A 144,179-nucleotide genomic window follows, 5' to 3' on the forward strand; every position below is an offset into this window, starting at 1 on the left:
AGAGAGTCAGGGTCGGAATGTGCTCGGTCTGCATAGGTGTCAAATTAAAAAAATGTGAATGGACACAGGTGATTGAATATGGTAAAACATTTTTAAAACAACAACACTAGGAGATACAATGGTGAGAGTTCTCTATTAAGTGTATGGTTTTACTGAAGTGTTGCAGGATCAGTAGACTTTGACCTTTCTGTACGCAAACACTTTAAATCAGAAATGTATGGAGATTCAGGACAAAGACGTCCTTCACAGTTCTTTAAGTGACTATGAATGAAACATTAGATGCAACAATGCCCTTTTTAATAGACATTCACCCCCTTCACCATCATCTCGCTATTCAGGCATGCATGAACGTGACTGCTGTACCTTCGGGAGAAGACAACTACAGTACTGTTCAACCACTGCAGAGGATTCATGTGATTCCTCCCACTGTGTTCTGGGTGAACAAAAACAATAATAATTTGGAACAGTTTTTTTTTTTTTAATCTAACCCAGCGGGTAGCAGAAGAAAGAAAATGTCGACACCTCGGGGGACACGCAAAGGGGAGAGAATACCGACATCACACAAAGCGATGGTTTAAACAACAAATGTAGACCAAAGAGACCAAAAAGGGAAGGAGACAGTCTGGTTATGGTCTCTTCTGTGAGGCCTGCTGCCAGTTTTCGGCATGGAGGAAGTGAGAGATGCTCCGTCTCCTCTGTTTATGTCTCGGCACGGAGCAGCAGAGGAGGAACCTTGAGAGCAGAGACACGTTTTAGAACCAGTAGAACGTGTAAGGGCCTCCTCATGTTATCCTAGCTGACTCCTGCTGTTCACTGCAACAATGCTAACCACAACTATTTGTTGTCTTGCATGCGAGTAAATCGCAGCGTGCAAAATCGGGATTAAAAAAACAAACAAACAACAACAACATGAAGAGAGCACAGTCCGCTTACGACCACACAGACTTCACACGATGTCTGCTTAGCCAAACACGAGTCACATAACCTCGGTTTGTGGAGCCTCGAACTCACGTCCTCATTAGTCACACAGACACCAGGCGCATTGGAAAAAAGGGTCCACGTTTTAAATATACCAAAAACTTCAGTTGATGAACTGAGTTCGCTATCGGGGAAATAGTGAAAGGTGACGGGATTCAAGGTGCGTTTGATCATATCTTTTTTTTTTAGCTTAATTGCATTTTGTTTTCAAGCAAGTTATTTGCTCATTGTAATAGAGGAAATTGTGTTTATTGTTTTATTTATCATATTAAAAGGAATCCAATTTGTGGTTTGTTTCTTTCAACTGAAAGGGTAAATAGTAATTGGACATTTAAAAATACATTTTTTAAAAAAGCAGTCAGTGAACTGTTACTGCCCTCGACTCCAAATGAGCTGAACGGGCAGCAACGGGCTCTTTTGACAACGGCAGCCGGGGCCGATGACGAAAAGCTGCGGTCAAGTGGGGTCAATGTGCATCTTTTAGTTTTTCATTTGCATGCATTTTATGCTTAAATCCAGTGCTCTCTTTCACTTATCCACTCATAATAGTCACACAAAATAACTTCAGCAGATGCTATCAATACATTAAACGTTAATTGGTAACAGTTCAACTACAGTTGGCATGGCTACTACTCCCACTAGCTCAGGCTAATCAACCCAGATTCATTAGAGAGAAGTGTGTGTTGGGGTCTTGACCTTCTGCTAATACTGTTCTCCCATTTACCTCACTCTTTTTGGCCTTCACTCCGAGTCTCTTCCTGACGTTTATTTCTCTCTTCCTAATGACGTCTCTCCCATGTTTTATTCCTTCCTCGTACCCTTTTTCTGACCCGCTTCCTGACCTACGACCAAGGTGGCACTGATTGACACGTCCAATAAACAAACAAACGAAATAGCTGAAACTAAAGACACAATCAGTTACTTTTTAATTTGTTTTTATTTTATTAGTTTACCACCACTTTAGAACTGTTTATTTCCTATCAAACTATTTACATTCTTCCTTGTCTATGCATCATTTATCCTAATCTCGCTGGGAAGCACTTTAAACATTTTCTTTATTTTTTATTAACCACATTACTTTCAGTTTAATTGCCCGGACTGAATTATTTTCATCCGGCTTTATTAGGAACTAATGCCTGATTTATGTATTGCGTTCTGTGCACGCCAGGAATACATAATAACGTTGTGGATTGGTTGCATATAAATTTGGCCCAACACAACTCCATGTGCCTGAAAGAGAATTCAGGTGGCGGTTGTCGTGACTTAAATCCCTCCTCCCGGCTCTGATGTCCAATCAAAACTTCAGCGCGGTCTCTGGTGCCTCACGTGTATCTCTGGAAGTTCCGCAACCTTTTCTGCAGAGGTGTGAATTAGGCATTACTGGTTTTAATCCCTGTACTTTCACAATGGAGTTATGTGCCTGTGTGTTAAGATATTTATCTCTGGATACAGTGAAAAGTAAGATTAGGTTTGCAGACTGTGTGTTTGAGGGGTTCCGGTGAAACACTTTTTGTCACTGTGTCAGGTGAAAGTACTCATTTTAAAATAGGTTTATTGATACAGTTTAGATTGCAACTCATAAATACAAACTGTATACAGAAAGTATAATAAATGTGCATTTACTGACATAATTCATTGCATTACCACAATGTGTTCTATATCACTTTGTTTGCATAGAATGTGTGAGGATCCCCTTTGCGTTCATCACAGTGCACACGAAGAAAAGGAAAATTACGAAATGACAAATAAAATTCTCGATCTCACAAATCTTCAGATTCACAACACTTTTTTTTTTGGAACACTTTTTGAACTGTGAAGAGTACAAAAAACATCCACTGCTTCGCTGTATTTACAGTATTTGACAGTGTGACATCAGAAGAGATGGATCCTTTAGAGTCCTTGATCTGCTCATTGTTCTCCGTTGAAATTATACCATTGGTTCTCAAAAGGGTCACATGGCACGTTTTTTTGTGAAGTCCCACTCCCAAAAAAACAACAACATTTCCACACTTTATCAAACAACACTGCAAATATATTGGCTAGCATTTGTTTTAGCCTCCGTGGAGTACAGGATGCACACGGGTTTCCAATTTTTTAAGTAAGAAAACCCTCTGGCAGGTGAAAACACTTTGTTTAGAAGTACTTATAAACACCATCAATCCAGTACCTACGAGGCACACCGACAGTTCAAGAAACAGCTCAAACACAAAATATATGCTTTAACGGTTTTACACTCAGGGAACATGAAACAGAAATCAAATACATGGCACTCAACGTCTTGTAATGAATCTCGGTAACGAGCTCAGGCAAAAGAAAATTGATGAATAAAAAAAAAAAAGCGCGTTTCCATCCACCCGATGACAAGCTGAAAGTCACACCACTTTATTATTATTATTTTGCTGACCAAATGAGACTCTTAGAGTAGAATCAGATCCCAGGACAGCGGCAGCTTTCCTGCAATAAAGAACCTCTTGTAACACCTGAACTCAAAATGTGCGAGCCAAATTGTTTGAAACGTAGAAGAAATATATATAAAAAAGAGGAAAAGCTGTTCCTGTTTGTCATGGCAACGTTAAACAGCTGAGTTGTAATACTGTGAGACACAAATATTAAAAACCAGACTCAAACAACACAGGAGATGTTGATATTTAACCAGGTGAAGTCACTTCTCTGTGGGGACATGCTCGACAAATACACCAGCCTCACTGATCCAACAACGGGACAAACATTTTCCATATTCATAGTTCAAGTTAAGCTACAACGCATTCCACAGACTTCATTCCTCTTCATGCGGGCATTTAGGTAACATTAAATTCAGCTGATGCATGAGACAGAGAGAAGTCCAGTCAATCACTCACTTGCATAGGCTTCTTATTCCAATAATCCAAGAGTAAAGTAATCTCTAAGAGAATGGCTCTTTATATGAAAAATCTAATCAAATGGGCATGTGAAAATCACGTGAAACCTTCGACATTCTGTAAAAGACGCTCGACTTTGAAACGTCCTCAGTTAGCAGTCAGTGTCGCTGAAACGACAAAGAAAAAGAGCCGTTGATTGAAGAAGAGAAAAAAGGGGGTCAAAACCCCGATAGCAGGGTTAAATTGGCATATCAAATGTGTGATTGATGGGGAAGCCGCTAATCCCGCTAACTTTCATCCTTTGATAGTTATTGTTAGATAAAGAAATAGAAGGCAGAGAGCATTTCAATGTGACTTGTTGCCAGTCTTGCTCTGATGCAGATCAGTGGTTCCTAAAATATCTGCAAATTGGACACAAACTTTAATGCTTTTTCCAGTGAATCTGAAGATGGAGGGTTATCCGCCGCTCATCGAAGATTGGCTAATGAGCCAACCCCGCTTGAAGCCTGCTCTGAAACGAAAGATCAACCACGGAAGAAAGCGAGGAGGGCGCCTTAATCTGGGGTGGCACCGGTTCAGTCGGCTGATAACACGGCCAACAAGAAAGGAGGCACGACCCAGACTGAACTCTGCCAGGGCTCAGCATGAGGGTCGGGTAAGAAAACTATCAGATGAAACATATTTGATGTTGTGCGAATGTGGACAGTTGTTCGACAGCAGCTTCAAGCAGCCATTTGTCTGTTTTAAGGGATTGAATATTCCACTTAAAGTAACGGGACGGGTTCTATAACAACCGTCGGCATCTTGGGGACTATAGCGGCTTTGAATCAAGGCCTGGACTTTAATAACCGTCTGAGTTTTCCCTTTGTGAAAAAGACACAAAGAGACAGTTTAGACTATTTTCTCTGGAATAAAAAGCTTCATTAACACCAGATAAAAAGCTCCAGGGCGTGTTTGGTTCTTATTCGCACGTCAGCTGTTTTTACGCTCAAGAGACAAAGAAAAAGGCATCAGAACTCTCTGGAAACCAATTTCACACATGTGATTATCCATGTGCCATCAGAACGATATATAGCTCCACGAAGGTGATGAAGGCATCAGCCAAATTTGGAAACCTGGTGAATCAGGAAACGGCAGAAGATAAAACGCAGTGGAGAGACATTTTATGACATTTTGGCTGGATTAAAACCAGATCCTAGATTCTGTATGGATCATCAATGATATGATCAGGGGACATCATGAGACCTATGTATATGTAAAGAGGTGGCATGAACTATAATGGTGCATCATTTTTTACATATTTTTCTGGGCTTCTCTTTTAGCTCCAAAATGAAACATTTGAAAACTGATGCACTTACGAACTGCTGAAAATGAGAAATCAATAAATATTAAGATATTTTTCCAGCGACGAGTTTGATTTTGGTATTGAAAATGGATGGATGGATGGAATTCCAAAAATTATACTTGTGTGGCTTTGTGAAAGCTTTGTTGTGGTATCAGGTCCAGAACACCGAAATAAAGTCTCAAATTGTATTGTTTTTTTTTTTTAGTAAATTGTTACGTTATACATGTTAATTTGATTTGCGTGCACGAACACCTAATTGTAAACTCTCCCCACGAGGAGGCAAAGTCGACAGGACATGACCAGGGTCCATACAATATGGCTACGGCCTTGTGTCGTAAACCGATTAGAGATGAAACGCAATTAAATATGATGAAGTTGAAAACGTGCGTCTTCATAACTCATCTCCGCTGTCCTCTATTCAGCATGAACACTGTAAGTTGGAGCAGAAATGTTTCCGCTGCAGATGAAAAGGAATTTAGTCCGGTCTTGCTCAGCCTGAGGGAAGCAGATGACTTCCTGTTTCGTTAAGGCTTAGATGCATCAAGTCACATTTCTCTCAGGTGGTCTGAAACCAGCGTTTGAAAGAAATTGTGTTTTGACTTTCTTATGACTGACTTCAATGCCGGATGACATCTTGTTCTGTATGTCAGCATTACTGTATTCAAAGCAGGTAAAGACAAAGAATACAGAAGAGAAGCATAATAATCACGAGAATCAGCCTGCTGAACCATCGGCTTGTCCCACTTGTCTTTACACTTCAGTTTCTGAAATGCCCTGACTTTTAAGTAAGTAGGAATATAAGTAAGTAATATTGAATACTTAAATGCGTAAAAACTACAGAAATGTCAACTTGGTGAACGACTATCTGTATAGCAATGTAAAGAAAACAACCTCAATACTGGTGTAGCCAGCCAAGCTAACCAGAGAGTTATTAAAAAGAAGCTAGCTAGTCAATATGTGGTTCAACGTGTCAACAAACACATCGTCAAAGCTTCATGAAAGTTGTTGGATGCTAACAATATTATCATTGTTTTGTATTGTCTAATTTAATTTAAATATAGTAAAAAGAAAAAAAGAGAGAGGCCACAAAGAAGGTTTCTTGTTCTGTTGGTAGAATTTCTTCTTTTATTTGTTCTTTCATGTCCGCGAGGATCCAATGACCACTGCAGTCCATTTGAACAACGGCTTTTTATTTTGGCATCTTTGAAAACTATTCCACGAACGTCAGTTTTCAGACTGAAGAAAAATGTAAATTTCCAGGATTGATGTTAGGAAGCAAGTACAGAACGTGAATCTGGGTGGTATTATTTATTGATCGGCAAGATAATCCCCTGGGTCATGTTTGATCAGAGCCATCATAGGATCACCGTTAGGCTACTTAAACTCTAAAATGTGTGCATTGTGCACTCCTAAGACATGTTTTTAAGTCTGAATGATAATAGTGTTTGTGATCTGAGGATTAATCTGATGATTGATTTTTACCATAGTTGCAACTCTGTGCATCATTTGCTTCTCTGCTTCTTTCTACTTTTGGGTTTCTGTGTTTGCTTCTCTGAGAATCATTCAACACGTTCTGTGGAGCATAAGAACAAAACCAAAGCACACTTGTAGTAGCACAGATTTACACACACACACACGCACACACGCAAACACACACACACTTTGAGAGAATGCAAAGACCTTGGGCCCAACAACAAAACAAAAAAGAGAGCAGGTTTGTGTCTGTGAAACATCTGAGCTCAGCGGAAGAGACAAGTTCAGGAAGGAGAAGGCTTAAAAACAAAACCAGCTTGTTCTCCACGGGTGAACATTGTATACATTGCTGTACATGCTAACTCAATAAATCCTTTAACCTTTTTTTTTCTGGCCTTTTACTATAAAACACATGGTGAAGTACATTATCAAAAAAGGCTTTCTTTTTCGCAAAAGAGCAGAGTTTGTCTTTTGTCGGCGCTTATTGTTTAACCAAAGCGGTTATGTACACATTATTTACAAATACAACCGTACAAAAATTGGTATTTCTCTTGTGTACATGTATTTAAAAAAAAAAATACATCAGATAGGTTCGATTTTGTTGTGAAATATTTCTGAAAGTCCTTTAATACGCAGCGACAGAAAAGCTGAGAAACGGCGAGAAGGTGGATTCACCTGACTCTTAAAACGAACGTGACACCTTAAACAACATAATATATGAATTAATGCAGTGCACCACTAGGATTGTGTTCAGGAGTTATCACAAGGCACTGTGTCAAAAGGTCTAGTTTCTCGAGGGTGTTGTCGCCAAAGATCTTTACGTCTTCACACACTACAAATAATTGTATTATAAAACAACCCAGTCGGCAGAAAAAAAATTGGCATTGTACGTTTCTGCAAAACACTGATACGTTCAATGTCCTCGTTTCTGAACCAAAAATATATTTCATAGTTACGACAAAATCAGCCTATCACGCTTGCAGAAATGTAAAATGTTGGTTTCAAACGGTACATGAACAGCGGCCTACTGGGTGAATTCAGAGAAATTAAACAAGAGTAAAACAGACCTTCCCATTCAAATCAATGCAAGATGGTCAGAGCAGCAGCCATTTTATGTGTACAGTCGCCATCACGACAACGTTGTAGCTGGCTAATCTCCATATAAACTAACCGACTTATGGCAATCGCGTTTGCAATTAATGACTAAGTAATGTTACAAAGAGCCAGACTAAATGAGAAAACTGAACTTAATGCTTCATCCACACACGTCACAGAGTAAGAAAGCACATAGCTATCGACAGAAGACTGACAACTTTGTTTGGCTAATTTTCTGTTTCCAGAAAAAGCACGATTAGCAAGCTAGCTGGCTGGCTAACTAGCAGACAGCTGGCTCGTTAGCTAGTTTGCTAATTCCAACATGCTTTAATGCTACAGTGGTTACAGAAAAATGTCAAATGGGCTGCTGGGTCCTACAGTCCCTCCCCTCACTCCCAGCACTCAGGAAACGTACAAGCTACCTAGCTAACTAGCCAGCTATTCGCAGAGAGCCACATTTGCTCTACTCCCGGCCCAATTTAGGTACTTACGTGTTTGTTGTCACCACAGCAACTAGCATACATTACCATTTTCTTTTACAATGGTCAAATGACCAAGCAAAACAGTTACGTTTCTGTTCTACTCCTATTCTTCTGCAAAATATCTAATGACAGCCATTTTGTTTTACGTCTACTTCCAATGTTTTTTTTAATATTTGTTGATTGCTAGATCATCTGGCTATGGCAACTATACTATTGTTGTACTATTAATGATACTTATAATGGGGTTTGAATAGAGCTAGGAGTCAGTGCTATGGCATTGCATATAAATACGAAACAAGATTGAAGTGGTTTTGACAAAGTGGTCTCCACCTAAAACACAGGAAGAGTTCATACATGCTTTTATCATCTGAACCTGTTCAGTGTGCAAAGACATAAAGATCTTAACATGTTGGAGAAAGCAGATGTTTTTCGGCCAAGTAGTCTGCGATAAGCGGTGGAAATCAGAAAACAGTGCTGTCATCTGTCTGTTAACCTCCACAGGATCATACCTTTGTCACTTCAATCATTAACAGAAATACATACATGTCTTCACACAGAATATAAGATGATAAAAAGCTAAATAAGAAGTTAGTCATCCAAAACTGGGGAAGCTAAAGGGGTAAATAGAACATGAAAAAGAACTCATCCTTTTGCAGAGTCAGGTGCTGGCAGCAGGGGCCGCTGCAGGTCAGATGTGGCTGAAGGTCTTTGCGTTCACACAAAGGGAGAGATTGGTGATTGGGAACCGAGATCAGAGATTATGTACTCGTTGATGCCAAAGAAAGTCTGTGTGATGTGCTTCTTCTTGCCACAAGTGCATGGACATAAGGCACAGGCACAGTTCCCCTCTTTCAACAGAGTGGCTCGCATTAGTTTGTTTGTCCTTTTTGTAAAAACGTCCTCGTGCAAGAAACAAGTAGAGTGACCACCGCCGAGGTTAAAGCAGCTTCCATTGAACATTTAGGACATATTTTGTGTGCAAAAAAACAGAACTCTTGACAGTCATCATGTGAAATCAAAACGGCTTTCTATTCAGATTAAAATCAAAAGATTACATCAAATAAAAAAAATAAAACATTTAACCGTGGTTGTTGAGTGGCTCGTGTGGCAGAACTTGTGCCGTGTTCACATCATATCACAAGAAGTGTAAGAACTTAGCGACAACTCTCTGCCACAACATGTTGAAATGTCAAAATACAAGTTAGCAAAATAGATATTATTAACACTGACTAAACTAATAATGCCCATGAATTAACTGTTTGTGGTTTATCCCAGTTGGGTGAGTGTGATATGACGTGAGGAGTCACAGTTTGTCATGATACACTTTGAACAGATTGTAACAAAGACCAAATGGAATATTTTTTTACTGATAAACTATTTCACTGCAATGTTGATTTAGACCTCAACGAAGGAAGACCGGAATCAACTTTGACCAAATAATTCATAAGTTAAATTGGAAATTCCCCAATGTTTTCTTTTTTCACAAAATCCGAAAGGTGGTTAAATGTATCGTCACATTGGCACACTCACAGAACGTAATGCTTTTACACAGATACAGCACATACACTTCTGGATCCGGTATGCGTTCAGACTGAAATGGCAGTTCATAAAAGGTCTACCTTTCGAAAAATATCCAAGTCCAGTGGATGTATTAAAAGAGCTGGAAGCGGAGTCACCCCAGAGGCCACTGTACAATTTCAATCCACGAAGGTGTTATATTGGTAAAACTTTCAAAGAGCCTAGGAAAGTGATTTAAACATCAGTGACGACATCCCAAAGTAAAAGCTAATGGCCGAGCAAGCCGGTGAACGGGAAACCTTTTTTGCTTGTGTGTGCCGGCTGAGCAAATGAATGGGTGAATTTTGGTACCTAGTTCTTATAATACATCCATGACAAGTCTTCATGTTCATTACACCATCTTATATCCTGAATAGTTGTGATTACGTGCTCATAGAATACCTACGGCAATTTAAAATGCCTTCTGAACAAGAGGAAAAGGATAAACCATCATAACAAAAAAGAGGTAAACGAGTAAAAAGGGCAAGAAGAATGAGGGGGGGGGGGGGGGGGGGGCTGTAGCCATGGGTGATCACCCTAGTGATTCTCATACTGAAATGCGCTTGAGGGAGAAAGGGAACAGATCAGTGTCTCTTCTCTGGAGACTTTCCTCTCAGTTTCTACCAGGAGGCTCCTCCGAGCAAAGAGTATCAGTGTGTGTGTGTGTGCACAACGTACACCACATGTATACTGTGTGAATGCATGTCTGTAAGCTAGTGTGTGCATCTGCCGTATTTGTGTACGCTATAAATAAAGAACGGTGCCATGTATGACTGTTAGGTTCACACCGATATATTACCATTATTGTCCTTTTATTAAACAGCCGGTCAGTGTCGTATGTATATTCCAAATATGACCTCAGTTGTATAAAAAAGTTGTGAAAACCTGCAATGACATTTTTTCTTTTATTCATGTTTTTTTTCAGCCCAATAACTCCTGCAGTGCCGTATGTATAAAGAGCTTAGGGAGATGTGTATGACACACAGTGAAGAGTTTTAGTGTCCCGTGATGCTCTAAATGCTGATTTCAAAGGTTTTCCACTCTGAAACGTAGAAAATTAAGGGAGAAAATATCTTTTAGCATTGAAATATTGGCACAAAAGACCAGCTGTCAGCAGCTTCAATCCCAATTTTTCAGTATTGGCCTGTTAAACATATCGGTTTAGCCTAAACATCAGTCTGAGTGTGTAATTGCAATGTGTACATTTGTGTGTCTGTAAAGGTACAGATTGTTGATATTTCCCTCAGGCAGTCTTTGTATGGAGTGTTTGCTGTTAATCGATCCTGGAGGCCGGCAATATGTGTATATCGGTCTGTTTTTGCCTGTTTTTCTTTCAGGATATCGGTGTATTTACTTATATTCGTACGTATCAGTCCTAGAGGCAGACATTGTTGCTGATCTGGCAGGTGGATCCAGTGCCGGCGTGGGACAGGAAGAGCCTTCCGTTGGGACAAACGCAAACCTCGTAGACAGTCTGCCTGTTCCCAGAGGACGAGGAGCTGGTGGAGGCCTTCCCTTCAGGCAGCCGCATTAGGCGAATCCTCCGAGCATCCAAAGAGATCTGGTGTAGAGGGAGAGCAAACTGGTCAAATTGGAAACAGGGGCGGAACACAATAAGCAGATCTCCAGTGGGACAAATAGGAAGAGGAGGGAGAGATGTTATTGGTATTGAATGGCATTCAAAGTCAATGAGAAATGAAAAAGCATGTGAAAGGCTATAGATGCATATTTTCAGAGGGTCCCAATATTTGAAAATGTATTGTGTGTTTCTTTTGTTATCTTGTCTTAAAGTGACAATCATCAAGATTTCAGTCCTGGTGGCTTTGCCGACGCCATATTTATCAGTTTCTTGTTGACTGATGGTGAATTAAGGAGTTTGGAGCCGGACAGGGCTGTTCTGTCGATGTTCAGGATGTGAAAACCAGCTACATCTTAACACATCTTTTAAACTCCCTAAAATCATCTCTTCTCAATACATGTCTGCATCTGCGTATCCTGCATTTACCTGTTCATATCACAACCCGACATAATGTACAGTATGTTTTGACCTTCTTACAGTCAGGATACATTCAGACTAGAATAGTCAATCATTTCATTTTCTTTATAGGCTAACAACCTATCTTTTTCCATTTCATCTTTACCTTGGATCACTTCCGCTGAATAATGTGTCTCCTCAAGTCTCGTCATTCTAATTGCTGTCAAAGCAAATCTCATCACCCGCACTCGAGAGCTTAGCTTTTGTTTTTCTTTTCAGAAGTTCTACCTCACAGGATTGGACTTGCCCAAATCGTGTCTGGCGCTCTTAACGATCTCAAAATTGTTGTTTGCACAGAATATTAAGTGGTCTTGATATTGAACTCGATAGCTGAATCCATCAAACTTCTCTGACATCAAAGTGCGTGTATTAGAGATTTATCAATCCATATTTACAGCGTATTCCAACTCTTTTAGACATTCATTGCACAGTGACAGAATAGCTGAGTGAGTGCAGTGAATGATGAAAGTTGTGCGTTGAATTTGAAGCACACAGTGTGAACTCTCGAGTCACCCAGAATGCATCTGCGTGGCATCACCTCTACACCTCTATGGACCAATAGCTCATGGATCGAGGCGATGGTAGCCTAGAGGATAGGGACGCGGGGTTGTCACCAATACAAATCATCAGTTTGAATTCCTGAAGCAAGAGACGAGATGGAGGTAAAGGGTAAAAGTAAGTCTCAAAGCCTGGAAAAGTCTAAATGCATTTTGATTTGTGTGAGGATACTCACACAAATATGTTGTTGACAAAGACAGGGGTGCACCCTGAAAACTGAGCATAACATAACTGTCTGCCGACTCCAGGGTCATCCCTCTTGTCTCCGAGGAATAAAAAGAGAGCATAATACCAGAACAATTCATTCTGCCACGCCGCCACAAACACACGTACTCGCACACAGCTACTCATCCGCTCATTTCACTCCCCTTCAACCCCACATTGATTGGAACAAACTGCCCTTCTCCCTCTGCACAGACACGAACCACTGCTGCATACATCTCATCTATCTGCCCTCTCCTCCCTTCCTACGGGCCTCCTGGGGCTCGTACAGAACTGGTGTCTCAATGGCAAAGAAGAGGAGGAGCTCTCCAGCCATAAAAAAAGGTAAAGGAGCCATTACCAGGTGCCTCTGGGAAGCATCGCCATCAAATGACCTGGAACACTTTTAAAGCAGAGTCTCAGCTGACTACCTCAGACAGCTGCTGTTGAACACATCTCTCACCACGAGGGGCAGACAGTGTGAGGCACTGGGAGAACCATGCTGCACTTTGCCTCTGCATTGTACTCTGCGCACAACCTTGAGGTAAATGAATAATAGAAGCTCACTCGATACCTACACAATTTCCATGTAAGTAAAAGCAGCTGCAGTCCTCTATCACTGTGTCTCGCGGTCCCCGGAGTCCAATACATAATCACAAAGTGAGTTCTTCTCAAACGCAAGTGCAGATTAGCCCTCATGCCGCCTGTTGAGAGCTGCGTTGATGAAAAAACGGGAAGGTACCCGTTCCGTCGGACTCGAATGAGACGGACGACTACAAACGTGGCTAATGCATAGACTGTACAGCCAACGCAGTCACCATGACGTCACCCATTGGTTTGTGGACTACCGTTTTGAACCCTTTTTGATTTCCCAGACCACACTACGACGTGGCAGCAACCTGTCAATCACAAAGTAGGCATGTCATGAAGCAAACCCTGCTTTATCTTTATCTATTTTACTCTAAATGGGACCATCACGCAAAAAAAATTAACATCATGTTTCATTGACTTAAAACAAGTTTTTTTTCAATGCAACAAACCAGAGTCTGCCTGTGTGGTTTGGGTTGTGTCTAATGACAAAGCCTCTGTAATTGCCGTGGTGTCGCCGATGGGGTCCTGAGGGGCAAGAGAAAGGCTGTGTGTGTGTGTGAGACAGAGGTGTGACAAATGGATATGTGCAACACTAATGAAGTGTGAGAACGCGATTATAATTATATGAATTGACCATCACGAGTTCAACAGCCTCACTTTCGACCACACACCCGTGAACACTGCAAGGGAGATGAGGTGTGGGGGCGTGGTTACTGTGGTTACTTTTAATCGCCGCAAACTGAATCCAAGGGCACCTTGCAGAAACGGTTTCTCTCTCCTCGTCCATCTCGTATCAGAGCTCGTCCCAACGTATGGAAATGTTTTTTGTGGGAAACGTTTAAACACTTTCTTCTCCCTAATCCTCCTTCGCTGATTTGAACAGATCTGACATGACATGACTTGTGCAACCTAAGGTGGGAAATCTTTTTATCAGCACAGCCGGCTGTGATGAATGTGAGGACTGATGTGTGTAACGAATCAGGGGACGGTTGGAGGAATTCAGGAGCAGGGAGAAAAGGATGAAAGAAGCAGCATGAGGATGAGGAGTGGATCAGCTAAAAAGGGGGAAAACAAGGATGGGAAATAAGCAAAGTTGAAGACAGAAAATGGGACAAAGGAAAGACAAAAGGGGATAGGGCATGACAGGAAGCTGGAAAAGAGTACAAGATTGATGGAAAAGAGAAAGGCAGCATGTGAAAGAACCAATGAAAACGGAATTGGTGATTGAAGGGAGGATGGACCAGAGAAAATACATTTCTGTTCTCTATTTTCCTGCTTTTCTGAGAGGCTCCAACATATTCTGGTGGACGGCCAGCGTGAAACTGCCACCAGCCAACAAGCTTAATGCTGGTCCATGTTGGCTGAGGGAGCTATTGTTTGGATCGCTGTTCGCAAAAAATAAGTTTGGACAGGAGAAATCGAGATCGTTCCCCATGGCCGGAGGACAAGAGAAGTTATGAAGTTAATTTCTCAACTTGTCAGTACAGAGTGGGAGGTTTGACCAAAAGTACGTTCCAAGTGAGAAGACTGCATTCAAGTGCACATTTCCAGCTTTGTCATCAAATAAACAACTTGATGAAAGGTTATTTATTTATGTATGTATATATATGACTATTTTACAACTCGGACATGTCTTTCCTGTTAGTGCGGAGCTTTAGTGACAGACTAGTGTCACATTCCTTTTAAAGGATGATTCGTGATAAGATGGCACGAGGTAAATAAATAGAGATAATTTGAGTTTCACAAATACAAATGTTGTTCATATACATTATCTTTCAGCTAAACAAAGTGGTTTGGGGGTTTGCGTACTCTTTAATTCAGTACCGATTGACTCACCTCTCCGTCTTTGGACTCCAGTCGCAGCTCGTTCCTGCAGATAGCCTGGATGTCTCCTGCCTCAGCCAGGATCTGGATGCCTTTAGGAGCCTCCATCACTAGGGAGCGAGTGGGAGACTCCAGCCTGGGAAGAAGGGGGGGAAGAACAGCGCCGTTATCGATAATAGTTTTCACCTCACGTTTGAGTAGGACAGCGAAGTCTTAAAAAAGCAAAAATGGCCCCGGTCTCAATGTTTAAAACTTAAATAGGTCCTCACGAAGAAACACATGCAAGAATACCCTTCAAGGACCACCGCCATGAATGAAATGGAAATTGAGTGGATCCGACACTGTGGCCCACCTGCAAGCTGTGCCGGCTTAGACATTTCTATACGATTAGAAATTGTGGATTAAAAAGCAGCCCACTCCGCTTCACATCTTGACAAAAAACCACTCAGAGCCACGAGCCGATCTTTACGAGAGGCAGCAGAGGTGTCAACACGCTTCAGTGGATTCAGACCTGCGAGCGGAGGTCTCTGTAGACTTCCTGTCTTCCTGTCACCACGGCAGTTGTGGAAAAATACGTGATGTTTTCTCAATAGGGAAGGTTTTCATTTATGTATCACGCACACTCTGTATTATTTAGCCGGGGGTTTGTGAGCGAGGAGCAGCTTTTGAAGGTTCTGTTATATGCACATAATGTGTCAATGAGTCAATCATCTTCTCCAGTGTTCTGGGTCTCAGTGAGCATTTCTATGTGGCGCGTGTTCATTTGTAGTATTCTGTTAATTGGTTGTCAACATGAAGACACAAGAGTCTATGTAACAATATCATAGGTCTCTAGAGTCATCGAGTCGATATTATGTTGGATGGCAGAAATACAACGAAACCCACGCTGCTGTAGCTTTGGAGAAGAATCCAGTTGGGGGGAGGTGTGGGGGGACGACTATCAACACTTAATGGCCCCTGGAGGAACGTGACTGCAGCTACTGGTAAATAAGTTAATGTGCATGTTGTGCTAACACCACCAAGGTTTAGTCAAATGAAGTTTCATCAATATCATGAATGTTAATTACATCGTGTCAAATATTAAATATAGATGTAAGCAGCAGAGAATCAGGCCAACATTGGTACGCTTCTCTATGGAATGCTGTAACATAACAAGTTACTTTTAACTAACTCTGAAACCCCATAGGACAAAAAGACAATAAAGCTTTTGGCTTGATAATTGTGAGAAAAAGCTCCTCTCTTTTTCTTTACCTTGTCTTATACCACACCGTGCACCAGTCAGTGCTCCATCCGAAGTGCTTCGTAGTACCTTTGGCATGAAAAATGTTCATCCTCCACCCTGACATTTTTCCTGCCAGATAACCTGGCTTTACACATTTTGAACGTTATTTCATCATTCAATTCACTCCAGAGAAGGTTTGACGTTATGATTCAGCTGCGTGATTTCGAATGTTTTTTTACAATTTTTACACAAATTGACGACAAAGTGAAAACTCCCTGCGGGCTCTAACTCGGTGGTGTGAAATCTCCATAACGATAGTCTCTCCCGATTCAGGTGTATCAGTGGTATCTCAAAAATACTATGTTGTTGCTCTTGAGAAACATAAGCCGCACAATAGTTGCTGCAGTCCTGTAAAATGTGACACATATTCAAGAAGAACATCTTTATTTCAATACTTGACTTTGTGTATCGCTATGAAACATCACTTGTATTGCACAAGATGATTAATGCGAAGAAAATCAATCTAACAATACTATCTCTTAACTTGCATATGGCAACATTGTGTCACAGAATAGGAAAAATGGGAACACAAAGTCAAACGGAGTCTAACAAATTGCATCAGCGTAAGTAACAGAGTCAGAAACAAAAACATAAGAGAAAGAACAGCGGAGGAACCCAACTATCTTATTTCTTATGTAATCCCTTCTAGTCGGCTGGTGTCATTCTCTCAATATGCTCCTGGCAGGTGAACAAAGTCGCCTAAGCAGTGACCTAAATTCCTCAGAGGATGAGGAGAGGAGAGAGAAGCAACTGTAAAGTAGCTGGTTGCATGTTCCAAGAGTAAATGTTGAAACTTTACTTTAGTTTCAGGAAAGTAAAATAGCACAATATGTCAAAGAACCTCTAGGTTGGAGTTCAAAGCCAGGTTATCAGGCAGGAAAAATGTCAGGGTGGAGGATGAACATTTTTCATGCCAAAGGTACTACGAAGCACTTTGGATGGAGCACTGACTGGTGCACGGTGTGGTATAAGACAAGGTAAAGAAAAAGAGAGGAGCTTTTTCTCACAATTATCAAGCCAAAAGCTTTATTGTCTTTTTGTCCTATGGGGTTTCAGAGTTAGTTAAAAGTAACTTGTTATGTTACAGCATTACATAGAGAACATTTTTACATCTCCAAAAAAATATATATATATTGACTCCTTTTCCCATTTATATTTTCCCCCAGTATTCACTTTAAAAGTACATTTTGATGCAAAATTGAAACATGAAAATTGTCTGTTTATTTCACGTTTGAGCAGCGCCTTAAATGTACAACTTGTCGACGTAAACACTTTTTGATGGGGAGTTGAAGTGGAGTGCGAGCAGTTTTTAAGAGAGGCAGTGCACCTGAAGCCCTGAGAAAACAACCTGCCCACTAAAGGGGGATTTGAGGTGGATTTGAGACGGTTTTAGACGGCAAACAGCAACACAAATGTCCACCGTAATGTACGATGTGCGGAAGTAACACACATCCTGTACAGTAGTTATCAACTATTAGCTGTATATTCCCTTCCGAAGGGTGAGTTTATTGAAGTATTTCAGGAACAATATTCAGAAATATCCACTCTGAGGCTCACACAAGTACACAGGAGTAAAAAAAAAAGAAGAAAAAATGGCCGCCAAAAGCTGACGGATGTGACAAAACATCCACCGATTAGTCGGGTGAGCAAGTCTCCAAATCAAAGCATAAATCTCCCTTGCATTACCCTTTGCTCTCTGCACCGACAGAAGGTCGAGCCTGAACACCCATTAATTACAGTGTGTGAAACACAGCAATTAATCGAATGCACATCATCTAACGCCTCATCATCCTTGTTTGACTTCCCGTTGTGTTCACTTGTCACGATGGGACGGATTTCGAAAAAAACGAGCGCTCGATTAGATCGGATTAATTAGCAGTTTCCTGTCGCCTCTCCTCCGAAACGCGTCGGGCCAATCACTCACTCGACCAGCTTGTTTTATTTTAGTTTCTCCGTCTGTGCCCGCGTCAACATTGCTGACACAACCTATTAGCATTCTCGTTAACCGATGCCTGCCGGAGGGCGAATAAAAACTAATTAGAGCCAGCGCCATTTCAAACTGTTGCATCTGGACACTAAGTGCACATGGTTCAGACTTTAATCCTACGCTTTGCTAAGACAAGGGAGCACAAAATAGAATCTTCCCACGGAGGTCGCGGTGAGAATTATCAAAGGTTTCGGAAAAGCTCAACGATGGAGCGAGTGGAAAAAAAAACGAGTTTGGCGGTGGGCGTCTTCAAACGTCCGACAATATTTTCCTAGTGGCAGTTCGAGGCCATGAAAGTCTCACAGGAGGTCCTTGAATGTACTCGAGAAAGAGAGGGATCCGTAAAATAACCAATTTCTGTGACTAGTTTGAGGTTCCTCGATCGTCAACCCTACAAAGAAATAGTGTAAGAGGAGGAAGAGAGGACGTTTTTTTTTTTTACTAAATTGAAAAGTGGTATTCGGTGTGGATTTGAAGGCCTCCCTCAGTTTTTTATATTTCGTCGAAAAAAGAAGAAGCAAAAAAGCTTCATTTGACTATGAAAACTTGAAGCTATATGTGTACCAAACGACTTCAACAATGCCACGCATTATTAACGAGCCGATGTCAAGACTCCCTTCCACTTACCGTGTACTCCTTATTCTGCTTCTTACCGTTTTGTCTTTGCTTTCTGTTTGAAAGAAAAATCTTATTTTCCTTGTTTTCTACTCTCATGGTTGCCACGAACTCGATCGATACAACTTCACCTTGCTGTCCTTCTTGTTTTTGATTTCACTTTTTTTTTTTTTTTACATCCGCCTCTAAGCTTTTCTCTGTATTTTCTGGGCAGCATTTCACATCTGCAACCGGGATCGAAGGTTAATATCGTATCGCACGCCATTATACTGTATAACAACAGAGCTGATTGGAGGCTTTTGACGACGGAAAGTGTTAAACTGGCACAGTCTGAGAAACATGCGGGCGGCTTTGGCACGCCCTCCTCTCTCCACGAACTCCTTTGTCCGTGGCGCCTTCCTCAAATGATCCGCAACTGTTTTCTCGCGCCGGGCGTGGCGCAGCGGCGGTCAGAGCAGTTTGGCATTATAAATACATAAGCAACGGTGAGTTGAAAATGGGGCTGTGCCACGCGGCAAATCACAGGTTAAATGGCAATCTGGGGCCGAAAGCGAGCGCGGCTGATTGCCTTCTCAGGGCTGCTTGCGAACAGCCGGACACTCGGGCTGGTGGTGGGGGGTGGGGGGGACACGCCATCCGCTCAATTACTGAGATCAGTGTGAGCCGAAGGGGTGGAAGATGTCGAGGGTGGAGGGGAGGGAAGAAAGAAAGGTGCGACTGTGACACGAGAGAGGACAGAAAGGAAAAGGGGCAGAATAAGGAGAGGAAAAGAAAGGGCACCGGATGTGGGATCCTAATTTGCTACCTATTCCACCGCCAGTGTGCTGCGGTGCGAATGGTGAAGGCTACCGGCAGTCGGGATCTCTTTTATACACAACACGCTGCCCATTATTTCTAATGGGAATTGTTATTTTTCGGGGATGAGTTCCGATTGTTTAGTGTCACAGTACTCTTGTGGGTTTTTTTCTTCAGTTTATAACGGCTCCGCGGAGTTTAATGCTATATGATGAAACCAAACAACAAGGTCAAACAGAGAGACTTGTGAGAGACGTTTAGAGTCGGAGATTAACGCGGGAGAAGCAAAGTGAGCACAATAAAACCCCGGTCAGCGCGTGAGGAGAATGAAAGGAGGAGACGAAAGGGGCAGAGCGATGAGAGGAGAAGAAAGGGGGAGGAGATCAGGATCGGAAAAGGGAGGGGTGAGATCAAGGTAATTGAGGCAAAGAAGAGGAGGAGGGTGGGGGTAAGTGAGGGCAGGGTGAGGATGAGGAGGGAACGTGACAGGGGGGGGGGGGGAGAGAGAGAGAGAGAGAGAGAGAGAGCAGGGCGGATTGGAGTTGAAACAAGAGCTGAGATGGAGAGGCGAGGAAGACAAGGAGAGGAAGAGGAAAGGAGAGAGAGGTTAAGGGAATCGCAGGGCGATGGCGTCCTCCCTCATGATTACACTGTCCTTAGTCAGTTCACTTTATTTTTTGCCCAGTTTAATTACTGATTGACTTACTAATATAACTAGATGAGAACTGTATTGTATGTACGTATGATAATATTGAATTTAGCCTCCGTCCTGTGCGTTTTTTTTTTTTCATCCGTCCGCGCAATTTCAACCTCAGCACAATAATATCGCCGAGCGAAGATTGCAGGGCACTAAAAAGTGTCCAAACAGGAAGAGCCAAGGGACAAACATCCCCAGATTGACTTCAGGTGAGTTGATCAACGTTCCCATGATGTGAAAACTTTGCGTTTCTCAGCTTCTGAGCCACATCTCATTTCCCCTTAAAAAGAAAAAAAAACGCCCAACAAAAAAAAAAACCTCACCATTTTTTTTTCCGGCACTCTTTTTTTGGGTTCTCCTACCGTCCCACATTCTTTTGTCCTACTTTTCATTTGTATTCCTGTTATCTGTGCCGTGAATTGGACGGGACATAAACCAAGGTGAACTATCAAATTCACGGACGCTGCAATTTCACTCTCCCTAACGTGTTTGTCAGACGCAAGGACACACATCCTGTTGACAAGGCATTTACCCCCCCAGATGGATATGACGGTTTCTGTAAATGTGTGTGTGTGTGTGTGTGTTGGGGGTTAACGCAATATCCCAAAATGGGGCTTGAATCCTCGATTGCTACCTGCCAAAGGGGTGAGGAGAGATTAGAGTAAGATTAGATTGTAGCCATGTGCCGACGAGCTTTTTTCTTCCCCTCCACTGTCTTTATTATTTGAAATGACGATTTTTGAAAGGGACCCAGCGGTGATTGATGAATCGCGGTTCATCTCGCTGCACACGCCGCTGAAATACTTATTAGATATTTGTCATCAAAGTCCTCTGTGCAACCCCTAATTCCTGTCAAGCTCGCCGTGGCGTTTTCTCCTCCGTCGAGTGAAGCTCAAACCTTCCCTTTGTGTTACGTCTCCATCTCTGTCGTGTCGTTCTTCTTTTGGTCTCGCACTCCTCGTTTCATTTTGTATCTGACAAAAAAAAAAAACGAGTCCTCTATTCTATTTTGGCTTTTTTCCTGTTTTGCCCGTCTTCTGTACTTCGTCCTTTCAAGCTCTTTCATTCTTGCCCTCCCCCCCTCCACACACACACACTCTTCCTCTCATTCTTTAATCTTAACACTTTGTACTTTAGTCATTGCCTTTTTTTTTCTCCCTTTCTCGAATTTATTATTTTCACCTCACAGAGACTTTTGCCTCTCCGCCTCTTTTAAAAAAAATGTCAGATCTGAATAATGTTACAATATTGCAAAAGACATTTAGGTCTCGTTTCTGTTATGAGCCGGGTGTCAGGGCAAAGCTCGATGACTGCTCTAGTGTATCTGTTCAACATTATAATCAACATTATTTAGCATATATATATATATATTCTTTGAGGGAAATATAATGCGAAGATTCCTTCAATGAATTATTAAAAAAAAAAATTGTACTTCCAAGTGTATTCCAAGCCTCGCCTTGAGGATTCAGTAAGTGACACGTTTCTTTTCCCACATTGTCTTGTTCAAAGAGATTAAACGGTGCTTGATTCACATTGCACTCCTCATTTGTTATCACCTGTTACAATTTAATCTAAGGAAGTTACTCACTTCTTATTTTATTAATACTTTTACTTGAATCAATATACATATAAAGTGATAATACCTTTAACTTGAGAATATACTTTATTTTAGTTTACTCTGTATTTAAATCCATAAGTGGAACAAGCCTCGGGGGTTCAACATTTATATCATAATAGGTATCCTGACAAATATGGTTTCACAGTTCGTCTTTTTTTTTTCCTTCTCACTCCTTCACTGTCACACAGCAATGTGGCTCTCTTCTTCTTTCTCTCTCTCTCTCTCACCCACCATCACGTCATGTCTCTCTCTCTCTCCGTTGTGATTGACTGCCATCACATCTGACAGCACAGCCAGGAAAAAGATGATAAACAAGACGTTTACATCAAGGAGACATCCTTGGCTGTCCACACACACACACACACACACATACACACACACACACACACACACAGTCAGAGTTGAATTTGACACCTGTCATGGACCACCCTAAAGCTTGTGATTATCAAACTCTCGGGGTTTGGAAGGCGGCTGTAATTTGCTCCCTCGTGGCAAATGGAAACTGTGGTCAACATGGATTGTTTTGACCACTTAGGGGCAGAAGAAGTGGCCGATCATGGGGCTCTTTTTTTTGTTGCTTTATTCAAGAGCCCGGTCTTTGAGATTTTGTAAATATTCCCCTCAAACTGCCGTCGTCGCACTCAAAAAGCGCCTGCTTGCGCTTGGATTTGCTCTGCTTCTGCTGACTGATGCCTCCTGCCTGGTGAGCCGGCCTCCTGCCTTGGCCCCGCCCCCCCTCCTCTCTACCTCCTTCTGTTTCATGCATTGGAGGTCGATTCATACATTCTCATTTTCATTGAATGTGTTTATGTAACTCTGTAACTCTGTTCATTCTGTACTCATGACATCTATTGCTTCTGTCCATCCGGGGAGAGGGATCCTCCTCTGTTGCTCTCCTGAAGGTTTCTTCCCTTTTTTCCCCGTGAAAGGTTATTTTTGGGGAGTTGTTCCTGATTCGATGTGAGGTCCTATGTGTACAGATTGTAAATCCCTCTGAGTCAAATTTGTAATTTGTGATATTGGGCTATACAAAATAAACTGAATTGAATGCTTGCGATATATAGTTGCTTGCATTCAGCTGATGCATTATCACCTTATAAGTCCACATGCTACCATTTAGGAGACACGGAGAAACATTATCATCCCATTGGTGACGTGGTGTGTGTCCATCTGAGGACGTTTGGCCTTTTTAGCTGCTACGCTGTGCACTTTCTTCTCCAGCTAGTCTCTAACGTGTCAGTCTGCTTGTTGGTGCTAGACAGCTATAGTGTTCATCAGAGCGTGACTGCTGGAACCAGCTGCCTGGTGCGGCTGGAGACAAGATTGATTGACAGTTTGGGAGGTAAGGAGGGACTTGTTTCCTCACAGTAACCACTTTTGCATTACACATAATCATTTGATTTACTATTGTCAAAGAAACAAATAATTGAATAATTACAGCTTTTGTTGTCGCGGATGGATGGAGCATACAGTTATGTTCTGGATTCGTGAACTATTGAGCAATAATTTGGTAAAAAAAGACATCAACATGCTGTAATCCCATAGCGAGATGGCTCCTCTCTCTCTGATCTCACACCTCTTTGGTTCATCTCCCTTTGAAACAGGATGTATTGCTCTTTTGTTGATGTCAATGATCATTTGATGTTGATTTTGGAAGTGAAGAGGGATTGATAAAAAAAAAAAAAAGGAAGGGATGGTGGGGAGGGGTGAGGCCAAAAGATGGACCCATTGATCTAAAGATAACCTGCACGTGACACAGTACTGATTCTAGAGATTACTTGACAGGACAGCTAATTGCCCATGGAAAAGTGCTATCTTCACCTCTTCATAGATTTCTACATGTGCCCCCCCAGTCAATAGAAAGGTGGCACGATCTTTTATGTACGTGAGTAACATATTGAGACCTCAGGGCTGAAACACCTGCAAACACAATTGGCACGGTTTGATAAAATGCATAAATGTTGAAGCTGTAATGAGCTCATGGATTCTAAATCCTTTAATGCTACATTATTTTTGACACATCACAGACTTTTCATGGGCAAAAAAAAGGGCTAATAAATGCATACGATGAATCAAACTGTATCTTAAAGCCATTAGTAGAGCATTGGGGATTCATCAATTAGCCATGGATTCAAAATACATGGCAGACAAATGCCAAGTGTTGCGTTTCTGTTATTAGAATTGGAATATTAGTCCGCGCTGTGGAGGAATATCATTTGGCAATTGGAAGTGCGTGTGAATACTCTAGAGTATTGCTGTAAACCGGTTAAAACCGGATAACTTAATAGGTATGTAATTGGATGCTGGTCGTGTTTTCATTGTTTGAATACTGATCTAATTCAGCAGATTCTTCACCTCCTTTTCACAGACAATAGATTTTACATTTAATTTCCTCTGCTCTGACGGTCAATCAGCAATGACAAATCAGATCGAGTGATCGCACACATTTCCAGCACAACATTTTGACAGCATAAAACTTCAGTGGGGGTCTTTATTGAAGAAGACAAATAATTGCGAAGGCGACATATCCTCATTAAATATCCCCAAATATTCATTAATGCAAACGCATATTTGAGACAAGGACAGGGTTCGAGTTAGGTATACGCTATGTGTACTATATGTATTGCGTACATCTTAAACATGTGAAACAACTATATGCATATTGTTTGATAATTATACACATATAGATGAGTTTTCATACATAAACAATTATTTTCATGATTGTGCTGCACGTTGGTGTGCTGGTTTATTTTCCTGATTCATTGACTTAACATTTGCTCCATGAAACAAATCTCAAAAAAAAAAAAAATGATTCCAACCTCGTCAAACCGTTGCTTGTTCAATCGATCTGCTCAACAGACCAAACCCTTCCATTTTCAGTCTATATTATTCTCCATCATTAGTATTATATTAATATTTAGATCACGGCACATATCTAGAGGAGAATAATCTTTGAAGAATGCAACAGCTTTCTTGACAAATGACTTATATGATTAGCTGATTATCAAATTGATGACTAATGGTTTCAGCTCTCCTCAGAACACATATAAATGCTGTAGAGTAAAAAAACAAAGTTGTAGTATTTGTGTTCTTAAGCAAGTCTCAGGTACGTTTGTGTGTTTTTGGGTGAATGCCAAGCGTGCCCCTCACATATGTTGTTATTTATGACTCACCTCAGCTCTTTGAAAGGCTCCGCCCTGACGTGTGGCGTCTCCACTGATTTGCTGAACACGGCTCCTTCGGCCCCTGAAAACCACAGAGACACGACGTCAGACAGGAGGCCGCCGTGGACAGAACACACGAACCCCTCCCCGTCCGATCGATGGACATAATCTGTGAGACTCGGCCAATCCATACGGCTCTCCAGTCAGCTCCCCCCCCCCCTCCCCCCCTCCCCCCTCCTCACCTCGCCGCACCGATGACTCAGACTCACACACATTTGATACGGAAGAATACTTTTTAATCTATTTTTAAACAAGAAGAAAAGAAAAAAACACATTTCATCACAAGGGAAAAGGAAGTGATCGATTTAAAGGTTCTCTAACAACATGTAGGGCACGAGTGCTGTGTCCGATTACTGCCCAACAAGTTGCCATTTTCTAGAATATAGCAAAAAAGGAAAACCCATCTACTTCATGGTCAGTAGCAAACTTGAACCTATAACAAACAATTAAAACCATAATTAAACTATAGAAAAATTTTAATTAATAATTTAATAATAATTAAATGAGTAATTTCTTATTTTCTTTGGCATTTTTTTCCTGTACAGATATGAAACGGTAATTGCTGGGTAAATGTCATGGAATGTTGTCTATTGTCAGATTCCTATGTGATTATGTGTGCGTATGCATCATAGCTCAGTAACTAGTGTGCAGGGCCCCTCGTGACAGCGTGCACAGGGGCCCGTTACCACGACTTGAGGCCCCTGACACTTCAAAACAGTTCAAAACAACGTGATGTCATAAATATGCTCCCTTCCCTGTGACAGGCCAGTGTGACTGGATCTCAATCTCTTTTATTCATGACCTCCCGTGGGCAGTGAGGTGACGCTCCATAAGGGTTCAATGCTCAATGCTCTGTGATAGCATGCGCTATGTGTAGTTCAGAAATGTTTATATTCCAGGTGGATAGCAAATAGTAGTTGTATGCCCGTCCCTAATAAGTGGCAGTAGTATAATTAAAATATAGAAACAGAAAATAAGAACTACAACGCAGCCATGATAAAGACTACAGAGCTGCAGCATGCAATGAAGAACTACACATGTGGCAGCGTCTCCGTGCATATCGAAGCAATGAGAGATGCCGGTCTCCAGCTGTGGTGTGCAGTATTTTGAAACGTGAACACATTTGCATTGAGTTTCAGCAAATTGTAGTAAAGTATAGAAGCGAAGACTCTGGTCAGTTATGCTTTATGTTGGATGCTAATCACCTGCTAATATCCAATAACTACCAATACGCATGCTGGCATGAGCACATTAGCATGAGAGGAGGCTAATAAATGCAATCAGCTGAATGAAACTCATGGTGTGTTTATTTGCCGGCCCGTTGTAAATATCACACAATATAGTAAAGTCGTGAAGTATGAATACAGAAGTGCTCCAAATAACTATATTTCACGCTGTGTAAAAAGCACCGCATGGGCCACCAGTGTGTGCAAAGACATTTAGTCTCGTTAGATAAGGACTTACATGCCGTCGCTTGTTTGTGACGAAGTACGAGATAGCGGCATTAAAAAAGGTCAGACGCTCGGCTGGCGCTCAGCCCCCCCCCCGGGGGGCTCTCGCCGGTCTGCAGTGCAAATACAGCTGCTCAGCTTGAGTAAACTGGAGCAGTCAGGTACGTCAAATCAACAAAGCATCAGGTGCAGATCAATGGCCATGACTAAATGTGTTTGAAAAAGCGTTTTGAGGCACCGCGGGGACGCTCCTCGGCTGGCGACGCTCATCCAAGATAAACGGATGGAGGAGCAGTTTCCCGACCACGTCGATGATGATGCGTGTTGATATGTGCGATAAAGTGCGCGCGTGTCAAAAAAGCGATGACCCGATGACACCTGTGACGTCACGCGACCGTCAAACAAAAATGACGGTGGATTTGGTTTGATTGTCGAGCCTTCGTTTGTTTGCCATAAAAAAAGACAATAAAAAAATCCACATTCGACGATTGAATAGTAGAGTCAGCATTAATATCTGTGTATTTAACAGGCAGCGGCTTGTAGAACCGGTTTCATCGAGTTCAAATAGCCTGCCACCCAAAGGAAAACATGATCATATTTAGTCGGGACATGAGAATGGGATTCACAATCATTATAGCTTTTTTTTCCCATTATAGCCCCCCCCCCCCCTCCTCTCACACGCCTCAAACCTATGAATTGAATACTATAAAGCATCTGTTGTACTGCCTTTTTAGAATAAATAATGAGTGGGGAACATTGGTATGGACGTCAAAGAGTGCAGAAGTAGTTTTTGTAGTCATTACATCGTGCATCCACAATTTAAAAATAACAACTGTGTCTTATTTAAGTCATTCATGTTCCAGCCAACCAGGCCATATTCAGGTGTGGCAGGACAACTTTGACAAGTTGGAGCAATTTTACAGTTAAACAGGCATTTAATGGCCGAGTTTCCCTAATGTCCTCCGAGATATTTACAACATTTTTCGTTCCTCCAGGGAGCTCTTCATAAGTCAGGGAAATACAATATCTTTATGCAAAGTGGGGCTCTGGCTGTGGGATGGATAAATGTCCTCTTAATGACGACTACAGGTGGAGTCACTTCTGGTCTCTCTTTGTAGTTTTTGTAGTGTATTGAACTCTTGCTTTGTAAATATACATCATGGATTACCAAGTAAAACGTACATGCTACGGTGTTGAACATTTGGTACTAACTGAGTCATTTCACCCGTCATATATTTCACAAATCCTTCTTTTTTTTTTTTGCCGAACAGTTCAGAATTTGATTAATTTCCCTGTTTGTTGATTGAAAAAAAAAAAAAATGAAAAGAAAAGAGAGAAAAAAAATCCTCTATTCCTAGTAGCTCATGAAAGCTCCGGTGACATTTAAATACCTGTTCAGTCAGTTAGAGCCAGAGTACAAAGAGGAGGATGTAAAGTGAAGTGGAAGCCTCGCATCTGAAATCTCAGCTCTCGGTCGGAATTAAATTTTTTTTTTTAAAAGCACAAAAAGCTCTTTACTTTGCTTCTGGCTGTCACTCTGCCTTACATCGCTACTTTAAAAGATAAAACCAATGTCATTTTCTTCATACCACCATTAATATCGCCCATATAGGATGTTCAAACACAATGATGTCGTCAGCAGACAATCTTTTTATTTAATTATTATTTTTTGATAACTTTAATTTGACTGGATATCCTGGATGTATTATAAATGGGTTATTTGATGAATGATTTTTATTTTTTAAATCAGGTTTTATCTATCGTTTGGTACGCATAAGATATTGCATGAACTATTTCCGTGGAGATTGTACCACACAGAGCCGCACAATCCAAAACTCTGGCATATTGAAAATGCTCTGTGATGCAATCAGGATTAAAAACAACAACAACAACAACACAGCACCATGTTACTGAATTGAAATTGATCCTGACGCCAGAAGGGAAGTAATTAAATTAGCTGAAATTAGCGCAACAAAGCTTAACCTTTAACTTCGCCCTGGTATTAAACACGGCAGTTTTTCATGCAATCAAATCAAGTTTTTTTTAAACCATTCATAGCCAGCATTTTTCCGCATTACGCATTTAAAGTGTTGCCGTTGAGTAATTAAATCTTAATATAGTGTTTTTTTGTACTGCGGCTTGGTCAGCACCACTTTATGGCATCGTTTCCTTTGCCTCATGTATTTTCTGAAATGTTTACTTGTATTGATGTTATGTTTTTACCTTGCTTCTATGTAGAGCACTTTGTAAACCCTGTTTTTAAAAGGTGCTATATAAATAAATGTATTATTATTATTATTATTTCTCAGCACCTTTTTTTGTCAACTACTCCCACTATCCCATAAAATAAATCTTTTGATTTTTTGGACACCATACTCCAGCAATGTGCCGCCACATACTTGCAGACTCAAGAATGTGATGCAATGATTGGCTGCCACCAGTGTGCATATTGTTCTATAATATTCTATTCGACAACTCTGACTTTTACTCGCATTTGACGAGTGGCCGATGCACACATTTTTTACCTTGCTGACACGTTTATGATGCACATTTAGAGTAGCTTGGTAATAGAAACAAATATGAGGCAATGTATTCAGTATTTGCACGTGTATATGAGGTTTGTAATAAATATTATTGGATACTAGATTGTTTTCAGATTTTTGAAATTATCAGTATTGGTCAGTTGTGTGTGAGACATTGATGGTCACAGATTATTGATTTTGTGACTGGCAGATGTTCATATTTGTGCGCTCGTTGTCCGTATTTGTATTCAGCGGCGTGTGACGACTCCACCTCTGTGAATAAAACTTGATCTATCAGATTTTCTGATCACAGGCCGCACATGAATACTGAGCAGACAGCAGCAATACGTCACAGCGCTGACATGTTCATGGACCAGCTGGGGGTCGAGGGGGGGGAGGAAGAGAAAATAAATGATGCCGTTAAAGATGAATGTGTCTGTGTGAACAGATGTGTGTGTTTATGAGGCGGTAGTCAGACCAGGGGTGGATGTCATCAGCTGTGGCCTGAAGTATCTTAGAAGTGATGAAATACTGAGATACACAAGTCACAGAGGAAACTCCCTCCAGGAATAATTGTAATGGTTGGTGGTGGTCCCCGGCCAATGCACGAGCAACAATAATACAACCATGAATCCTGCATTTATCTGTCTCTGTCGCATGACAACGATATACTGGTGCACAGATGTAGTCGTAGTTTGTTCTAGAACATGTCAAATGTATCTTGCTTTAATAAATTAAAGCGGAGGCCGGTGGTGGGGAAAAAAAAAATCCAACTTTTAAAACAATATATTCTGCGTTTCAAAAAGACCAACAGTCTTATCTTGTTGAACCACGCAGCAGTGTTAGTTAGTGAGCACTGACGTCACGGGGGGGGGGGGGGGGGGGAGAACGAGGTTGTTGCCTGTAACCGTGGACACAAAAATAGGGTCATGAGGGATTCTTTGGCAGGTTTTACCATATCCCGGTTATCAAAAATAACAATACATTTGAACATTGTGTTCACGCTGTTTGAATCTTCATTTAGCATTTAGCTTGTTAGAATGCTAATATATACTGTATAAAAAGTAACATTTGGCCTATTATCAGCTAATGTTTAATATTTAATATGTAACATATATCCTGTCAGCTTGGTTAGAATGTTTTAGTATTGCACTTTTAGCTTGATAGCATGTTTGTAATTACACACCACGTTGACATGGTCATGGAGGGTTTAGCGCGTTAACATTTAGCGCGCCTATCTGCCGAAGTCTGTTTATGCGCAAAGATTAGCAATACAAGGCTAGCACGCTAACAGAGTAAGCATACAGTCACATTAAACATTCATAATGCACGTTTTAACCTGTTGGCTGCGCTAGACAACACATTAGGGTATTATACAAGTCATTAGAATTCATCCTCTGGGGACCACGAATTGTAATCCTTCCGATAATTGGCTAGGTATTTCAGTCTCGACATGCCTGATGGACCATAAAACTGACATCACCATCCTAGGAGACACTAAAATGACGACTAAATAAACCAGTTATGGAACTACGCTTTTGTTTGCTCTTGGTGTAGCAGTCATTAGCAGAGACGACAGACTCCTGGAGGCGAATCATCCTGAAGAACCGTTGTTTAATATTCATCCATTTAATACTTCTCTCTCTTTGCCCCCATATTCCATATTATCTTTCATTCTCATTGCATCATTTTCTCTGCCTCAGAGTATACAATAAACTTCCCTTTTGGGATCGCAGTCACACTGGAGTTGTAGCCAGCAGCCCTTTCTAATAAATAGCCAGCGCCCCCCCCCTGCTGAGAAGCTTTGCCCTTTCTCCTTTGAATGGTATAAGAAAATCAACAGCCTTCATTAAAGGGGGGCAACTCTCCACCTCAACAGTAAGTCCGTGCTGTCAAATAGAATACGCAGCCAGCGGATTAGAGAAAGTAAAGAGGGAGAAGTAAGAGAGATCAAAGTCAGAGCTGCATTTGGAAGGAAAAGGGGAGGAAAAACTGCGAAAAGATGGAGAAACGGAGGGAAAGAAGCAGAAAGAACACGTGAGAGACCAGGCCAGAGGGAGGAAAAATTAAAAAGGAGGAGAAAGAGAAGCTAACTATGCCACGAGCTCGGTGACAAATGGGTCTCTCTTGCTCAACTCGAGTTCCACTCGTCACGTACAGGAATCAGCGGGCGGATTACAGCCCGCTGGAGGGAAAGACGTGAACGAACCACCGACAACTTCTCCCCCACTGCAGGTGAATATCAATCATTTTGATTTTTTTCCCCCACTACCGCCTTAAAATGCGGACAGACGCTGCCGTCAGAGTGACAGGCGAAAGCCCGACAGTGAACGGCGATACGGCGACGGGCACTCTAACAATGCCGGAGTGGCATCGGCGACCGAGGTTACATAACAGCCGTCCACCCCGGTCTGCACCGAGTGACGAGCTGTCAGCCAATAGCGGATAATACAGAAACAACTGTGTGTGTGTGTGTGTAGGTGTGTGTGTGTGCACATTTTTGGACGCACTGCCAGTGGGTTTTGGAAGATCACAGAGTAGTTCTTGATTCGGATTAAAATGTTCAACCCATAGACCTGTTGGGGATGAGAGGTTGACATAAGAGCTTAAATATGAGAGAGGGATTTATTTTTTTTTTCAGCCTGACCCCAGATCTGTGCAGGATTCTCCTCACCCAGCGCCTCACATTTAAAAGTCTCTCTTCCTCAGAGCCTGCCACTTGGTATTTCTTCGGTCTTGCGAACAGCAAATTAGCTCAACGGCAGTTTTGAATCCCGCCCACTAAGAAATGTATGCAAAACAATAAGTGACAACGCACAATTAAGTCTTTCTCAAGAGTTACTTAGTTTTATAGCTCAGTTTGCCTCTATGGAATGTTTCCCGTATAATTTGATTATTGACACAAAGTAGCACCGATAACGCATAATGTATGCAACCAACACGGATGTTAATGATTTATCTTTACTGATAAACTGTATTCTTCGGAGGTAGAATATGAAGCAAAATGTTTATATTATTTCTATTCCGCATATCTCTCTCTCTCTCTCTCTCTCTTCTAACACACACACACACACACACACACACCATTGTCATCACCACCATAGTTGAGAGATATGTGCCAGGGCAGTGGTAATCAGTCAGGGACAAAGGTGATTAAATCGACTGCCACCTCCAGACCTCTACTCCGTCAACCCCCCATCGCCACGAACACAGGAAAAAAAGAAAAGGCGTACAAGCTCAACCGATGATCTTTTACACTGCAATGTGTCCAGATTTAGATTTGTTTTGTTAGATGTGTCACAGAGTCCGTCTTTTTTTTCCTCTCTTTTCCAATGTGTGACTGTCAGATACTGAGAAAAAACATGCAGAGTCCAGCCAATTTGTGTTGTACACCTCGGTACAAATCTATGATAGGTCAATGCCATTCATGGGAATGCACTAGTGATTCCTCAAATGGCAATGTCCGTCGGTTCAACACTTTGGACCGATACTGAAAAATCTCATTACCAGGTGGATGGCTTCTAATTATATTTTGTACGGACAGTCATGGTGCCCCCCCCCCCCCAAGGGGACATTGAGGTAACTTTGGGGATCCTCTGACATTTCATTAAGAAGCATCATAAGGTGGACATTTCAAATTGTTCAATACCTGAAAGATGAAAGCCCTTCCCATCGTCCTCAGCTGCATTTTGTAATTAGCATGCTAACGCGCTAAACTAAGATGGCCGACATGACACACGTTATACCTGCGAGGAATCAGGGGCTTTAACGTTGCTCCCGTAAGCATGTCAGCGTGCTGATGACATTAAATGTCATCTAACATTTCTGTACAACTGATTACATTTTGAAAAGTCCACATTTAATAGAAGTATATATGTTTTCTTCATGCAAATACAAAATAAAAAGCAAAAAAAAAAAAAAAATGAAATCATTCCATTATATTCCGGCTGCAGTGTAAAAATGGAAGTGATGTCATGTGCCGCATTACTCTCACGTGTGACTGGCAGTAGTGTACATTTTATTGCGCAAAGGGGACATACAACTCATCCCGTCATAGGGCAAAGAAACATAAAGGCTAAAATGATGAGCAGCGATGTAGAAAGGGGGCCGTGACGGCATGCGGCGCAGACACAGCGGCGGCGACGGACCGAGCTAAAGTGAGACAGGCAGACACGCAGATGGACATTACGGAGCACACAGTGGGTAACGTCCTTCAATTTCCAACACAGATTGTAAAAAGATAAGTTAAGAGCCTGAACCTTGATGTCTGTCTGTACGTGTTTGAAGCCTGCAGCCGGCGGGGCGGCAGTAATGAAGTCCTGAGCCTCTAATGGGAAAGAATGATATAGTGAGCAGGACGTTTGATATTCCTCTGCAAATAGGCCTGCCGGGGACATCGACTTCAAGAGTGTTCGGGCCAAGCTGATTAGCAAGGCAGCGAGCGAGTGTGTGTGTGTGTGTTTTAAGCTCATTTTCAGGTCATTTATTTGCATACTGTGCATCTTAAAAAAAATATATATACATAAAATAGTTTCCGAATGCTCGCAGCAAACACATTTTGATGATTCTGCTCCGACGCGGCTGCAGACGATTTAATTGTCCCTTTTCATCCGTCCTGCTTTACCGAAGACGACACTTTACAGGCTGCGTTGTAACATATTAAATGAAAAAAGTAGAATCTCTAAGAGTTTTCTCACTTTATATATATATATATATATATATATATATATATATGTGTATATGCAATAGTGGAAAATACGATATGTATCATGATATATTGAGATATTTTGCAATAGTGTAAGCAATGCCATTTATTGCGATTTTCAAAATGTAATTCGGGAAAACTATCAATAGTATAAAAAAAACACCAGGATATGCATGACACCTAAAAAAATAACAGTGTGATCTGAAAGAACGTCCCTGTAACATCTAACATCAATGCTGAGAAGGTGCATATATTTGTAAATTTAAATAAAGCATTAAACAGTTAATCAAAAATCCATGCAGCGTTTCGAGAAAAAAAAAAAATCCTCTGGGGACCACGAATCCAGAAAAATCCAGCACATGTAATATGTGCGATACTCATTAATTCCAATATTTTCTCACGCCCCCGATAGTCAGGGCCCCCCTTAAGAGGGGAAATCTCAATACAGGGACATTTTAGACAGTAGACATGAGAACGTTGTGCGCACCGAGCCAGCTCCATAAAGGAAACCGTTTGCCTGAAGAGAACTTCTGACCATCAACACCATCCAACACCTGTGTGATGAACTGGGACAGCGACTTGTGAGCGAGACCTGATCCCCCAACACCAGTGTTGGACCTCACTAATGCTCTTTTGGTGGATTGAGGGGCAAGTCCCTGCAGCAAGTTCAACATCTGGCCGAACAACTGTTAGAGCTGCAGATCAATGTCCTCGGTGTTGGAATTACATGTACAACTATTACATATTGTTGCCATGTTTGGGTGTCAACATTTATTTGTGTCCATATACTTTGGATCACATGGTGTATGTTTAATGAACACAATCAGTTATTAATTATCAGATATTAAATCAACATCTATAACGAGTTATTTCTCTTTTTCATTCTCATGAGACTAAATAGGCAGTCGAGCAGTCATATAATACACCAAACTGTATAGTGTCTAATTTGTTTCTGTTAAATATTCCGACACTGATGTCGAAACCAAGCTTAGCAGCAGCATGCGTCAACATCTATTTATGGCTGCATGTGGATGTCAGGCTCATGCATGAGGAAACAATTTCATAATGACTTGGACTTCAAAAATTGACCCCAGCAGTCACACCACATAAGCTGGGACTGATAAATAGAACATAAAAAAATGGAGGTATTTGTTCAGAGTTTAACTTTTTAATCGATGGTTGTTCATCAAACCAACACTATCTTCGTGACGCACACGAGATGAAGAGAGGCAGTAGTTTGATATTGAAAAGGTCTTAGGTGTGTCATTTTTCACCTCATTGTAATTTAAGTATTACACTTTAATGTTAAGGCTCATTAACTATGACTGCTATATACTTAATTCACATCGCTGCGGAGCACTTTTCCAAAGCAAACTGAACTTTATGATTGATATCCTACCTTCCATTCATTTATATAAATAAACTCACAGATATTTTAATGAATTAATCCATCCACACTGACCATTGAGATAACTTTATTTTTCAATAAAAAGGTGCACATCGCCGTACACCTGACCAATGGCCATCAGATTGTCGGTTTAGAAAGTGAGAAATTGAGTGAGAAAGCGTCAGCTTAGGACGTGTCAGGGACAGCGTGTCAGTTTTTCTCATTACTACATGCATGGCGTATTTTCAAAATAATCTTCCAAACGTAGGTTTTTCTCCTTTTAGGTTTACTTGCTTTAGGTTTAGGCACTTAGTCGGGCTTCGTTGTTTGGTTGAAACTAAGTATTTTTTTATTTGTGACTTACCCAACAAAAGTGTTGAGTAACCGTGACTTGGTTTCAAACAAGACCTGGACAGTAGTCTCCTGGGTTAAAGTCTGGGTTTGACCCAACCATCCACGCAGACCTCCCACCTCCTAATACTAATGTGGATGGGTTGACATTGGATTCAGCTGGAAGCCGGCTGCGTCTCATACAGATGCTGACCTAGTCTCTCACCAACGGGGTGCCCCGGTTCGACCAGCTGGAAGGGGCTTTAAGACGATGTTGGAGCCAACGAGAACTTCATATGCTACGGCCCGTAGGGGCATCAGCGCCTTCTGGTCTGGAGTGGTTTCTCCTCAGCATTGAAGATATATGTGGTTGAATCTAAATGTCAGTGTGTACAATTTGAGAGACACACAAAACCCACGTCTGACATTGTGATCTTCTTTTATGTGTGACTTTCCACACCTCGCAGGTCACACATGCCGCTTTATCCGTGGCGCTATTCTCAAAGCCGTTAATGGTTACGGAGGTGGGGGGCGGGGGTGGGGAAACCTGTCGGACCATTACTACCATTTCCTTTCATGTGCCTCTTAACTGCGGTGTAATCAGTCCTCATCTGCCGCTCAGTCGATGAGCAGCCGGCTCGGATCGATGCGGCCCGCCTGCATTCGCACGCTGCTCCTCGCCGCCTCCGCGCTCGCTCTTTACCACTCTGTTCCTCCGTCCTCTCATCGCCTTCCTCTCATCGCCTTCCTCTCGCTCTATTTGCCTTCGTAAACGTGTACAAACAGACTGCACGAGGGATCGATAAAAAAAAAAAACACCCATCCGGAGGTTTTTTTTGTCGACTTCCTCCAGACAAAATATTACGCCTCGTCCTTTTCAAATTATTTCATCAGTGCGTTTACAAAATTTGACCTAGGTGGTAATCTTATTTCTTCTCTCTATTTTCTTTCCCTTTTTGTTCTCTTCCCAATTTCCTTCCTTCTCGCCTATATATTTATAACCTAATCTCATTTCCTTTATCCTCCCTCCCCAAAGAGCCTTCTTCCCTCCATTGCCTTTCCTAGTTGCCTCCTTCTCCTTACCCTTTTAACCCTCGCATTATTCCATATTATTTCATTAATTTACTCCTCACTCTTCTTTTCATACTTTTGTCCTTTTATGATTCCTTCCCTGCTTCCTTCCCTCTCCAATACCAATTCCACCCCTCACTCTTCATGTGCTCCTGTTCTTCTTCCCTTGTTTAGCCCTTTGTTTTCTTTCTTCCTTGTGTTCATCCTCCACTCCCCTCTCCTGTCCTCATTTAGCTTCCCTCAGCCTCTCTCCTTTCATTTTCATGCTCTCTCCATTCCTTTCTTTTCTATTTCTGCTTTTTTTTATTTTTTCCTCCTACCTATCCTTTCCTCTCTTCCTTCGTTCCCTAGCTCCCTGTTTCAACGCCTCCTTCACTCCAGTTCTTGCTTCTGCATCTCTCTCTCTCTGCCCTCCATGTTTCCCTTTCTTCTTCTACATGTCTTTCCTTTGGTCCTCCTTTCCTCCCCTCCTGTCCTCGTTCCTCTGTTCCCTTTCTCCATCTCATTTTCATCCCTCTCTTTGCGTTCTCGCTTGTCCCTCCCTCCGTGTTTCTGTCGTCCCCAGCTGAGATCAATCAGGAACTTATGAAGCATGCCGCAGGATAAATCAGTGGTGTTTGGAGGCCTCATGAAGATTCACTTGATGGTATTTCGTGTAGGCGAGCGAGAGGCACTGATAAGGAACATCTGACAGCGAGATGGGGAAAAGAGAGAACACTGGGGCGAGGAAGAGGAGAGGAAACAGGGGGCAGAGAGAGAAATGTGTCGGATAAAGAGAAACGCCCCGGGTGAGCAGGGTAAATACAACAAAGTAAAATTGGAGAAGAAAGATTAACAGTCTTTAGAAACCCAATAAAATAGCATTCACACAGGAATGTTCAGGCCATCTGCTCGACTGAGAAATGTTTTTGTTTACCCGGATCAGAGCCATTGGTGGTGGGGAATTATGGGTATTGTGGAGAAAATAGGGTATTATAAAGAACTGCAGCCAGGGGGGAACCAGAGCTGCGCTGTTTTGTTTTTTTTGCAGTGGCATTTGTACCCAAACCCGTTCTTACTCCCGACTCATCAAATATCGCAGTTTGGTCGCCCCCCCCCCCCTCCTCCTCGGGCATCTGATACCGACGCACCAGGCATCTGATACTCAACTAACGGCAACGTAAACCCATTCGTGCCTTTTATTAGACGCTCGGAGCAACTGTCGGAGTATGAGATGCGAGACTTGGATGGGTCAGACAACCACAGGACTTCCACCCAGGAAACCGCTGTTCCTGTCCACTGGTAAAACCATATATAAAGTCTCGGCGACCTTCTGTACCCTTGGTCCCATCATGAGTCACGTGAGTTTGACAAGTCGGTTGCGAGAACGTGTTGCGTGTGCACATATATGCAAGAGGGAGCTACCGCCAACGTGAGAAGCCCCAGAGGTGCGCGGCTACAGAGAGTGAAATACTGCAGTGAGCTGCACTGCCGTGCAGATTAGACTGTTAGATGCGGTAATTTATCGCTCACAAGGTCAGGGAGCATGAATTGATGTGAGGAGTTCATGAAATGCCTTTGGAATTAAAAAACGAGGGAGGAGAAGGCTGCTGCTGATCATATCGCCAGGTTTGGATTCTGCCTTGATTCATGTAGCAACTGTCCCCCCCCAAAAGCCACCGTAGGTAATTCATGGGTGTCCGCCACGAGGGAGAGTGAAAACCGAAATCCCATTTGATGCGAAAACAAAAGATTATGCAGCCTGAAGCAGAAGAGAACCTTGGCACGACAGAATATAATATAATATAATATAATATGGCACGCTGTATCAAATATATTGTAAGTCCTTGTAGTAATGAGTGTGTATTGGTCGGAACTCGACAAAGCCGCAATGTGAAATGCGTTCACCTCTCAAAATGTGAGCTGCGACTTAAATTAATGACAACATTACAATTCATTGCAATCATCAACATCATTATATTCAATTGTCAAAAGTATTAACTTACCAACATGTGCCGCAGTACCGCAGTTAATTCAGCAATGACAAACTGCCCTCCTCTGATTACACGAAAACATAATTATTTACACAAGTAAAACAAACACATTGTTGAAAAACTAATTACATTGAAACTTTCTTGGGAAAAAGATATTTGGGTTGATTACATATGAAACACTCACACAGTAACCTAATATATTCATGCTGTAAAGTTATATATCAATCTACCGGGGGTCTACTGCTGTTAAAGATTCCTCACCGGACTGTCGGGTCAGGTGATGTCGCTGCCGAGCTGCCGAAAAAAAAGAGATGACGGCGGCAGTTTAAGCCGCCGTGGAAGCTGTGATGTATATTTCTATTCGGTCAATATAACCCGACCGAGCATCCAAAAAACCTTCCCCTGGGAGACCACACTGGGCCATTAAGACCACAACTACCAGCCCACTTAAACGGCTCTTCACCTGAGCCGTCAGCCCTCCCTCCGAACACACACAGACACGCCCGGAAACCAAACACGCCGTATAAAACAAGATTGCGTGTGCACATTTACAACGTGTCGGAGCAATTCAAACACCATCCGGAAGGTTAACCGTCGAGCTGAAGGCGAAAAGGCCGCGTGAAAAGCGCCGACGTCGGGATGCGCGCCACGCTATAATAAACAAGAATGAGGAATTATGTTGTCTCTAACTGTATTAAAGTATGTTCAACACCAGGAAGTGGGGCTGGATTTGTGTTATTAAAAAAAATTTATTGACTTCCGCTGGAATGATTTGTCGGTCTTTCGTGTTTTTTTTTTCCAAGCTTACATGTTAAAACAATCCTTTAATTCCAGCTTTTTAAATGTGACCATGTGTGGCTTTGCTCTGTTTTATATAATTGCGAATATATTTGGGATGTTGGCAGATTATCACTAGTTACTGTTAGTTGCAGCTCTTTAAAATCTATGATAACACACTTACAGTTTGTATAAAATGACGTCTTCACACGCAGACGTGCATTCGTCTGTCAATCTATGCAACGGCAATAACCACCAAAGATCAGCGAATGCAACCGAAACAATATGACATACACATAGCGATATAGACTACCCAATATACAATCGCCAGATGGTTGAGAAACCGAACCTGTAACGTTGCACCGGCGAGAAATGCCAAGCATTAACAATGTACAAAAAGTCAAGCACCTCTTTTAGCTTCAGTGAATCACATATGCTCATTATACTCAGATACTTATTTTCCATCCAGTAATGATATCTTTTTTTTTTCTCAGCAGACAGTTTGTGGAACAGCGGGAGAATAAGAGCAATTGTCGCAAATTTATGTACGTAAAAAAATTACCCCCCCCCCCCCCGTTGTTTGCAGCCTTTCATTTAATTCCATGACTGCTATTAGCTGCCAGCCAGATAACAGAGTAACATGTCACCCCGTCCTCTGTATTAAAGAACCTCCCGCAAGTCGGACATTTGCTCCAGGTGGCCCAATGCAGGGAAATTGGTGCCATCCGTCTGGCTGTGGTGCATCTCCACCCATTTGCCAAAAGAATTACATAAATCTGCATCCGCAGGAAGACACAAGAGCCACTGAAAGTAAGCCGCTTAAGGACATGTTGATAAGCAGTTCTAACCATGTTCTACCTTCACTTAAGTCTCTGTTTGCTTTATATATAGCCCAATATCACAGATAACAAATGTGCCCAATGGCGTTGTACAATCCTGTGCAATATATACGAAACCCTCTGTCCTTAGACTTCCCCCCCATTCTTACTGTGTCATCCCTTTCCTCATCTCTTTCCTTTCACTATCTCAGAAAGCTCTCCAGAAACGTCTCTCCTCCACCTTCCTCTCTCTCTCTCTTCCATTTGTTTCTCATCTCACGGTGATCCCTTCTTTTCTTTTTCCATTCGTAGTTATTTCTCCCTAATGATTAAACCCGGGGAGGACGAGAGCGAGGAGGAGGAGGATGAAGGAGCTGGCGAGGGTCAGGGGATGGACGGGGGCCACCACGGGCTTTGGGTCTCACGACGGGACGGTGAGATTTTCACATTATTAGAGATATATTTTGCTCGTCCTCCCATCTCGTTACGGCGGGTCAAAGGGAGATGGAGCAGGATCTGGGCAGAACAGAGCAAAGACGAGGGGTGGCGCGAGGAGCCTGCAGCGCTAACGGAACGATTAACATCCTCCCTTCCTCCAACGACCAGGACTAAAACTTGTGGCGTCGGTCGAAAAGAGGAAAGTGAGATGCAATACGTTGACCGCTCGACTGTTTTGAAAGCCGATTTGCGACGACCTTTTAAAAAAACTCTTTCGTCGGGGGGTTCATTTAGTTTGAGTATTGAGCACGTGTGTGATTTACACATCACTCACTCGTCTGTGTGCGCACGTATTTTAAGAAGAGGCCCTAACACGTAATATATTGCGCAACCTTATTGTGAGACGAGCGCATGAGGCTTGTGGTCTCCATCGGGGTAAGCAATGGTTTGCCCCTGGTCTCGTTATAAATCATCGAGCCATGACATAACATTGTGCGCTTATGAAGCCCTGTGCCTTGACCTTTCAGGGAATTAAATACTCTTTATTGTTGCCTTTGCCTGTTTTTTTCCTCACACCCCTGACGGAAAACCAAAAAGTGCTGCCTTTTGTATTTTTTTGTACTTCTTTTACAATACGGCCTTATGAAAGACAAAAGTCTTTCTGATTGAAGGTAAATGTCTTTATCATTTTATAGCTGTTGCTTTGGTCATGATTGTGTTGTTCCCGGGGGTTTGTTTCACCCTTGAATCTCTGCATGTAGTCAAGGTGTTTATTTTCCTTTTTGAATGCTTATGACAAATATATGAATGTATCAATGAGTACAGAACAGTACACCGTATCTCGATGCAGCCGATTGAACGCAGTGAAAATAAAAAAAACGTCACAAAAAACCACGGTCGTCTCTCAAACACTTGTCCCGTGTCCAGTCTTTTTTTTTTTCTCTCCATCATTTGCTTACTGTAAAATCCTCCCTGTGTACCCCTCCCATTCAATCAGCGCCCGTTGAAACGATAATGAGAGAGCCATATGGCAGACACAAATGAGGGCAGCGTTTGGGCAAATGACAAGAGGCAGAGTAGTTACACAGCGAAAAAAAAAAAGAAAAATTATTAGAACACGGTGTGTAGGTGGGACGACTCGTGTTTGTCTTGTTCGTGTTTGCCTTGTTCGTGTTTGCCTTCCTGTCTGCGCATTAATCAACGTTTCCGCAGCTGTTCAAGTCAAAGAGAGACAAGCGGAGGTGAAGAGAGGGAAATGAGAGGGCCTTAATCAGAGCTTCTCAACCTCGGGGTTGGGATCCAATTTGTAGTCACTTGATATGATTTGATCTTCCAGAGTAGAAGCTAACATCTTCTAAGCGATGCTCGCAAACCATCTGTTTCACATATAGACTGCAGCATCGTCGACTGGTGGTTGTACGCCAAGTCTTTTCAAAATGTCATCATTAGATGTATTTGTGTAAAATCGTCATAATTGGATAGGATATTTCTTTATTCATCAACCAGGGGGAAATTTAGTAAAGCGGCAGCAAACATGTTTACATATAGACAATACAATAAAATAAAAAAGCAGGGCAAGACATATTACATTTACATTTAAGAATGAATTATTAAAGGAAATTAAAATGAAAGTGTATACACTGTATCTAAAGTACGAAGTGAAAGCAGTGCAAGGTTTATTGATGTTCATTTGAGGAGGATCTGGCCAGAGGTTTGTACAGTCTTGTCAGAGGTTTGTACAGTCTTGTACAAACCTCTGTCTTGGCGCATCAATTCTCAAGTTAGTGTCCAAGTGGGCGTTTTGTGCCACATTCATGTTTCTGTACCAATGTGTTCGTTCACATCTTCTGCTCGCATTGTTCGAGACGGAATAACAGAGATATCTCAATGCATGAGGCAATACTTTGCCATTCAACAACATCACACAACTGCAGTCTGAACAATGTGCAACGCAGGTGACCCCCCGACATGAAACACATCGTTGTGTACCTGTTATTTCCCCACCTCCCCCCTTTTCTTCCTCTTTACCACATGCACAGGCCACAGATGACAGTGAAAGTCACCTCAGAGTAAACTCAGCCATCAGTGTTGAAAGAATGGCATCATGGCTGTCGGTTATGCTTTCATGCTAGATGTTATGACTGCATTAGCGCTAACTGCGCTCCCCTTCTCTCACACACAGATGGCCCATTACGCGTTGAAGGGTGTGTGTGTGGGTGGGGGGTAAAGACAGAGAGCACATTACACTCCTCAACAGCCTATAGGACGCCGACTGCTTGTCCCTGACATGGAAGTGCTTTGGGAAAACAAACAATGCCAGCCGCGATCTCCGCAAATAAACTTCGCCGGGGCTCTTCTCGAAGCGCTTTGTCGGGGTCGGTGTCAGCCCGGAGCGGAAGGAAGGAGAGAGCGCCACCCCGTCACGCTTACAATCTAATCTGGATTCGTGACCGCTGGCGGCTGGATTTAAACGTCGGGCGTGAAACGGAGGCGTCCTCGAACCCCCGAAGCCAGCCAGGTGTGCGGGACGCAAACGCGTGACTAAACTTTATAAACTTTTTTTCCCTTTTGGAGGTTTTCCAAAGACAAGTGCGCGTCCCTCCCAGTGAAAGTCCCCATGCTGCAGCGTCGATGGAGTCGTCGCACATCTACGCCAATCAAGGGATGTGCATTCAACACATACATCTCCAAGACTGACACCGATTTTTTACAAGCGGCTCCTCACTTCACCACTCATTTTAATAGGTTTGCTTGAAAGCTGATGCAGTGGAGATGAACAGTTATAATTAAAACACACAGGCACACACACACACACGCACAAACACAGATCAGTAGTCGCTGCAGTGACGGAGGTTTAATGGATTCTTCATCATCTCCTTAACGTGGTCAGCTGACAGGAATCCAATGGCCGCTCGCACACTAGCACACTTCCCATTCACACCGGATAAAACCATGAAATGTAGGCTGCCTCTGTCTCGCCTTGAATAAATCTTCCGCCGTGGCGTCCCCCCTACGCAGTAACTCTGAGGTGTCTTTTATGGTCTTATTACGGCTTAACGGTGTCCACTCTGAGGCAAGGAGGGCTGGAAATAAAAGTCTGAGACTGAAGCTTTCGGGGTGGATATATGACCGAGCCTGGGAGAGGTTTGATGGAACATAAAGATGAAGATCACCCTGGTAGATATTTTCTCAAGTGCAGAACTGTTGAGGTTTACCACAGACAAATATATTTTGTTTTGTGTTGCACTCAAATAAATAAATATATATATACACAGACAATGTTGTCCCTTTGATCAGCCTTGATATTTTATTGCGTAACGTTCTAAAAATATATCCCTGCAGTTTTAAACTTGTAGTCCCACTTCTAATGGATCCCCAAGTCATAAGAAACCTTTCGCAGTAATCTGTCTCTGCGTATTGGAGTCGCGCCTTCCTGTTTTTGACATTATTATTTAATGTTTGGACAAAGAGGTTTTGAAGCACGAGCATTGGCTGATTTGGTATCATTGTGTTAATGACTGGAGAAATTTAAAAAAAGACACTGCAATCCTACGGCCTGATCATCAGACTGAAATGAGATTCCCTTTCACTTCATTCGGACACCGTGTTCGGACGCAGCTGTCAGTGAGAACACACATTAATGTGAATCACTGGTCAAATCAGAAAACTGGGCAGCGACTCGGGAGGTCTAGAACCAGTCTGGCATTTTCACAACTTGACCCGCCAGATGGTTTGTAACACAGAACCTTCAAAGACGCCTTTCACTGGAAACACTGTTTTATTAAAGAAATACCTGGCAGGTGATCGGATCAACCAGCTGTCAATAAACTCCAGACAAAGCTAGTTCGGAGAAGAGGAAAAAAACCTTCAGTATCGTTCTTTGATCCTTTCAGATAGAACTGATGCTAATGCAGCATCTACGCTAACCTCATAGGAGGTTGAACAGTCACCTGTCTGAGTCGTCTCGCACACCTAGCCAATTGGTCCTTGTATTGGCCGACTGGACACAAACACTCGACCAGATGGATTTTCGCATAGTATGTGATCCCGGGATTCTCGCGTAATCTTTCTGACATTTAAAGGATTCCTTCAAAAGTATTTTTTTTTTTTTTTTTTTTAAGTGTTTGAAAGTTTCCAAAAACAGGTCCTCCGATGGTTCTGTGTAACAAACCATGCGGTGACTCAGGCTGATAGTTGGGATTGCTCCTGGGACGTCCCGCTCAATAGAGGGCGAAAATAGCACTTATCTCAGGGGGCTCGGTTTAACTTCCCAGGTTCAAAATTGGTCCACGATCTTTGTGGCATTTTTATCACCCTCTGTTTTTGCCCCATCTTCCCCGTCCGTCTTCCCTGTAAAAATAGTCCGGCACATAAAAAGAGCATTAGAAGTCCACACAGTCAACTCTGAGAAAAGGCACTCTCCCAAGGGCAACTATATCAACGGAGGCCCTTGTAACATCCGTGGCAACCCTGGAGCCAAAAGGCTGATGCAAGGTTAGCTCCAGGCTCCTGAGGGTCCACAGGGCCAAGGCAGGGACAGAATAATACCAGCTCCTTCTGAGCGGCTCGGAGAAAAACATACGCAAAGACTCCCTCAAAAACAGCCGAGGAAGAGCAGGTCAGAACTCCCGGAGTGAAGATGCAGAGGGCGGCTGATCCGCGAGCCCTTTTCGGGTCGTGAGCCCGTTTATAAGAGTCTGGAGCAAGCTGTGTGAGTGTTTTACTCACAGCGGTTGAAGGTCAGACCTGTTTCCGTAACGACGGAGAATAAATCAGAGCCTGAAGGGAAAGAAAGCCGAGATCAAAGTTGCCCGGAGACTTTGGTTTGTTCGGTGATGCTTTTGAAAACTTTTTTTGCCCCTGATGTTTTTCCCGCCCTGTATCCTTAGAATTTATTTAGTGTATTTTTCTCTTGCGGGTCAGGACCACAATGGTCGCACCAATTCAGCCTGTGGGCTCCATCAATTGACGTTCAGAGCCAGTGAATCTCAAACTTTCACGAGGTGAGCTGACAAAGTTATTTTTCCCTCACAGTTCACACATTTGACCCCAAGAGCTTATTAATTTGGCCTCAGGTTCTCTTAACAGTTAAAGAGGAGGAAGTAAAGTGCAGAATGAATGCTTTGAGTTTTCTTAGCATAATTTTAATTATGTTTATGCTGCTTTTGCAAGTTTGGCTCAGAGCATCTCATGTCCAAAACTGCAAAAACTGGATTATCATTATCACTTGCTCTCCAGATAGTATCAGGGCAGGTCAAAAGTCAGTTCACTGTGAAATCAACTGTAAAACATAAATAAATCATGTCACAAAAGGTGTAGTTAGCATAAACTTACTTCTTTATTTCACTCTATATGTCAGCCGTCAACAGCCATAAAAAAAAGTTGGACATGTTTATAGGAATAAAATATGAGCTATCAATAAGTGTAAATATGTATTTTAAAATGATCTTTATTTCTTCAGGATAACTTATTAAGTAGGGTAAATACAAGTACATTTCAACAAGTGTGTGTTGTATTACATTTAGGAGGAATCTATAGATTCACCTGAATATGTTGGATGTTTTCTTTCCACCAGTCTGAAAGGAGACATGGTTTGGAAGCAAAACAGACCGAATTCTCAAAATTGAGTGCTTTTACAACAATATCTTTTGCCTGTGGGGTTTGCAACATATATCAAACGCACCCTTTAGCTATGGCGGTGGGGGTCAATCCAGTGCATCTGGGGTGCACTGTTTTCTCTTTTGCTGCCACACCGCCAATGTGCTGATGATTACGTTAATCTGTCCCTGTAAACCCCTTTAACCTTTGATTAAATAAACAATTCACATGTTCTGCTGCATTAATAAAGGGATCTCAAAAGCAGACACATGTCTTCTGCAGCTGGTTTAAAAGAGAAACAAAAGTCAGCTGATTTTGCACTCCAAATTCTGCCGAAAATATTTAAAAAGGAGGCTTTGCGAGAAGATGAATCCCCCAGATTTCAACCAGGGGTTCTCTGCACTTTGGAAGCAGTTTATAGAATTACCCCACTTAAACATTGAGTTTTTCGCCTTTAACTGTAACACGCATTACTCTCCTTCTCCCATTCTGTTTGAGCGCTTGAGTTTATAATTCAATGTGTGTTCTCTCTCTTTTGCAGTTTGGAGCGTTGCATTATACAAAGAGGCTGTTCAAGAGTTACGAGTTTGGCATCGTCTCATCCATCTGCCATCCGAAACGCTGATCCCCCTTTCGGCAGGTCATCCTCAGCCCGGTCTCTGAAGGACCAGAGTGGGAGATGCAGATGTTGCCTCAGTCCCACATGTCACTGCATGTTAGCTGAACTGCTGATGTGATTTTGGCATGCATGTCCTTGACTTTGGAGAGGGGGGGGGGGGTGTTCAGCAAAAATCCTAAATCTCCCACAATGCAAGCTGACAATTAGACCCTCCCTTCCTGATTGAACACGTACAATTCAAGGAAGGACTCGTGCCTGAGATAGAATGATACCTTCACAGTGTCGAATTAAACACCTGACGTAGCTTAGCGTAGCCGCAGAGTGCAGCTTAAAATTTGCTGCCGTAAGGAATTGTGGGACGGCATGTTCTCCTTTCCCGTTGTAGAGGATGGTCCATTGTCCTCAGCATTTAGAGAGTCGAACCGTGTCAGGTTTCAGTCAGGAACATTTCCAAAGCAAGTAAGACTTTTCAACCGCAGCCATATGTCTTTCATCACTACAATGTCACAAAGCAATTTTTCTCAGACTTAACAAAACTCCTCCGGAGCCAGAGATGCTGTCATAAATAACCTCATTAACTCTGACCTCTGTTATGGGTCCAGTATGATGACAGTTTGGCTGCTTCCGACGGTTGGGTCCATTGGCGTACTCTATGTGCGTTTTATTGATACAGGTGTAATACCATGTCCCAGAAGTAGAACGCTGTGTCCTATTTCACGAATGAATATGATGACTCATGACATGTAACTGAAGTTAATTTCAAGAAGGTGAGAAATAGAGGAAAATCTAATTTCTGTTTATTTGGGGATTGAATGGAATCCATTTTTAACTTAATATATTTTCCCCATCCACTATAACTCCATAAGCTGCTTGGCTTATTTATTTGGCTGCCTCTGGGGGTTACATGTCTAGCTGTCTTGCTTATTAAGCGTACCTTGACAACTGATGGGCAACTATGAAAGCTTTGAGAAAAAAAGGCCTGTTAAACTTCACAAAACATCTGAAGCATCGTTCAGACCCTTTGATGTTTTTTCCCTTTCGTAGAGTTTTCTGGAGTGATTTTGATCTCCTGATGTGTCGCTAAATATGTTTTGGGGGTCGTAAATGTGGCCAAATCTGAACATGGATTTATCAGTGATCATAATTTTCCACCAAATAGCTGTCTGACTCATCTCAAGACGACCGTACGAAGGCGAAGTCTCTGCGGCACAGCGCTACGTATTGGTTTTTTTCTCTCTTTCACAAAGCTCTTCTGTAATCATCCAGCCATCCCTTGATTTGGCTACACAGAATATGAAAGAGGCCGTGGACCATACTGTGGAGCGGTAATTACTCAGTGAGTGCATCAAAGCACACCGGCTGCCGATAACACGTCTCGTACGGCGGAAAAAACAACAAAAAGATGTGATAACCCCCCCCAGACCCTCCAACAAATAACATCAGTAGGTAATGTCATTATGTCGTGGGACTCTTGTACCTCCTCATTGTGATCAAGGCAACGTGGGGGTGTTGTGTGTTTTGCACGTGCATGCGGGAATGAAATAAACAAATGAATGAAATGCGAGCGTGAAAACACTCGTGACGCACGCAGAACAAGAAGCGGGAAGTCGTGTGCTTTCCAAAACAGGCAAATAACATGCGCTCGCCAGCATTTCGGCGTGGGCTTTTGATCCGTGACCACATTTTCCTTAAAACTTTGACAACCCCGGATTCATTCTCAACTTGGGCCAATTAGTTTCCTACCTAAAGGTTTGTAATCAGTGCATCTGAGCTGTGTGTCCACTGATTTCTGGGACTTCCTGTATCTTGCTGAGTATATTCTTTAAAGAGGTTTCTCTGCTTTATTACTACTGTATCTGCTGTATTTAGTTATACTAGAATGCTAGTCTGTACTGTCTTTCTAATTTGAACACTTTGAGCTGCGATTTGTTGCTTTTTTACACAAGTGTCTGAAAAGTCAACCAAACCAGCTAGGATTTCAGTATTTGCTCTGTAATCCAAATCTACTAGGGACTAAACTTTATTCTACTTTTTACCTTGAGGTAAACTGATCTTTGTCCTTAATCAGTTTGGCAAGAATTTCACATTCTAGCAAACTGAGACTTCACTGTTAGCAAGGATCACCTGCTTACCAGTATCGATCACTGAGTGGGCAATTCCTTCAACGACCTGTGGGCGGGCTCGACACAGCTGTAACCAATTACCGCCAACTCGGGTGTATAACCAGGTTGGGGCTTGTAGCGTCAGGGAAGACTCCTCGTATGAAGACTCGGAGTATAAAGACCTAGGAGTCTTTCGGTGGTGGCTGAGGGTGGCTGAGTATAAACATTTCCCTGTGATAATGTGTTTTCTCTTCATACCTGTGTGCACATCTACTCGTAGATATTATAGACCACGGACTCGGTCACACATGCACCAAAATCCTTCCTCTCTTATTTAACCCACCCGCTCTACACAGACCCAGCGCCTCGTCACTGGGGGCCTCTGGAACTGCCAGTCAGCTAACCGCAAGGCGGACTTCATCTCTGGCTTCGCTATTAAGCAATCGCTGGACTTCCTGGCTCTCACTGAGACCTGGATCACACCAGACAACACATCAACCCCTGCTGCTCTCTCCTCGGCCTTCTCCTTCAGCCACACACCCAGACCCTCTGGTCGTGGTGGTGGCACAGGTCTACTCATCTCACCCAAATGGAGTTTTGCTCTCTACCCGCTTCCATTTACCCCACTGTCTTTTGAGTTTCATGCAGTGACGGTTACTCATCCGGTTCATCTAACCATTGTCGTCCTCTACCGTCCTCCTTGTTCCTTTGGAGACTTCTTGGAAGAACTAGATGTCCTCCTATCAAACTTCCCAGAAAATGGACCCCCGCTCATCCTTCTGGGTGACTTTAATATCCAGACTGAGAAGTCATGCGACCTGCTACTCTTACTGTCTTCCTTTGCTCTCTCTCTCAGTCCTTCCCCTCCTACTCACAAAGCTGGCAACCACCTTGACTATATTTTCACCAGAAACTGCTCTACAGCTAACCTCACTGTAACTCCACTTCATGTTTCTGACCATTTCTTCATCTCGTACTCTCTCCCACTCTTTGGAACTGACAACCCTCCCACAACGGATTCTGCACCTGTCCGTCGCAACATCCGCACCCTCTCACCCTCCTCTCTGGCTCCTCTGTTCTGTCAGCCCTCCCTTCAACCGATTCCTTCGCACTTATGCAGCCTAACTTCGCCACTGACACACTTCTCTCTACGCTGTCGTCCTCTCTTGATTCTATCTGTCCTCTTACGACTCGAAAGGTCCGCAAGTCCTCTCCGGCTCCGTGGCTGTCCGAACCGGTGCGCACCGAGAGAGCCACTATGCGAGCAGCGGAAAGGAAATGGCGAAAATCCAAACACGCCAGCGACCTGCTTGCCTATCAGTCTCTTCTCTCCTCCTTCTCTGCGTCCATCTCTGCAGCCAAAAGTTTGTTCTATCAATCCAGAATCGAATCCTCTTTATCTAACCCTAAAAAGCTCTTCTCAATTTTTTCCAACCTCCTTGACCCCCCTGTTCCCCCCCCTCCCTCCACCCTTCTACCAAGCCACTTTGTTGACTACTTTACAAAAAAGATAGACGAAATACGCTCTTCATTTACTAATCCATCTTCCTCAACTACACCTCCAGTAACTTCACCTTCTTCCCCCTTGTTTTCCTCTTTTATCCCCCTGTCTCCCAATCAAGTTCTTACCTTGGTAATCTCTGCCCGCCCAACAACCTGCCCCCTTGACCCCATCCCTTCTCACCTTCTCCAGTCCATTGCTTCGGACCTTCTTCCCTTTCTCACCCATCTTATTAACACCTCCCTCTCAACCGGCTGTCTGCCTAACTCTCTGAAGGAGGCAAGAGTCAACCCTCTCCTGAAGAAACCCACTCTCGACCCATCTGAAGTCAACAACTACAGACCTGTCTCTCTCCTTCCCTTCCTCTCCAAAACTCTAGAGCGAGCTATCTTTAACCAAGTCTCCTCCTTTCTTCACTGTAACAACCTTCTAGACCCCCACCAGTCTGGATTCAAGACAGGCCACTCAACAGAGACTGCCCTCCTTGCTGTCTCTGAGCAGCTTCACACTGCTAGAGCAGCCTCTCTCTCCTCTGTCCTCATCCTTCTAGACCTTTCCGCTGCCTTTGACACAGTGAACCACCAGATCCTCTTGTCCTCCCTCCAGGACCTGGGTATCTCAGGCACCGCGCTCTCACTCTTCTCATCCTACCTCACCGACCGCTCTTACCGGGTAACCTGGAGAGGATCTGTGTCTGAGCCTTGGCCTCTGACTACTGGGGTCCCTCAGGGTTCAGTCCTTGGTCCTCTTCTCTTCTCTCTGTACACCAACTCTCTTGGCTCTGTCATTCGCTCGCATGGCTTCTCCTACCACAGCTATGCTGACGACACCCAACTGATCCTCTCGTTTCCCCAATCTGAAACACGGGTAGCAGCACGAATCTCTGCCTGTCTGACCGACATCTCTCAGTGGATGTCCGCACACCACCTGAAAATTAACCCGGACAAGACTGAACTTCTCCTCCTTCCAGGAAAAGGCTCTCCCACCCACGACCTAACTATTAACTTCAACAACTCAGTGCTGGTTCCGACTCCGACTGCCAGGAACCTCGGAGTGACGCTCGACAGTCAACTCTCCCTGACTGCCAACATTGCCGCAATAACACGCTCCTGTAGGTACATGCTGTACAACATCAGGAGAATACGACCCCTTCTCACTCAGAAGGCGGCACAGGTTCTGGTCCAGGCTCTGGTCATCTCACGGCTGGACTATTGCAACTCCCTCTTGGCAGGTCTACCTGCTAATGCCATTCGACCTCTACAGCTCATCCAGAATGCAGCTGCTCGACTGGTCTTCAACCTCCCGAAATGTAGCCACACTACTCCGCTCCTCCGCGACCTTCACTGGTTACCGGTGGCCGCCCGCATCCGCTTCACAACATTGGTACTTGCGTACTGTGCTGCGAACAGATCGGGTCCAGTCTACATCCAGGACATGGTCAAACCGTACACCCCAGCCCGTTCACTTCGCTCGGCTTCTGCCAATCTGCTTGTAGCTCCTTCACTTCGAGCTAAATCACGACTTGCTCCTCATTGGTGGAACGAGCTTCCCATTGACATCAGGACAGCAGAAAGTCTCTACATCTTCCGGCGCAAACTAAAAACACATCTTTTTCGACTATACCTTGAATAGGTAGCACTTAAATGCCGTAGTAGCACTTAAATGTCCCTTACCGATAGCACTTTAGTAGCACTTAAATGGCACTTACGGATAGTACTTTGTAGTTTAACTTTATTGAAGAAATTGTACTTGCTTGATTCTTGTTGTTCTGAGTTTGGACTCACGGTTTTATGCACTTATTGTAAGTCGCTTTGGATAAAAGCGTCAGCTAAATGACATGTAATGTAATGTAATGTAATCACACTCAATGCCTCAGCTTGTCAGACGGCTGGGAAAAATCCCTGTCGGGGTGAGTCCAACCGTGTCTTCGAATTACTTTTCATATACAAATCAGTCAGTCGTTTTACACCGGCTAATACGTTTCGGTGGAAACATTACGGTCATTATGTATGTTTCGGCATCATTTGCATATGCACGTCTATAGAACTACAGAAAGATTAACACGTATTTGGATTATGTATGGGCAAATCGAAGCCCTCGGGGAGGAAATATTGTTTTCACGGGTTACGAAAACATTAATGTCGCTCTGAAGCGCGCGAGTCATGAGAAAATAGAAATGTAATGAGTTTAGAGCACCTGTTGAGCCACCCAAGCCTCCAAAGAGGAGGATGGGTGACACAAATATGACCTTAGGCCGGGAGTCAGATGTTAGCGTCCCGTATGAAACTAAAGGTTTGACTAAATGCTGCCGTCTGCAATTATCAGTTTAGTTTCCAGTTTTTCGAAAAAGATCTCGTTTTTGTTCACGGTATTTTTGCATTGAAAATACATACGCTTGGAGGACTGTGCAGCAATGTTTCGTGCTAAATTCGTGTCCCGTTTTTCAGGTGCAATATGTTTGAGAATACTCAAACCGAAATGAATGTAGGCTAAATTCTTTTTTAAAATTATTATTCTGATTTAGTTTTAGATTAGTTATATATAGTATTTATTTAGGTTCATGATAATAACCATGGATCCCACACGGACCAGTAAGCAACGACATTTGTCCTTCCTCCCGCTGGTTCTCTCCAAAGCAGGAGTGTTAACAAGAGTCTGATCATGAGCACCAAGGTGACTCCTGCAGTCCTCCCTGTGGACTCTCAGCCTGTGAACGTTTAAACACCTCTGGCCTCGTCCGGTCTTCGCTATAAGCTGTATTCTGTATTTATCTGTCCAGTCGGCCGCTCGCCAGTTTCCCTCTGAGCTCTGAGGGGAAAACAGCATGAATGTCTCTCACGGGTGAGTAGTGCTTATTTTGGAACTGGAGTTTGAGTCGAGGCGAGTCTGAGCTGGTGCAGCTAACGGGAACCATGTAGAGGAAACATCAGCTGACCCAGTGACTTACAAAACCTCTGCTATCCTGGACCAGCCGCTGCCCTTCAGGTTTTTATTCAACCAAAATCGATGGGACTTGACAGATTCATAACATTGTTCATAAAAGATTTATTTTTCTTTCTTTCTTTTTTAACAAAGAAATTGCTGGTAAGGTTGAACAAGTAATGACTTGTATGTTTTTGTAAGTCTCGTGTGAAGATGTACTGCAGTTCATCTATCATGTTGAACTTTTGAAAACATACATCAAACATTACATTAAAAAGGGATGTGATATTGCAATCTCCATCAGAATGACACAAGAAGGCTGTAAACACAATGATGACAACATGGTGTAAAAAATATATATAACTGAATGATTACATTTGTAACCGCAATACAACAATTTGCTATTTCTCGCAATGAAAAACAATGGAAAAAACCTGAGATACGAATTGGACTTATGACCTCAATACGTATGTTTGAAGAGCTGCCACGGTCCTGTTTATCTCATGACGAACATTTTACATTATTTAAAAATCAATTCATGGAAACAAGGATGTCTTTTAAGAATCAATTTTTTTTTCTCTAGCTAATACGAGCGATGCTATAAAAAAAGAAAAAGACGCTCAACTCAATTTGAGAATTCTGTAATTAGCTGTGTTGCATCCTCCCACGCAACAAACTGATCTGCTGCCAAAGTGGGGTTGAAACTAACCATTAAAAAAAAGTATATTAACCATGATTTGACCCAGCCAATCATACCATCCCCCCCTGTTTGTGTTCTCATTTACTGTCCGTCTGCTGGGCGCCCGTCAGCGTGTCCGATTGGATTGTAAATAGCTGTAGAGGCCATACTGAAGCCAATGATAGCAGTATCATGGATTTCCAATGACCTCAGTCGGTGCCAGTTAAAGTCACATGCAGGGTTGTAATTATGCATTTTATTGGCCGTGGAAGGACGGACACGCGGCAGCTTCATAAGCCTCCATCGTGGCTTCCTACGTCAACGGGCACGAGCAAACAGACCGCAGCTCGTCCGCCGGTCTTATCTGCCCACGCACAGCCGCCAGCCGACTGGCGCGTGACGGGACACACGGGATCACGTGCACAGATAAAATGCCCAACGCATTTAAACACGCATCTTCATCAAATCTTGAGTTGAGTTGTGACCGTAAAAGCAATGTGCCGTGTCCATGTACTAATACAACAAAAGGCAATCATTTGGAGCGCTGACCAAATTATGTCTTTAAAATCAAATATTGACACGAGTAGAATTTACAACATGCACTAAAGGCTCGGTAAGATTCTTCAATTATTTGCCATAAAAGACTTATTTATAATTCCCTCATTTACATTCATAAACTGTGTTTTACTTTTGCCAATACTTGTCTGTCTAAATGAAAAAAGTAAAAATAAAAAAAGTATGGTTTTGGAAGCAGCACTGAGACTCGGGTATCGTAGCAGCAGCTATATTGATAATATGAAATTAAGACCGGCAACATTCGTTTCGACTTGAGACCATTCTCATTAAGTTGCCACACAAAGACACATTATAATGCAATAATCAGAGGCGGGAATGCACACTCGGGTGCGTCACACGAGGAACCTGTTGGGAACTCAAAGGGACGTCTTTCTGCTGAGGCGGCGGTTGCCAATGTGTTTGATTAGCCACGCAGCCTTGAGCGGCCTCATCAAACGGCTGTGGAGATAAATGGAGTAATTGGCAAATCATTGGCACTCTCTGCCCCCCCCCTCTCTCTCTGTGTTTGTGCACCGACGCTCTCCCTACACCTGCTCCCGACGGCTTTTTATCGTGACAACAAACCGACTGAAGTGCCCGTGAAAGACCGAATTCAATAGTTTTGTTTTTATCCTTTTTTTCTCATTCAGTCTCTGCCAGATTTGTATGATTGGCTCTTGAATTATATTAATTAAAAGAAGAAAAGCCGCATCTGCAGTCAGTTTAAAATGCAGTGGAGTCCACTGGCAAACGAAGTGCAAAGCTCTGGTAGTTATGTTTGTCACAACAACAACTGCTATATTTCGTGCTATTTTTTTTAATGAATACAACCTTCAATTGGCTTGCGCCTCGTCGTCTAGGAACCGATGGCAAACGAGCGTCGTTCGAGACGACGATAAACCCAACAAGCCATGTTTACATCCACCGGCGCTCTTTTCCTGAACTTATCTTCGTGGTCTTGATGCCTGAACCGAACTTCCCTAAAGGAAAACTGAGACGCCGTCCCAGCCACGTCGAAAACCGGCGCCAGAGGGCGACCTAGAGGCGGACCCAAGCGTTCGGTATTGGACTAGTTGGGATCGAGAAGCTATTGAGCGAGTGTACAAGCCAATCAGAGGTAGAGTCGGGGCCGGTCTCTGCGGATTGTGGGAGGGGACATTGTTTTTAATCAAACTACCGTGAAAAATGGCTGTGAAAGAGGACATTTGGCATGTTGGTGAGACGGCACTTCGATTAAATCCAAAACTCTCTCTTTCACATCGCGCGCACACACACTGCGTGCCACCGTTGGCACGCGCGCCTCAGGTTGCCTACCGCTGATCTAATATGAGGAGGTAGTCAGGAGGAAGTAAGCAGAGGAAGCAAAGTGAGATAGGGAAGAAAAGAAAAAAAATCATGCAAGTCTTTTAAGGTTGTCTTTGTCTGCTCAAACTTACTGAAGCCCGAAGAAATCTTCTAAAACGCTTTTTTCTTCTATTCCGGTTTCAAGTTGGAAATCACAGGAGTGTGTACGGTAAACATATGCTCGTTGTGTTTATTGATGTCGGGATGTTACCTAATATACCTATAAAAGGCAGCGACGGGTGAATGTTCTGATAGATTTGACTTTGAACACTGCGTCAAAAAAACCTCAAAACATCTGTGCTCCCTCTGTTAAGAGGTGGCTGACAGTACTGAACTCTGACTTAGTGAGGCTGGAAAGGATGTACATTAATGTATATGAGGATGAAGAGTAATTGCTCACACAACGGGCTCTGAGAGGTGTGTGTGAGAGAGAAAGAGAGAGAGAGAAAGTCAGCAGGAGTGAGCGATAGTGCACCCGCGGGAGCCCTTAAGCCAAGTCAAGAGGGAGACACTTCAAATATCTGTTTATCTATTAATGAGATTGAATGGATGGAATGATGAACGGGTGGGCGGATGGATGAGTGACGGTGAATGATGGCAGATGGAAGCGGAATGGTGAATGATATTAGAGAGGAAAGGGGAAAGAAAAGAGACTTTTCTTAAGTGGGAGGGAGTAAAAGAAAGACATTTAAGAAATTAAGAGCGGGTATGAAGGGAAAGGATGTAAAATAAAATAAACCCTGAAAAGATGATGAATCAAAGACATTAAAACTAAAGACGTGTGTACGTGTGTGTGTGTGTGTCAATTGGCCAGGCTCGACACCCAGCAGGTTCTCTAATACTTTTAATATCTTAATTATGCTCACTGCAAGTTATTTCAGTTATCTCCCAATTATCCCACTGTATGAGTGAGTGTACAAAATATAAGACGTAGGCGATGATTAAATCTGTCTTGGCGCAACATGGTCGGCTGCTTTCTTTAAACCTAATTAATACAGAGAGTTTTAAATTTGGAAAAAAAACAGCCTTTAATGTTGGGTGTCATGCTTGGAAGCCTATCCGTCTGCATTAAGCGGAGAAGCATTGAAATATATTTCTGGCTCGTGTTTTCCACGATGTAATTATTGCCTTCTTCTTCTTTTCAGAGTAACTTTCCAGGGTCGCACATTTATTTACACCTGTTCGGTTCGGGCTGGCCGGATTCCAGCAAATATTCACATGGCAAATTTATTTAGCGACTATAAATGTCGCGACCGTGCCCCCGTCTCTCCCTTGTGTGTCTGTTTTTTTTTTTCTCATCCAAAATGAATTTGAAGAACGCAAACATCTTTTCATGAATGGCTTCTGCCTAAAACCTTCAGAAATCATGACATCATAACGTCCGGTTTTCCGAAGCACAGCGTTGACCTCTTTAACCTCGGTGACACTCTAGGGGGAAGCGAGACGAGGCGTTTAGAGGCCGTAGTAATGTGCAGGTGTTAGATTAGCAATGAACGACAGATATTGGGAATACTGAGAGGTAAAAACTGTACTCACAACTTTCACGCAATTTGTTAATGCCGACATTCCTTTCTTGTCTTATTGGCAGCAACAGTGTTGCTTTTTGTTGCAATAATTAATTTAACGTGGAAAGCGACATCTGAAAGTGTACAAAGATACCAAAATAAGCCAGGCTGAATGCAAAGTAGGATGCTCCAAAAAGACTAAATGGACAGAACGCATTCAAGTTATTTTCCTAAATTTTCCTTCAGCGCTTCAGCCTGCTGTGGCATCCATTTTTGTTATCACCTATAGCAACGGTGAACATGTAAACCACATGTCGCACGCCACCTTCCGGTTTGCAAAATAAGAGCTTGTTTGTCTCCTGATTACATGTCGACTTCTCCTTCCTGAGCAGTCTTGGAAATCGGAGCTTTCCCACCATCACTCTCACAAACTAACTAACAAAAGTAAACCTCTCACGCTTGTTGCCTCGTACCAACACAACATTGCAGCTCGGTCAGTGGCGCTCTGCGTGACCATCAACGTCGGACCCGTCGGGGACGCCGTGTCCAAAGACGGCGGTTACATGCGTGGTGTCTTTTCTAAATAGACTTGAGAACGGGCGGCTTATACACGAGTACCGAATCCCTGCTCTCCTCACTACTGACTGCTTATGATGCTAATGTAAGCATTACATTATTCTACTTTGCATTTATTGTGGGTCAATTTGTACACGGTGCATCAGCTCAGCTACAAAAGTGTGTGTGTGTGTACTTTGTAGGCTACATTGACAGCTTGAGTAGGTAAAGTGACAGCTTCCCGTTTGATGAACAAATATGAGCCACGCTTAAATTATACTTCCGCGAGGGGGAGAAAATGCCCCTTTCGTATCCTTGAAATCTTTTCCCACTTTTCCAGAAGTGAGTTCAACAGCAGCAGCTTGAACTTCTTCATGTCGATATCAAACCAACCGCAACTGAACATGGAAAAAAAAATTAAAATCGCAGCATTAAACATCTTCTTAGGAAAAAAAAAACTCATATTGCCGGTAAAACAAATTCAATGAAAAAAAAAAAAAAAAAAAACGAAACGTCAGCTTTCGCTTTAAAATTCCCACTCTTGGTCACATCATGAGCCCGGCGGTCACTTTTCCCCGTACACGTCAGTCGGCCACTCACCCATCACCCGGAGCCTCTCGGCGCCCACCACCACCTCCTGCTCGTCGGCGGAGAAGAGGAGCTTCCCGGAGGTGGATTTGACTTCAAACATCTTGCCTCGCGCTTTAATTCCACTGGATCCTGAACCAAAATGGACAGAAAAGAGAGGAGACATCAAAGAGGAGCGACTGGAGCCGATTCCTTACTGAATTAACTCAGAACTGTTTAATATGCATCCAGGTGGAAGATGTTCAAGGCGCCCCCCCCCCTCCCTGCGGGGACTCGCCTTACTAAAGCGAAACACTAGCGTGCTGTTGATGAACGTCGGTGTCATTTATGACGCTGCTGAATATTAAACAACCCGGCATTCTGGTTAATATGGTCATTACAGCCAAAGAGGAACATTTAGACAGGGACTGTTAGAACTTCAACGATGATTAAAGACAAGCAGCCCCACGTGGGGGAGTGATGTTGTATTGTACTTTTTTCGGGGGGTCAACTCTTCCGAATCAACAATTTGGAGCGGAACCAAGGTCTGCGGGAAACTCGAAACAAAAAAAAAAAATACTCCCCACACTTGTTGTCGTTCCAAGCTGCCAAAACTGTAACGGGTGTCGCGACAAACAAGAAACGCAGACAACTTGTTGTTCCAAACTCCAAATTGCTTTCGTCTCACGCGGCGGGGTTAGAAAACACATTGGCTGATTGACACCCGCGCAATTGATTCTGTCACTCTCCATCTGGGATGAGAAGTCCCTCGGCAGACGCGAAGGCGGGCTCGTTCACCCGACAGAAACATCCGAGCGGACTTCGTCCTCTCGCTCTTCAGACCCCCCCGGAAGGCAAACGTCAGCTCACTTTTTTAAATGTGAGAGACACCTTCCTCCCTCGCGCTATGTTTACACAAAAGTGATTTCCATTCACTGAAGACTGCCGACTTTTAGAGAGTGAGAGGCAAAGAATGGGGGGGGGGGGGGGAATGTAAAGAAGAGTCACAAGTTATTTATGGCGGTGCAGCCCGAGGCCTCTGCTGGCACAGTTCAGGGGATCAGAGGAAGAATTGATCTAATTCTTAATTTAAAACAATAAAGAAATGGGGGCAGCCACTCCTGACCTCAGAGTGCATCTATTGCATCTGCTTTTGAAAATTAAAAACGGGGGTCTTACCTGTTACAAGTTGTGTGAGCAGCTGGTTGTTGCTGTTGACAATATTGACCGATATGTTTCTGGACGACTGCAGGAACAGCGGGCGGCCCTGCGGAAAAATAGATGGACACGTTTATTTATTAGGTTTGTGGTGGGTTTTTTTTAGGAACAAAGTATTATAAAATATTTTAAAAAGTCAGCTTTTGAAGAGAAAAGACCAGATGAAGATTTTATTTTTGTTGTTTAGAAATGGGACACAACTAACTGAATGGGTTAATACTTTTGTTTGTACAAGAGGGTACTTTTGAAGACCCTCATTAACCCTGTTTCCAATTATATTTTGACACGCATTTTGAGGCATCGCATAAGAAAAGCTGTATGGAAGCATCAAAATTCAACAATACTTCAACATTTGCGGAGAAAAAATGCATTTTCGCTCTTTCTATGTGGACATTTTTTCTTTTTAGGGATTTTGGAAAAGTCAGGAAACGAATACCTCAGTATGGAGGTTAAACATTTCCTACTCAGACTTTTTTTAATGTTTCCATATCCAATTTGGCGGCTTCACATTTTTTCAACAATGGCCGAAACCACCTCAAGCCAGCCTTTGAACTTTTCTTCGTAATTATGGAAGTATTATCGATTTCTTTGTCGTTTCCATACAGCCAATGCGATACTTTAAAATGCGCAATCAATATATGTGTGATCATGTGGGGGTGGGGCTTACTAGCACATACCAGCCATAATACAACAGTACAAGTGTGCATAGACACGCGTACGAATGTACAACTACACGCTCAAACACACACAGACACCATCACGGTGCAGAGACTCCAGCCTGCTGCTCAGTTTGATAACTTCCATTTCCCAGAGTGCCTTGCACTGATCTGTAATGCCGATCACGTCGGACACTCTGCTCTTTCTGTGCCCGCCTAATCTTCATGCCTCAGTCAACTTCTTAATTAGAGATAACGGCCTGACCATTGTGCTGCGCTCGCAGCCGAAGAGGGGATATGCCTTGTGTGTATAATACTGATAACATTATGGCTCTCGCCAAAGTTATTGAAGTTCTCACAGTACATACACCAAATGTATGGAATGCAAGCGAGGAATTATGTCAACAATGTGTTGTGATCTGAATGTAAAACTAACCAGGAAAATAGAGCATTGTCTACTCTCTTGTTTCAAGGTTGAGGAGGTGTGTGACTAAAACTACTTTGCCTTTTAACATCAAAATGCTGTTGCGGCACAGTTATTCTTATTTTGGTTTATTTCTGACTCGGTGCAAAGACAAACTCCGTGAGCGAGTCCGCCCAAACAACTGACCAGTGATCCCTCGGGCACACAGTTGGGAGAAACAGACTCTTTTTCAAATGACATCGCTGCAATTTGTTTTGGTGCAAATAATTACGATTGTTTTCCGCACACGTTGTAATAACAGCGGCCTTACAGGTTCGTTGCATGTCTCAACGCACGAGACGGGTCCAATGAAATCTTGGTCTGCAATCTGTGACAGACTGCATGATGTCTATTTCACGGCACGGCAGATTATGAGATAAATGCTTGGCGAATTGCACGGTGTTTACATTGCTGCACTAAAATGCGATGAGATAAATCAATAATGGCGAGGCTTTGGCCATACATGTGCTCAGAATAGATTTATGAGCCCCGGTGTGCACATTGTTGTGTAGAGTTTGGCTGATGGACTGGAACGCACCATTTTGGATACACAACCAAAGATGTCACTTTATTTCTGTGATGTCATGATCGCACGGCGTTTGGTTCAAAGCGGTGCCCCCAGTGTGCGGAGGAGTCACCGCTCACTGGTTAGCTCTCATTACCTGCAGCAGTGCTGACATCAATACAAGACAAAAGATGGAGAACATGAAATGCGTCTAATCGGTCAACAAGTCAGCGTTCAGGGAGTGTAAATGGGCAGTTTGACGATACTGACCGACACTCGTTTCATTTATTTTTCTTAGCTCCTACAAAAAAAGAAAATTGCTAAACTTCCTCGATAATTTGTGTATTTCAGCCTGGTCCCCTTCATATGGAATTCCCATATGTATGTCATAGTCTGGGAAACAATTAGTTTCCCTCAAAATGTAACTGAGAATGCAGTTTTGTTGTCTGGAAATTTTTTTAACATTTATTTAGGAATTACACATACAGGTATACCATAAGCTTTCATTTAGATTCATGTTTCTGGAAAAAGATGTCTCCCTTATTAGCTCTGTTCAAGTTCAGGTGGTTCAAGTTGTTCAGGTGGTTGAGGTGGTTCAAGTGGTTCAGGTGGTTTAAGTGGTTTAGGTGGTTCAAGTTGTTCAGGTGGTTGAGGTGGTTCAAGTGGTTCAGGTGGTTTACGTGGTTCAGGTGGTTTAAGTGGTTTAGGTGGTTCAAGTGGTTCAGGTGGTTTACGTGGTTCAGGTGGTTTAAGTGGTTTAGGTGGTTCAAGTTGTTCAGGTGGTTCAAGTTGTTCAGGTGGTTCAGGTGGTTTACGTGGTTTACGTGGTTCAGGTGGTTCAAGTGGTTCACGTGGTTGAGGTGGTTCAAGTGGGTTCAGATGGTTCAAGTTGTTCAGGTGGTTGAGGTGGTTCAAGTGGGTTCAGGTGGTTCAAGTTGTTCAGGTGGTTCAAGTTGTTCACGTGGTTGAGGTGGTTCAAGTGGGTTCAGATGGTTCAAGTTGTTCAGGTGGTTGAGGTGGTTCAAGTGGGTTCAGGTGGTTCAAGTTGTTCAGGTGGTTCAAGTGGGTTCAGGTGGTTCAGGTGGTTCAGGTGGTTTAGGTCGTTTAGGTGGTTCAAGTGGTTCAGGTGTTTCAGGTCTGCTTGAGACAACTAAACAACCGTGGCTGCTCCTGAAGAGATTAGCGTTGCTTCTCCAGTTGTATCAGAACTGGAGATTATTTCCTCATAGATGGAAGAAGAGAAAAGTGAAATAATCGCACTATAAATATGCAGTCATTCAGAGCTGCTTCTTGTGCCGTTTTGGTGAAGTCGGGACTCCGTTTCAATATGAATATCTGTACCCGGCCATGATATCACACTGCGAGCATGTTGTGCTTGTTTGAGTCAGAGTTGAACTTGGCCGCTTCCTGCGCGTCGCTTGCCTTCCAGAATATGCTCACCGGCTTCCCAAAGCTCTCGTTCTAATTCAGTCCTCGTCCATCTGTCACCCTGGTTTCTGTCTCCATTACTACCCCCTTCTTCTTCTTCTTCCCTCTCATTCCCCATCTCCATCTCCGCTCGGCTCTCTTTCGCTTCCTCGCCACATTTTGCCCCATCGTTCATCCTCCCTCCCTCCCAGCTCGCGTAAAGGTCCAAGAAAGCGGAGATAAAGCCCGCTGCTCTCTTGCATTATCAAGACATCCGTCCAAGACCTGCACGCGGCTGTTATTGCTGCACCAAGTAGAAGAGACACAGCGAGAGAGTGCGTATCACTTTATCGGGGCCCATCTCTCCATTTCTCCGACACCTCAAGGCCCAGATACTTGCAATGAGGACAGCAGGAAGCACATCAGAATGTTAATTTTGTAAACAGAACATACCAGGGGGACCCCAAGACAGACTGAACATTTGGATCGTTAAACGCTAAAGATTTCCTGCAAGAAAACGGATGCTGAAGTTGTAGCTCTGTGCTGCACGCTGGAGGCCGGGGTTGTTGCATGCGTTTGTGTCCCCACAAAGACCACCTGGTGGGAAACAGGTGCACTCACCGAGCCAGAGCATGTAGCCTTACCGTATTGTCTTATGACAATACGTGACAAATCTCGTTATGAGGCAGCATGGCTCGCCTTCTCGCATTATGGCGTGCAATGACTCAAAACATGGAGTTATGCTTGGAGTTACCATATGAACGGTGTAGCTGAGTCACGAGAGGACTCATCATGTCTCAAATCACCTCCTCCTGTTTCCTTTTGTCACGAGACAGCTTAACGCCACACGCCGCCGAACCTTGTCAGGTCACACCACGCACATCTTGCCGTGTCTTCCTTGAGTCCTCCAGAGGTGACATGGCACAAAAGGTTTGGTTTCTTTCTACAATATGACATTTATTGGCGTGGCGTGGCCTGACTTTAAATGGCATGTCTTGCTATGGATATGGAACACAATGTCTTATTATGACATTTCTTGATCGGATGTGATGTGACGTGACATGTTTTGTCTTGTAGATGCGACTGGATGGTTTTAAGTCCTTGCTAAAATCTTCTCCTTCACAAAAAACACGATTGATACCAGAAGAAGTCCGTGCTAAGATCTCTGCAACAATCAGCTTTTGAAACCATCTTTAGCTAACTTGCATGAAGCCTGCGTTCATTCCAAAGACCCCGTCTTTGCTTCTGATTTACTGTCACTGAACACTACTGCCTTATGGCCACGACCTTTGGGTGATGAACTTAAGAAGCATAAATGACTCTTGGAAAAGTATTTCAGCTTGGCCTTTTGGGGCAAAACATCCGGAACAAGCTTTGGACTACAACCCTATTATTGCCTCTTCAGCTGCAAAGAACTGCCTTCCTTTGGAGGTGTTCTGACACAATAACAGACCAGGCAGCAAACTCCAGTTCTCAAATGAGAAGCCAACGCGGAAACGCCTTATACTTGCTTTCTTACTAATGAACAGCAGGGGGCGACTCTTCTGGTTGCAAAGAGACGACCGCTTGTATAGAAAAGTCTATGAGAGAATGACCCTACATCTCACTTGATTTATTATCTCAGTAAACTTGATTTATTACCTCATTAGTTTATGGTCTCAAACGCTAGTCAACCTCAATCCAGCAGGATTCAGTATTTATAATCCGTATAGTCATTTAGTAAATTATTGACCCATTTAGAGAAAAATAAACAACGGAGCAGGTTATGCCTCAGGGCGGCGCTACCTTTTGATTTACAGGCTGCTACCACGACGTTGTCCGTGTTTTCATCTTCATGAAAGTTAATTGTAACACCTTTGTATTATTCACCAATCGGTGAACAAAAGAATGCATTTGGCTCCACCTGCTCGTTTCACTACAGGTTCCAAAATTCACAAGATGGCAATGGCCCCAAGAATATTTTGCGACGGTCAAAATGTTGACTTTAGGCTTAAAAACCACAGTCCAGAAACCAATGGGTGATGTCACAGCGACGATGTGCTCTTATTATATGAAGTCTACCAACAGCACACTAGACAGAGCACATAACATATCTGACGAATAGCATTTCAGGAACCTTCAGGAGTGGATTTGAGTACATTTGGGCAAGAAAACGGGTCGATGGCTTTCAGCTACCTTTGGGAGAACATCTAGTGTCGTGCTTATCCTTCCACAACCTCCGTGGTAGGTTTTTTTTTAAGTAATTTAAGCTTTGTTAGAGCAACATTTAGACACTTAATGAAATCAATACAGGTTGTAAATGCAGGCGGTGTGGGACCACTTGTAGTTGATGCTTCCAGTATCAGTCCCAACAGCATTGTCTCACATGCTTTTTCAACTGTCTTTGAAGGCTCCGGGTCTCAAATCCAGAGGCAGTTATGCATTTATTTGGGACATGCTGTATGACACCAATGTACAACTACTGGAATGATTGCTTTAATTATTCCAGGAATGGCTGATGTTAAACTGTGAGATCAGTGTCTCTCTTCCTTACATATAGGCCATGCTGTTTATTCCCAACGGTAAAGAGCTAAGCATGGCTAGCTTGGCCCCTTTGCACAGGCACCAAACATAAATCGGAATTATTATTTCTGTCAGTGTAAAATAAAAATAAATCAAGGTGTGTCTTTCTGTGAGTGACTTACTGGTTTGGAATGGATTTCTTTGGCGTAGAGGGGCTGGAGGAACTCAGAGTCCCCTTCCAGTTTCAGGCCCTTCTCTGTTATTCTCAGGTTGCCCATGCCATCCTGTGAGGAACAAAGACAGCGACAGTTAGTTATTGTTCTCTCATCGTGCATTTCAAGCAAGTATATATCAACTGGTCACGAATTCGACACATACCCTTCTCTAAAAACAACAACGGGCCATACTGTATTTTCTTCTGCTTTGGGTGCAAGGGATCATAAAACCGACCGGTTCGGATTGTATCACCGTTTTGATTCACGGATCAGATTAGAAAACAAAAGAGATGCCAATTAAAGATGCCCCGATCAAGTTATTTTGCTGCCAACACCGATCATCAATGAACCATATCAGCCAATACAGATCTTTTGTTCTTATTTTTTTTTTTATAGCAGCTGGTTTGCAAAGCTCCAGACTATTTTTTTCCACTGCTATCTCGAAAACCTTTCAAATGCCCCAAAGTCTGTGTAAAGCACCAATAATTCAACATGTTCAAGTCATCTAAAGTGGTTATTTCCATTAAGAGAAAACATATAATTAAAATGATAAGATAATAAAAAACGATTTGGCATTAGCAGTTTTAATGAGCTAATGTAAGCTGCTTAAAGTTAGTGTTTCTCGCCTAAAAACTACATTTCACACGATTACATTTGAACGCATCATTGAAATGTTATACTTTACTTCCAGCCAATACTACCTTTCACTGAGAAAATCATGAATACTTCATAATGTCACACAATTGAACCTGTTAGTTCTCCTGACAAGGTAAACACAGATGTGTTGTTCACAATGCAGCATCATCAGGAATCCGCGACTGAAAAGCATTAATGCCGATCTCCTGATCCCACATCTTCACTGAACATCTACTGATAACGATCGGAAGGACAAATGCATTTGACACCATGACGGCCGAGCTGTGTATTTAATCCTCCGTTCAACGCAAAGAAGTTAAAGCAGTCGCAAAAAGGTATAGAACGAGCAGTCTTGACGTTACTGAGAGATCACAAAGATTGAAAGACACGTGAAGTTTTAATCACATTTTCTCAATGCGTGTGCTATTTTTGCCACCGAAATCAAAGATGAACCAGTGCAGCACTAGTGTGCAAGCCAAGACTCTTCACAGTTTTCTCTCCATGTATTTCCTGCCAACATGGTGCAGAGCCGTGCACAACAAGCGCTGGATGGGTCTCACAGCTGCCATTTAATTATTATTTTTTTCTTTCTGACACCTGCATTTTTTTTGTAGAAACACCTGTTATTCGTCTATGTGGCAAGATTGCTGTGTGTAACTTAATATCACCTATGCACCTGATGTTTAGAGGGAATATGTTATGGTGCAACACAATCAGAGACTATCAGGCACCACGTCCGAACACTGTACACAGACCGCATTAGACTCATTTAAACTGGCTCCCTAGTTGATCAGCCACCCTAATCTCTTTTAATCTTTTTCAGTGCAGATTCAGTGGTTGATGCTTGACTTCGGCATTAGCTCTACAAACTGATCCATTGGCAAACGTACACAGTGCATACGAAAACAGAGCACAGGCTCATTAGACTTCAATATCAAATAAATTAGAATGTGTTGTTCAAAATGTAAAGATTGAACAATGCACTGTATTTTCAGTGTATCACAGATGTCAATGTATCTGATTGTGCTCATCATGTGAGCCATAATTCTATATAGGAGATCTATGCGAATATTTAATTGTATCAATTGAAACCAAATGACACATAAATAGATCTACTGTGATTTGTACAACAGTATTCAATATAGATAACTTGATATCATTCAGTTATAAAGGAGTACAAACAACTTAATCATAACTTCCCTGAGTCAAAATGTAATGGTTCATTTAAACGCTGAAACTTTTCCATATTGTTTTCTTGTTTACATTCTTAAACAGTCGCCCAAAGGGTACATTGTGTTTCTCTCTCTGGAAGCCAAGCTCATTAAAACACAGCAAAACACCACATGCTTATGCATACTGTATATTTGGTAAATACAGTTTTAAGGTGGCAGCACATTAACATATTCTTTTTAGAAAAACGGGGTGAATAAATAAACGTAGGAGCAACCCAGAGGCAAGAAAACAACCCAAATTAGTCCCTGAATTAAATCCTCCAATCAACAGCAACAAATAAAAACACACATGCTTCCCCTTGCTTCACCAAATACAGTCAAGGTAGATACAAGTACAAACATTGCTTTTCATTGCTCTTTTTCCACAAATTTAAAAAAACAAAAAACCCGAAAAAAACTCGAGAATGCAGTGCAGGAGCTGCAGCAGTGTTACGGATGCTTCCATTGTCAAAGTCTGTCTACTAGAACAGCAACGGACCAAAAGATATTAACCAGCAATGAGAGGAGATTTGGCTCGGGGGCTGCTTTGATCCAAATACAACGAGCAAGGCTGACCCTTCACTTTTCATCCAGTCATTATATATATATATATATATATATATATATATATATATATATATATATATATATATATATTAAATGAGAGCACCCCGCTGGATCTTTTCAAAGATAAGAGACGCCAGTGTGATAGAAGAGTAAGAAAGAGAGAGAGAACAAAAGACGTCTATCTGCCCTCGTGATCTCCTCCAGCAAGTACTTTTTTTGGTTCTCCACCATCTTTTGATCCCTCGGGTTTTGATGAGCAAATGGAGATCAAAACCTCTTGAAATCCCAAAAGTAACCAAGGACTGTTTTCCAGCCTTCATTGTACCACCCCCCCCAACCCCCAACTGTGTAAAACATATTACAATTCTGGCACTGGTCTGGCAACAGGGGGTTGAGTCCTGGACGTGTTGGGATTTTGAATTATCCCCAGGTGGAAATCAGCAGGCCTGTCAGAGGAGGCCGGCAGACGCTGTTTAAACATTACATTTCCTGACACTTTGATGACGAAAATCACCCGTAAGAAAGGAGACATACGTTTCCTCTACTTGGAGCTTCTCAAGAGGATATTCTTCGATACAGGTCCTCGCAGACGTGTAGATGAAATGGATTCATGTGGACCCTCTTTGCTCAAATGTAAAAAAATGTACAGCATGCACTCTGATTCCTCCCACTGGCTAGTTCATATCTCGGTCTGGATAATCGCTGAGGAGGCATAATAGATGAGGAATAATGTGCTGCTTCAGTCTCTTGTCTCTTCGTCTCCATTTACTTACTGGGTTCACATGGCTGTGCAGTGTACTTTACATGTACAAGGAAATACTCATCCATCAGAGTCTCTATTTACTACATTGTGCTTATCTCTGTCCACTATTCAATACTGGTTTCCAACTTCCAAGTGGGACATTACATTGGAAACAACCATACAACAAACAACAATATACTGTCCTTAAAAATTGTTGTAACGGAACAAAATAAGCGCTTTCTTCTAATACATCAAATTAACAGCTGTGCAAAATTGAACCCTTTAGTAAATAAGCACAATTATGATAATTGGCAATTGGCGAACATGCCAATTTACTTGCCCACTGTAGAGTAAACTGCTGAGTTGTGTAAATAAAGAGTGGTGAGGTATCTGTGAAGATTTGGACACAACCTTAGTTTGACTGTTTTCAGCACCATGGAGAGAGACACAAGGACAGACTGGGTTAGACTGTAATGTCACTCTGGAGACAGCAATATTTAAAATTCATCTGCTAACCAAATAGAGCACAATATGTTCATATCTGCTGCTATGAAAAAGTACAGGAGAACTGAACACGAATATATGTTTTTTTTTTTGTTTTTTTTTAAAACAAAGCTTCCTCTTCCGTTTAGATGCTTAGGGGAAGAAGGCCGCCATCGCCTCAAAAAGGTCCCACGATGGAAGGAGCACAACCGGCGGACGGCTCTGTTGCAAAATGGCGATTTAACGAGCGTCCGACATCCCGTGTTTGAATGAATGAGCACCAGTGATGGAGTGGAGAGAAGCAGGCTGTTTGCAGTAATGACAGGAGGAGTGCATTTCTTTAATGCTATGCTCCATCTCACCCAAAAGCTGCCGATTCCAAAACACTGAAAGCAGCTGCACTGTTTGCAGATTTGCGTCTAGTCAGAACCTTTTTCTTTTTCACTCTCACGCAGTGAGCCGCCGCCAGCGAGCGGCCATGAATAATTCAGGACCGCTCTTACCAGGACAGACGCCTCTGAACACTCAGGTGTGCCTCCTTACCTTCCCTCCCTTCCACCCTCTCCTCTCCTCTCCCCCTTTCCTCTTCCTCGCCTTTCATCTTCTCATAATCCACTCTATTGTTCGGTGCCCTTGCTGATGATCCTGTTTGTCAGTTTTACGTTCCTCGAGTCTCATCTTATCGTTCCATCTCCTTTTGTCTTCTCTCCTCTCTAACTTTTCTCTCTCTCTCTGCTCCCACCTGTTTTTTGTATACTTTCCTCTTTTCTCTGCCACCCCTCTCAGGACTAAAACCATAACTTTTTTGCACTGTTAGTTTTCCATCTAGCTAAAACGTATTCAGTCTAATACAACATACTGTAATTAAATCCTACGTCCATGGACGTTGTTCCGTTTTTTATTTAACCGCATTGTCATTTGGGAGGGAGTTAATAGTGCAGAGAGGTGCACGCAGAGGATTAAGCTAGGTGTACCTAATAAACTGACACATCTAATCAGTAGATTTATGAGCCATTTCATTCACCCGAGGCGTGCCGTCGATCCATGTGCCGTCGATCCATCCATTTATCAAACCGCATATCCTGTTTCGGAAATCCATCCCATTACCAATTCTGCAACACAGTACAGGAGGCACGATGGCTTTCCATCGTTCACAGCGGTCGTGACGATAATGTACTTGAACGAGAGGCTGACGTTGGTCGCATTTGCACAATTTGGTAAGCGGAACGAGTGGAAACTTTTCTGAAAGCTAAGAATCCGCGAAACGGGTGATTTAAAAAAAAAAAAAGTGTTACGGACCACGGGCGTTTCTACGAGTCATCTGTGTGGTGTCGTCTCCCTTTTATCAGTGTTCTCGTGGCAATGATGACGACTGAAAGTGCTCGCGGTGTGTATTAATTAATAAAAGTTAATAATAAAAAGTCCCTATTTATTTGTTTTATTTGTTTTACCTGTATTTTAGCTATTCTTATTTATTTATTTTTAGCTTTTAGGATGTTTTAATTATGTGAAGTGTCTTTGAGTACTATGAAAAGCGCTATATAAATTAAATGCATTATTATTATTATTATTACGTGTTTGCGTGTGTGTGTGTGTTTGCTTAACTTCTCGTGTTAATATGAACCCACGTGAACGGCAGCATTAATAGCTTTTCAGGGCCGACACTTTGTGATGTTTTAAGTGCCGTGTGAGATGACGACTGCAGACTGTAATAAAAGGGGTGTCAGCCAGACCCGACTCTTTGGATCTAATACTCCATCTGCTCGTCTGAAGCTGTGAGAGATTTGGTCTCTCTCTCTCTCTGTCACCAGAGCTTGATAGTTATTGATAATGCATTGTGTTTGTGTGTGTGTGTGTGTGTGTGTACTTAACCTTCGTTTTCTGGATGTGTGCGTGTGACTAGCTGCTGTGTTTACCTGGCTGTCTGCAGCCATATGGGCACGGGAGAAAAACCTGTAAATAAACTTTTAGCTCCCTCTGTTATTCTCCAGATTTATTTGGCTCGGCTGTGTGTGCGTGTGTGCTACAGTGGAGACGGGACGGGACGGGGGGGGGACGGGTGAAGGGGGATATAAGGTCTGATGTAATACTGGATGCTTGAATCACTGTGCTCACACCTGCCGTCTGTCTGCGACCCTCCCCGTTTCTTTATCTATTCCATCTCCCAGCCTGCCGTCTCCCTCCATCTCCACCCTCTGAAGTCGACATCTCCAGAGAGCCGGGAGCCTCCGCTGTCAATAATGAAGAGCTCTCGGACCATTATTGAGCGTCCGCATCGATATGCATCAAGCCACCACCCGAGGCGAAAGCAAACACACTGAGGCTTTGGGGGGGAAATATCAGGAGTGAGACTTTTTGCATACCTAAAATCAAGATGTACTGTACATGTCGATACTCCCACACAGGATTAGGTGTTTGAAAAATTACCTGCACGTTAAAAGCAACACAAAACTTCAAGTTGGGCCCAGAACATAAAGTTTGTTGCCAAAAAAATCTTTAAATCTATTTCAATACACTCTTTTCTCTCATCGCTTATGGAGGGCTCTTGTATGCAATCACAAGTTAACACCATTGGCAGACACCACACACTTTTTAACAAACTTAAAACGTGGTAAACAGCGATCCAGGTTAATGGTAAAGCTGCTCATATGCATCCATATCTACGTTTTCCTTTTATCCATATGTCTTCCATGTATCCGCTGTAGTGGAGCTTTTGCTCAGCTTTTTGCCTACAGCCCGTGCACCGCCACAGAAGAAAGAACTCCCAGCATGGCTCGCCAGCTGTGGTGTAAGCACACTGCTGTCAAAGGAAAGGGGCCACACCCCTAGCCGGAGCCTTAACCACAGCATATTTGGCATAACTGTATACCCTTAAGCTTAACCACACCATCATTACCATTTTTTTTTTAATGGATATTTAATATATTACCAGGGATTTGCTGAATCATCAGGCCTCAGTGTGTCGAGACGGACACCCATTTTAAACCGGGATCGTCTCCTTATTTTACCAGAATAGTTAACAATGACCCAGAATAGTTAACAATGAAGAGACAATGAAGGCAGCAAAGATTCAGAGTCTTTAAAATGGACAACCTTGGCCCCTCAACTGGCACACAGGCAAGGAGACAAAGCAAAAAGGCTTTCATGAATTTGCTTCACACTTTGAAGTTCCATGGCAGGGAGTCAGACGCAATGACAGCATTATGATGCTAAAAAAAAACTAAGATGAAAAATAGGAATTGTGAATAATGTAGCGGACTTAAAATCACAGCCTGTGTAAATCTTCCCCTCCAGGCAGCTTAAACAGCTTCTCCACCGGCACGTGTCGGCAAATAACCACGAGGGCCTCGGAGGGTAGAAGCGAAGCCGCGCGTGCGTCTGACAGGTAAACAAGAGGCCGCCGCGCACTTGTTTATTCTCTCATTTACCAGCAGAATCTTACGTTAGCGTTTTTCAAAACGCAAAAAACGACTACATGACGGAGCTCTCCGCCCTCCGCCTAAAAACAACAAAAAGAAGCACATGAGGCACCAATGAAGCAGGCAACAACGTGTCTCTCGCGAGTGCTCTTTCAATCAGCCGCCGTTGGCCCCTGTGCGCGTTATGCAGGCGCCAACATGGCCGAACTCCAAACTAATACATTTTTCAATTGATCTGCTTGATAACAACAAGAGAGAAGAAAGAAAAAAAAGTTCCCCCCCCCCCCCTCTCTGTCCTACGGTCTGAGCGAGGCTCTTCCTCTCTCTCACCCGTCCAACAGGTGATGGCTGCGACGTCATGTCGCAACACCCTGCGATGGCTATCAGTGGAATTGGCTTTGAGATTGCTCTCCACAGCGAAACCCCCCCCCCCGCTCCTCTGATTGAGGCCCCTCGACGCAGCGCCACATCATCCATCAATGGGATGGGAAAGCGGGAGGGGGGAGGGGACCGAGAATGAAAGATGAAAGAAAGGAGGGCAGGAGGGGGGGGGGGAGGGTATTGATAAAGTCAGGCAGAGATAAGACTGGGTAAAATAGATAGATAAACACAGAGAGCAAGATAAGGGTAAAGAGAAAATGAGACAGACGACCTGTTGGGGTGTAAATAAGGCGAAAGATGTCGACTGCAAGTAGAGTCAAGAGAAAGGGGGGGGAGGGAGGGGAGGAGGAGAGGAAGGAGAATGATGAAAACATTAGAGGGCTGGGTGGGGGGGAATACGTGTGGGAGACTGAATTAGAGGCCGAGAAAAGAAGAGGGAAAAAAAGTGTGGGACACGTCGGGAGAGAGATTTCATGTCCACACTAATGTGGATGAATTTTAAAAAGCCATCTTTTTCCTCTCTCTTTGGTTATTACATCCACTTTAAGCCACCGCTTTCAAAATCTAAGCCCTTTTTGAAAAAAAAAAAAAAAGCTCTCCGAGGTCTAATTTTGATAAAAAAAGACGCGCATCCTCACGCTGCAGCACGGACGGAGAGAACGGAGCTTTCATGAAGCCCACTTTGGTTGAGATCCTCTATAAAACCTTCAAAGACGTACAACCAACTGCGAGTCCCAGCCGGCTGCCTCTGCAATATATTATAATATAATTGTTATTATATACACATGTTGGCAGGCTAAACGCATTACGCTACGATGCTGGACATGATACACATTAACGTCACACCGTTATCAATGTAAGTATGGTAGCATGCCGACGTTAAATATACAGATGAGACACTTTCATACAGATGTGGAGATAAAAAAAAAACATCCGCTAGGTGCTCGGACACCACGTACAGTAAGTTCTATGACGACGTGGAACTCCCGTCTAAAAAAAACGTTTTCATTTCATCCTAAATAATTAAGGGCAGAAACAGGAGCCAGGTTGTCTCTCCCCCCCCGTGCCCCGCAGCTGCCGCATGTCAGTGTCAGAGGCCGATAGAATTCCCATTAACTTCCTTCTCAGTGGCCTTCGGAGGCCGACGGCGGCGCGGCGTCAAGGTCTTCGCACAGCGGCAGGTGATTGACGTGGTGAATGCGCCAGCCTGCGGCGGGGGGGGGGGGGGGGGGGGGGGGCTCAGCGTGCTGGATAAGAGACGCGGGCGAGGGGGGCTGTGGATTGTACGCAGGACGACCACGAGCGCCACTGGATTCACCGACGTTGCTTTTCAATACGTCGGTGCTCTGCAAATGGCTGCCATCTTATTTTCTTTTCGACGAATGAAGTAACGCTGTCGTGCGGGGGGTTTAGGCAAATCAGTGTTTCAAGATCTCATAGGATGAAATGTCTTCTCTCTTTTATTATTTATCCAGACTATAGAATTATGACTCCAAATAGCTTGAGTTGCCGAGGCCTCTGCAACGATGCTGTCAAGACCGAACAAAGATCAGAACCCAAATGCACGACTCAAAAAAGCAAGGTAACAAAAAATCTCAGTTTTAATTAACTGGAAAACCAACCAACAGAAAATCTTCATGAAAAAAAGTAACTTAAAATCGTGACCTGGAGACTGAGGAAACCCTTGGACATGGCTGGTACTCTAGGGAACAAGAAACAAGACGAACTAGCCCCGGACAAAGGGAGACGCAGACAATATATACACAGGGTGAGGGCACAGGTGGAAACAATCAGGAGCGAGGCAGACATTCAGACCAGAGGAGAAACAAGAGGAGAGTTGACCTTCAAAATAAAACAGGGAATCACGAGACAACATGGACACAAGACACAAAACCTTTCCTGGACATGACAGATGCGTTGACTTGTTTTCAGGATGTTAAGGCTCACTCGTCACGACAGAAGTTACTTTTGCAACACAATAAACACGGTTTGAGTTCACACTTCGGGCCGTTGTCATGAACCATGTTTGGATTTCACTCTGAAAATCACTTTGTGTCGTCTTTAACGCTTCATAACTTAGCTTTGTGTGAGCTAAAAATAAGCAACCAAGGACATTATTCACCTTCAAACATTGTGGGGACATTTAGTCCCCACACACACACAGTCATGAATAAATTGTGACAGTAGTCAAAGTGGTGCAATTATCTCCTGATTATTAAGTAATTACCCTGGGCTAATTGGAAGCGGTTATTGTTTTTATGGTTCTTGGAGCGGCTTTGTGATGAAGTTTTCATCAGAGACTGAAACGGGGTTCGGTCACTGTCACAGCCACGTCGGCCCACAGGAGCATTTAGTTTATTGCATGCGAGGATGCGGTCGTGTGCTGCCGCGGCACTGTTGAGCTGCCGCTATGACGACCAGAGCAAGCGTTGGGGAGTTGTTGAACATCATCAGATGCTTAGGCCAAATGTCGGGCTGCTGGTGAGTGTGTTGGGCTCAGGTTAGCGTGCCCTGGACCATCGGCGCTAGTCGTTGGTTTAACACAACACATTAAGCACTAATGCGGGGAGGGTAAACGTACATGTAGACTCTGTAAATGTAACTAGGCATAAATTCATCACTGGGCTTTTTTTCCAATGTGTACATGCAGTTGTGGCGCCGTTCCACAACAGCTGTATACATAAATGAAATGTGTTACATTGTGAGGTTTAACTGAAAATGTAGGCTTGATGGAAAGTACAGCTCAGGTAAAAAAAATAAAAACCCTAGGCTATCCACTGATGAAGACCGTGAGATGTGGTTAAAAGCTCCATAAAAAGACAGGAAGTGGACCTTGAGTTTATCAGAATATATTTAAAGCAATATCCAATGTAGTTAAAGTGACGCCTCGTAGCGCGAAACTAAAGTGTGAACGTGTAAGCAGACTTGTTTAACTTGAATTTGTCAAAAATAAACTTAAGAAACACACAATGGAACCTCCCTGGAAGTAGTCCCTTCAGCTTCGGGACAAAGCGCTACTGCAGAGTGGACGCAGCGCTCCCTTTAATCTACGTCTCCTCCCAACTCCTTTTCCCCTTTTTCTTTCTTTGGAAGACTTAGTTTAAATGAGATCTTTGTGCCGAGGCCTGAGGCTCCAGACGCCATCAAAGAGGTCTTCAATAAGAGGCCCTGCCCTCCTCTGAGCCACGTAGAAATTTACGAGTCGCAGACTTCCATTGAATCTCAGGGTTGCTCTGATTGAACGGCCTCGTCTTCAAGGCACAAACGCCATCAAAAGGCACGTCGGCGCCCGTCAGGCAGACGGGACGGGGACAGACACAAGACCACGCTAACTGGCATTTGAGTTTTCACATTTAGAATTCATGCAAATATATGCACACGGGGGGCAAACACGGTTTCACTCGCTAATTTAAACTGCTGCAAAGTTTGCACCGGTCACAAGAAAATCTTCTCCATTGTCCCTTTGGCTAGAAATGAAGAAAAAAAAATTAATATGCATTAATGATGGAAAATATTCTCAATTTGTCATGAAGCAGTTTTTTTTTTTTTCGTACACATATTGGATTCAACGTCTTTAGGTTCATTCATCTGTGCACTTTACAGGCACCGTGTTTAATTATGTACAGCATATGCAATCTCCAGGGGAGACTGATGACTTCCACACTATTTAAATGCCATACATACAACAACACTGTTATAATTTAGAAACAAATCAAAAAGGAACAATGCATCCATGACGCAGAGTTTCGGGCTGCAAGTATCGTCATTGTTGTTTAATTGATCGATGAATGGTTCAAGCTATACACATTCCGCTGATATGAGCTTTTATGAGAAGGGGGTTCTGATGAAGTCACGTCCTTATTTACCACTGGGCTTCTTGGTAATGATAACAAAACTATTCAGTCTAAACTCTAAATGCTGTATTTGTTAGATCAAAGTGATGCTATACAGTGCATGGAATCTACTTAGGAAATACTGTACAGCAGATACATATGTCAAAGCATTTCTTACCATCTTTACTTTAGAAACACATATAGGCTCATTATTAAACAATAATTACAGTAAGACCTGAAAGTCAGTTTTAATCCAAAACTGTAATGTGTAACGTTTAGGTGTGCATTTAACATTGAGAGAATGACTGATTGCCTGTATTCCACTAGGATGAAAAACAAAAGTAGGAAATGATTTCATGCACAGTTGGAAACAATCATTGAGAAATGTTCAGCAAACACCGTCAAGTCCAGAATAACCTTGAACATCCTGGGATAACTAACTGATGTCAAGAGTGTGAAAAGCCAATTTTACAAATGAACACTGAAAGTGTGCATGTGGATGTCCCACTGCTGACAAAATAAGTTGAACTTTAAATGCAAGCATTTTCTTCTTTTTTTGGACACAAACTAAAACAAATGGGAATTAATTGTTTGTCTGTCCGTTCAAAAACTGGGTAGAGGGATGGATTTACCATTTCCTCTGAGTCTCTTTAGCTATATGGGCCCAACCTGCAACAGTTGTAAGTACTGCAGGTGTCACTTTTTTTTGGGGAATAAGAAAGAGCACTTGTAACTGCCTGATTTTTGCCAAATCTCCTTCAAGGTCGGCATCCAGCGGGGATTTTTCTTCAGCTATCATTCACATCTGAGGTAGCCAATAGAAAAGAAAGCATAGCAATATCCAATCTGTCCACCTGTTTAGGTATTCATGTATTTATATATATGTCATCCCTATGGATTGTATTGCCGTGTGGCAGTGCTGTAATATAGGCTTTTTAAAGTCCCTTTTAGCTTTCTATAATAGGCATTTATTTTTCTTCTCCTGTCTGAAATGTGTAGACTGTGCATTAAAAATATTCTTGGCAGCTTTTTTTTTGTTGTCCGCTGGGCTGTGTGGTGAATTATATGTGCACTCTCCCAATGTTATCTCCATCCGATCCCCCATCTGGAAAAAGTCGGGCGAGTACGGCTGGAAGTTGTCAGCTAAATCTATCTGCACCCCCCCCCCCCCCCCTCTTGCCTTATGATCTCTACCTTACGGGACTTTACCGAATAAAAGGGAAGTCATGCATTAACACAACACTGCTCAACAGATGCAGGGAGATACACTTCAAAACACATACTCGGCTACACACATACGCACAAACCTCACAGACGCACATATCCATCCATCCACCAATACATTTTCTGGGAAAATACCCTCGAGGTCTGTAAATAAGATATGAACCTCACGCTGTGAAATATATGATCTGTGATGGTTTAATTACGATACTAGTTGAGTCTCGAACACTGAACCCTCCCGTCTGTAATTGCTTGGCTAATGTGTAAGCAAAGTAATAAAGGAAAGAAAGAGGAAAAGAGACAAGGGACGTATTAATCGGGTTTCTGATGAAATTTGAAGATTTTAAGTGTTTGACAATGTGTTCTTGTATTTAGAATGACTAATGGCCTTATAGAACAACATTCAAATGCCATCAATACAAAATGGGGCGGTATGTGGCTGCAATTAAAGGATTAAAAAAAATATTTTCAATGATTCCTTCAAGCTATAACATGTCATTCCTCATGGGAGGCCTTCAGATGTGTTGTTTTGTCAACACTCCAAACACCAACGGTATTCAATGTCTAGTGTCTATAAAAACTATATTATTTTATCCCTACGAGTCATATTATTATGCTGCTTGGGCAGAAGACCCCGGGCGTCATTGCATAGTATCAACGTAGAAGGTTCACGCGTGGCTTCCATTGTGACATTATTTTTTGTGGTAAACGTTGTGCAACATGGTGGTTAAGTTTTTTTTTTTTTTTTTTCCTGTTTTATTTTGAAATGCTTGTCTCTTGTGTACTCTGTTTCCCTGCACCTTTCCTGTGTCCCCTGATTGTTCATTCCCGTCACCTGCCCTCAGCCACGCCTCTGCCTCCTGTATGATTGCAAGCCCCGCCCTCATTGTTTCCACATGTGCCTCGTTCCCCTGTGTATTCAGTCTGTGTCAGGAGGCAGAGGAGTGGCTGAAGGCAGGTGACGGGAATGAACAATCAGGGGTCACAGTGGAAGACGCATACACAGGAAGCACACAGGGAACGTGCAGGGAAACGGAGGACGCAAGAGACGAGGATTTCAAAATAAAACACGATCGGATGTGGCTGAGGTGAGGCAACGGTTTGGAGTGTTAGGTACGGTGGCACGGTTACTGTGGTGGGATCGATAAGAACGTTGTATCATTCAAAGGGGGAAAAAGAAATGGCGTCAAAAGATTTGTTCTCATTCAAAACCCTTTTTTTCTCAATAGAGGCGAGAGTTAAGACAAACAGAAAGAGGCTTAAAGAGACTCGGACAGTTTCACAGCATGGTGGGCTCTTTTATGTTCTTCTGCAGGGGCACAGATACATGGGACTGATTTCATCTCAAACATATATATATATATAGATAGATAGATAGATGCCTCAACCTGAGCACTTTTGGCCATCGACTTTAGAGAATTGAGTTCCGCCTGACGGGAACACCCAGCGCGTGAAGCACAAAGGCCGCGCAGTCCTCCCTGCCGGGCTGGACATAATAGCAGCCCGATGAGTCGATGCCGATAACGATCTTCACAGCGGGTCACGAGACGGATCGTGTTTATATGGATGACACGAGATCGCACCGCTGACAAGAGCCCGTCAAACGGGCAGAGAGAATTCCGGTTGCTCAACTGCGACCTGGAACACCGGACGGCTCATCGAATGTCCACATTATTCTACTCCTGCGACCACTATACCTGCGCGATCAATCATTTCAGGGTTCTGGACGAACATTTAAAAAAAAAAAAAAATATTTGGATAATTACGGGCACAGAAGCGCCTCTGTTCCCCGTGAGCTCTCGTGGTATTTCATATGAGAGTCCAGGAAAAATATTAACATGGCATAATTCCCAGCATTTCAAACAAAGGCCAACAGCCGAGTGGGAGAAGTGTGTGACGCTGCCAGATGCACAAGATGACTGCCGCCCTAAACAACTTTTGTTTTTCATGGTATCCCATATGAGAAGTAATTGAACGCAAAGGAAAACGTTGTTAAACAAACTTAAAGCGGTTCCTCAAGATTCACCTTCAATTTATTCTTTTTAGGTGAAAGTTAATTCCCATAGTATTGTGTGGGCTTCGCCAAACTATAAGCTAAAAGAGGATAATCGGTGATTATTCCAGGTGCCATCGTCACTGTAAGCAACCCCTTCACAAGTCACTTTACATCTCTGCTAAACTGGGGAACTATCGATTAATGCAACACTGGCAGCTCGAAAGTCAGTCGATCTGACACAATGCTTGAATACACAGGGACTTGATTGTGGTTTTTTTACGTTTTAGATATGAATAGTTATTTAGTCAATAACTGTTTTCTCTGGCTCTTTTCTTTTCAGGCAGTTTTGTTTTCTTTGATCCTCGTTGTTTGAACCCTTTTCAGATGCTTTCAAAAGGGTCTAAAAACCAAATCTAAATGAAACACTGCAGTGGAACAATATCCCCCATTATTAGCAGAACTGTAGAGCTTTGTAGTCCTCTAGGAGCCCAGCACCACTTCAAAGAAACCCTGACCTCCCCTCTCCTCTGCTCTTTCTACCTCGTTAAGTCTCTTTAGACTTCACTTACCGTCTCCTTTTGTTTAATCTCTTGCTTTTTGTTACCTTCTAAAGCTCCTTTTTCTTTAAATAATGTATTTTACTTTTAGAATCTCTCCCCTTTGCTCTCGGTCCTTTCCCTTCTGTCTTTCGGCCCGCTCTAATTGTACCCACTATTCTCTCGTCTTCTTTTGAACTTCATCTTCAGGGGGCGACACAGTGTTGAGTCCGAGTCCATCAGTCAGTCTGAGTCCATCAGTCAGGTCGCAAGAATTGCAGAAGGTTGTCATGCAGCTGAAGACTCGAACTTGTCGCCTTTCACCAACTCTTCTAGAAGTGCTGCCGAGTATCACCATTGAGTAATATCTAATCTACAAGAAAAAAATAAAGTGCTGTGGAAAGCTTATTTCTTGAAACGCACCCTGATGCAACCCCGACCATTACCTGCGTAGAATAACACCAGACAGGAAGTGTGTAGCTCTGTGAAACACGAGATACACTTTGAAGTGTAATAACAGAAGGGAGACAAAGTCAAAGAGTGCCAGAGATGAGACGCCTCTCTAGAGTTTGGGTCGATGACTTTGATGCATCTCAGAAAACAGATGCTCACCTACTTGGTGTGCCTGTGTGTTTGTGAAAAGCAATGCTAGGGTGAAGAAATAAAATCCATTTGTTTTTTAGCCGTGAGCACTACAGCGTTCATGTTTATCGTTTCGCCTCAACCGATCGGCAGGAAGTGACACACGTTGAGTTGATCAATGCCATTTTCAGTCGACACAAAAGCAATTCCGGCCTTTTCCACTCCGGGGACCAGTGGTCCAACTCAAAAGTTCAGGAAGCGAAACATTGCAAGGCCCTGTTGTCTGCTGCGGACGGCTGATGAAGAAGGGTTGAACCGAGAGAGCAGGAAGTGACTCCATATCTGCTTTGTTATTTGGTCACACATCATTATGTCACGAGTGGGTGTGAAAGACCTTGCTCGAGGGTATGTCAGGAGCAGCAATTATGGAAAGGGTGAGCTGGTGTTTCAGGCTGTCACGCTCAAACTAATGACTTTCGAGTCCCAATGATTTCATCTCCAACATTAGCCACCTGATGCCTCATTAGCAGAGCCTTTGTGTTCCTCTTTGTGTGTTTTGTGAACACTTCTCAATATCTGGAACTGGCATTTTGGATTTCTATCCAGCTATTCTTACTCATTACTCAGTGCTGCTGTTTCCTAAAATTACTTATTTTCTCCCTCAAATGAACAGTTATTGTTGCATTATTTATACCCCCAAAGTACCGCCACTCAGAAGTAAGAGTGGCCAATCATTGACCAACTCTGACAACTATATGGCTTAGCTCCATAGACTCTCCTGTAATTTTTTAAGATATTTTTCATTTTCAGGCTGATTTCGAACAGTGATACTCATTACCCGGAGAGGTTGTATCTACGTTTCTAAAACTGAGACAGCCCTGGTGAACATTACAAATGACCTCCTAATTGCATCAGATAAAGGACTCATCTCTGTACTTGTTTTGCTAGACCTTAGTGCTGTGTTAGACACCATAGATCATGACATATTACATAAACTGGATCAGTCGATTGGCATTTCAGGTATCACACTCAGTTAGTTTAAATACTATTGATCAGAGCAATCTCAATTTGTATTTGTAAAAGATGAAGCCTCAATGACCACCAACGTTAATCACGGAGTTCCACAAGGTTCTGTGCTTGGACCAATTTTATTTACCTTTTTAAATATGCTTCCTTTGGGCAATATTATCAGGAAACACTCCATAAACTTTAATTGTTATGCAGATGATACTCAATTATATCTATCGATCAAGCCAGAAGAGAACAACCAGCTCGCTAAACTTCAAGTATGTCTTAAAGACTTAAAAACTTGGATGACCTGCAACTTCCTGATGTTAAACTCAGACAAAGTTATTTTACTCGGCCCAGAACACCTCAGAAATCAATTATCATGCCTACTACTCATTATTCATAAATGTCTGTCATATTCATTAAATGTGTTGTAACTCTGTAACGCTGATCATTCTGTACACATGATATATATTGCGTCTGTCCACCCGGGGAGAGGGATCCTCCTCTGTTGCTCTCCTGAAGGTTTCTTCCCTTTTTTCCCCGTGAAAGGTTATTTTTGGGGAGTTTTTCCTGATTCGATGTGAGGTCCTGGGACAGGGATGTCGTATGTGTACAGATTGTAAAGCCCTCTGAGGCAAATTTGTAATTTGTGATTTTGGGCTATACAAAAGAAACTGAATTTAATTGAATTTAATTAAAACGTTACATTACATAGGAGGTTTTTGTGAAGGATCAATATCGTTGCATTTTGTTTATAATTAAAGTTTGGACATTAATCTTAGTGCACTCTACTGATTATAACACTCTGTCGTTGGACAGATAGACGACAGTTTGAGGCTTCCCTGACTCTCTCTCCGATGGTTCAGGTCTTAACTGACGGCAGGGTTTTTATGGTGGCCGAGGTAATTACACCTCCACGAAAGTTCACATTTATATGTGGTGTGTCAGATGGCTTGATTACTCCCCCTGTTTGTCATTTTCCTGTGCTCCGTTTTGGGCCGGTTTGAATTTGCATGTGCCAGAGGGCGTACTGTCTGCAGGCTTTCACTCAACACTAATCACATCGAAAGGGGATTTCACTGACGAGTCCCACTTGTCTGCTTGCAGGTGTGCTAATCAGCGATGGAGCCATTCGTCAGAGTGAACTCCTGCAATGTCTCAGTCCTACACGGCACATAATCGTCCATAAAAGTCATCTTATCAGGACACAAGATAGATTTTTTTACCTGTTGAGACACCTTGATGACCTGCGCTGAAGAACATTTAACTGCATGGGAAGTGTGTATATATATATATAGGGGGTGTCTGGTCAATAACAATGATTGGAATATATATATATATATATATATATATATATATATATCTATATTTGATATATTGGGGGGAGGTATCCCCTGTTCGCTGCAGCAATTGAGTGCCTTCTTACAGCCAATTTGACTGTTAATGTGTGTCTACTGTGTTTGAATGTCTCGCAATTACATTTCTCCTTGATTCCTCTTAATTTTATGTGCAACATAGGGAGTCTGTATTATGACTTAATTATTGTGATTACAATTTGGAATTTAGGTCTTCCTGCAACTCCAACTTTCGACACAGTCATCAACAGAATATTTGCAGAACATTTTTGTTGGCAATTAGAATAAAGTCACCCATCAACTTAAATTACCATGATTCACAGCAGTAGGATGGATAGCAATCATCATTGACTCTATTTCATTTTCTATTTTGTCTTATTAAAATTCCCTGATTGTTCATTCCAGGGCATCAAACAGCAGGACCAACGATACATATTTTCACAGTAACATTCAAACATCTCTCACCCAGAGAGTTGCCAGATTATCTTTCACTTCCGTATGTTTCAGTATTTAGTTGTTTTTTTTCACGTTTTGTAATTATACATTTCGTAGACGCCTTGCGGCAAGTTAATTTCCCCAATAGGGTCTATAAAATCCCGAAGTCGAGCTTTATTAGTCATCCCCTGTGCGCCGAATTGATGAAGTTAACAGACTCTGCCTCAAATGTAATTAGTGTCGTCGCCTGTAACTCCATTTCACACTTCCGAAATGCGCTGCATGCCTATTGTCCCGCTCTCATTATTCCTTTAATTTTGCTGGAATGAATAGCATGTGAACTGTGAAAAGCGCCTGCCGATGGTCTAGGGTCGCCATCTTTTCTCTCTCTCTCCCTCCCTCATGGCTCTCTCCTCCACCCCTCTCTCTCTCTCTCTGCTGACCTTTCAGTAAAGGCTTCTGGAGGTACTGAGGTGTAATTGTCCCCAATGAGAGCATGGAACTCCAATCTCATCAACAGCATGCGATTTAATGTTGCCAGCAGCCAATACTGCATTCTGTGCAAGTGGCAAGAATGGGCTGTTTGGTTGCAGCTTTGGGCTAATTCACGGAGGGGGTGCAGAGAGAGAGTCTGGACCTGAATGAGGAAAAACTGTTGGGAGGCTTGTGACCTTGGCTGGTAAACTTTTTTATTTTTATTTATCTGGTTTACTTAAAATTGTTCTCACAGAGAAAGTTCCACTTTTCGAGCGACCTGTAGATGTATTGTTGTTGTTTTGGCCATCATTGCCAAGAGGTATGAAACAAATGTTATTTTAGTTGCATTTTGGATATATATATATATATATATAAAAGACAATTCCCAGTTAAATAAAATGCCAAAAGCAGCAAAAACTCATTGTGTTGGGTAATACGTGTAAAAGTACACAAATATGGAATAATAACTCAATGCATGTGCAATATTGCAAAGGTCAAACATGATCCATCGAGCATTTTTGCAATGGAAAGATTTTGAATTCACTACATAATAACAGCTTAAGTTAATCAAAGTTCTGAGAGGCAAAAAAAAACAACAACACCACATTCTTAAAATAAAACTATGGCGAAGGATACCAAAACATCCATCAGAATTGTAGCCGTACCGTATCTCAGGTCAGTGAGTAGAATTATAGTCTGGCAACAAGTGAGAAATGCTAAACTGAGGTTCTTTCTTTGAGATGTCGACAAAAGCAGTCATCATCAGCAACCTCTCCTCCTTCTTCATCTTCTCTTTGCTTGACTTCTCTTTACTCGCCCCCCTTTTTCCACGAGTGAGACCCGCGAAGAAGCTTTTCAATGTTGCTCGGAGGAAGGCGGGCGGCAATCAGAGAGAAAATTACTGCTCTTTCTCCTGTCACCGTCACCAACAATCCATAGCCGATGTTTATCTATGCTTTATGACTGAACTACTATCTGCAAAAGGGAAAATGGTATCATATTCTAGCTTGTCCTTTGTTTTCTCCACCCACACAAAAATAGACATAATTGAAATGACAAGAGAGTTAATAGACAAACAGATCTAATGAAAACAACTATTAACAGAAAGAAGGTGTGGAGCTGAACTGTTACACCTAGGTTTTGGGAAAATGCTGCATCCTGAAAAGTTCAGTCAATATCGAAAAAAGATACACATGATCTAATCTCCCAAAATGATTCCAGATGACTTTAAACCTCGAAGTTAGTTTGATAGAGGATTCTCTCAGATTTTAGATTGGGGTTTATCTTAATTATCCGATTTTGTATCCGATTTGTATAATTCTGAAATAATATTTTTAGCGCATGTATCCTACAAGATCTGTTGCTGCTGCAATTATGGAAGATGTTTACTTTACTTTAAACACTTAGGTAGTGTATATGATTAGGGCTTTTATTGTGAAGGTAAGATTGAAAGTAGTGTGTCGGTTTGTTCCTTTTTATGTGCGGCGCAAACGCTCAGAAAACCACAAAATATCCACGTTGGAAAAATATATATTGACGTGACAATTAGTCAGAGCATTTGTACCATGTGTATTTAGCAGTTTGCTTTCGTGGAGTGTTTTACTGGTAAACGGGTACACGGTGAGCTTAAAGACACAAAGCCAAACATTGGGACAGGTGGTACATGTATAAAGCTCTCAAAGGTAGTGAGTGTTTAAAATGTGTATTCTCCATCAGGGCCTCATCTCGGGCTGCAGTGACTCACCTCTTGTTCATCCTTCAGTTTACTCAGAGTGTGTTTGTGACTTCTGCCCGTGTCCACTTTGTCAGATGGGATACATAATAGACCATTCACGATTTTTCTCTACGCGAGTGCAGACAAAACATTTACGTTATGCATGGCTAGATACCGATACGAGCGACTCAAACTATTTGTTTTTGGGCGCGCTGACCCTTGAACCACTTCGCTGCCAAGCAGAATGACCAAATATTAAAGAAATATGTAAAGAAACTGGCATATTTGCTTTTTTCCAGATTGAGCACTACAAATTCATAGACTTCACTATGACCCGTGCCACATTTCCTGCTGAAATCTGTATTCAGTAAACCAACAAACATGAATAAACAGCAAGCTTTGGGGGTTGATGGTTTTTGGATGTGGAGGGGAAGGTCGAGCTCCCCCCGGTGGGCTCGTGAGTGTCAGAGTTGTCGGCACCGCCGTGGCCCCGCTTTGGCCTCTTCTGGGACTTTTGAGAGGCAGAGGCTCTTGGTTCAATGGCCCAATGTGGAGCTGCTGCAAACCTTCCACCGTGGGCTTTAATTCTGTCTCCCATGAGCAGTGAGCCGTATCACGCAGTCACAACAGTTCACCTCACCTCACTTTAAATACCGGCTCCAGTGGGGGAAACCAGGTACAGAAAATAGAAAGTGTTTTGAGCATTTTATTTCTCCCTCCCTCCCCTTCATTAATCTCTCTCTGGCAGCCGAGACCAGGCAGACCATCCTTGGTTGTTTGTCCTCTTAGAGTGCTCTGCAGTATCAAAGTGAACTTCTGTCTGCCGGTATAATGGCATCATGCAAGTCAACCAACTGCAATAGATGGCTTTGAATACATACGGTGTGATGCAATGAGTTTTTTATAAAAGGCCAGTGTAGGATTCACAGGCTATGGAAAGAGTAAGAGTAGGATGCCAGGACGGTCAGAGCGGCTGGGCCACTTTTATGCATACCGTTACCGTACGACCGCTGTAGCGGACTCAATTCGGTATCTTTTGGTAAGTTGCAGACGCCCTACGTTGAGCAACTACGTTAACAACTAAAACGAGCAGCGGAGTCGTAAACCTCACAAGCCACAGAGAACCAGAGACACACTCCTGATACAGCGTAGGGAAGCACGGCTTATTTTCTCTCATTCATTCCATTTAGCTGACGCTTTTTTTTCCAAAAGCGACTTAAAATTATTTTACAATCATACACACCGTAGACAAAAATCAGGGTTAAGTGTCTTGCTCAAGGGCACATCGACTAGGGCGGGAATTGAACCGCCAATCCTCTGATTTGAAAGACAGACCTGCAAACCACAGTCACCCGTCAATTCATTAAAGCATTGTCCTCAATGACAATCTGTTATGACCATAACAACAAACATTTGTAGGCAAATTGAATACTCGTGTGCATTTCCATATATATATATATATATATATATATATTTTTTTTTTTTTACACCAATTGTGTTCCTGTTTCCCGGACTGACTCGTCCATCTTATAAGTCTTCCTTTCTCTCGGTATCTCCCACCAGAGACCACGACAATGCTTCACAAGAAGAAGAAGCCGCCGCAGTAAGAAAACAACTCAATATGACGTTGCTTCAGGCAAAAAGTTCCAGAGGTCTCAGCAGCAGTGTTTGATGGTTATAGATCCGCCCTGCCTCTTCATCTCTGAGGACGAGCTTCTTCTGATCCTCTCGGACAATCAATCGTCTTTTTTTTTTTTATTGGAATCCATACTTTGTTTTTTGGGTCACTTGTGCAATTTTTTTTTTGGGGGGGGGGGGGGGGGGGTATTTTGGTAAAGCTACATTAAGCCACCTGGGACTTTAAATCTGTTATACATCAATCTATTGTTTGTTTATCCATCACATTTCATCAAATTTTTTTTTTTTCGATGCCTCAAATTTCTGTTCCCATTCATCAAAAATGTGTTTTTCTTGAAAAGTATTTTTAAACAAAAAAGAAAGCTTGACAATGCTCGATGATTAAGTGATATTTTTTTCATCTGATTCTCATACAACATTTTTGGGTTCTCCCCTCCCTACAACAACTTTAAATCTGATTTAATATTTAGATTATTTTTTTTGATTGGCTTAAGGGCTGCATTCTGTACATAAGTTGTTCATCTCATCACTTAGTTGTCACGCTTGACAGCAGTGATTGCATTTTATTAAAACGTTACGATGTAATATAGGTGCCATGTTTTGTTATTAAAAGAAATCAGATTATGATCCCAAAAAAACTAAAATGGCCTACAATCACAAGGGGAACTACAGCCTCAACGTTTTGTGAATTCTAATCCAGTTGTTGATGGAGGGCAGATAAGTTCAGCCAATCAACAGGGAAGCTGACACTCGAGCGTTAACAGCACTGTAGTCGCACCATTATATCGGCTCCCTGGGCTCTCCAGGCCACTTTTCAGGCCGGTGAACAGGCCCGGATCACTGGAGTGGAAAGACCCGGAAAGGTGGGAGGGGGGGCAATCGATACATCACCCCCCCCCCCCCTTCTTTTCACATCATTAGCATACAAACTCTGCCATGTACATGAGGTGCGGCCACTTCCATCTGTCTCAATCGGAGAGCCTCCAGCTGACTCTGCTGTTGCAACGAGCCGAATACACACGATGGGATGCTGGAAGTGCAGCCGCGTGAGCTGCAGACTTCTGGAGACGGATGCGAGGAGCAACGCGCTCACAAACACCTCCACGACGAAAACGGCAGACATTTACTGTACGTGCACACAGGCACACCTGCAACAACATACACGGGTCAAAGATCAACTTTATTTATTGATCTTATATCAGACAAACGTATCATTACACGCCACGGGCCCTTCGCTACGACGGAAAACCTGCAGAAGGGGATAGTGATGGAATACGTTATCATTGTATTATTCATGTGTTTGTATTGTTGATGCATTGGTTTGCTTGGAAGTTTCAATTTCATAATTTTTTTTAAATAAAGCAGCAAAAACTGTTGTTTTGGGTAACACTATAGATGAGGATGAAGTGTTGTAAAAATACACAAATATGGAATAATAACTCAATGCATGTGCAATATTGCAAAGGTCAAATATGTTTCATAGAGCATTTTCGCAACATTTTGAATTCAGCGAGTCGGTTACATTAACACTGAAGACTTGTGTTGTATTTTGGGCACCGGCTGTATTTACACTGTGTTTGAAACCTAATAAAAGATATGGGAGGGCAACATGAGGGTGGCTGCTCCTGATTAAGACCAATTGGGAGCATTTCAAACCTTCATTATTTATTTATTTATGGGAATGCTATTAACTTTAAATGACTGTTCTGCCCTGGGCTCTCTTAGTTTCTGACCCTGACTATGAAGGCCACCAGCGGGCTTCCCATCTCACTGCTGTTGCTTAACCTTAGGCGCTACAACATAAATTAATAATTTCAAAGAAAAAATTGCGATTCATTCAATTAAAGAAAGTTTAAAATTCCATCTATTGAATTTTTGCATTAAATCGTTAATAAATACACACATGTACGTACAGTGAGTATTTGCCTCTTTTCCACAAAGCACCGTAAACATAAAAAAAACCCTCATGATTTACAGTCTATTTTGGTATGCATCAATATCACACCGAGCATGAACAGCATGAGCACATATGTATATTCCTTATAGCGTATGAGTCTGTGCCGACAGAATCGGAACACATTAACTGAATGTACAATGCACACGCCTGGACATATCCACATCTGGGTGGAGGTGCCCGTTGGTGTGTACTCCTGTGTGTGTGTGTGTGTGTGTGTGTGTGTGTGTGTGTGTGTGTGTGTGTGCTGCACTACTCAACGTTGCATCAACCGATGAGCTGTTGACCCTGATGCAGGCTTCTAAAAGAGCCATTTGTAGAGCAGCGAGCTCTCAAGTCGGACCCGACACACATTTTCATAATAGCTCAAAACACAAGTGGAGAGCACGAGCCAACGTGTGTGTGTGTGTGTGTGTGTGTGTGTGAACGTGTCCGTTTCTGTTCCAACAACATGAAGACGGTCTGAACATTTTAAACACCGGCGCTCTCATTTACACAATGTAAGTTTATGAATTGGAACCCTATTTAATGTACAGTACAATTAATATACAACCATTGTTTATAACAGGCTATTGTAGCAGTCTGTATGCTACACACTTGCTACAGTAGATTAATCATGGACACGCTGCAGTTTTAAACGATGAAAGAAAGCTCGACAACGAGAGCTAAATCCAACCGGTAAACGGTAGACTGGTTTCAGGGCACATTTTCCGGTGCATTGTGGGTTTGGGAACACTTGAAGTTGGTTTTAGGCGTCATGTTTTGCAGAGTTACTGCACCATGACATCCTGTGGCAGCTATGTTGATTCCCGAACCACGGGAGCTCCCTTTGCTCGACTAGAGGCGCCACGGTGAAGAAGCATCCCCAAGAGGAGCAGAGGCCAGTCTCTCTATTAGAGACACAAATCCATTTATGGATAACAAAGAACAACTAAAGAACTCCAACTCCCAGAGGAAACAAGACAACAAGAAGCTCGCAGTGTACAGCTTAAATCTTTACGTACTCATCATGTGATCATAGGTAAGCTGGACGGACATTTCCCTGCTCATGATTGCACACTACATGCTGCAGCTATGTACTTTAGGCCTCAGGAGCCCTTGGTGCTGGCAGACGCCTCCCGGCAGAGGGGCATGTGGGCGCCATGCACTACATTTCAAGTTGCGTGTGAGCGCACACAAAAGAAAAAAAATTGAAAAAAACATTGTCCAAAAAAATTCTGCATGCTTGCACAAAAATCACCTCCGCTGCTACATCTCCACGCTCAGGGGAAACAGAGTGTGAGTCATTGTGAAAATTGCATTCAATATTTAAAAAGCTCATGCATGCAAATTTGTGCATATATATATAGATATATATATCTATCTGAGATCGTTGTAACTGGTCAAACTTCTAGGTCAATGGCTTTTTATGGCATATCGCATCGTTCTGCAAACACCAAAAGCGCAATGTCCCTGATGTTCACTGCTTGTCCATATTAATTATGCACACTGTAAGGCCTCTGTAAATGCAGCTGGTGTACAGTAAATATTGCATCGCCTCCTCCAACTCGCTCAAACTCCTTCAGCTGCTGATCTCATGGACATGCACGGGTTTCTATCGGCTCATTAATATTGCCTCAGTGGGCTGGTTTCTGGATTCACCCTTTTTAATGTTGCACAGCCTTAAAATGAATTCGGCAGAAAACATCTCTGTTGACCGGTTTATTTGCACCAACTACGTGGCCGAGTTTGACTCCTGAGTTTGACTTCTATTTATTCATTTTTTTAATGAAAATTCACCGCACACATTAAAAGGAGACGGCAGAAAAAGCTGAGAGAATGTGAGCGATTTGAAAAAGAAATTACGCTTCACTACCCAAGAGGGAAATAAAGAAGAAGGCTTTCCAGACACGCCGAGCTGATACAGATTGTCACATCTGATGAAAAGGGGAGTGCATTTGTTCTGTGACATGGATGAGTGACGGACGCCACAAAAAACACTTAAACAAATCCGCAAATCTTGAGTTTATTCTGTTCTTTTTTTTCCCCTCTTCCTAAATGTGCCAGTCTTCATTCAGCGCCCGACAATGAGCGGGACAATGTGTCGGAAACCTGAGAAACGGCAGCGACCTTGTTCTGTTCTGAAACTGAATGGAAACCCATTGTGATGCAAAGAGGAGAGGACATTTTTTTTTTTTTAAAACACCTGAACCTGCCCGTGTCCCGTCAATCAAGGCGAGAAAGTCACCCGGGGGGGAGCAACAAGCTTCCCTTTCAAACTCGTCGACTTCCTTTCAAAAATAATGTTACTCCGTAATCTCCAGGCAGACACGTTTAAAAACATTCCAACAGAGTGCGGCGCTGTGTCACAACGTACGTCTGAGAAACCGCTCTGCGATTTATGTAGATCTCATATTAAAGCTCCACCGTGCAGCAGACCTCATGCATTATTCACAGCAGCGGCCACATGTGTGTGTTTGTATGTGCTTTATACCTCTGTGAGTGTGTGTGAGTGTGTGTGTGTGTGTGTGTGTGTGCAGAACTCTGTAGCATCTGTATCTGACTCATCACGGGCACAGAGGGTTACTAAGCAGAGAGACAGACATGCACAGTGAGACAAAGACGGAGATGGAGAGTGGGATCATCACGGCCATCTTTATTATCGTTCACATACCGGACCTAATAATCCATGCTACTTTTATTGGAGCAAATGCTTATTTTGCTCTTTCATTTGCTCATTAATTGACTGATTAAACTGACGGTATCCCCAGTTCATAAAACCACAAACATCTGGGGCCATTTCCAACCCAGAAAAGGGATATTTCCAAATCAAAAGCACACGTGGTTTTAAAGAAAGAACTGAGAGTGGCGTTTTGGGGTCAGTCATTGGGTATGACTATTTGCACGTATATAACTATTCTTAACTTAATTTGGATTAATAACTTTTTTTTTAAATTTTAAGTTGACAGCAGCATTCTATTTCCCTGTTCATGTTTTTATTCGTCCCCTTTGCTCGAGTTCATTTGTAATACCAACGCTGTGTATTATTGATGTCGGCTGATACCAAGGCAATTGTGTGCATGCATATTTCTTTCTTTGTGAATGCAAAGGAGACGTTTCATGCATCTGGCCCCTGGTGTCAGCACGTCTTCAGTGTCAAACAGGAAATGAAATTGTTTGATACATTTGATCTGTTGCGATAACAATATGAGGGGGCGAGTGCAACAGAACACTAAAAGGTCATCAGCATAGAATAGAAAGAACAAGACATTGCTGCTTAGCAACAATAACTAAGCATTAAGAAGGGAGAAAGACTATATAAATAAACACCTGGTCCAGAGTTAAAATAGTTTGTGTGTCAGCTGCTGTTTTGTTGAGCAGCAGCAGGAGCGCGGTGCAGCTCAGCGGAGAGGAGCCGGGTGAACGCTTCGGAGTCAAAGTTTTAACCTTCCGTTTTGGTTCACTTCAGACTAAATGCACCCCCAGACGGGGAGAACACAAGGTGTTTTTTTGTGTGTGTTTTTTTTTTTTTTTTACAAGACAGAGATGAACAGTGAAGGAAGAAGGAGTACAAGCTGGAAACAATGCAGATTGTGAGTCAGCAAGTCAATGACGATATTGAGTTCAAGGTTGATCAATGAAGGGATGCAGAGTGTGAAGCCGGTTCCTCTCCTTGACAACACTGTAGTGTGTCGGTCTGGTTCTCATGTCACACATGATTTTTTTTCAGGCTGATGCCCAACCGCCCACAAATTCACAGTTCACACATCGATAACTTAAGGAAAGTGCACTCAGTGCAGATCTCCGTCTGCAACGATCACTGCTGTGATATTTGACTGAATGAGGACTTCGGGAATCAGGAATGCGTCTCTTTCCTTCGAGTCTATTTTTTACACATTATGTGGTCTCCAAATGCGATTACAAACTGAAGCAGTTGTTTATCACTTGCGGCCATTCGGCTAAGAGGAGTGCGTCAGCAGTCAATGATGATAAAATGTGTTTTTCAGAGACTGTGAATTACCGCAACTACAAGAGGTCCTTGAGCATACATTCATGAAGGAGCACAAATGGACCCAGTGGTATGCCAGATTAGCCGTGGACAGACAAATAGGCTGACACACACACACACACACACTCACCCGAACAGATTCTCCCCAAGGTTTATGCCTGGCAGACATGATTACATTTCTTAAAGATATCTTTTTGAACGATCACAATTTGAGTATCATCATTCATAGTCCAGGGGACTTAAGACCAATCACAGCTGCAGATGCATAAAGAAATTACTAACATGAACACAGTATACTGGCTCAAAGGAAATATGTATATTATTGATTTGCATAACGACCACAAACACGGGCTGTAAAACACACAATTTATTCAAACTCAAAAATCAAGCGGCGATGTATGCATGCAATCGTCATAAAGTCGCAGAATAAGCAGTAGGGGGGGTGGATATGGATATATATATATATATATATATATATATATATATATATATATATATATATATACACATACACTCAGCTGGGTTATCACTAGCGGCAACTACCTGGCCGAGGGTTGGTTAAGAATAGCGAGTGAGGAGTCAGCAGGCTTTATAAAAGGGGCAATAAAACGGTGTTTTGAGAAAATGTGATTCACTGCAACCACGAGAGGTTCTTGAGCAATCAGCCAGAACCGGCCGCCCCAAAATGAGCTGTTTGCTGCAGCAGAATGCGAGATTAGCCGCGGAGAAACACAGAGATGCACATTCACCCGCTCACTCACGATCCCATCATCCTCTTGGCAGATAGAGGAGACATCAGTGCAGACACACACACACACACACGCACACGTTAAGATCCCATGGCAAATACCAAACAAAAAGGTGACTTACTATGGTGAAGTTCATGACCTTGAGGATCCAGATAGTTAGTGCCAGGTTGATCAGGATCAGGATCATCAGCAGCAGGACGAAGAAGTAAAGGCAGCGTTTCCTCCAGCCATATATTCCCACTTTGTACACTTGTGGCTTCTCTGAACTCTGGACATTGTTCCTATGAGTGCACTGTTCTTGGGTCATCTGAGAGGAGACACCGAGAGAGAAGAGGAAGAAAGAGGAAGAAAATGATTATGGCGAAGGAAACGCAGTCAGTCAGACTCTGTTAGTGTCTTTCTGGCATTTTGCAACCTGCTTTGCACTGACTGTGTTATTTAATTACACTGTTCTCATTTGGGGAGTGTGGGAATCAACACGGATTATTGTTTCGTTTGAGGTCTTGGAGAGAATTTGTAAAAAGTTGCGTTATTTGTTTGTTGGCAACAAGCTGTAAACACAACATTGACTCGTTGTCATTTTTTTTTTAAATCTGATGGCAAAAGTCCCCACAGCCCCCTAAAAATGGGGGCTTTGCTCATGGTAACCAGTTATAACCAGTGAAATAATCCCAACATAATATAAAGATGTTTCGCATCAGATTAAACGGCAAAGCATGAGCTGCAATAATTAGTAAGCCGTTTTCAAATGTTCCAAAAACAACACTTAAATAATAACACAAGTATCATATTCATAATTCGCCTTAAGTCAGCTCACTTGCCAGTTTTCCGGACCTAGCGACCTCGTAGCTACGTCCTAGCAGAACAAGCTAGGCAACAAAAAGCAAGAGCATTTGACACAGATTCCACACAGATTTTTTTAAAAGATCCAGTAGACACGAAGCAACAATATTAATCTTTTAGAGTTATGGTGAATTTAAGTGAGACATTCTTCCTTTAGATTCTATTTGGTCTCCTTCGCTGCTAAATGTCCCACTTCGTTAGCTAATGCTTTCTCTTGTTTGGCTGTTATGTATTCAGCTATTATTAAAGCCATTTGGCCTCCATGGAGGAGCCCCCCTCCCCCGCCCCCGATTGCTTGGAGATTTGTTATGCGGCTGAGGAAATGCCCTTATGATAAGAGATGGGCTACATCTGAACATTTGTACAAATAACATGACGTAAACATTCCCCTCACATACTGCACTCCAATATTGACCAGCCACTCAGTTCGGGCACGATAAAAGACAGTTCAGTTAGCCATCAAATTGATTAATTGCCTCATAAGTGGTCTATAACTCCATTATACCCCCTCCGCCCCATTGATGTGCTGATAGTGCTGATTAATGATGATTCTGATTGTCTGTCTGTGAAGACGAGGAGGCATTGTTCACTTCAAGCGCCATAATAATGGCCTAATAACTCTGTGGACAAATAAAATGTACTGTCCACCGTGCTTGGGAGTGCGTGCCTCAGACCACCAAAGCCAATTGTTTTTGACAACCGCACACATTACTCGCTAACTGAAACAAATGGCACAAGACAGGGGCCCGGTGAGGAAGTGCTGAAAGCTTCAGAGGAGACTCCAAAGCACCAGTTAGCCACAAAGAAAAACAACAACAAAAAAACACTGGAAAATCTTATTGTCTATGGTCGAATTTTAGTTTTTGTTTGACGGGAGATGCAGAGAGATGAATCATTTCTCTGTGATGTCTAGGCTGACAGAATCAGTACTGTGAGAGTTAACAAAGCTGAAGCATGAATTTATCCTAAAAAGAAACTAGAATTAGCGCCTCATAGTCGTATGCCTTCGCCAGCCAGTCAAGTTGCCGTTTACACCCAAGTCTGTCCAAAATGTCTCCACTTAATCATTTTATTGCATTAGAAATGTGTGTGAAATTGTCATAATTACCATATTAATTCTTTAGCTATGTCCCGGAAACGTTCTTCTTATCCCAATACAGCCTTAACCTCTGACGAGCAAAGTTCTAAATAGTTTCTTGGGTCAAAGGCGTTCCTGAGATATTGCGGTCACACAAATGGGACGCATGTACAACCAACGGATAGCCAAAAATATACATTACAGCCGGAAACACGAAAGTCTAAAAGGGACTTTGTGAGAGCCTCATCAGTTTTATCCAGAATTTTTCAGTTTCTAATGAGGATCTCATTCTTAATCACGCCTTTCAAAGCTCTGATATGCCCAGCTTCCCAACAGCCATCGGAAAGCTCAATAGCATGCCTACTTTCTATCATCTATATTGATCAGTTAATCCCTATTAGAGCGAGGGAGAGAGAATATCACATGAAGAGTCTTGACAACGGCAGTCAACTACTAAAAGTTGACATTTTGACGTGAAGGTTGTGCTTTAGGAAAGCTAATAGTGGACCATGCATGTGTAAACTCAATTTCATATGGTCAATATCTGTGGTAATCAACTCCAACTGAATCCAAGTGAGAGAAAAAAAGCATGTCCCCCCTATTTACCTAATTCTGAATTAAGATCAATACGTTGTTTCATTATCATTCATGCCCCAGAATTATCTCGGCTCTCGCAGTTAAACAGCAGCACCTGATCCTTCAGGTTGTGTGTTGTGGGTTTAGACTCCAAATACAAACGTGAATGGTACACAAACAGCCGTGCGAGCCAAAAGTAACCAAGGCTGTTTGATTAGCTCTTTGGCAAAATCCTCATAAAGAGCCGCGGCCTGTGAGTGGGGATTAATACCGGCAGCTGATCCTGCATCGCATTTTCTTTTGTTTTCCATCCGCAAGCACCTGCTACAACACAGACCTTCAAACCACTGGATCCTGGTCAAATCACCCGTTTGAACAGGATCCAGTTCAGCTGACAGGGCGACTTTGACATTTGTTTACAGTAAAAAAGTTTAATAATGGAAAAACCACACCCAAGATTGTTTTTTTGGATATCTTTTGATATTTGTTTTTCAGGTTTGGCTTGACATGCTCAGATAACTGACCCTGAAATGAATATGGAACTAAAACTTCACATTCATGTCAGTAACATTTGGTAAGCAGATGGAGCAGCGAGAAGATTGAATAAAGTGTTGGAGAACAGTGCTGAATAGATCCCCACAATTAAAAAGAAAAGTGAAGATATATATAAATCCTCAAATTGGTAGTATTTAGTAATTCTAAAAACATATTTTTTGACACAGCCTTGGGAAGGTACAGATGAATATTAAAGATGTGCTTCTGTTTACTACAGTTCTTGCATATTTTATGTGGCAAACAATTTTGGATGACAGAAGTCAAAAAATAAATGCAAATGGTAACACAGGTTCATATTTAGAAAACCTATTACTGTGTAATTGAACGTGAAATGTATCATTTTTAATAGATTTAAAGTGGTATGCGAAACGCTCAACAAATCTGTTTCACAAAATGTAAATAAAGTAAACTGAAAAATGTCCTTGACGAAAGGAAATGGGGCAAAAAACAACAACAACAACCGAATGCTGCAGAAGCTGCCAAACATCTCCAGGTGTTGTGGAGACGACAGCATCAGCGGCTTGGCAGGAAGGCAACACTCACAGTGACACCAACAAAAGTCAGATGGAAGTGTGTGTGTGTGTGTGTGTGTGTGTGTGTGTGGGTGGGTGGGTGTGTGCTCAAGCACCCGTGTGTAAATGTGTCACTTCTCAGGTAAGCCTTTATATGATCCACACAAAGTGGTAATAATTTAGTGGTACTTTTCGACACATCCCTTTGTGTTCAGAGTACAGTGGCTTTAGCTGTATGGCATCTATACCCTGTCGGAGAGTTAGTTGTGCGCGCTTCCTCAATATGTCGTACGCCTCCGAGATGCAGTGAAATCCACGAGAGATAAATGCAGTGGAGTAAGGTCAACAGCAGACACTGAACAACCACAACCGTGGTGGATAGTTTAAAAAAGAAAAGCTATGCTGGCGGCGTTGCCATGTTCATAGACCCTTTTGCAGTCAACGCGATTATTACGTCACAGTGTTAGCTGGAGGCCAAACAAAGGAATGACTGGAGGCAAACAAGAATTACCTCACAATAATGATGTAAATTCACATTCAAATGACATCTTGCTTTGTTCTTCGGTGTTAAAAATCAATGTTGCATGCATAAGGGATGACGAACTGCGATTTGAGGCTGTAGCGAGCTACAATATTGGGAAAGCGTTTCAGCGACGGAGACAAAATGTCGCTAATAGATCAGCCCTTCTGCAAATCTTAAGCCGTCACGGCTGCTGCACCACAGCAGGCTAAATTATTAGAAACCGTCGCAATGTTTGTTCCTTCACTGTGACAAGAGTGTGTGTGTATGAAGCATTAAGCTATTTAAATTAAATACGCTAGCAGGTTAGCTAGCTAGCTTTCTATTTCAACCATGCTTTTATGCTACTTGGGCTTTAGAAATGAACGCCTCACTGTGGGTCTAAAAGATCCCTCGAACTATCTGTCTACAAACGTATATTTAGTTTAAATCATAGAAGCGTCCGTCCTCGACAGCAGCTTAACCAACCATCCATCCATCCATCCATTTTCAATACCGCTTATCCTCATTAGGGTCGCGGGGGCGCTGGAGCCTATCCCAGCTGACATAGGCAGGGCACACCCTGGACAGGCCGCCAGTCCATCGAGGGCACATGTAGGGACATACAACCATTCACTCTCACATTCACACCTCCAAACAAATCAATGGTAGTTTTCAAAATTGTATATATGTATTCGTGGTATGATTGGTTTCTTATTTCTACACATATGCCGTATTACACTGTAGATCTACCTTCTCTCACTAAGTGCATCATACATGAAATAAATGCACTGCTGTGCTTTCTACAGACAACCTCGCAACACACAAAGAGTACTAATAGCTTTCTATTAAGCTCTTAAGCTAAAAACTAACTGAGAAAAGAAAATGGTGCTTGGTTACAAGCTAAGCAATGGCCACTCTCATAAGAGGGGAGGTGTGTGTTAAGAAAGCGGAGTTGAAAAGCCAGGGAGGAAGAAAATAAATGGGGAATTGGAGGCAAATCAAATCATCGGTCTTTTGACTCGTTTCCCCTCCACTGCGCCGTCCAATGGTGCCTCTTGTTCAGCCAACTACTCATTCAGAAAGCCTGAAGAAAGCCCAATGGTCCAAAAACAAAGTCTGTCTCTGATTAGAGGGCGAAATGAGATTTTACAAAATGTTATTGGTTAATTCTGCAGCCAAATAGCCCGGCAGCTCCCCATTAGGACTTGTATAGACAACATGTGGATCAGTACCAGGACCCGACGGCTGCTGCCAACGGATACGCCGTTACTGCTACTCACAAGCCTCCGAAATGTATCAAGATACAAAATGTCCGACAGCCAGAGGAAGTTTATTGGCCGTTGCAATATGTGGAGAAATGGGATCGTGTGACTAGAAAGTTACTAAAGATTTCACTGACTGTAGGTTTAGGGTGAAGACAGAGGAGCTAACGCATGGAAGCTCTTCTATTAATGGTTTTAGGGTTTATTTGGCTGTACTGCGATAATAAGCATGTTTGTCGCCTTTAAAACATGACTGTCTCTTTTCACTAAGTGTGTTTTTTGGAAATGTTTCTTCGTTTGCTGTTTTTAGATGTGTTGTTTTTCTCCTTGTATTGTGCACCCGCCTCAGCCATTAACCAGGACTGGAGAGATCCAGTTGTTACTGTCCTGAATTGCTCCCCACCACTCCTCCATTTCCATTAACCGTCTTGTTCCTTCGTCTAAAGAGCCCCTAGAGCAATTGATTTTTTTTTTGTATTGTATGTTTTTCTTTTCTTTTTTCACTTTTATTACCGCTCAACAACCACAACAACAACAGAGGGTATCACTGAAGCAGTGCAGGCCAGTGGAGGCAAAGAGCAGAAGGAATCTGACGATTATGAAAACAGCCTCCCCACCAAACCAACTGCATGTTGTTCATCCAATGGTTTACCCGTTCAGAAGATGGAGAACAGAACACTCTTTGTTTTTTTTCATTGAATATGCATATTGTTAGTATTTACAAAGTAAATTCAAATTCTGTTTTCTACTATTATGGAAATTGCAGGATCGTGTTCTTTGTCTTGGACTTCATTTCTCTCCAAACAGCATGTTTTAGTGCCTTTTACTATGACCAAGCACAGAACCAGATGCATTGTTCTGTGAGACACTGTTTTGTTCCTGGACAACATAATGTGTACTCCACAGTGTATAATAACACTCTGGCTTCTCCTCTGTCCTTTACTCATGTGCAATTCTAATTATTTTGACTGTGCGGTGAGTCCAGATACAGACGTTTGAATTAAACCTACAGAAAGACAAAAGTTGACTTATTTAAGGGAAATTGCCACCACACCACATAAACCGCTATTGTACTACTACTACTACTACCACTGATAGCGATGTTGTCCTGCCCCCAGATCTTAGAAACTAAAAGCCAGTAAGAATAATGTCCCAAACTAAAAAAGTAAGACACTGAAATAACCAGACTTATCCTTTCATGTTTGTTCACCAGAGTCACTGAGATAAATGCTTGTGAATTTATCGCATTTAGTAAATAAAGGCTCTTTTTGACCCTTATCCTGAGTGCACCAGCCACTCTGCCTTTTGTCCCACTTTGTTGCCCCTCATTAACACCGAGGCCACATTCCCAGCCCAGCCCTACATTGCGGTGTGCTGCAGCTGCTTACTGGGCCATTACAGATGAGACAAGGGTGGCTAATACGTTCAGATACCGCAAAGGTCAGAGAACAACAGTAAACAATTTAATGAGAGCTCCAACCTGTTCAGGATTTGACAAAGTTCTCTTTGAGAGCATAGAAATGACAAAGGAATAAGAAAACATCCAATTTCACTGGTAAACTCTGGCGTACGGACGGGAGGCCATGCAGGCCCCGGGCCAAGCCTGACTGGATGCCCTAATGAACACTTATACAGCTGAGTAACTTTGGGCTATTTGCTTTTCTTTTTAATCGAACGCAGAAAAGCTTTTTTTTCCCCTCCCTCCTCCTCCTCTCTGTTTTGTAAGTGGCTTTAGCATGCTTGTCAACAGCATTGTTGAGCACATGATTATAGGATAATTTGGCAAATGCCTGTGCTTGTAGGCCCTGTGGGTCAGATATGATACTGAACTGGAGATGAGGACAGCGAAATCACATCTTGGGCTTTACAATTCATGCAATTCAAGTACTTTTTTTTTGTCAGCGGTGGAAAGAGCCTGAGGGTTAAAGAAGCAGCTTTGCCACTTTGAATACCAGATTTATCAAGGCAGTGAGGGGGGATAATGTTTTCTTTTAATATGTCAAATGTACTGTATGTATATGTTTAACTTAAAGAATGTTTCTGGTATATTACAACGTCAGTCTTATTTCTATATATAGATTTTGTACTACAAGTCATCACAGGTCCACTGACCAGCTCAGGTCCCATGCGGTCGGATCTGGTTCGCTAGGTCCTTAATTATTCACTGGTTCAAGGTCTGTATATGTCAATATATCTGATACCTGATTGGATCCAAGCTGACTCTCTATGAGCTCAGATCCTGACAGGAGAATAACATGTTTCTTGGGTCAGATGGGATGTGAACTATGAAGGGGAGGAGAACTTGCTGCTGGACTGCACCCTTTGAAGCCACAAGTCCAACACAGAGAGACTCGTGAAAAGCTTCGGCCCTCAGACCATCAGGGAGATGAACGCTGCGAAAAATACGCACTTAAACTTACTCCGCTTATTACTATTTCACATTAGCCTTTGAACACATCCTCGAGAGTATGCCAACTAATGCATTTCACAGATAATACATGATGAATTTATCTTTGAATCATGTTTTCCATCTGCCCAACACCTCAACAACTACACTTAAACCAGAATACAGGTCTGTAAACCATGAATCGTACTCCTCGTCTCATTTTTTATATATGTCATCATTTTTTTTTTGATATTTTGGATTTGCGAGACTGGACTTCATCATCTGATATTCGGTTATTGCTTAGTGTTTTGTACTCAAATATCTCTTTCAATTAATCCATAGTGTTTGTGCCACACCTACGAGCAGCTGCTTTGTGTTGTCCACATATCCCGAAAAAATGTATGATTCAAGACATTAGGAAAGACACAATTACACTTACCATAAATATGAAATAATGAGCCCACTTTACAGATTGAGGGAGCTATAGCTTGTAAGAAAAAGCACGGGGACTTAAAACTAAGTGAAACAAGTCAAAACAAAGTCTGGGTTTGTGCTGGAAAGAGATGTAAAGAGTTCTCTTGGATCAGACCCAGCACAGTGACAGGGCAGCAGTGAGCCGCTCGCCTTTATCCCTGGAGAGAGACAGTGATGCTAAATTGCCTTGTCTCCTTTCCTTGCTCTCTCTCTTTCTCTTTCTCTCACTCTCTCTTTTTTATCTCCCTCCCTCTCCCTGCGAGAGGCTAACATCTTAATCATAATTGTGTCACGAACCATAAACACTGATGCGCTCGGCTGTGGAAGCAGCCTCGTGGAAGTAATGGTCCTGAATAATAACAATAACTTTATTTGAGCCCTTCTGCAAGAACTTTTCCCAGCTAATTTGTGTTTACATGCGATGAAGAACGATGAGGTCGGCACTTCACGAACAAGAGCCGATCCCATTTTGAGGGATTATAGAATTTTGTACGATTTTTTTTTTTTTACAAATTTCTTGGAACCACAAGTGATGAAACTAAGAACCGAGCGTGTAGTATTTTAGCTTTAGTCGCAAATAAAACAAGGACTGGTTTTAATGGTTGTTTACTGTCAGTCGTATATGCCACTTCAGAGAACGTCACACGCTGAGACTCTTGAATATTATAAGAGAAATTCACGGGCGCTGCTCTTAACAACCGGAGAACTTAGATGTTGTTTCGACTTGTTTGAGACTAGAGAAATAGAAAAGGTGATGAGGTATGAGGTAGCTTACTCTAGTTTCTCCACAGAGAGTGATACAGAGTGAGACAGTGGGGAGATGAAGTCCAAGACTGAACTAATGCTGCACTTCTAATCCAACCCCATGAGCAACTCTTAAGTAATTTTCCCACACTACTCCGCTACTCCGCGACCTTCACTGGTTACCGGTGGCCGCCCACATCCGCTTCAAAACATCAAAGTCACGACTGTTTGCTGTGCTGGCTCCTCATTGGTGGAATTAGTTCCCCATTGACATCAGGACAGCAGAAAGTCTCTACATCTTCCGTCGCAAACTAAAAACACATATTTTTCGACTATACCTTGAATAGGGAAGGTAGCGCCGTAGTAGCACTTAAATGGCTCTTACTGATAGCACTTTGTAGTTTAACTTTATTGGAGAAATTGTACTTGCTTGATTCTTGTTGTTCTGAGTTTGGACTCATGGTTTAATGCACTTGTTGTAAGTCGCTTTGGATAAAAGCGTCAGCTAAATGACATGTAATGTAAAAGAAAGCCACGATGCAGTGTGCGTCACTTCAGCCTGTGGAATTATAAAGTATTAAACAGTCCCGCAACCAAATGTAAAAGAGTCCTTATTCTGTCATCGTCTGTTATTTTCAAAAGAAATGCTATATACGAAAACAGAGTTACTCTATACAACTTTCATGTTTCACTGTCTACCCGTAAGTCCTAGTCGACAACATTTGATTATGCAGCCGCACCCACTTCTGGGTTCCAATTGATCAACACTGGCATCTGAGAACTAATAGCTTGCCGGAGAAAAAACAAAATTCAGACATCAAACGATCAATATTTATGGACATGGTGAAGAGAAAAACATAAGGTTGTTGTTGCATTTAAAAGGTTGCCGTGCAGCAGCCGCCGCTGCAGCACAAGGATAATGTCAAGTTTAGTCAATTTTATTTATATAGTCCAAAATTCAAATCCAAAAAGTCTCAGAGGGCTTCGCAATCTCTAAAGATTGACAACCTTAATCATGACATCGTTAATTCAAATTAAGGAAAGAAAATCGTTGCTCGTGTGAAACGAGAAGTCAACATTGATTTATTCGTCTCGCAACTTCTGTACTCAAGTAACAGCACTTCTGTAATTGTTTTAACCCAAACTACTGTGTTTTCATAAACCTTACTAAGTAGTTATATTGCCTAAACCTAAACAAGTATTTCACAATCTTATCCTAAACCTAACCAAGTAGTTTTGTTGCCTAGACCCAAGTTGTCTGAAGTTAATAAGGGAACCAGCGTGATGCCAATTATTACATATTTGATCCCTGCAGCGTACACTATAGTCAGTAAATATTATTGTAATGAGTTTAAGTGCGAAAATGTTTGGGTTGACTGTAAAAAGAGTACTATGGATTCCATAATATGTCATAGTTTTAGGCCTCAGAAGGTAGGACATATTTGCTGACCTGCTTTTACATATATTTATAAGATCAAACTATATGTGTGTCTAATAATACTGAGACCCTTGATATAGAGTCATACACCATGCATTGTATATACACAAGCTCTTTTTTTAACTATCCGGATGGAGGTCATGTGCTCAAATGTGTTCGTTGAGTAAAGATCAGACTATTCCAGTAAGTCAGCTGGTGTTTTTAAAGCTATTTTTAACAATCGTGTTAAAGCTCCAGGATGCCACTGTATCATAACTAAAACTATATTAGGAGGCAGTTGCAGGACGAGGGGGAAGTTCTGCTCAGTGCCGTTAGATTAAATCCTTTCCAGTTGAGAAGTAGTTGGTTCAGTGCCTCAGCCGAAGTCTTTTCTCCGTGTTCCCTCAGTATTACCCAGGAATGGACGGCGATCCAGAAACGTATCAGACCCTTTCTACTGGCTTAGACGCCTTTCCGTTTGCAGGGTCTCTCTGCCTATTGGACGAGTCTGTGGAGCATCTTTTAGAGGAAGCTTGTGGATTTTCTGTGGCTCAACCAGATGGCATACAAACCCACAGTAAATAAATATTAATCCCTCAGCCAAAAGCAGATTCCTGGAAACAGATCCACGGACACACGTCTGTTGTGTTTTCTTTTTGAGCTCAGCAGGGGAGTCTACCAACCAAAAACACTCTCCCCGGCTTTAAATCAGTTTACTTGTGTACCCATAATCCCTCAATGGAGAACATATTTGCAAATTTAGTTAATCGATCGTCGTCATTGTTTAATTCTTTTTTTTTTAACAGATCATACCTTTTTTTCTTTTTCTTGAACAATTCCAGTAACCACTATACAAAAGCATTCAGGCTTAATTAAAGTTGTGTTTAATAAAACAATCACAATGTAATTGACAAAGTAACTAAGTAAAAGGAATTTCATTCCAGCGTTCTGGATGCTATGTAGGTTGGTTAAATATGACCATCATCTCGCTTGTGTATAAGCATTCTGACCAAGAAGTTGAATCAAAATAATCAGCATAACACCCATCTCTGTGTAACTTTGCAGAACAATAAATCCAGCCTGAGGTTAACTTTCGGATAACAAGCTGCTAGCAATGCATCTTCTGCACAAGGATGCTGGATTTCTAATCTTTTAATTGGTTGGCGCTAGCAGGGTGCAACAGTGCGGCCGCGTCTACCGGCCAATCCTGCGGCGAACACCGCAGGCTGCTGCAACCTGCTCTAACATCACGGCCCAAAAAGAGGAAATGGTTTGCAATATGACACAGTCAAATAGCTAGTTCAGATAACTAAGATCATAAGCACATTGTTGGCCCGGACTGGATGATCCAATTTACGATCTGATGTTTCTCCAAGATCGTTTTAAAAAAAAAAATTGATACGAATGTTCACCGCGGGTGAAGAGCCAAACCCGCTGTCAACTGAGGCGGCAAATTGCCCTCTGCTGCCGTCGGTAAGCGCTCCCCATCGGCCAATTGAGCGTCTCTAACTAAGAGCTGACTATCATCACCGTGCAAGAAAAGAGAGAGCTTATTCTCCGATGAAAGAACAGACCTGAGAGGTGTCTGGAAGGGTTCCACGACCTTTCTGCTTGACACACTAGAGTATCCTCTGCATAGAATATTCTCTAAATTAAAGTAGTAAAACAATGCGTAGTCAGAAGAATTCAGAACTAGGAGAACTTTATCTCCAGCTGAGGATGCAGAGGAAAAGCCACAGGAATGTAGCATTGCACAACCCCGATATCATCTTGAATTGTTTTTTTTCCCAACGCAGCAAAGTGAGACTTGTATAATCACAGGCGGACGCTCAATTCATAAACTGCAGAAAGTGTGTGAAGTGACACTTGATGTATCGAAGGATAACAATCGGTCGATAATTTCCCCCCGTGACAGCTGCATGAAAGCACATTCCATTTATTTTCCACTTTTTATCCAAAGTGCCTCAGAGTGAAACCAGTCCTTTGGTTTTCAGCACAAGTGGGCACAAAAAAAGAACACCGTGACCCTGAAGTGCTGCACAGAAACCGAGGAGTAGGAATTATTTACATGGCAAAGGGAATATGGTGGTTTGCAATAGGGTTGGGCAATCTCGATCAAAGCACGCCAGTGAAATTTAGTAGTTAGATTTAGAACTATCGACAGCTTTCTGCAAGTTATACAAAAGAAAAGAATATATTATATATATATATATATATATATATATATATATATAATATTGTGTGTGTATATATATATATATATATATATATATATATATATATATATATATATATATATACACATATATATATATATATATATATATGTATGCATGTATATATATATATACACATATATATATGTATGTATGTGTGTATATATATATATAATATATATATGTGTGTGTGTATATATATATATATATAAGCAGTTTTTCCTGTACTCAAAAGCTCTCTTTTAAAAATCGGTGTGTTTCTGTAAAATATATCCCAGCAACATGTTCTCCATTCTCCATTATTATTATTATTATTATAAATTGAAGCACAATGAAGGAAAAAATGTTAAGCACTTTAAAGTTAAGCACTTTAACGACGGCTAAAGCTTAACGTAAGTGGCTCAATTTTCTCGGCTCATTCCGTTGTCTGTTGGTGCGTCTCTTCACTTCTGTAGATAAGTGGGCTGCCGCAGATAAAACTGCTGTATGTCATGTTGAGGTACAACATCCTGCACACTGACGACAAAGTCTGATGACGGAGAAGTAAACATTTCAGGTACTTTGACTTGAATTTGCTGTTTACGTGACTTTGAGGCTGATTGCGTCCACAGTTTAGTTTGCAGAGGGATTTCCAGTGTTGTGTTAATTGGCAAGGTGGTTGTCATTTTAGTACCAATTAGGAACACACAGCAGTTGTTTGGGGGGTAGTTTGTCCTCTCAGTGACGTTTGTGTTTTTCTGTCGATGTTTTCAGTGCTCATGAATCTAAGGATCCGTTAGTACCTGCATATTTTAGAAAGATAGCCGTGGCTGAAGGCTTTAATTGTTCGGGTTGTCCGGCGCAGGAAAGCCTTGACGGAATTTCTTCAAATTTGGCACAGACGTCCACTTAGGCTCATATGGATGAACTGATATACTTTGAGGTCAAAGGTCATGGTCACTGTGGCATCCCGTGCGTACCATTCTTATGCTGCGTTTGGTGTGAACGCAGCATAAGAATGGTACGCACCAAACGTGCGACCAGATCCCATGCAAAGTCAATGCACAGGCGCGTTTAGACGTGAAAAAGGGGGCGTGGCTTATCTCCGTGGCTTGTCTCCGTAAACAGTTATAACTTCCGCCATGAAATAAATAACCACTATTTCTACTCTATACTTGTTGTGGAAATACCACAAACGTCGGAACATCAGCCGCCCTCGTATTTGGGTTCATAACATCACCCGTCGCCGCACACAGCTCGGTGAATTTCACCGTCTTCTCCAGGAACTGCGTCTGGATGACTGCGGCTTCCAGCGCTACTTCAGGCTAACCTGTAGCTGTATTAAAGAGCTCGGGGGCGTCCGCAAACCGCTACGATGTCCTCCATTTCTTTCTGATTCAACAACGGCAGGACAGTGACGGGCGGAGCATCTCAACGCTGATTGGCGCCAAAGTTGAAATATTTCAACTCGGGCGAAAAATTCGCCCCGCCCGATTCGCGTCTATCGCGACGCAAATTCGCGTCTAAACGCATCTGTGCATTGACTTCTGCGTTTGGTGTGAACGCAGCACTATTGACGCGCCATCTCTTGTTCTTGGTGGCCATGAGACCTTCATGTGGTTAAGCTTAGGCAACAATATGACTTCGGTTTTCGGGAAAGATGCTGTTCTTTGTTGAATTCACCCTGTCCGTGTTATCATTGCTGGCGTTTAATCCACACTAAGTTGTTTCAGTTTCAAGGTCATGGTCTCTTTGTTTCTCCACTTTTCTCTGGAACACACGGATATCTATTCCTCTCTATTTTTATCTTTATATCTCCCTCTTTGTCTCTTTCATTTTGTCTCATGGTTTCTCCTCTAAAGTGCACTCGCTATTCCCCTCCGTCCCTTTTTTTGTTTTTTCATTTCGCATGTTTCTCGCTCGCTCTCTCAGTGCATCTCCCTCTGTCTCTTCCACTTGTGCCTCTCATTTCTCTATTTCTCTCTCTCTGTATACTTATCTGTCCTTTGCTCTTTTTTTTAACATCCCTAATAGAGAGTAGCATGACCGATTGGCACTTGCCATACAAATTGTTGTTCTAAATAGTCCTAGACTCCCTAACAACGCACGGACGTGCATACCAATAAATGTTCGTACATCAGAGAAGATGGACAACTGCAGCCGAGGAACCTACAATGATGATGCTTGCGGTAAACGCTGCAGATGTTTACTGGAAACCATGTTTGAAGTGCAGAGAAGTCCAAAATCGTCATCAGTCACCACGCAAAGGTAATTTATGCTCAGAGGTTTTTTGACCAAAAAATGAAACTATCCTGATACGCAGACGAGGAGAGTTGGACATCATGGACGTTGACCTAATTCGATTGTCCTCGCCATCGATCGCTTCCTTCTTTGGACCTTAACCCTTCCTCTAACGCATCCGTCTTTATTTGAGTCTTTGACTATACAGACGTTAATACAACTGTTGGCTACTTCAATATACAGTAAATGGGACCTTTGCATGAGGAGAATCTCTCTAACTGGACTTTCATTATACCCTTGCTCGAACGTAATACCCGTCACTTCATGTGCCTGCCAGCGCGGGGATGTCACCACAAACACCAGACACCACACTGAGAAACACAGAGAGTTTTCCCTGGCGACAATAGGCTCAATCAGCATAATGCAAACTTGTTTGCCAAAGGCTGGAACGTAACAGACATCCATGTTTATGTAAAAGGACAGCACTCGAGCTTTAGGGTGGCTTCCTCCTGTTAAAGACCAATGCCAGCGATACGGATGGAGTACACACGGCGTGAGTTAACAAGATGAGAAGTAAAACAGCTAACACATTTCCAGTCTCTTGGTGTTGAGATGGACTAAATCCTCTCCCACTCAACTTTTTCAGAGAACATTTCTACCCCACAGCTTCAAAGTAAGCAGACAAATCCCTCACACTACCAATCCCATGTCAACGTGTCATAATCTTCAACCTGGTTTCAGTTCAAACTGAAACTTCAAACGATGGTCACCTAGGGAGGTACAATCTCCAGACATCTCCAGTACCTCACTATTGTCTGATATGCTGAGATCCCGATGGACCCTTTTTACGCCTCCGCTACGTTTTTCAGGCCCTAGAAGCCAAAGAGTGGCACTGTGCTCCTCCTATTTTATTCTCAGTTATAAAAATGTATCTATTTCCTGGATAGCTATTTAAGGCAGAACGTTCCCCTCTTGATGGAGAGAGAGAAGAAGAGCTCCTATTTTGTTTGTAAACAGGAAGCAAGACCGGAAGAGTTCTTACTTGCAAATCACCAAATCAGTGCTTACTGTGTATTAGTAATGACGCATGCTAGTAATTAATTAAAACTGGAGTTTATGTGTTGCAAGAAAATATTTCACATGCAATAGTTTGGTTACATAAAGCACACAGGATTTACATTTTTTGGGTAATCAAAAATTCTCAAATGTTAAATTCTGATGAAACAGACTGTCGCTCAAACTTTTACCCAAATGTCTAATTAAACTTCCAACTTATAACATATGGGAGCCCCTCAATTATGATGGATGGGAGGGGCCTTTTAGAGACATTTTGTTTTGTTAAAAATATGCTTTTCACATGTGTGGTTCCAATCACAGAACTCACACTGTGAACAATCAGCAAGGTGATAAAATAGGTGTTTATGTAAATGCAAATCAACTTTTATTGTGACGCATTTACACCGGGGACTTGAACTGGCGGCTCTTTGGCTTCCCCTAGTACCCCTGCTTTATTTATCTGAAAACAAACCAGATGAAGCCAATTGAAACAAACTGAATGACTGTTAGATTTCCAACAGAAATGAGAAAAAGTGACAAATAGTAGTTTCTACAGTACTTTTAAAAAAAAAAAAAATGTTGTATTGATTTTTGGAGGCTCGCTGAACATTTGAAACCAGAAACACTGATTGACAAGTGGACTCTAATTATACTTGTCTCCCAGCCTGGCCGGGAGGAGGCTTTAATGATTTGAAAAGACACCAGGCTCTGCCAGTCCGCCACAGTAAGAACGCTCCCTCTCAATTGACCTGCCTGATGGCTGGATCACACGTTAAAAGAAAATAAATAATAATAAGAAGAAGACAGTAATGGATGCACCCCCAGGTGTCCAGTGTTGTTTTTCCGGACGGCGCTCATTACACACGCAAGTAAAAAAACACAGAGATATAATACATACATAATACATATACAAATACATCACAGATGTAACTGCGGCATCTCTGCGCTATGTTGTTCTTCTCAAATCGCTCCGCGTTCGAAGGGGTTTAGGCGTTATTTACCCCGCAGCGAAAAAAAGCCACAAACAGAGCTGGCGGGGGTCATAATTTCCATGGAAATGACTCCGCAGCCGAGCGAATGTGGAAAGAGGTTGGCTCGGCACAACTTGATTCCTGCTTCAAAGTCTAATCCTCGAATTATCACTCACTCAGCAAATCCCCACTCTCCTGTCTCACTCCCCCCCCCCACCGCCCCCCCCCCCGCCTCTTTTCACCTCCTCATCTCAATCATCTGCCTCGCAATTTTCGTTTAAGCCCCCCACCCCCCACCCTCCCGCCCGGCAGCTCTATCTATCCATCTATCTGCAGGAGGTGGAGAAAATAACAGGAAACACTGCATGGTCGGAGACTTTATCTGTAAAATAAATCCCCGCGGAACGTGAAGTTTACGAGGTGAGAAATGCATTCATCATGTGTGTGAAGGTCTTTACACGGCGGGGGTGTAACAAATAAACAATACAAATATGCAAAACAGTCACCTGAAAATATTACATGTGTAGAGGTGGATCTGGTCTTCGCTGCGTTTGTCAAGGCCGAAAGGAGGAATATAGATTTGCCATCTCGGCTCAGACGACGGAGACTCCGTGGTGTTGTTTTATAACCATAAGCCTAACAAAACACCTTGTAATATTCACGTTTGTGTGAAAGTATTCATGAGGAACACAACGTTTTGGAAAAAGGCAACAACGAGCTCTTTCTTGAGATAGATGAGAAGATTGGTACGGAGTACTGTGTGTACACTGTGTGTACGGACTATGAATAGTCCAATAACCAATTTTGCTTCACAGTCACCGTAAAGACACGAGTAATATCGCTCTTCTCGTCTCACTAACGGAACAAACGGGGTTCGTTCATAAAAATGTCAAAACCGTACCCTTTTAAAGCGGCTTTGGCCACCTCAGGAGAGTTTGCCGAGGTCGCTCTCTGTGGCAACACTGCCAGCCAGACACGCCGTTAGTCCCTCGTCAACAAGCAACGGTGTCCAGGCAATTTTTCTGTGGCAGCGCAATGAAAAGGTCTGATGAGTCATTCGTCACAATTTTCAAGACTCGGCTGGTTTTATGGTTGCAAAAAGCTCAAGTATGAGTTTCTCAAGGCAAGTTGCCAGCTGTTAAATTTAGTGCCGTCTATGGGCGGCCATACTGCTAAAAAGCTGTTCTGAAGATGAACGGTGACCTTGATCAGAGTCTCATGGAGCTTCTTTCATAGCCAGAGGGACTGCCGAACTCGAACTCTGCAGACGGCTATCGTACAGTTTGGCTCAATGTTTGGAGAAACAAACTGTGATTTATATTCCACTCCAACATCAAAAGAACACCAGAAGCATTTTGGGTGTACATTTTATGAAAACATTCAATATAAATCAAACTCTCTACTACCTGGTGGTCTCTGTAGAAACCACCTTCTTTGGTGGCTGTTTGAGCATTTTACATCATACGTTCCTACATCCATTATAAAGTGGCAATACTGAGTACATAACTCTACATATTGCGGGGCGTGATGAATAAACCACTCAGAAATGCTAAATACTGCCCCTGTAAATAATATATGTCTAGGGCTTTTATTGTGAAAGGTATAAGGGTGGATCTGGTGCGTCTTTGTCAAGGTTGAAATGGCTAATTCAGTTTGTCATCTCGGTTACGGACTCCGGAGCTTCTGCGTCGCTGTTTCGTTGCAACTTAACCCTTTCAGCACATCTGGATTGGGTGATGCATTATTATTCGCAATGCCAAGGCCCCCGAAAGAGCATTCTCGTTCCAAAAAAACCAAGAAATGTTGCAACGAATGTGTTCCCATGTGTATTCACAAAACAAAAAGAGCTTAAAGTAAACGATGGGTTAGTGGTAGCTGTGTGTGACCTATTCTGGGGTGAAAAACCCAGCAACAACAATGTCCGTGTGAGCACAAGCAAGCTGTGCCTGGAAGATAAACCACCGTCTTTCCTCTTAGACAGACAGTATAACGTTTGCTCCAATAACCGGCATATCCATGCATCCACTGTGCCTTCTGTCTCTGTGGTGCAGCCACACTATGCAACACAGCTGGCGGGTTTTACATGATTAATGAAGCTAGCTAAAGCTTCCTTAATAAAAGACCTCATTCGGATTTTCAAGCAATATGTTGCTCTGGTTGTGTTGTGAACACGCAGTACGATCCCTTTTAACTTTCTCTCTTAAAAGTACCACGTTTTTTTTTCATCTTGGCATATATGAATTTAAAAAGCAAGCGATTTTCTAGTAGCGATAGTGAATAGGAAAAACATTTAAGGAATGCCGATAATCACAGGCTGACGGGTCTTTGTCCTTTTCAGTGGAGCAGTGGACAACTGATTGCTGGTTAGATGCTAAATGTCGATCAGAAGAGAAGAAGAAAAACAAGCGTGCCTCAAATGTGCCAAACTGCTGCCGCAAAGAGTCCTTCAGACACTCAGTGAACAGCTGACGGCGCTCATGTCCTTTGTAGCTCGGCGAGTTAGAAACACAGGCGGGGTTACAGAGTCACGGACAACCAGTGTTGGAAACTTCACGGAAGCAGCAACACATTTGAAATTCAAATGGATGCATGCGGTCATCACAGCTGATATTGGCATATTTTCATAAAAATCAAGGCGCTTTCTATTTTAGCCTATGATTTTAAATTGGGGAAAGAAATGGTTTGACATTAGCTACGGTTATCCTTTTGTCTCCTTCATGAACAACGGGATATTGAGTTTATATATAACGTACTGGTCTGATGTGTGAACAGCATTGTTCTACCTGCTGCCTTCAAGATCTCCAGGGATTTAATGAACTGAAGGAGAAGCCAGTCGCGTGTTTTTAAGGCGTCACTCCTCTGCACTGCTCGTACACATGTTGGTTACATCTGAGCGGTGGGAGGTAACAGTAGACAGTTGGAAGCTACAGACAGAGACAGTTGAAAGCCCATAAAGAGACGAAGCAGAGACAGAGAGCCGAGGGTCGGGGGGGGTCAGCGGATATTCGGAGCTCTGACTCTGTTCCCGATATAACTGTGTGTGGCGCGACAGCTGCCGTGTGTCCCGAAGCAGGTGGGCTGTGTTACATGCCTGAGTCAATAGGCTCAGGAGTCTGCTGGCGGCGGAGGCTTCTTCAGACCAATGAAATCAACGTAGAAAGTGTGCCGGCTGTCAGTCGGACGCAGAGGTTGCTGCTAATTTCCTCCCTCACTTTCCCTGCCCATCTTTTATCGTTTGGAAGAGAAGCGACTCTGGTCGCACCAAAATTCCCACAAAAACTGGGAAAACACACCGACGTCAAGTACCGATGTCGCAGGGGAAGGTGACGTCGTGATGGTACAGTCCACCGCTTTGCTTTTCCTCGTTTACTTAAATCAACGAGAACTACCGTTAAAAAAACAAAACATTTCGCAATATTGATAATATAAATTCTTATATATTGTCATAATGTTATGCTTTTGTCAGGTTACTCAAGTTCAGAATAACACGTAGGAGGTGAAATTTGTGTCTGGGAATGTCTGTTTCTCAGTAATAGATAGATAAAAGTGGCTTGGATTTGCAGGGCTCAGTCCTGTGAGATGGAATTATCCCCCTCCTTGATAATTCAGCGCCAATTAGAAGTTAGGATGATGCACACGAACCTGTGACGAAATCTGTGTATGTAAGGGCCGGGCTTCCGGTTCTAAGAGAGCTGTTGTGACTCCACTGTGATTGCAATCTCAGCGCTTATACTTTGCTTGTAATCAGAGAAATAAATCTACCAGAACGAGAGAAGTTGTTGGCTGAATTCTTCCAAAGGCTCTTACCAGGCAGACACTTATATAATACGAGAAGTTACTCCTCATTTTTCATGCTTTTTCCTGTGAAATCCGGCAATACATGTCAATTTCCGCTTGTAACGTGCACACGGCCTTTTCAAAATAAACTTCCACCCTCAAAGATCTCAGTAAGGTTGAGGGAAAAAAAACTACTTGGTTAAGTTTTGGAATATAAGTTTGCTACCACGGAGGGGCTGATACTAAAGTAAATAAATCCACGTTGACTTCTTGTTTCACGTGGGGAACGACAAGCATGTTGCATATCAACAAGTGTTTTCAAGCGCAGGCAACTTTTGTGATAATGAAACCTTTGCAGGACCTGAGGCAGCAATTTTGAGTTTGAAAAGCCTTCTGGAAAAGACACCACTCATTGGCTTTCTGTCTGGATATAAACACGTTCTCAGTAGTGCAATTATAAAAAAGAAAAAAGCTAATTGAACTCTAGATTGCACTTTTTTTTTTTAAGTGCACGAACCAAAGCACGCTGACCTCGGCAAGTTTTGCATTGTGGAATCAGCCAGAAGCGTTAAAGCAATATTCAGGCAATAAAATAAATATGACTATTATCATCAGTCAGACCTGAGAGACTTTGACAACACGGATCGTGACTTGCAATCAAGGACTTGAGACTTTTCTTGGGACTATAACGCTGGGTGTAAAAACCTTCAACCTTTTTGTCGATACAGACTGAAATGTGTCTGCGACTCTCCAAAACACATCGAGTGAGATCTGTAATGTTGTCATTTTTTGGATCAGATGGTACCTCATTGGATGACCCGATGTGTGATTGCTTGTGTCAAGACAAGATTTAATATTTGAGAAATTTGGCTTTTCGTGTTGAATTGAAGGCATTGTTTGGTGGTATTCTGCTAAATTGAGTATTCACCAATAGATAGAAACAAATATAATCATTTTACTCATTGAGCTCCACAGAGAGGCTAAAAAAAAAGAAGACCAACACCCTTCACCACAACTGAGGCAGCCACTCAGCCCTCCCACCCAGAGCAGACCCAGAGTCAGTGTTGAGGCATGCGCCTCCTCCTCCTCCTCTACAGTGGAACCCTGACAGTAGGCTGCAGTCTGTCCACACTCAGCTTCTTGTTACTTATTAATAGCAGCTTGTTCCCCAGAGGAACAAAGTAATTGAAACCAAATGTGTTGCCGAGACTGATATGGAGGGGGGGGGGGGGGGGGGGGGGGGGGGTTGGCGGCCGGTCGGCCCACACACCCCTCGCTCCCCCCTCTCCTTCCTCTCTCCATACACAAAGATTGTAGAAAAGGAGGAAGGTTTGGCGCATGCAGCCTTGGACAATCACTTTTCTTGCTATTTCGTTTCTGAGAGAAAAGGAAAGTTCCCGAGCTCCATTTCTTCCCAACTTCTCGGTTTCACGACGAATGAATTAATGTAACTGCTTCGGTCTCGGGGGGCTCTGTAATTTAAAGTGCTTCTTAAAAACTTTTCTTTCTTTTTTTTTTTTTTTTGTCTCGGGCCGGTGAGCACAAAGTGGAAAGTAAAAAAAATGAATACATTTAAACAAACAAACAAACAAACACAAACATGTCTCCCAAAGTAAAACAAGCAAACTGCCAACTACAAATAAAGAACTACAGCTTTAACTTTGCCCGTTTCTTTGTGAAGGAGCATTCAGAGCTCAGCCCACCACAGCCACACTTAACAATGAGCGCTCCAAAACAAGGCAAATCAAAACTTACCATGTTTCTTTCTCTCTTTTCCTCCCCCGTTCCCTCTGTATTCCTCTCTCTCTCTCTCTCTTCACTTCCTCTCTTTCTCTCCTGGTGAGCTGTGCTCAGAGTGTGTCAGGCAAATAGAAATGGGGTTGAGTTGCTGCTAAAAAAAAGAATCTGCATGAGGCCTTCACTGAACAAAGTCAAAGTCAGGCAGCCACCTCTCTCTTTCTTTCTCTCTCTCCCCTCCCTGCTGCCTTGCTCTCTTGTCAGCTTTTCCAATAACAAACTGCTCCCCGCCTCTTTTGGTCAAGTCCCTGAGCAGTGAGCCGTTTCCTGGACGCGTGGTGGACTCCTGTGACCCGGCTGTATCCCTCTTCTATTTTTTTTCTTTTCTTTTTTAAGGCTCTGCCGTGAACGGGTCGTGTTGCTCCACTCACTGAGTTGCAGCCTACACCATCCTGCCAGATTTAGAACAAGAGAGACATGTGGCTTGAAGTTTAAAGAGGCGGGACTTGCCTTGCAAGTGTTTTTGTGCTGTCATGACGACCCCTCCTCCTCCAGCTGTCTGAGGCCTGCCCCTCCCCGGTGTTTGGGGTGTGTTGGGATGCTTTTTCCCCACGTGTGTGGTTTGTGAAGCAGAGTATGTCGGGTACATTGAGTCATACGGCAAGTCTACTGCACTGTGTGTACATTTCATCTTGTGCGCGAGGTTCAGGTGTTATGACACTTGAGTATTTGTTGTTGTTTTTGGTGTGTTTGTAATGTTGCCCGAGTTGTTGTTTGCAAATCAAATTAAAATGATGTGACATTTGCTTATTTTACATTTGTAACTTTGTAACAATATATATATATATATATATATATATATATATATATTTTTTTTTTTTTTTTAACTTTGTAACAAAATATATATATATATTTTTTTAATGAACTATTATCATTTTTCATTATGATCATGTTTTTAATGAATGTTTAATTCATACATTTTGAGAACTTTGTGGCCAGTTCAACTTTTTTGTGTGGGACGTGTGCGTCAATGTGTGCGTGCGTCCTCTGAAGCCGTCACGAAGCTCTGCGAGTTCACGTGACATAAATAGAGGTGTCGGATCAGATCATGCTTCTATAGCTCATTCCTGGTCACATCATTTAGAAAGGCACTCTCTCATCTGCTGCTGTGTTTTGGTGCTTAGGTACGACGGCGCGTCGTCCCGGCTGCTTTCAGCTCATCACGTTCATTTCTCACAGTCAAAGTGTATGAATATTTTAGAATTGTGCTCTGACGCAAAACAAATGCTCACATAATCACGACGTGGGAACGATGACAATATGTATCGATGTTTTCACAAGTGGTATATATATTGAATCAATACCCCCAAAACCTCTATGATGTGCTATGAGGCTGAGAGTCGTACCGGTGTCGTGTGGAAATGGTGTATATAGGTACGACTGTCATATATAAGCGTCCATGGTGTTTTACATTGAAGAAGTGTGTGCTGCTGTTCTCGACCAACAGTTCTGAGAGAGAGAGAGAGAGAGAGAGAGAGAGAGAGAGAAAGAAGCGATTTAGAGAATGCAAATTCCTCTCCTCCACTTTAATGTTCTGTGGCCTGACAGCGAGGGAGGAAAAAAAAAAAAGCCTCACAAAGCTTCTCCTATAAAGCTCCACTTTCTTCTCTCTCTCTCTCTCTCTCTCGGCCACACTGATCCCATTCTCCCTGCCTGCCTGTTTGTGGTGAGACTGATTTTGTAGGTTCGGGGAATACTTCACACTTTGATGTTACATCCAGCGGTTTTCACAACGCTGCACCTTTTGAGAGTAAAAAGCAAGGTGCTTTATTACTAAAAGAGGTTTAAAAAAAAACTCTCTGTGACCATAAAACACTCGATGTGACCATAATTCAAATTCAGCGAGGTTTTTTTCGGAGCCTGGTAATCTCTAAAGTTTTTTTTTTTTTTGTTTTCTTCCATTCACTCAAACACAAGTCATGGCGAGGTTGCTGCCGCTCTCTCGCTAGCAGCGGGTGGCCAGAACAAAAAGAAAAGAAAAAGAATAATAGCAATCATTGTCTAACAAGCGAAGGCGAGTCCGGAATCTTAAGTGGGCGGCCGGGACAAAGGCTGCAGACATCAGGGGAAACTCTCCGTTGTTCCCTGGTGCTGGGGCTCGACTTGATGATGTATTAATCAATAAATGAAAGGGGAAATCCCTAACAGGCCTCTGGTATAGAGAGGAGGAGCACGGGGCGGCTCGGTCTCATAATGAAGATGTAGTGTATATACGTCTGGGGTGTGGGGGGTGTGTGTGTGTGTGTGTGTGGGGGGGGGGTCTCATACACGGGCAGATTTTAAAAGAAGATGGAGAGTTGGAGAACGCGACAGCTGAGCCGAGCTGATGTGGATGCAGAGGAAACAAAAGGCTCCCTCCCTCTATCTACTCACTGAGTGTCGGACTGACAGTTCTTTCTTTTCACTTCACAAATACATAGATGATTTTTGACTACCGTTTGAAGTACACACCCATATCAGATATGGACGTAGTCTACGTAACGCACGTGTTCTACAAAGGTTGAAGGGGTTAAAACAAGTATGTTTGCAATGTAAGATAAGTATGCAAGTTACATCACAAAAAGTGACACGTGTCAACATTGACTTGGTTTCAACCTTATCAGCCTTTGACGTGATTTAGTCATTTAATAATTCACCAATGTTTCGACATGACGTGTCTTCTTCGGGGTATTGCTACACCGTGAAGAAGACACGTCACGTCGAAAACATTGGTGAATTATGAAATCGCGTTTGTTTGCATCGTGGCTCCTTTTATCAATGTATCTCAACAACTCCATTGCCGTTAAAACGTGCCGCAAACGTCTCCCCCCCCCCCCCCCCCAGAGGATGAACCCCAATGATTCTGACGATGCCCTTTTTAAGGTTGACATTTGTGGTTCGGAGTGAAATGTCTCGACAACTTTTTGGATGGATCACAATGCAGTTTGGTGGACGAATTCATTGTTTTTGGAGACGTAGATGTCTCGTTTACACTTCAGGCAGTCAAAGATAACACATGAGTTATGGATACGTGAAATAAGTCCAGTGCACAATGCTTCTTACTTATTTAACCAGAGAGGTGGCTCTCTGAGAGTTTTTATTGACTGAAGTATCTTAGCCAAGAAAGTAGCACATATAATCAAAATATATACACAGGTTTCTCCTGCTTTTCTAACAGCGTTCTCTCTGTATCCATCAAAGTCAGATCGACTGCGTTCTTCCCCCTAAGCCCTGCATCTTTCGATGTAGTTCAATCTGAGTTCATGCCGCAACCCCAGAGCTCGCTTTCTAAAAATGTAATTCACCCAATTAGTCCACGTCTGCCTCTGAGAATACATTAAAACCAATCTTTCATGTTTATGCAGTTTGCTTTTTTTCCTGTCTGCGTGTGTCAATTAATGTCCGTCTGTATGGATGAGAGACCCCGCAGAGGTCATTACTCATCACTCTCTGTTTTGGTGGCCCATCATTTGTCCATCTGTCAGCTCCAAGTCTTCTATCTGTCTGCCTGTCCCTCCAGGTGTGTGTGTGTGTGTGTGTGTGTGTGTGCGTCACTCCCGTCGCGATACATAATGAATGCCGTTGATTTTTATTGTGTTCTTGTGTGAATCAAACCGAAGGCAGAAACCATCCACACCCGGCCCGAAGGTCGGGATCGTTCTCGACCTGCTTCAGTCTGCGTGTATGAAAACAGCCAATTACAGGACTGGCCTGACTACTGGGCTTCAGAGCCGGTCCAAATTAAGGCAACTCTGGTTAAATATGGATTGTGTCACAAGTGTCATCATGAAAAAATAAAGGTTATTTATTACCAATTCCAATCAAATGGCACTTTCTCGTTTACTGCTTCTGTTCTCCTCCTGTAGGTAGAAGTCTGATTCTTCGTTCTGCTTTAAATCCATCGTTGATGTAATAAAGCGATGAACTCAAGTTTGTCATAATGGCCTTACTTTTCTCCTCAATTGCTCATTGCAATATGAGGGGAATGAGACGATGTCAGATCACTGAGAAACGCAGCAAAAAAAACAAGCGAGAAAGGGATTATGATCATAAAATTATGCAAATGTTAGGTGGACATTGATTGGGCATCCTGAACATCTCTTGTTGGGCCTTTTAAGTTTTAATGTTCAATCTTATTTTAGCACGATTCCAAAGAGGTTACTTATTCCAAAAGTATTTCCATTTGGGATGAAAATCATTACCTCATGTACCTTGCGCCATATATTTCATGATTCTAAATATTATTTATATATATATATATATATATATATATATATATATATATATAAATAAATAAATAAAAGGAGGATACAAGGCCTGCAATAAAATAATCATCCATGCCCATGAAATCATTTCAGTGAGCCAACTGATAATAATATTTCATGAATGGAAAGTCTAGAACAGATATCTGGTCTGCACAATCATTCAGGGAGACTGAGGAGAGTCGATAGCTTAACACTTGACTCATGGCTACGGGTGGATGCTAGGTGGAGGTGGGGCGTATACGCACACAGCAGCATTGGTGTTTTTTTTTGTATTCAAAGTGACGGGAACTGAAATTAAAAGCAACGGTTGTATGGGCTTATCAGAGAACCTAAAATATATTATTATGTTACAGGATTTTGTTTTCCCAAGATTCACAGATGACTAGTTTTTTCTACCCATGTCTTGAGTTTCTTAGACATTTTCCTTAAATGGGTAGTGTTTTTAAGTGTATGAGGTATGAGGTACTTATCCATAGTCAGTCTACAGTAGTCGGTCGGCCAGCCTTCAATAGGCAATACAGATACTAACAAACAGCCTTACTTCAAACTATTCATTTAAGTATAAAACCTAAAGAGGTTACATCCAACAGGCTGCCATTTATTATTTTTAGATGTAATTTTTTCTTCCTACTACAGTACGAGACATTCAGGTGATAGTCTAACTGACAAATACAGGACGGATGCTGAGTCAAGGCATCAATGGGGAATTGCACCCTTCCCTGAATACTTCCTTAATTTCTGAACTTCCTCAGTGCTGCTGACACGGCTCTAAAACTTCAGCTCTTGAATGAGCGGATCAATTCGAGCAATCCCGTTTTCCTCCCCAGCGCATCAAGTTCATTTCCCTGTTAATTGGTCATTTTGAAAGTCACTTCAACCAACAAAGTCCTGATTGGCAAACATGTCACAAGAGGCCACAGCTCACCTGCTGGTGACGGCAGTGAATAGTGAAGGTGAAGATGTTATATACTTTTTTTTATCAATTATTAAATCTTCTCTCTTTTTCTCTCCGCTATCTCAAAGACCTTTAATTTCCTAATACAGTGGTACTGATCCCTTTGTATGGCTGTTGATACACAGGAAATTGTATTATCTGACTGAATATTTAATATTCTCAATATCTATTAATACTACTACGTCATTAACAATATATATATATTCCCCTTATCCGTCTTCTTGTCTGTGTTGCTCTCCCTTCTTGCCAGAGGCAGATCTTTCTCCATCAGAGGAAGCGAACTCACTGAACTCATCGAGAGCGATCGGAAATCACGAACAATCAATGAAACCGTCCGTCACCATAAAGCACGTATACTCCAGTTGTATTCCTACCCGGTGATTCGCCTCCAATCTTTCTGCAACACTGTGATTTCTTTCCATACAGGTTACAGTTATTTATATATTCATCACTTAGAGGGGGATTCCTGCTGGATCACAGAAACCAGACTTATCCATTCTCGCAAAACGCTGCTGTGTGCAACAAACTGCCCCCACTGTGTTGCATTTTACAGGATTGCATCCGTAAAGGTCCTACACATGCATTTTTAATGAGATACAATTGCCTTTCCGCTGGATGTGCAATTTAAGCAGGAATGCTCAGTAAGTAATCATAATAAGTTGCCACGCCATACTAAAACCACGCTGACGAGAAGTGAACACGGCCTTTTAAAGGATCAAACTGGGATGGAGTCGAGACTATCATTAAAAAACAAGGAAGAGACACTTTCTTATGTGCCGTTGGGGAATTTGTAAACATGCAGATGAGATGAGGACCAATTGTGCGCTGCACCAAATGTGCTTTTTAACTTGAATATAATAGTGTTTCCCATTAAATTCTGATTAGCGGCAAAGCTACAGAGACATTTCCCTGCTGCAGAATCAGAGCTGTACAAGTAATACATTTGAAGTGTGTGATAGAGAAAGACATAAAAGTGTCCAAAAGGTCATTTTTAATACGTTGGACTGAGGAGGAAGTCCACGTAGCATCATTGTGTGGAACAGAATGGCGGATCGTTTCTTTTTGCTCGGTTTCTAAAGTCTCTAAAGAAGCTTTTGAGTCAGTTCTATTTCTGGTGTCGTCAGATGAAGTACGTCACCTCCAGTGAAGGTAAAAAGCATCCATGTAAAACTTCCCCTAATGGAGTTGTTTAAGCCTCATGACTCTAAAAACCTGACTGTAACCTGTACAGACGGCTCCACGGCCTCGACGTTGGAGAGTCTGGGGAAGTTTTGACGTTTGGGGAGTCAAGAGAGGGGAGAGTCAAATTAAAAGAGACGCCGTGCACATCGAGACAAGCCCAGCAGGTTAATGATCACTGCGCCACCGCCAGGCTCCAGCCATCTGGTTAGCTTGTAAGAGAGGCTGTTCCTGCTCAACGCAAAACGAAGCTACAGAACAGGTGTGGAGGTAATTTGGTGCCAGGGTGGTAGGAATCTGGTAGAGAATGCTGATTAAATGCGAGAGTGGGTGTGAGGTACAGTATGGCCCTCGCCCCTCCAGATAATTAAGATGCGAGCTACAGGTGACAATGACGTTAACAAGGACCACGGCATCTTTACCTTTTTAGCGAGCAGAGCCTGCCGGCGTGACAAGCAGGCTCGAGGACGAGGTGTCCTTATGGTTAGTAGTCTGAGACACAGCATTCATCTTTTGGGATGTCACAAACGAAGGCGACCTCTGCAAATGTGTGACCTCCATTTGATGCAAGTACATGAAGCGAGACATGACGCGGCGCTGTGCGCGCACCTCCTCCAAGTCTCCTACATCCTTCTGTCACAATGAAGAGCGGAAAGATGATACGAATGTGTTTCCTCACGCGGAAACAAGAGTGTGTGGACGAAGCTTGAAGTTTAATTTACTTGTAATGTACTCTGGCTCTCGATGCCTTGTAACGCTACTGCTCCGCCGGTCGTCTTTTTACACTTTCAATAAATAAAAAAAAACTGAAAATCCAAACGACTCCTCAGGAGGAGCAGCTGTTGAATTTTCAGCCACGTCGTTACCACCGTCACTCTTGATCTTGATTCATTTCATACGCCAACTTTCTCACCCTCGCCCACCAGGCATCTATTCCACCCACATTGTTTGAACAGAAGAGAAACATATTGCTCCTATTATACCCAGCCGTTCGGTTTTCTATAGAAAGCAGTGATTGTGTTTCCATTGGAGCGCGGCGATGTAGATGATGGCCTTGGCAGGCGGCAGACAGGCCCGCTCTGATGAACGAACACTCCGCGGGAGGAGAATGGGGGCCGGGGGGGGGGCGGGAATGGGGGGCATGAAAAATGGTGCAGCGTTTAGCGCCGCTTGGCACCGCCGCCGCGGGTTCATTGAGTCAGAAACGAAGAGGCCGTCTTTGTGGGGTGTGACTGTCACTGCCGGATGACAGATTGCATTCTGGGTCCTCTGAGAGAAGCAAAGAGGATGAGATAATGGTTATGAAATAAAAGTCGCCCAAAACTGTGAAAAGAGAGGGAACACGGCGACACAGACTGCCAGTTTTGAGGTGAAATATTCCGCAACAAAAACAAAACAAAGGCTGGCAAAAAAAAAAAAAAAAAAAGTCTCTTAGCAGTATTCACACAGTTCCAACCTCACATCACTGAACATATTGTCTTTTGAAAAGCTGTATTGATCTGTAAAAGCAAATGGCATTTTTGGCACGGGACGTCGCCGCTTGTCACTTCAGGGAACAAGCTGACAACCCGGCCTCAAGAAGTCAATGGACTGGTTTCCACAAGGGGCCAGACAGCGTGCACTCACTCAGATTGGGACATTATGTGATTGCTGTTAATTCCCTCATCTCATTGTCTGGTCCTTCAGAGGGGATTTGTCAGTTGAGCCAAACGGCGCTTTCAAATCAACGCAATTCAATCTCGCGAGTCACAGAGCCAGCTATTGTACACGAGCTCAACATATTTACCTGGTCTGCAGTAGTCATGCACTGATTTCCTTCCATAAATGCCATACAGTAAGTGGTTATAATATAACCAAAAACTCCAGTTGGAAGAGGGGCTGGAGAGCACTGTGTGTGCTTAGTGATGCTTCTTTGTCACTGTGAGAAATATAAATGAATTGAGCTTATGAAATTATTTAAAACATTCTTATTCAGGTTAAAGGCAGAGTAATTAGACAGTATGAAGTGAAGCTGGATGTATGTGTACAGTAAAACATGTATAGTTTGCCCTGCAGTGAGACTAGACGGTGAAGTGATTCATCTCCTCACTATTACATAATTCCCTCCAGTTATTTTACTCCCAGCTCTCGCATGATCACTTTAGCATCACAGGAAAACTGCCAGCAGCTCAAAAGCCAATCGCTGCCTCATATAAGGTGGCTACTCTTGGCAACACCATGCATAAGGCAAATTAGCTCATTAGCATGCGTACCGTATACATGTATATGAACTTTTGCTCCGGCAGCTGTAAGAGCTAAACGTGTGCATGATATACCCCTCGTTATATTTTCGTGTTCATCTTAACTGGATAAATAAGGGTCGCAATCCTTGAGCGAAGCACATCTTAGGAGCAAAAGCAAGGGAGGAAGCTTTTATCTGCAGCGCATCGCATATCAAGTGCGTTCCGCCAAGGGCAACCACGAATGAGAGCACTTACAGAGAGAACGGGGGAACTTCTCAAGCTAAAAACTGCCGTCAGACTAAACGCACATCGACTCTGCATCAACCAACAATGTCACAAAGACTCGCTTTGCATGTGACGGTGACTCCGAAGAACCTTCAGCTAAAAGCAAAGTGACGAAAGACAATCGCCATCGCAGTCATTGAAAAGGGGTCGAAGGACACGGGATGGTAGGGGAGGAAAAAAAAGAAGGAGAAAAAAAAGCCTAAAGTTAGAGCAAACTTTTGTCCTTTCCCATGAACTCCCCCTTTTTAATTCCACCGGTCCTACCGTCTAGATGCACTCAAATAAAGCATTAGTAGAACGCTTTGAGAGGACGCGGAAGAAAAGCGCTGGAAGTAACGTTTCAGTGTTTTTGCAGGCGCAAATGGAACAATTAGACCTCGAATGCTGCGAGGACGAGGACATACAAACAGTGGCGTGAAGAGTCTGCCGTTAGCTTCCTTGAATGTTGTCGGCTCTCTTTGGAAAACATTTTGCCCTCAGCTAGATTTTCCACCTCTTTCCTCATTACAAAACACAGCGTTCCACAACACGGGGCCAGAGTAGCGGCAGCGGTTAACGCTTGCTAAACAGCACAGGGGGACATTTATTGTTCCGATTTCTCTGAAGCTACACTTATTCTTTGTCACAGCACACAGCGCAGGTTGGGGGTAATGGGAAGGTTCGGGGGGAAATGGGGACTGACGTGTGTTTGACAAGCTGGGCTCGGACCTGAGGGGTTACAGTTACACGCTGAGTGTTCAAAGCGGAGCAAAGAGAAGGTCAACCGTGTTGATTTAGAGGGAAATTAAGGATGTACGTGTAAATCTTTGATGCCAGGTGAACAGAGAAGAGTCTCTATGAAAGCGTTGCAGAAAAACACTCTTTTAAATACCAGTGTTGTTAATGTTCTAAATATCAGCCGTCGTTGAGACCAACTATATGTACAAATGGATCAGGTATCGGTGACAAAGGGGCAGATATACTATCAACTTCATACACTCTAATATGAATTCCAGTTTAAGTTTGGACCATTCGGTTGCTGCATTTTAAAACGTTTGAACTTCAAGTGAATTTCTTGTTCATTTTGACAAAATTCCATCAAATTGCTGATGGACAATTTGGAATTTTCTAAATAACAGTATTTTTTTGGGGTTTAAAAAAAGGTAGTAAATACATTGTTTAGGTCAACCCTGATGTCATTATTTAGCTGCCTATACTTTAATTGTGAGGGCGACTGTGGTTCAGTGGTTAGCACGTCTGTCTTTCAAATCCCCGCCCTAGTCGATGTGTCCTTGAGTGGGACACTTGACCCTGAATTGCTCCCTGTAGCTGTGTCTACACTGTATGAATGAATGTAACATGATTGTAAGTCGCTTTGTAATGCGAGGCAACAATGCTAACCTGTGCACCACCGGTACCGCCCCAGTCGGCTGTGTGACGACCTTGATTTTTTTTTTTTTTCTTCTCTCAGTTCTACAGGAAATAAATCAAAGTCACATATTAATTATTGTATAACTGTTTTAATCCAAATGGGATTAAAACAGTAACAAAATGTGAAGATGTGAAGGGAGGACACAAAAGGTGAGTCAGAGACGGTAAATGAACCTGTTCAGCGACAGAACTCTCAGACTTAACATGCGGCTTGTTTTTTGTTTAACAATATATAAACAACAAAGCAAAGTATCTAAACTTTTACTTGCCCATTCTTTGAGGAGTTTTCATTCAATTAAAAGGCACTGCATAAAGCTCTCACCGGTAGACGCTAACAACCACAAGGCAGAGAGTGTGGTATGAATAGACGGAGAAACACAATGCCTTCAAGCCTGCTCCAACAAAAATTTTAACACACACTCACACAAACACACATACTTAACTTTGAATCCCATTTGACCCTTAAAGCTCCCCAAAGTTCTCCTCTTAATTCTTCCTTTCCAAAGCAAAGCCAGGGGAGTAATCCACAATTTCAAGATCTCTTTGTCTTTGCTTCAGAATGCAAATGTCAAATGCTTGTTCTACAAACGGTGTATTGAACGACTCTGAGAGGAGGCCGTCGCTTCTCATCGGCTTCCTGCAGAAGGCTGCGCATCTCAGATTTCTCATCTTACATGGGGAGAAATCATCATTTCTCATCTGCCATGTAGAAAAAGCAGATATGAGCGTCCTATCCTGAGACTAAAGGTGACACAGTCAGTTCAAGGTTTGGTCCAATGTGATTACTTTGAGTAAAGTCTGACCATATTAAAAGGGCGTCTTGATATCCGAGTGGTTGAGACAATGGTGAGGGATGGGGCAGTTAATAATCATTTTAAAAAATGTTCAAATTCCCCTGCATGACGATGTATAATCAATATATTTAAGTGCAGGTTTGCGATGCAATGCAATACCCAGTGTCCTGCATGAAAGTCAGATGTGCCACACGCCCATCCAGCGGCTCCACTTTCCGCCTCGCAAACACAAAGCGCTCACTGCCTCCTGCATTGGTATCGAATGTTGGCATCGGATGCAAATTGCGAGGTGCCGATTCATCCAATCACAGCGCAGTTCCTCAGGATACCGGGCTGGAAGAACGATCGGTGTGGATGTGGTAATAATATTGATCTCAGGTTTCTCCCGTCTAGCACGAGTGACTAAAGGCAGATTATACATTCAAGATTTAAAGCGCTTATTAACTGCCGTTTGGCCGAATCACTTTTTCTTTTTTTTTTGGTCTCATCTGTACGATGTGACAAATTGACATTAATTCATACGCAAATGTGGACATTTCTTCGAGGATTACCGCCTCTGCATGACAGACCTCTTTTACACATTATCAACACGCATTTCACATCAGCTTTATGTCCAGCTATGATTTAAAAGGTACGACAGAGAATATTAAACACCTCGTCTCTGAGAAGAGATCCAAGATCAGATTTTTTTTAAATGAGCTGAGGAATGCATTGAGTGGATTGAATTGCATTGAGCTGGAGTGAACCAAGTCGAAAGAAATCAAGCTGGACTTACTGAATCTATCATCTATTGAAATGAACTTAACATGGCGAGAGTACAGACCTGTGCTGCTGGCTGCTGATAAGCAAAGCGCTGTGGTGTGTGTGTGTGTGTGTGTGTGTCTGTGTGTGTGTGCGTGTAAGCCTTGTATCTGCTGTTTGATTAGTGTTGTTGGGATTGTTGCCACTGGATTTCAAACACTTCTGTGCAACGCATCGGTCGGCAGATGCAGACGGATCAACGTGTCACGCGGCCGAGCGGCGAGTTGCATCGGGTGAGTGAGAATACAATGCCGTCATACTCAATGTGCAATGTAGATGTTATTACACAGCATAGTATATGTTTTTAGCTCACAGTAAATGTGGAGACGGCACCAAACTACTAAGTCCATTCTTTATTCTTTTATTCATAGAATTCTGTAGCTTCCCAGTGATATTACTTATGGATTCAATTTCAATCATCCACATTTTCAAAAGCTCTTTTTCCAGTTCCTGCATATTCTTCCCCACAGTCAGTGTGTATTACACAGAGTAACTTAGAGGAGCATTGACATGCTCTGCGTTTTGAAGTACACAAGAACAGAAGCTTAGCAACGTACTGCTGTGGAAGCTACGTTTGTTCATATTCAAAATACTTGCAATAAAATACACAAGGAAACTAAAACACGTGTGTGTGTGTGTGTGTGTGTGTGTGTGTGACATACATGTTTTCTAAGACAGAACATATTATTAAATAAGAAAGAAAAGCCAGACAGTATGTGACGTTTGCTTGTTTGGTCCAACCAACAGTTCAAACGTCAGCACATCCTCACATTACGACACTTAAAATAAATACATGATTTCTTCATCATTATCAAACATAGTGTGGCTAATTATCACTTGCGTGTGGGCTTGAATTGGATTATTCCTCCTCCATGTACGGTCATTATGATGATGTCAGAGAGAGTGAAGAGGAGAGATTGTGTGTGTTGTGTTTATGACACACAGAAACGCCTTCCTTTCATGTGAATAAACGATTGGGAGTCGTGTCACAAATCTCCTAGCAACCCCGCCTGCTAAAAATAATAAATGTACACCATGTGACAACCACACTCCACTCTCTGCCAGTCGGAAAAGCATCTCATTAGCGATGAAGCTGCTGATGTGAAACATCAACATTACCCTGTTGGCTTGCAGGTGTTGGAGAAGAGCTGCAAAGTTAATTGATTACATATATATATATATATATATATATATATTTATCGTGCACAAAATCAAATTTGTGTAAAACTGTTTTAGCAAGAACTTCTGCTCAAAATTATGAAAAAACTAAATTGAAAAAATTGAATACATTAAATTAATTTAAAACATCATTGGAGCTGTGACAAGAAATTGAGCATAAAAGCCTCTTGTGATGTGTATAACCTCGCATCCAAAAGAACAATATTCCACTATGTGGTTCCATAATTGCAGAAAGCGGTCAGAACAAGGTCTGAACATGTGTGGGAAAAATACAGTCTTTAGAGAATGTTTGAAAAACCTAAAGCGGTCATATAAACAAGTCATGTTTGCCCAAACTACCTCGATCTCCTGAGGCTGGTGCTGCGTTCGCATGTGGTTTAAGACGCTCTTGCCGAGCGGATTGATCACGCCCGGTCATGTAAGGTTGCCACAGGGAATCTCTGCCGAAACCTCAACCGGTTCTGCGCCACCACAGAGTGGGCAACGGAGAGGAGCACCCGCCACCTCCTCCTTCCACGCCACTCAGCAAAGCCCCAGCAAAGGTTATTAGGCTATTAAGGTTCATTGGCATGGGCCGCCCGAGCTGAAGTGAGACGGAGCCGGCCAAAAAAATGCTAAAGCCTCATCCCAAGTGAGCCCTTGGGGAGGGACGAGGCAGACGAATTGGCACCGAGCCGGTAAACAACAACGCTATCAGTTTCATTATCTTATATTCATGGAATACATATATAAATGCCAATGAGATGGTAATCTGCACGAGTAACAAAAAAAGAAGAAATTGTCAAGAGTTTGATTAAGAGGATGTCACATTTCTGATGTGCCTCTCGAAAGAATAAAAGACACAATCATGAATAAGACAAAATGGATATTGACACCTCATAGTCTCACTCGCTGCCAGGGGAGCTGATTGTTAATTTGCTCAATTTGAGGTGAACGCAAATTGAACGCCCTCTCCAGCCTACATCCACATCCTCGCCGTGGAGGAACGTGGTGTGAGGCGTGCGCTCAGAGCAGTGAATCCAAGAAAAGCTGCAGGAAGATGATGATATTTTGGAAAGGGTACTTTCTACACAAGGTCTTCCCAGAAGGTTATTGCTGTGAAAGGTTATTTTTTTGGGGAGTTTTTCCTGATCCGATGTGAGGTCCTGGGACAGGGATGTCGTATGTGTACAGATTGTAAAGCCCTCTGAGGCAAATTTGTGATATTGTGCTATACAAAATAAACTGAATTGAATTGAATAGAAATCTTCCAACTGTCCTTGTCCTAATCCATCAAATGTCAGGATCGCGCCTCAGTTGTGCTGTACTTTGTGCAATGACAATAAAGGCTATGCTCGTATTATGCCCCAGTATTTGAGACGGGGTTTAATGATTAACAATGAGCGTGTGTGTGTGAAATTGATTAACAAAACATACACATGGAATCAAGGTTGATTGATTGTCAAACCTCAGATCCAGGGGGAGCAAGTCCTGTTGAAGGGGTCAGATTGGATCTCATGGCGCAACCGGGTGGAGGGAGAAGAGTATCCGGTTTGGGGACCTCGTCATTTTTTTTCTCTACTCTTTGCAGATGATGTGGCTCCATCTGATCGTGACTTTCATCACACACTAGGCCAGTTTGTAGCCAAGTGTGATGCAGTGGATTAAGAGTCAGTACCTCCAAGTCTTAGGCCACGGTTCTGTGCCAGAACATGGTAGATGCACCCCCCAAGTATCCCAGGGCCTTGTTCAGGAGTCAGGGGGGAATGGAGCTGGGAATGAACTGGTAGACTTTTACCTGGACTGATGTGGTGAAGAAAAAGCTGGGCCAGAAGGCAATTTACCAGTCCAACCTTCATCTTTGGTCATGAGCTTTGGGTAATGGCAGAAAGAATGAGATCTGTGGCACATGTGGCTAAAAGGAGCTTCCTTTCGTACGATGGTTGGGTTCAGTCTGAGAGATATAGGGTGAGGAGCTGACACATCCGGAGGGAGCTCAGAGTAGAGCTATGCTCCTTCGTGTCGAAAGGGGCCAGCTGAGCTTGTTTGGGCATCTGATCAAGATGCCTCCTGGACACCTCTCATTAAAGGTTTTCTGGGAAGGTCCAACTGGCAAGATGCCACAGGGTGGACTGAGAAACGTTGCTGGAGAGAAGGACGTCTAGACATACCCTGCTGCCCCAGTACTGGATAAGTGCAAAAGATAAGGGATGGATGAATGGGTGGATGCATAAACATGCATTTGGGTGGTTGCAATTATTTTAAGCGTCCTCGTTTCTGAATAAAATATGATCACGTGACACTCCATCTCCAAAGCTACATCTCATCACCGAGCCTCTCCGCTCCGCCACGGAATGAGTAATGCTGCGTGTTATCACTGTGAAAGCATTCCTCCGTTAGACTTTTGCGCGGACATTTACCTCAAATACTCGCCAAGGATTACACGCTGCACTTCTCCCTCAGCAGAGCCAAGACACTGGCTATTATTTAACATTTAAACCGCAGTTTAAATAATGTAACAGGGATTGATAGATGAGGGCCGGGGTTACGGAGAGGTGGGATCGGATAAGTGAGCCGCTGCCTGTCAGCAGAAAATGATCGGGGATGAAACTCTCAGAGAAAATGAAACGGGGTCTTTTATGGACAACCAGGCGAGACGACGGAGAGCGGAGGGAAGTCATGTCACGTCCAACCACTCAACTGTAGCGAGAGGAGTGTGTGTGTGCGCGTCAGAGATAGAATGTGTGTGTGTGCGCGCGCGTATAATCACGCATTTTATCTTTTTAACTTGGTGATTGTTTCCTGCAGAGGAGAGTGAGGTAGAGGACGAATCTGAAGGACTACAGTAACGTGTTTCACGATGCAACTGTGTTCGAGCTTTTAAGTGCTTTTAGTCGATCACAGAGAGAGTAGCGAAGGACGGAAGGAAAAGGACGAGGCAGGTAATGACCCTTTGAACTGGAGGTTTTGCATTCTTTTCAACCGGTGATTGCAAAAAAAGTCCTTAATCTTAAGACTGCCTTGATGAAATAAACAGTAAAATAATTAATTAAATAGTTCTAACATTATAACATATGGGATTAGACACAAACAACATAATTTGAGATGTGTACATTATTAATGAATCAAAGTGCCTGGATGCTGAAGTGGGAAAACAACTTAAGTGACACACAGGAACAAGCACACCCAGCAGCACATTTATATGCCGCGCTGAAACTAAATATTGATTTTACAGGTATTCTCCAGAGTCTTCTTTGCATCAACTGCAACGGCTCCCTGAATTTACCATGGATCCTTGTTTTTATTTTCTTCTTTCAGGTTGTAATCTCTTCAGAGGTTCTTCTTTTATGTATAATGTACAGAGTACCTGCCAAATTGTTCCCCACGACACATTCTTCATCCTTAATGATGGACAATGATCCAAATATAATAATATATCTCTTCCCTGACAGAATATTATTTTGAACTGGGCAACTTACTGCTATGTGGATTAAAACAACTGGTGCAAACACACAGTGAACGCCCTCCGTGTAAGGCTCTGGGACTCCTTAAACCAATATCGACTACTGTGCATGCATTATAAAAAGGGAAAACATCTTTACAACACACAAATAAGCTTATAGGAGGTGTTCCAGGCAGTAGATGTAGTGATCATGCAGCAGGTCTAGGGGGAAGTAGCATCAGTAAAGTCATCGCATGTACACACTGCAGAGCTTATGAAGATATTATTTCTCTCTGCATCTTAAGGCCCGATCTCCAGCGGCCTCATTACCAATTACATAAACACATAGCAAAGGACCTTGATTTGTTCAATAATTCAAATACAGATTCCCTCCTCTCTCGGACGGAGAATGTTGTTAGTGCTGAGCGGGAATAAAACTGTGTGTGTGTGTGTGTGTGTGTGTGTGTGAGTAATAGCTTTGGGCCATTGGATGAATCCATCAGTAATCGCCAGTGAACTAAACCCATTGGTGGGGTGAAATTCCTATGCTCATATAGTGTTTTTTGTTTCTAATTACCTGGATTATTTGGCAATATGAAAAAAAAAAGATAGAAAGTTATGGATGTCCCAATCCAATCTTTAAGATCGGTATCGGCTAGGGAGCTGTTGAGCCTCAGCCCCGATGCGATCCTCGCTTCACGTCAGCCGTCGTGTGTGTTTTTTTTAACACGCAACTCCGCACACACATAAACGAAAGCAAAACTCCAGACTGTTTCATCTCATCCGCGAGCAAAAAGGTAAACCCGGACCGGCAAAAACCGTCACGTTGACGCAACACAAGAACGTGCAGTAAGCAACGGGGGACCGTGCAAGAGTCCTCCCATCGCCCCGGATAATTAACCGCCAGCGTGCTCGTGACAAATTCCGGGGGAACCCGGTCGCCCACGAAGCAGCGGCGTCTTGTTGATTCAACATAACACTGTCGGGCATCGTGTTTGCTGTGATGATGATGATGATGATGATGATGATGATGATGACGGCCTCTCGTAGAGGCTGAGTGGATTGCAGGCGTCCTCTCATCAGCAGCAGGGCGGCTACTGAGGGCGCCTGACTCTCACAGCTGCGCAGACACACACACACACAGCTCCCTTCTGCACAGTCGTGTTGCCGGCGTTGTTTGCAAAGTTTTCTGTGTGATCAGCTTAATTCTTTTTTTTTTCTTTCTTTCTTTTTTTTGTTGTCGCAAACACAGAATCCGTGACCTCAACTCATACTGTGTCATTTTCATGTCCAAGAGTTAGTGTGATGATAATGCCTGATTTGTTTTATACAGAAATACTGACAGCTTCCATTTCCTTTCCATGTCCACATTTTATTCTGCTATACTTTTCAGATTTGTATGTACGATGACTGCGAATGCAAACATGTTAAACGACTTAAGAGTATTTAAAAAAAAACAAAAACAAGAATGGTCAAAATCTCTGCAGCAGAGGACGAGATATGACTTTTAGTCTATTTATGAGTCAAGCCCTGTACACTTCCCATTATGCAACTCAATAGCATCTTTCTGTATACCTTCCATGCCCCTTTCATCACCTAATAATTGTTTTTGCAAAATAAGCACAGAAAGTCTATGTTTAGTCACACCCCTTCAGAGCTCACATTATGTGTTGTTTTTGTTGTTGTTGTTGTTTAAAGCAAGCCAGCAGCACCAGGGGCCAAGCTTATTCAGACTTTTTGGGCAGCTCCTGACTCACTCTGCATCAAAAATCCTTTGAGATCTCCTCTCTTTCCTCAGTCTCAAGGGATCAAGACGGCGTTCAAAAACAAGCGGGTTGCCATGCCAACTGTTTCGCACCTCGCAGCCCCCCCCCCCCCCCCCCCCCGTCTCTCCTGACTGAGCACATGGCTGTTCACACTCCAAACTCTGAAATTCCAACTTGAGCACATCCACTGACAACAGTCAGCTGGCTCGGGACCCGATGCGTCATTTCTTTATCTCTGCCGAGCTTTCTCATTACAACGATCTCGTCCGGCGATATCGGAATCGGGCAGGAAACGGTTTTGTTTTCACACTCAGGACTTTTCATTTCAAAAACCTTCGCGAGATCATTTGAAGTAATGATGCAGATGCTATTTTCTATCGTCGAGGGGCTCTGGAACTGGGAAACGTGGAGAAGCAGGACTCCAAAAGCCCTCCTTTCTACTTCTTCTTCTTCTTCTTCATCACCAATCCTTCCTCACCCTCTCTTCACTGTTTCTCCCCCCCTTTCTACTTCTTCATCACCAATCCTTCCTCACCCTCTCTTCACTGTTTCTCCCCCCCCTTTCTACTTCTTCTTCTTCTTCTTCTTCTTCACCAATCCTTCCTCACCCTCTCTTCACTGTTTCTCCCCCCCCTTTCTACTTCTTCTTCTTCTTCTTCATCACCAATCCTTCCTCACCCTCTCTTCACTGTTTCTCCCCCCCCTTTCTACTTCTTCTTCTTCTTCACCAATCCTTCCTCACCCTCTCTTCATTGTTTCTCCCTCCCCTTTCTGCTTCTTCTTCATCACCAATCCTTCCTCATCTTTTCCAGGTGGGAACACGACCGCCGAGAAGAGTTACAGACGGTGACAGAGCCCGGGCCGACAGAGCTGTGTCCGTAAATCCCCTGCTGACCTCCCACCGCATTTATATTCTCTAATCTCGTGACAAAAGGAACAAAAGCGTTGGAATGGCGCCTTATGGGAAAGGTCAAATCGTTAACTAATCTGCCCACCCGCCTCCTTCTCTCAGACGTCCCCCGGCGCCGCTCCCCGCTCCGTAAAGAGCCCCGGTGTGTCATTGCACTCATGTCTGGAGGTCACCGTACGCCGCAGAGCGACCTCACAAGTTTTCTGTAGCAATTAATTACCGTCACCGAACGCCGGCACATATGGGCCTATTATCATAAGGCCTCGTGGGAGGATATTGGCCGCGACCATTATTCCGTGGGAAGTGACAGGGAACATTTTAAATGCCAACAGGCTTTTCTTTCACTCGTTTTTTTTTTTTTTTTTTTTGTTGCTCACGAAGTCGGAACAGAGACAAGCTCACAGGGTTTTGTCTGGCTGTTTTTTAACAACATCTCCGCTTTACAAATTCAGTAGAGACGGGGAAATAAAGGATTTTTTCCCCCTCATTAGCATTTCGAATCTCGATAAACTTGAAGCCGTCTCGTACCTTCATTTTCCGGAGTGTTTTAAACAAAAGGCACCTTCATTAAAGGTCACAGATTAACGCGCTTTTTGTGTTCACCTGCAGGGATGGATAACGGATAAATAAATCAGTTTCACCTTATAATCCTTAAGATTTTCATTATAATAAACCCATTTTTGTAATAGCATATTTAGATGTCTGACGACGTCTCTCTTGTGAAACGGTAACCGCTCATGACTTCCTGAGACAGGGGACGGTCTTACATAACGTGTTGGCGGCGCTTCGATTCAGCACACAGACATTAGAGCTTCTTATTATTATAGATGCATCTTTGATATGCAAGAAGCATACAGACATTCAAAGTCCCAGAGGGAACGGTATTTAGAGGGTCTTAAACGTCTCCAATGAAACAAAAATACTTGGGTTAAGTTAACCCTCTGAAGTCCGTGGACGCGCCGATGGTTATATTCATATTTCCGTGGTAAAACACAGGCACAGGAATATGGTTCGGATGTTGCCGGAGTCTGTAGACGTTCTACTTCCGTGTCCTTCATCTCACTAGATCTTCTACTCAAAAAAACGATATTACAAAATTTGGTTTTAGACATTTATTACATGTATCTACTATTTTATTCATATATTCCACCTAAGGCTTTGGTAAACCAATTTCCAGGACCAAAACAGTTCGTCCACATGTTTTCACAAGAGATTTGAAGAATTTTTATAAATCAGACTCACACAGGCCAAATTACCTATTGTGCCTAAAGACAATGGTGCTTCATAATATAGATAGTTGAGACCATTTTGTACGTATAACACATGGGTATGTATCAAATGCAAGTGCCTTTGTAAAAAGTGAATTTAAGAAATGATGTAAAATCGAGAAAAAGACCGTAGACCCCAGGGGGACAAAAGAGGGATTTAAATAAAATCCACTAAAAAGTGGGTGGGTCTAAAATGTAGCAGAGGACTGTAGCTCAACACACATTTCCTTTGTAGCCGGAAAATATGTCCGGGTTTTGATATTAAAATTAGAATATAATGTAGAATATAATTTTTGGGGTGTCATATATTCTTAAAAAATGCACAATCTGACATTGGGATGTGATCTAAAAGCACTTAAAAATGTCCCAGATCCCTTTCAGCACCATGGACAGCGACAACAACTCGTCCATTTAGAGAGTGTCAGAAAGCCAATGAGCTCTTGGCGTCTGCAGTTTGAAGAGATGCAAAACGACCTCTAATGTTTGATGCAACATGAGTAACATATTTAAAGAGTAGTGTTACAGATCCACCTTCTGGGGGCTATGTTCTCTGTTTATTGTTTTTCCTCCTTTTGCAATGGCCCTCATTTCATTTGATACCGGGATTGCATTTTCATATAACGTTTGTTCACGCTGCTTCTATTTAGGAGGCAGATATCAAAACTATCACTGCTCAATTAGAATCGTATTCCTAATGTATATCTATGTGTACACAAGGTGGACTTATACATGTCATTTAAGACAGAGCAAGACGCTGTAACTGTTCACTATATGTCAGATTATACATTTAGTATGAGACATGTTATATATGTTAGATATGCTAAATGCTTGCAGCAAGATGAATTTGAAAAGATATATCAAAATCAATTCATCAACCCTTTTTTGCACCAATGACAGCGACACGGACATTAATATATAATACATATGTGTGTTTGAGCTCTTGGTCTTGCCTGTTCCTCGAATCCAAAGAAAGAAAACGTCTTCAAATCTTTATCAACAATGTTGTGCCAATCGTGCCTCAAGTCCCACGAGAATACACGTATTACCTGGGGAGATACTTGTTGAATGCATTCCCCCTGAGAATATGCCAGCTGTGAAAGTCAAAACTCCCAAACAGATGCGTTGCCATGTTTTAGAGTAGATAACAGACGTCTGATTAATCAGTTTCTTTCGGGCACAATTTCCCTTTTCCGGAGTTCTTTTCAATGGGCTTCATACAACTGTATCCAAACACTGTGGATTCAGGGAACTTTTCTTTTACTACGCCTGCATGTTTTAGATGAAGCACAAGGCATCAGGGGGCACTTTTAATTGTATGAGGTCTCCGGGAAAAAAAAAGAAGCTCATTCCTGCAAATGGAGTTTTTTTGTTCTCCCCGGGTGAACCAGCAGTAAAAAACCTTTTGCTGTTTGATTTAAATGATTCAGTGTTTTTCTGTTTGTCACCGGAGTGGCAGCAGTAAGAATCTGGAGTTCATGTTTTTGTTTCTCTTTGTTGCCTTTTTCCCTCTGCATCCCCCCTGTGCATCTCTTTTTTGCACTTCTCTCTCTCCCCTAAATGTTCTTTCACTTCGGCTGTCTGTTGTCCTCCCTGTATTGTCGGCACTGCTAACGGGCTTTTTTTTTCCTGTGTGTCCAGAACGTCAAATGCCCCCCTATCCATGACCACTTCTGCCTTCTCCTCCTCTTCTCATTTCTTTTTCTTTCCCCCGCCACCGTCCTATACATCCTCCCCCCTCTTCCTCACCCGGTCTACTTCTTCACGCATCTCCCCTCCTCACTCTTGCGAAGTCTCTTCGGCTGTCAGCGTCTTCCCTCTCCGACTCGCATCTTTTCATAACGTTGCTATTTACCTCCAGAATCTATCGTGCGGCAAAATCTCCGTTCAATATTTTCTTGAACCATTATACTGTCAAAAACAAAATTGGGATTTCATGAAGCCAAACTATAATAGCCCTGCACTAGCTGCTCTCCAAAGTATTACTTACAACTTTTGACAACCAGGTTTGTGTCTTCTAAATATAACTCCCCGGGGAGGACAACCAAATGCCACGCTTGTCCGGCAGTAGAGAAGTGGGACTTTGTATTGTTTACACGAGAAAATTATCATATCCACAAAAGCAGCTCTATTTGGGTCATCGACATTTATTGAATCAGGTCTATGGTCAGGTTCCTTCTATTTTTTCTATCTGTGTAATGGGCATGTACATGTAGTCATGTGTTATGACTATAAATGTGTTTATGGATACATTTAAAAATATTATTAATATTTTTTTCTTTCTGCTATAACAACTTTTTCGTCGAAAGTTTACAAAATAAAAAAAATGTAAAAACTAGAACGGGCACTCGGTAGAGCGCATACCTTCGCCGCAGCCGCTTTTTGGTACTTGGCATGAGAGTGTGGGGAACAGTAAATTGATGTAACTTGATACCAGACATTGTGGTAAACATCACAAAAGAATTATGTATGAACATCAGCCTTGATTTATTAATTTCGAAAGAAAACCATTGATGTATCGTGAGTCCCTGACCTTTGACCCCCATTTCGCTAACAAGGGTAATGACGGCATTGTGTCGTGGTGGATTTCACACGATTGGGCATTAAGTTCTGAACATTTTGGCATTAGTATTATGCAAATTAGACACAAATTAAAAACGCTATGGTAAAAAGATGATTTTGACATTTTTATGATTTTGACCTTTGACCCGATCGCTCCCAAAATCTAATCAAATGGTCCCCGGATAACAGCCAATCATCCCACCAAATTTCATGCGATTAGGTTTAATACTTTTTGAGTTATGCAAATAACAAACAGACATATTTACAAATAAATACACAGCGATCAAAACATAACCTCCGCAAAAGTATTTTGTGAAGGTAAAAAACACTTGCATAGCATTTTGAGAAGTGTTTTTTTTCCTTAAGTTGAACGTGCATCCTGTTGTGCACAATACACCGTAACTTTAATGTTACTGTTATTGTTACTCAACACTGTGTTATTGTCCTGGTATTGAGAAGGTAATATTTCTGATGTATGTTCATAAAGAGTTTTTTTTTGTTTTTTGAAGTGACCTCAGGAAGACACACAATCTGTCAGTCCGCGTATTCTTTCCTTATATAGATTCCTTCTCAAATGTTTCCCCTCCCCACATATCCTATTACTTATTTAATGTATTTCTCTTTCTCCAACTCGGTCTCCCATAATGTTTTGCTGTACTATTCTTCAGAATCATTAGCATGCTAACACCAAAGTTATCTATCCTTCTACACGTGTTTAGATCAAAGCATTCCACCCCAAAGTGAAAACAAGGAAGCAAAGAAATCCCCATCAGAAGGCTTTTAGAAAGTTTGGAAACATAATGAAATATGAAGCAGGTTCTTGGTGGAAAACCCCAAAAAGAGTGTGCTCAGCCAACTTCCTGGAAGAAGAAATCTCAGAGAAAAATAAATAAAAAAGGACAGAATCATGCATGTGCACAATCTCTCGGAGCAAAGCATTCCACCCCAAAGTGAAAACAAAGGGGAAAGTTTGGAAACATGATGAAATATAAAGCAGGTTATTGCTGAAAAAACCCAAAAGAGTGCTCAGACAACTTCCTGAAAAAAAAGAAGACATAATCATGCATGTGCACACTCATGCACAAACCGATGCAGGTGAATGTAAATGAATTATTGATTATTTTTGGGAAACTAAAGGTCTAAAGAAAAAAAGAAAAACGTGTCTGAACCATAGCTGCAGCTCATCTCAAATACACTAAGCGAAAACATCCACCCAAAACATAAATAACAACAAATAGACCGTGAGCCATGAAAATCAGATCCCTTTGGTATGATAAAGATGCACAACTAATATATATGTACTGTATATACATATATATATATATATATATATATATATATATATATATATATATATATATATATATATATATATTATATATATATAATATATTCACACATATATATATATATATATATAAAATATATACACATATATATATATATATATAACAAAAAATATATATATATATATATATATATATACACAATATATACATATATATTTAACTATATATATATATATATATATATATATAGATAAAATATATACATATATATATATTTAACAATATATATATATATATATATATATATATATACATATAAAATATATACATATATATATATATATATATATATATATATATTGTTAAATATATATATATACATATATATATATTAAAGTATGGTCACCATCGTAACAACTGCTACTTTTGAATGTGTCGCGGCATAAAACCACATAAAAAGTGTTGACATCTTTTTTTTTTTTAATAAAAATAAAATAAAAGGTGCCTTTATAGTGTGTATAATCTGTTCTTCGTGCCCCCGGTGATGTGTCAGTGACGCACTTGGTTGTGAGGAGAAACTACAGAGGGCAATACAGATCAAACACCATCCTTGTTCTCTTTGCTTGTGTAATGTTTACAACAGATGAAATGGCATCCCGATGGCAACCCTCCAGAAGCTGAGCTGCCGAGAGCAAACACCGACTGGTGATGCCTTTAGTCGAATTGGCCTCGGTTGCCGGCGGAAACGGAATCATTCTGTAACGGATGTCAGCGTGGGCAGGTTTTGTTGGACGCTCTCGACATCCCAGAGAGAGCAAGCTGTGTGTGCATTACTATGCATGACAGGTTTTCCTCCTCACGCAGAGAGGAAGAGAGAGAGGAGTGCCGGAGACCTCCTTCAGGAGTCTGCTTGGCAGAGAGATACAGCGGGAGTCAAAGTATTAGTTCGGAGTAAAAGACAAACTTCTCTTCAGTGGTTTATTTTGGGAGTTTATTTAGTGTGCATTCATCGGATGCGGCAACCTTGTAAATATTAGCATGGCCGGCAGGAGAACCCACATTCTGTCAATGTATTTGTTCTTACCGTCTGCACTGTTTGCCGTATTCTCCCCTCAACTTGTGGAGTATCGTGTGGATGCGGTTTAGCATTCAAGCGAGAAATGTCAGCTTCTCGGTAAATGGCCGAGGTCCCATGTGATGTGCATGAAGGGGCGAGCTCCTGGGGCCTCTTTATCGGGCCTCTGTTGCCATGAATGATGTTGGACCACAGAAGTGGCCTATGCACTCCACACTCACAGTCTCTTTAGAAACCGGCTCCTAATCCGAGGAGGATGGGGGTGGGGGTGGGGGGGGGCTGATCCGAACCCCCGACCCGCGTCTTTGTCCTCTGGACTGAAAATAATACAACCGTCCTCTCTCAGTTCTTACAGCAGGAGTGGAGATAACCAAACCAATTAGCCGCAACACACACCGAGATGCTGCTACACATGCGGAGCGCATTCACGCCGCAGCTGACGTGGTTGCGAATGAACACCATTTCTGTGAAAGTCAATTTTTTGGTGTTATCTTGGCGGCAAAGGAAGATAACAAATAGTCATCAAGTCCAGTTCCATGGCAGCATTTGACGTTGTTCTCTGTGCTTTCAATTGATTTCGTGAGGCCATTTTCCTGTGAAATCGGTGTAACTAACCGCTCTTCTGGCATCATGTGCGTGGTGGAATGAAGCCGAGTGCCCTCTGTGCCTTTTGCATTCATACGCACCGGTAAAAAAGAAGCCGGCGGAGAGAGGTGGCTGGCTCCCATCATCACACACCCCCCCCCCCCCCTACCCTGTACTCCTATTTCACTCCGGTGCAGAGGAAACAAAGATGTTGTAATTCCCTCCCACTATATTTCTCTCACAGCTCCATTTACTGTATGTAACGTCTTCTGTACTTCAGGAGATATTCTGGTGTGTTTCAGTCTTGGTATTCACAGCAGTTATATAAAAGTATGCAAATGTGAGAAGATGGATCCGGTTTGAAATATTAAATATAAACTGAGCACTATTCATCAACTGACATCATAAAGACTCCAGCTGTGACTTTTTTTGTTTGTTTTTATAATAAGAGTATCGAGGAAATCTGACACACTATCCTGTTGGTAGCAGATATTAAGTTGCAGTCGACAACAAGACCTATGTGTTTATTTTTAATTTAATAAATAAATGAATAAATCTGGGGGCTGTCGGGAGCTCAAAATTATCCTCCTTGTTGACCGAGTTAATGGAGCAAAACGGCCAAATAATAGAAGATTTGAAAAGAAATTCCACAGTAAGGAAAAAAGGGTCCAATCACAGCGCCGTGGCTTCCCTGCTGCACCTGTGTGTTCAGGGAAAATACGTTGCAGCATCTTGCAACTCAATTGGTCTGAGTCTGTACCATAACTTCTTCCAGCATATTGATTATGTGGCTCAATCCATCTCAAAAAGGGAGCCGTTTTAAAAGGTTAAACCTCCTCAAGTGTAAATTGAAGGTTAATACTGGATTACATTATACATTTAAGATTAAAGTTTGGTCCAACAGAATTAAATTGAATACAGGTTTAGATTATTTAACTGAATTGATGTTAAAAGAAAACATTAAAATGTCCTATTTTTGTCACCTTAAGTTGGTTTTAAAGTTTGGTGCAACATGATTTGAAGTGGGACAAAGTGGGACCAACTGGGACATCAGATGAAAATTAGCCTCTCTGGCTAACTCTGGCTCACTTACAGTCGTACTGTAAGTGAGTATTGTTGGTGTGTATTGTTATTGTAAAATAAACAATTAAATTTAATTTAATCAGGTTTGAATCCTTGTTGGTGTTTGAGATTATTTCTTTGTATTAAAGGAATATATATATATATATAGATGTACCTGTACATCTTATTGCCAACAAATCCCACACTAAAAAAGTATTGTGAAGTCTTAAAACACACTGATTACCAACGCTCGTGAGTAAA

At 42.5% G+C, this 144,179-nt stretch overlaps 1 protein-coding gene across 1 annotated transcript; it reads right to left on the reverse strand.

The window, feature by feature from the left end:
- Positions 1-10,756: 10,756 nt before the first annotated feature.
- On the reverse strand, positions 10,757-117,048 carry sgcd (sarcoglycan, delta (dystrophin-associated glycoprotein)). The gene is made up of 8 exons (XM_034550421.1): positions 116,873-117,048; positions 94,650-94,835; positions 65,568-65,669; positions 59,814-59,901; positions 58,668-58,787; positions 25,165-25,237; positions 15,010-15,133; positions 10,757-11,349 (listed from the first exon to the last, which is right to left on the reverse strand). Exons 1-8 carry the CDS (start codon positions 116,873-116,875, stop codon positions 11,164-11,166), a joined length of 882 nt encoding a protein of 293 aa, XP_034406312.1. The 5' UTR covers positions 116,876-117,048; the 3' UTR covers positions 10,757-11,163.
- Between the last annotated feature and the right edge of the window lie 27,131 nt (positions 117,049-144,179).

This window comes from Cyclopterus lumpus, chromosome 14 (assembly GCF_009769545.1).
Source record: "Cyclopterus lumpus isolate fCycLum1 chromosome 14, fCycLum1.pri, whole genome shotgun sequence".
In the NCBI taxonomy this organism is placed as follows: Eukaryota; Metazoa; Chordata; class Actinopteri; order Perciformes; family Cyclopteridae; genus Cyclopterus; species Cyclopterus lumpus.

Coding starts and splice junctions, on each gene's coding strand:
- sgcd (XM_034550421.1), bottom strand. Junction 65,670..94,649: donor AGGTCATGAACTTCACCATA/GTAAGTCACCTT, acceptor TGTTCCTCACAG/GATGGCATGGGCAACCTGAG. Junction 11,350..15,009: donor TGGAGTCCAAAGACGGAGAG/GTGAGTCAATCG, acceptor CCTCTACACCAG/ATCTCTTTGGATGCTCGGAG.